The sequence below is a fragment of the Cyanistes caeruleus genome, chromosome 6 (genome assembly GCF_971803275.1).
Source record: "Cyanistes caeruleus chromosome 6, bCyaCae1.hap1.1, whole genome shotgun sequence".
NCBI classification, from domain to species: Eukaryota; Metazoa; Chordata; class Aves; order Passeriformes; family Paridae; genus Cyanistes; species Cyanistes caeruleus.
Window position 1 is genome coordinate 39,506,877 of NC_141706.1, and position 135,945 is coordinate 39,642,821.

At 37.5% G+C, this 135,945-nt stretch overlaps 3 protein-coding genes and 2 long non-coding RNA genes across 13 annotated transcripts in view; all 5 read left to right on the forward strand.

Moving 5' to 3' along the window:
* DPH6 (diphthamine biosynthesis 6) overlaps positions 1-15,444 on the forward strand; it is a 198,829-nt gene extending 183,385 nt beyond the window's left edge. For 2 of the 5 annotated variants that reach the window (XM_086894414.1, XM_086894412.1), the window contains exon 15: positions 11,735-12,057. In XM_086894414.1, the coding sequence (XP_086750540.1) occupies positions 11,735-11,850 (116 nt within the window). In that variant the 3' untranslated portion in view covers positions 11,851-12,057. Of the gene's footprint in view, positions 1-11,734; positions 12,058-12,466 lie in introns of those variants that run through there. The other 3 variants (XM_086894410.1, XM_086894413.1, XM_086894411.1) reach the window with 3 other exon arrangements.
* Positions 15,445-21,662: 6,218 nt separating this feature from the next.
* Positions 21,663-24,766, forward strand: LOC147652614 (uncharacterized). Its single transcript, XR_015288439.1, has 2 exons — positions 21,663-23,870; positions 23,949-24,766. It is a non-coding gene; the product is annotated as an uncharacterized LOC147652614 (long non-coding RNA).
* A 2,934-nt stretch (positions 24,767-27,700) lies between these two features.
* LOC147652615 (uncharacterized) lies at positions 27,701-30,941 on the forward strand. The gene is made up of 2 exons (XR_015288440.1): positions 27,701-27,807; positions 29,909-30,941. It is a non-coding gene; the product is annotated as an uncharacterized LOC147652615 (long non-coding RNA).
* An 18,884-nt stretch (positions 30,942-49,825) lies between these two features.
* On the forward strand, positions 49,826-58,333 carry ZNF770 (zinc finger protein 770). 3 transcript variants are annotated; one of them, XM_086894417.1, is made up of 2 exons: positions 49,826-49,993; positions 54,360-58,333. In XM_086894417.1, exon 2 carries the CDS (start codon positions 54,502-54,504, stop codon positions 56,683-56,685), a length of 2,184 nt encoding a protein of 727 aa, XP_086750543.1. In that variant the 5' UTR covers positions 49,826-49,993; positions 54,360-54,501; the 3' UTR covers positions 56,686-58,333. The 3 variants fall into 3 exon arrangements, with proteins under 3 accessions (XP_086750543.1, XP_086750542.1, XP_023804102.2); XM_086894416.1 differs by having other exon boundaries at positions 49,842-50,014; XM_023948334.2 differs by lacking the exon at positions 49,826-49,993 and adding an exon at positions 50,113-50,559.
* A 9,290-nt stretch (positions 58,334-67,623) lies between these two features.
* On the forward strand, positions 67,624-117,964 carry AQR (aquarius intron-binding spliceosomal factor). Of its 3 annotated transcripts, none has more exons than XM_086894418.1 (35): positions 67,624-68,549; positions 69,409-69,465; positions 70,290-70,330; positions 71,314-71,349; positions 72,377-72,497; positions 73,813-73,953; positions 75,547-75,615; positions 76,080-76,180; positions 76,818-76,894; positions 78,114-78,178; positions 80,090-80,206; positions 81,631-81,744; positions 82,502-82,605; positions 83,100-83,202; positions 84,236-84,356; positions 87,056-87,197; positions 87,916-88,094; positions 89,858-90,025; positions 90,456-90,625; positions 94,681-94,922; positions 96,474-96,617; positions 97,152-97,221; positions 98,168-98,278; positions 100,400-100,509; positions 101,830-101,965; positions 103,643-103,852; positions 104,666-104,803; positions 105,681-105,752; positions 107,153-107,340; positions 108,627-108,798; positions 111,038-111,208; positions 111,962-112,047; positions 112,855-113,029; positions 114,333-114,446; positions 117,450-117,964. In XM_086894418.1, exons 1-35 carry the CDS (start codon positions 68,454-68,456, stop codon positions 117,693-117,695), a joined length of 4,407 nt encoding a protein of 1,468 aa, XP_086750544.1. In that variant the 5' UTR covers positions 67,624-68,453; the 3' UTR covers positions 117,696-117,964. The 3 variants fall into 3 exon arrangements, with proteins under 3 accessions (XP_086750544.1, XP_086750545.1, XP_086750546.1); XM_086894419.1 differs by having other exon boundaries at positions 68,406-68,549; positions 73,813-73,888; XM_086894420.1 differs by lacking the exons at positions 67,624-68,549; positions 69,409-69,465; positions 70,290-70,330; ... (1 more) ...; positions 72,377-72,497; positions 73,813-73,953 and adding an exon at positions 75,065-75,250.
* Positions 117,965-135,945: the final 17,981 nt, after the last annotated feature.

A 135,945-nucleotide genomic window follows, 5' to 3' on the forward strand; every position in this document is an offset into this window, starting at 1 on the left:
CAGGTAACTTTCAAATGACCTGAAACAACCCCACCTATTGATGGTGGAAGAAGAGCAGAAGCCTCCAAGCAGTGGAATAGTTTAACAGAGCAGGCAGAACGTCTGCAGCACTGCTCTTCTGTGACTGTGATTTTAATTTCCAGAGATCCAAGAGCAGCCCAAGCAAAACGATGATTCAGTTCTTTGCCACTGTATTGTTGTTTGTCAGTGTCCTCACTGTGGTGTACTCTCCAGAGAAGGGGTGTATGCTGGGCCAGCATTTGGGGTCAGTTGTTGGCTTTTCTACAAATTACCTCAACAAATCCTGTTATTCTTCCACTGTTTTCTGTGGCTCGGTTTCCTACCTGTCCTATGTTACTTCTTCAGCTCTCAGGTTTTTTGTGTCAATGGTAAACTCTTGGTGGTAGACTTTGTTTGCTTTTTAGTGTTTATTTAGTGCCTGATAAAATGACACGTAAGTCTTGCTGAAGGCTTCTGTTTATTATGCTATTCATAATTTCGAGTTAGAGCAAAGATTACTTGCAGCTCAGATGACTATGTGGCCAAGTTACAGACCCTTTTTCTTTCATTTTGCTGTTGGCTGACACAGCTGAATCACTCTCCCAAGCCTCCTGTTCCCAATTCCATAACAAACTATGAGCTCATGTTACACAGGAAGCATTAACACTGAGATTTATTTGTCATCCTTAGAGGCCATGAGAAGGAACAAAAGACTTTCATCTCTCTCTTTTTGTTCCTTGGCTGCAGGGAGTAAGAGGGTACTGATATCTTGGGTCACTGCCATACAGGATAAAAATCCAATTAATGTAAATCTGCCATATCAAGGGGAAGTAAGTAGTGTGGCTATCAAGAGCCCACAAATTTCTAGGTAGATCATCAGCAACCTCTGGCAGCACAATTTCCCCATTAAAACAGAAGCTGGCTTTTGTTCCACCTTTAAATACTGGTCAACCTGGTTTTTTAAGCCTGCTCTGGATAATTTTGCCTAAGTTGTCAGTTGTAGCAGTAATGAAATTTTAGTCATTTGTTGACTCACTCAGCACAAAAGGCAGTGAATGCCATGACCACTCTCTTACATCTTCCAGGCAGCTTTGATTAAACTGCTGTGAAGCCAGACCTGGATCAATATGAATGATCTTCATCGACCTAATAATGTATTTAACAAGTTCGGTGCACTTTTATCTGTTTCTGTTAGAATACACTGTTTACATTAGTGCAGGAGATTGATTTAAAGTTTCAGAGTTCTTTACAATGGTAAACATTAAAAATGTCCTCATTAGTTTGCACATGCTACTATATCAAAATATATAATCTACCATGCAATCTCCTCAGCAGATGTAAATTAGCATAGCTACCATTTATAATTGTAGAGAATCTGGCCTAGAAACTGAAAACAGTTATTCCATCACTATTATTTTAAATGATCACAGCTTAACTTGACATAAAACAAGTACCGCATGACCTTCACTGCAACCAGTCGAAAGATGCTTACCACAAAATCTTTTAGAAAGCTTTTCTATTATTTGTAGACTAAATTCTTCTACCAGCAAATGTATGTGGTGTCCTATAGTTACATAAACATCTCTTTGTGGTCCAGCCCTTTGGATGCACTGTGTCCAGTCATGTATTTCTTTAACCCACTGGCTTTGAAGACTATTTAGCAGACTTCAGTAAACGAACAAATGTGGAAGCTGTACCAAACATATCACTTGGGGATGTCAAAGCACTTAACAAACATTGTTACAACTTAGTCCATGTGTAACCACTGAAGGACATATTTGCTTCAGTATGTCTCATGACAGCTTTTTAAAAAATATACTTAAGTGAATTTAACACTTGTGAAAGGTGCCAGATTGACAGGCCCTAGAGATAGAAGTTCTTGCATTACCAGCAGGCACAGCCGGGCTTCCCACACACACTGCCCCACCAGTGTCCCCAGCCCTACCTGAAGGGCACAGCAACCAACTGTCCTACAGCTTGCAAATCTGCCCATCTCATGCTCCTGGACAATGGGCCAAGAGTTAGTAGCTTTAATTTGACCTTGGGGTGAAAAACCAAGTTCCATAATTACTGCACAGGTGCTGTTGCAGTTGATCATTTTCACACCAAATTTTCAACTAATCTGGAAAAAAAAAAAAATTAAGTACATGTTTATCTGACTTAGAGTACAACAAAAACATGTGTGTGAGCCTCTAGTGAATCCTGTGGTTCTATCTGCCCACATAGTCACATTCAGGTGAGACTATATGTGTGAGCAAGTACACACACATACTGTGAAGCGCATTCTTAAATGCCTCCTGAAAAATGGCATGTTTGTAATAATCTGTCTCCATTCAGAACTCATCCCTACTTGGTGTCATTACAGCCCATCCTCCCCAGAGATTCTGGACACAGCTGGCATACAAATTCAATAACCATCCACCCCATAAAGAGATTGGATCGTTACAGGGTTGAAGGATAGCACACAGGGAAAACAGGCTCGTGATCTTTGCACTCTGTCATGGTTTTAGATAAAGCACAAGTTCTTTTCTTAATGATTGTACTTGGAAAGTTCAGTTCTCTGTTCTCTTTGAAATTATATTTAGATCTCACTGTATTGGAAGGGCATGCTTAAGTGTTCCTTTATTTAGTGTAGAAGGCTAATGACATTTTAAACAAAAGTGCACATTTATAACCTTGTATAGGCTAATGCTCAGTCTGTATATAGGACATGACTAAAAACAGAACATTGGAAAACACACATGAGTTTTCATGTTCTCCTATTTTCTAAGCTGTAGCTAGCAGCTTGAAAGAATTACTATGGATGCCAAATCTTAATTCTTTCTATTGAGAAGCAGCCTGAATACATGGAGGAGCTCAGCAACATTTGCTTATCTTTAAAAGAGTCACATTTATTTCTGCATCTTGCCATTGATGTGCATGATAACATACCTAATTGGACTGGTACTGTGTACACTTTGGAGAGTAACTACCAAAATTGGGTGGCTTTTAGCTGTTTAAAGGATGGCATTTAGGTCTGAAATTGTAATTGTTGTAAATATTCATATATTTTATAATTATCATTGCCTTATTTCCTTTTCTTCTTAGTATTTCTGCTGTAGCTGTTGCACTTTACAATTTTAGGAAGCATTCCTACCAGCCTAAGTCCATACTACACCTAGGATGAGGTTTAGGTTTCAAAATTTGGGAGGAAGTTCACAAGAGAATGTAACTTGGAAGAGGATGTTTTAAGTTTGTAGTGTCCATGAACTCTGCTTGAATATGTTGCCTCACCCAGTCTCAGTTTTCCTTTCCAGGTGGCCTGCTATAAAAAAAGACCATTTTATGTCATCTTCTCTTTCACAGGTTGTGTCTCTTTAGTACTGGTTTCATTTTTATTCAACCTGGTTTCAAATACTCAGTGTACCTAAGTCAGGTTTTCTTTTGGACTGGTTTCAGGTTTGTTTTTGGTTTTTTTTTGGTCTGCTTGTATTTGTATAGTACCCCATTGACATTTTCTTTTCATTCATTTTATTCAGTAGTTCCTAATTTTACCTATATCATGTTCTAAATTTCACTTCCACCTGCTACTTTTTACCTGCCAGTAAAATTAAGTCTTTCTTCATCAACCAACTTTGTAGTATTTTTGGCCTGGTAGCTGGCCTTTTGCTTTCAGAAAGACTAAAGGCTTTTCTTGTCTGCTGATGAGAGAGGAGAAGGGCAACACCAGCAATCTTCTCACAGAATGACAATGCTCCACTCCCAGAAAGATGCAGAGGAAGAGAAAAATATGTGTACCAGTTTTTTCTAAGATGCACAGTATACTTGGGCACCACTGAAAACACTATTTATAACCAAAGGGTTCCTAAAGTTTATCTACCCCTCCCTTCTGAAGCTCCTTCTCAGTTCATTAGTTGAAAAGTCTTTATAGATGTGAAGTATTTCTTTAATTTTGATTTTAAAAGGCTAGAAACTAGAATTCCTTTTTAGGGAATGATAGGAGAGAGGTTCTTTCAGGACTGAGTTAAACAGAAGCCTTCAGAAGAATAGAAAGGGGTTGGTTCGTTCCTATCTTCATGTAAATTGAATTACAGGGTTTAGTAAGTGAAACAGATCATAAGATAAACCCTGCAGAGGCCAGGAAGCACTAATTAACGCCCACAGTGAGTAACTTCTCTGAAATTGGTCTTTAATCAAACTTTGCTCTGAAAACAAAACAAGATATTGTGTCAGCTTGATAAAAGAGATGCATCACCAAGGCTGACAGGCCCACAATCAAACCAATACTAAAAATAACTGTTTTGTCTACTAATTTTCTTTCAGATGCTAAAAAAAAAATGCATGAGCTATAGTCTAAAAAGACTTGTACAGTTACTCAGCCAAGTGACTCAGCTCTAGAAAAGTGAGGGTCCTGTAAATGTTAATGCCCTCCCTGATTATGAGTGAGCCCTTTTTCTTTCCCACACCCTCCTGTTGAAACAGAGGAACAGCAGAGAGGATTGTGAGGCTGGGAGAGGAAGAGGCAGCATCTGGATTCCTTCAGAGCTGATCATTTTATACCAGCTGTCCCTCTCCCCTTGCTGCTGGTGGTGCAGACTTCAGGCATCCTGACTGACTTACTAGTGTGGATTGAGATAAGCCAGTCACTCATTTTTCTTGCATCTCACATGAACAGTAAGGTCCACGACTGCTGCCTTTTGCACTCACAATTTCTCCTCACTGAGAGCAATAGTTATCAGTATGGCATGCAGGGAAACAAATTTTCCTCATTTATTTTCATCTGCTCAGCTGTAGGAAGAGTTGCTACAATTCCTGTGGGTACCCATCAAGCCTAGAGCAACTTTCATTATGTTTTCACTGTTGCCTGCTTGAAAACATTGCTAGAACTTTTAAGTTTGGGGTAGATTCCAAAGGGACAAGAAGTCCACTGCACAAACAGGACTAGCAATAAAATATAACAGAGCACTAGTATTCTCTTTATAGTCGATTTTTCTCTTGGCACAAAAAAGACATGGACCTCTTGGAGCAGGTCCGTAGGAGGGCCACAAAAATGGCCAGAGTGGAACATCTCTCTCCAGTGAGGAAAGACTGAGATAGTTGGGGTTATTTATCTTGGAGAAGGCTCTTGGAAGATTGTTTACTGGCCTTTCAATATGTACAGGGGGCTTATTAGAAAGATGGGAGAGACTTTTTAATAGGGCTTCTAGTGATAGTGTACCCCTTATCCAAGTGGTAATGGTTTTAAACTGAAAGAGAGTAGATTCAGACTAGATCTGAGAAAGTTTTTTACAATGAGGGTGATGAGACACTGGAACAGGTAGCCCAGAGAGGTGATTGATGCCTCATCCCTGGAAACTTTTCAGATCAAGTTGAACGAGGCGCTGAACCACCTGGTCTGGTTGAAGATGGCTCTTATTGCAGGGGAGGGGTGTGCACTAGATGAGCTTTGAAGGTCCTTCTAACTCAAACTATTTAATGGTTCCATGATTTCTCTTGGTGAATGCTCTACTGGGTGAAGTGTCGTCCTCTTTCTATGTCCAAAGTGACAGAGTCCTATCAGTCTGGATCCTAATAACCATATCCTTCACAGAAGAGGTTTCAATCACCTGAAATGGTACTCTGGTATCAGGAACAAGCTGAAGGAAGATGGCTAACACTTGCCTTAGTGCTTTCAGTACAAGGTTGTATTTTCATCTGTTAGGTGGTTACTTGAAAAAGGTATTTTAATTCTTACGACTAAAACTAGTTTAGTGTGAGACGAAAGAAGTCTGTCAGTATAGATGGGTCCATGTGAGAAATTCTTGGAGATAGGTTTTTATGAAAGAATTGTTTGCAAATACAGACGTGCAGATCTGTCTGCTTTAGCAGTTGACCAGTTGGTCGTGTTGGTCACGTGGCATGTGACTTGAGTTCCAAACACAGCTACCATTCCCTCTGTAATTCAGGGGTTTTTTTAAATTTTGTGGTAAGTATACTTACAAATAGGCCTGAAACAGTAAATCTGGGGGTTTTTTTGAAGTCCAAATTATACCAGTTACATTTTTGTTAACAAATGCTATGGGTATTCACCGTTCAACAGGAAAGCTCATTCATCAATTGTTGTCATTGAAAGAAGGGAAAGAAATCTAGACACAGGTGAAAAAACGTCAACCACACAGATTATGTTATGAAAGTTATGTAGCAAAGAATGCAAGTTGTTTTATTGTCACAGTTCCAAGGACTGCCATAGGAAATCAGGTTTATAGTGGTTTCACAGCCTTATCCAAATTCCTATTGGTCATTTGTCTCATATATCATGGCTATAACATACTTCCCCTGCAATTCAAAGCAACTGCTTAACTTGTATTCAGATAAATATCCCAGGCCCGAGTGCCTGAAGTGCATCATCAGTATTCCATGAAGGAGCTTACAGAAGTTTTGGGAAACCACTCCCTTAAAAGTACAATGACCAACATGAAATAATGTGATCAAAAATAGTAAAAAAAGGCATAAGGCACCACATGAAAAGCCAACTATTGGACAGTGAAAAATATCCATATTGTGATTTAAAATCTTTATAGCTGCAGCAAAAAAAATCAGCATGAAATCATATTTTGCCAAGTGACTCCCTTTTATATTCCAACAGTATATTCTTGTTTACTTGGTTTGATTTTATTTTGGATAGAAAAGCATCAATTGCAATGATGCAAACAAACTAAGCAGGTTTTTTCCCCCAAATTTTATATTTTATTACATAATTTCTTATTAAGAAAAATATGTTAGAAACCCTGGAGTGTAAAAGCAGACAATATTTTTAAAAATGGTTCTGTTCTTGCTGTGGTTGTAAACCACAGAGACAGTCAGCTGGATGTTTAAGAAAAGGAGGGGCGTCTCCAGTTCCTCATGTTTCACCTTTTCATTGCACTGCCTGATCATTTAAGGCAGAGGCTTGTTCCAGACAGCTTTAATTAAACTATGCTGTGAAACTGTATATGGATCAATGGAAATGATCCATAACAAGCTAATCATGTATTTAACAGTGTTCAGTCCAGTTCAATCACCTTCTAACATTTCTGTGGCTTTACATTCATGTGGCAAAGCCCTGAATGTGTATATGTATTTTTAATCCATCTCATTAGTGACCATATGCTTTGGCTTCAAGGGAGACAAGAACTGTCTGCAATCTGCCAGGGATTTAGGGACATCAATAATTTGTGAATAGTCATGTTGGTACTGGTCGAAGGGTTAAGTGTTCTGCACACCAGGGGCAGATCTTTTGGGACTGGAACTCTTAGTCAACTGTTAGGAACCTGATCCCCTCTGATGCATCTTTTCAAAGTACATGCTGCATGTCAGATCTCTGCAGCAGAAGCAATGGAGCTTTATTAGCTCAGGGATTTTAAAACCTGCTCTAAGCAATTTAATAATATCTTTTGGTTAAAAAGTGAAGGAAAGATAGTAGTAATATGAAAGTGATTTTTTATGTACTGGGCTAAATGTGATCTTCCTTCTTGCTACCATTTTCCTTTTTGCTACCATTTTCCTTTTTCATATGAGCTATTAGATTACTACTCCCCTGCAGATATCCAGTGAAGCAAGAGTATGGCAACGATAACGGGGACCCAATTTTGAAAATGTAAGTGGATTCTGTGGCCTCACCTGATACTGCCTAAATCCTGCTGAGGCCAGTCACAGCAAAGATATAAAAATCACCTTCTAGTCTTTTGGAAATCCCCTTCAGGAGCTCTCAGAGCACTGTTTTTTCTACCTAGTATGAAAATCACCTTTAAAAACAATAGCTTACACGCTTAGTTTGTGCCTTGTTATATGGAAGGGCTGCTAAGTTACTTGAGAGATCATCAAATTATTGATTTCATTATCCTTTCTTCACAAAGCAATGGCAGAAATAGATCGTACTGCCAGAAGATACTGAATAAACTTTGTTCTTTTTTAAGTTTTAGTTATGTCCATATTCCTCAGCTCATTTACCTTCCTTTACCTCATTCCCGGGGGGAAAAAAAACCCAAAACAACAAAACAAACAAACAAACAAAATAAAAACCACCATAGCAGTCCAGGAAGACACTCCATATGGAACTTGCTCCCTAAATTTCTGTGGATCCTTTTGGGGCAGGGGGATCCATCTTGCAGGATGAAGTTCACCTGCTTTGAGCAAATTCCATGTACTTACAATCATAAAATCATAGAATGGTTTTGGCTGGAAGGGACCTTAAAGATCATCCAGTTCCAAACCCCCTGCCTTGGGCAGGGATAAGTTTCACTATACCAGATTGCCCTGAGCTCCATTGAACCTGGTCAGGAACACTCCCAGGACTGGGGCATCCACAGTTTCTCTGGGCAACCAGTTCCAGGGCCTCACCACACACAGTAAAGAATTTTCTCCTACTACCTAATCTAAACCTACTCTTTTTCAGTTTTATGCCATTTCCCCCTTGTCCTATCACTACAGTCCTTCTCCATCTTTCTGGTAGAGTCCTTTTAGGTACTGGAAGGCCACAGTGAGGTCACACTGAAGCTTTCTCTTTTCCAGGCTGAACAAACGCAATTCTCTCAGCCTTTCCTTTTAGGAGAAGTTCTCCATCCCTCTGGTCATCTTCAAGGCCCTCCTCTGGACTCTCTCCAGCAGCTCCATGTCCTTGCTGTGCTGGCACCCCAGAGCTGGTGCAGCCCTGCAGGTGGGGTCTCAGCAGAGCAGAGCAGAGAGGCAGAATCCCCTCCCTGCCCTGCTGCCCACGCTGCTCTGGATGCAGCCCAGGACACCTTTGGCTCTCTGGGCTGGCAGTGCCCATGGCTGGGTCATGCCCAGCCTCTCACCCAGCAGCACCCCCAAGTCCTGCTGGGCAGGGCTGCTCTGATCTGTCCATCCCCAGCCTGTGCTGGTACCGGGGGCTGCTCTGACCCAGGTGCAGCACCAGCACTTGGGCTTGTTAAAACCCATGAGAATCCCATGGACCCATCTTGAGCTGTGTTCTAATGGCACCAAAGACATAGTTTTCAGGCAGCATGGTGTCTTCCAGCTCTCCCTGTTTACATGCTGCATGCATTGGTGTAAAGGCACCTCAGCTGGCCTGTCAGCTGTGTCAGCTTCCTAGAGGAACATCCTTAATTTTTTTGAGATATTTCCTTTGTGTTTCCCTGTTGACTTCTGTTACTTTAGAAGTCCCTGGCTGGTCTCTGTAAAACTGCAAGTGTGCTGCAACATGGCTAGCATAATTTGTGTGGACTGTCACAGGAAATGAAAACATCCACAATGCACACCAATTGTTTGCTACTTGATAAACAGCTGCTTTTACTTGTACTTAAACATTCTGTATCAGGGCAGTTTAAATAACTGTAGGACTGACATCAGTCATCTATAGACTCTATTAAACCTTCAGCAAATACACTCACTGTAACCCTTTGTCCTTTACTTGTTTTTGCTTTTAAAATCAACTTTTGTAAGTATGGAATGCAACTGAGCAAGCATTCCATGACATAAAAGGAAGGACATTTTTGTAAATCTTTGTATTCAAACAAAGAGTTACATATTCAGAAAACACTCATGGCCATGGCTCTTATTTATCTAAAAGAATATTTGAGTAAAAAAACATAAATAGTGTCTTTATTAATCACCCTTCATTAAAAATATACAATTAGGATTGGAAGATTTAGAGTAACTTATTACAGCAGTCAAATACATAGCTATCAATTCTTTTAGTTTGCTATAATTGCATAGGTTGCCACAGATTTACAAATTGTGCTTTGTCTTCTGTGAGACCTTAGAGTACAACTTTACTGTTTTAGATGACCCAGTCTCTGCTTTTTAGGCGAAGTTTGCATGAGCAATTTTTGTCCACAATTTTTAAGTGTATAAATATGCACATCTAAGTTGCACTGCTTTCATATCAAACTAATTTATTTGTAAATACAGTAAAATATTTAGAAGCATATGTCCCAGATTTTCATCCAATTTCATTTATGAATGTAGGCACTGGCAACAGAAAAGGCACTGGTCTTTAGGAAAGGTGGCTCTTCCTGGTTGGCAAGCAAGTCCACTAGGGCACATTCAAATGTAAATATTTATGGCTATTTTAGCCACCTCAAACTCTCCAAAGAGTGGAGTTCTATTTCCAGATAGCCCCACTTTAAAATTCTCCCTTTAAAAGGAATACCTGGACTTGTTTTGGTAGCTTTTAGCACTACTTCACAGCTTTTAATCCTGTGCATAAAACAAGGAAAGACTAAAATTGTATTTTCACAGTTTTAATGGATGAAAAAAATAAATATAATATTAATAGGATGAAATCAGTGATTTTGAGGTGGCTTATCTTTATTGCCTTCTAAGTCAGAATAGCCATAAAGTTTTCTGAAGTCAAGTTTTTCAAGAAAAATGCTAGTTGTTAGTTAATTACTGGGTCACTGCTGGGTATCTGTAATACAGAGAATTAGTTCCTTTTTACACACCAGATAAAGAAGTCCTTTGACCTTTGAGGTGACTGTTGATCTTTGGCTCACCCTTGTCTGTCTTCACCTCCAATGTCAATGATGCTAATACAAAAGGAAGCCAGCAGAATTTCAGAAGACTGGTACTGTCTTTGCAATATTTTGTAGGCAGCATTGCCATTATTACATTAATTTACTCTACTGCTGCCAAATGAAAAGAGAGGAGTTTTGGCTTCAGTGAATACAATTGCAAAATTCCTGTTTTATCCTGGATGAGGTAACACTTTGACTGAACTGCCTATTCGCAGTTTCACAGGCAGTGACGCCAAAAAAAAAAAAAAGCTCTGACAGTCTGCAAGTTCTGCCCTCTTTACACCCTTTCTAGCCAAGATTGCTTAGTGTTATAAAGAATTGCCATAATCCCAGAAGCTGCTGACAGAAGTAAGTTATTGAAACAAGAACCTTTGCAGGCTCTACCTTATCATTAGGAAACTGTCTTTTGTGGGTCATTCAGCAGATTTTCTTTAGGGTTCTGGGTGGTTTGATTTCTAGCATTTCCACTGAGGCTGAGCATGACCAAGCATCTCTTGATGCCAAGTTTAAATTTTCCATTCTTTATTTTTCTTCTGTATTCTAATTAGATATTTTCAATTATTGGTTCTGTTCCAATAATGGACTTTGAAATTTGCAAACTTCTGCACACATACCAGTCCTTTTAGAGCTTCTTGTAGCCATATTCTGTATTTTTAGCAGTTTGAATCTTACTGTAATTCCAGATATTCAGTCATACATGTTTCCATTCCTGGACCTCCCCCATTATGCCTTCAAGATGGCATGCATCCATTGATTACAAATTGAAATCAAGTTCATAATATTTTTTAAAATAGCCCACTTTAACTTTTCTTTTGATTGATGTCCCACAATGGGACTTGAGAAAAGAGTTTCCTTTTCAGACAACTATGTGCTGGTCATCCAAATATCAAAAATGACAAAGAACTGAATTTCAGCTGGCCTCTTGGTATTTTTACTACCTGCTCTGGTTCAGTTCTCTGTATCTGTAATCAACAGACACTCACTCAAGGTTGAGAAGTATGCATTTAACTGTTTTGCTGAATTCTGGCCTTAGGCAACATCTAAAGTTAATCTCAAATTAGTCAAAAAGGAGGTGGTAGATTTTCCTGCTATATAAATTGAAAACTTAAGAGTTGCATTTCCTTTCCTTTTGTTAATTTCTAGTCCACAATAATTTTCAGAAAAGTATTTGGAAATCATTCTTAAGAGATAGGATGCAATAAGACACAGGGGATTCACTAGTTGTTCTGTTTCTATTTTAGGACTGCAAGAATACCTTGAAAAATATTTGGAAGAGAAGACCCCAGCTCTGATTTTAGTACCTGTGGTGGATTTACCTGACAAAGATGTTATTCATGTAACATGCTGGCTAAGCTAGCAGTTTAAAGGAGATGAGTTGATATCAAACGCACATCCATTCCATCCAGGAGAGGACAAAGAAAGAGTTGATGCTAACTCTGTTGGATACTTTCATGAAGCAATATTGCTTTGATTTAAGCAAAGTCGTATTACCTTGTTCATGATGCCTCATGATATGTGACAGAGTCAGGTTTGTATGAAGAATAAAGCTTTCTTTTAAAAATAATGTACTTTTTTCTGACTTGTTTTAAGATGTCTGTTGGTTATAGCAGGTGACTTTTGGGAGATGCAGTTGGTCTGAACATATTGGTTCTTTGTTTGATATATTTAGTTCTGGTCACAACACACCAAATATAACTTTAGATCATTTGGGTGGAGGTGAAACTAGAATATTACTCCCAATACTGTTTTAAAGACTGGATTAGTTTCAATTCTAGGGTTGAATTTATTCATTTCAGGCCAACTCATGAAAACCTTATTTGTGGCCAGATTTTAACCATTTCCTAGCACCCAGAAAGAAATATTCAGAGTAGTATTTAGGATGCACATTTTACTGGAACAAGTAATGGAAATGCTGGCCAGACAGTAGGATTTGCCACCTTGGTTTCTAATCCAGAGGTATTTTTGTGTTTTAGATCTGGTAGACAGCTGTTATTAAAGAGCTACCAACATTCAGGTAACTACCAGCTACCAGTATTCACAGCTATCATAGACCCCAGGCTTCAGTTTTCTCCAGAAAATCAACAGGAGTTTTTGCACTGCTTTCACTAAAACAGGCTCAGACACACAGGTGAAGCTCTGTCAATTGCATTGCCACTGATCTTTTACTCATTGCATAAGGTCAGTATGGAAAAGAAAGTCTTTTGGACTTTGCTTGAAGCAGTAACACAGTGCAGAAGAATCTTACTTTCAGACAAAGGCTACACAATTATATCTTCAAGAACAAGTATCAAACCTTTACCTTGCCTATATACTGTCACTGTTTCTCTTCCAGAGTGTGAGCACTGGAGCTAGGAGACCAGCACTCCAGTTATGCTTCTCTTCCACCAGCATATAGCTGAGACACCTCCACAAAAGTCAACTCTATGGCAGGATGTTCACATTGAGGTGACTATGATGTGGACTTAGCACTCCAGTTTAATTTTCTTCCCCACTATCCCAAATGCACTTGGCAGCACCTGATATAAAACAAGAGACTAAAGAGGATCTTCCTCTGTTAGAACTTCTACATGCCCAGCATACTGTGCTGATCAACATTTGAAATTAGAAACTGTTAAATGTTATTGTCCCTTATTATTGCTTCCAAATAATATAGCAGAGCTGCCATCTTCTAGCAAGAATTACTTTTTTCACAGATCTTTAAATGTTTTTGAAAGGAGCAAAGCAACGAGTTTTTCGTGTATGAATAAATGCTTGTATTAGATTTCTTAAAAAAAAAGAGATTAATCTGTTAACAATACATTAGTTGATTAGTATTCAGGATCATTTTTAGGTTAGACTTAAACATATTTGATCCTTTCCCACGATCAGAAAAGGACTTGTTAATACCTGGATGTGCCTGGTTTATTTGAATTCTACTCTTTTAGAAGGCTAACTCATTTTCTCACTTCTCCCTGAAAATACCAATATTTTATATGTCTCAGTGTGGAGTGTCCATGGGCCAAGACACAATGGACTGTAAGAAAAGAAGAGAATATGTACTTTCAGAGATAAGGATGAAGCTTATTTTTCCATTGATGCATATGGAAATGAAATAGATGGTATAAATTTCACTGTGTCTCCTGTAGCAGTTGTTTTTTTCACTGTGAGTTTAAAAAAGATGAAACATATTGATCTTAGTTTTTGTACTGTACTGGATATTTTAAGGTAGCAGGATATTCACTCCTAAAGAAACCAGCTTTTCCTGCAAGTCTTCCTACAAGATTCATGACTCGAACTAGCCTGCTTTTTTTCTCTGTAGAGCTGCACTGAGAAATGGTGACAGAATGCATTGGTCTGAAAAACAGTGTGATCTTTTATTTTTCGCTCAACTGAAAACGAGCTTTTTCCTTTTTTTGAGAGAAATAGAACTTCAACAGGTTTAAATTGTGAATACATAAAAAACAACAGTTTGCTAACTTTTTCTCCTAGAGAGGCTTCAAACAGTTTCTGAGTGGTGTGAATGACTATAAACTCAGTCTACACTGTTTTAAGTATGAACAAGGCCATTTGTGCAACATTGATATGCAAAGTAGGTGAGTAAAGTGGTGTGCCATAGAGAGGCCTAAGACTCTTGTAATAGAGAGAAATAGCACCATTTTATCTACCTTAAGCTGCTGGATTTCCATCAGAATTACTGGCTCCTACTACAAATAAGATGTTTCAGCAGAGCTCTTTTTGACTTTCTTTGTAACAAAGTGGTAGCCAATGATATGAGGTGGGGAGATGGGTACAGACATACACACACACAGACACCCACATTGTTTAGTGAAAAGAGGGAGACATCAATACTCAACATTTATAGATAAGGCGGGGGGGATGTTGTGGTTTTTTGGTGTGTTGGTTTGGTTTTTTTTCACAGCAAGCTTGGTGGAGTGATTGCCCTAGTAAATTTTAATCTTGAGACTATAAATTCCATATGTACTAAGACACTGGTTTTGAGGACTTGCATGCACACAAATTCTTCTGTTTCTCTGATTTTTACTAAGCCTGCAGGAAAATGTTTTGTATACTTATTGTATACAATATGTCATTGTTCCAGAACCCCTTATGTAATGGGTGGAGAAAATGTCTTTAAAAATGAAACCCAAAGTTTTAATTTTTCGTTTCTCTGCTTAACAAGTGTTAGAATATGTCTTGCACATCTTCACTCCTTCCTTTTTTTTTCCCAAAAAATAATCTATGTCCTGTTACAGTTCTCTTTGTCCATAAAATTTTGTCTCCTGCCTCCTTTTAAAAGTCTCTGTATATCAATTTCTTTAATTGCTTGAAAGTATGACCAAATGGCTCTGTAAGACCAAAACTGATTTAGTAACTTTGTGCTGTACTCATTTCAAAACCCAGTGATGGCAACAGTATCAGTGAGCCTTAACAATGCACATGGCTAAGCTGCTATAAAGGCACCAGAGCTGATATTCCTAAATAGATTTTAAAATGACATTGAGATATTTTAAGCAGAGATTATTTAATTTTTTCCCTGTGAGTTTTACAGTTAGGTAATTCAGGAGCTGATTTGTTACAGCAGATAGCATGGGTGCATCTTTCCTCTTAGCCTTCAGAAGTCTGATGAGTACTGGAAGCAGGATGTCTCCTGAGTATTAGGGAGGTAATCTGAAGCAGCTCTTCTCCTTCAAGGACATCCTGTTCAATCCATTATCTCCTGTCTACGTGCAGAGTCTAGTCTATCAAAATACAGTGACTCTGACAGAACAAAAAATTTATTTCAAATAAATGAGTGCATTTCTTTAATAAAATATTTCTACTGCATGGTGTAATAGTTCTCTAAATGAACACTGAAATCCTAAAATACAGAAACTTTTCATGTGACCAAGTTAAATCTTTGTTATTTCTTTCAGGATGGCTTTCCTGAAGCAAATCTAGTTTGTTCTATGTATTAAAGTAAAACTGATCTGAACTCTCTGAGTACTAACTGGCACTTATTACTTAAGTAACCTGCTTTTACTGTTATAAATGTCTGGCATTGAGAATACATATTAAGAATACTTGACAATTTACTAATTTATGATCTTTTTACTTGTATTTTAATATTTCTGGCAAGCCAGCCTGTGTTGATGTATTAGACAAACATTCAAAATACAGACTTGAGATTTTGAAAGCTTCTTTTTTTCAACTTTCATCTGAACACTGAATATTTTTGACCTATTTTAAATTTTAATTTTAAAAAACAGACTGGGTACCTGTGAATTGAACTCATATGTTACATGCAAGTGCCCTTTTACTGATGATTCACTGCTCACAATTTCTTGGATTTGACTTCTGTTGGATTAATTCATGACTAGGATTTGCCTGTAATTTCCTGCTTTTATCATTTTTTAGAGCACTGCCTTTTTTTTCCCCTACATTCCCAAACAGTCTGGTTGTTCTGAGGCTCTTGGCATAGGTTATGTCACTGGCCCTAGGACTCCTTGCCATTACCTTGGCTCTCCATTTCACTTGCAGTGTTTAAAAAACATTTGTTGGATATGTCTGCTCATCCTCCATCTCCTATTATATGTCTGTTTTGTGACTGTATCAATCCTAAATCATTTCAAAATGCTGTTTGTATGATTTAACAGGGCTGATGAGACTTACTGTCCACAGTACAACAGGATGGACTCAAAATAGGTCAGATTTCACATTGGCTTTTCCTAGCTTTCAGAAATTCTTCTCTGAATTATAAAGGTCCCCAGTTCAGAATAAAAAAAATGGTTCAAAACAAAAAGACAGGCTGAACTAAATGCCATGAAAAAACTGACAGCTGCCCTGATCTAGTAACCTGTTAGGGTAGATGTTCAAATAAGGAGACAAAGGTTAGGACCAACTCCACCCCTTTTCCAGGAAAGTTTAAGCACATCCATTAGATTTCTTGTGCCTTTATTTCCATATTTGTATGTTTTCTCACCCTTGTAAATGTGTTAGCAAAGGGATGCTATGTTGTAGTCATACAACCTGCAATAACAAAAAGTTTAGACTGAGTGAGCAGCACACATGAGTGTGAAAGTAATGTTGTAGTGGGAACCAGAACGAATGTGATCACAGACAGAAATTTGCATGAGCACAATCTGGAAAGCTTTTCTCCCAGCATACTGCCTGCAGCAGTCTCAGATCACAGAAGTCTATAATACATCTAGTAACATTAATGATACATTTTACAGCATGATTCATCCCCGATGATCCTGAAGTGCTTTAAAGGTCCATCACATAAAATGTTCTTGGCCCATCACTGGGACAGCCACACACGTGCTGGGGGCCTCCCCTGCCCAGCATGAGTGTAGGCAGGTCTCAGGTTATGCTGCTGGGAGAAGAGCTCCCCCTCTCTCCACAGCCCCAAGGAGGGGTATTTGCTTTGGCAGAAGAAGCAGTTTTAAACCTCAAAGGCACATCACCTGGCAGCCAGAGTTATTACTTTCTGTTACTCATGAGAAGATTTGTTCTGCTTTAGATTTTGCCGTGATAGAGGGGGGAAATCTCTCTTCTGTGCTCTGTCTCTATTGTCTTTCTGCAATTCCTACTACTGGCAGCTGTTGACAGTACTGCCTTACCATAACATCCTCCATACATCTCGTTATTGCCATTCCCTCACTCCACAAGACATCATTTGTCTGAGCTAGAAGTTGAAGCCATTGCATTGGGGGTGCAAACTCATGTAAGCATTACTTCCCCTTCACTGATTCCCATGGGTTTGTTGGGAGCTGCCTTGACATTAGTTTATTTTGTTGCTTATAAGAGACCAGAGGCCCAGAAGGAAGAAATAGGTTTCTCAGATGTAAGAGTTATCTCGTTGCAACAAAGTTCAATCCTACTCCCACACATACCCAACCCTTCTGCAGCAAGACCCAGATACATGCAAATGTAGAGCCTTTTGTAACTGAACCAAATTACCACAGCTCCAGAGTTGGATCTGTTAAGGTTCAAAGCAGGAGGTGTTAAAGGACATGAAATAATAGAAAGGAAACACAAAGAAGAAGTTGTTGCCAAAGGAATGGTATTACTAGGAACTGGTGGGGAAGTCAAGCTAAGAAGGCAAACAACAGGTCTAGGGACCTAAGGGGTTTATTCTTTATTTATGGGATGTCTTTGAAGGAAAGGACCCTGCACTGCCTTCTCACTACTACTAGTTCTTACTATAAAAGATTAATGAATGAAGAACAAAGAGGTATAAATAGAGTTGCCAGGAAAGAGAGCCAGAAGTGAACTTTAAAATGCATGTCTCATCCCTTTAACACGGTAAATGCTTTGACTACTCTAACAGCATGCTTTGGTGTGGTCTGAAGGTGAGAATGCCTGAAATGAGGGTAATATGTAAGAGAAGCCACCAGCTGTGCACCATGTTAAGGGACATTTCTCCTGGGTGCTGCCACAAGGAATGTGGTTAATAGGTCTTGACTGGAGAGCTGTAGCCCATAAATGTGCTTCTCGTCTGTGTTCCTTGATCAAGGTGCTACAGTGTACCGAGATGTTGATTCAGGACTCGTCTTCATTGTTATGGATCTTGTATAAAACTAACTATTTAAACACTGAAAGTCTGAGTATCTCATATTGCAGCTCAGATTAGGCAAGCCAAATGTGATTCTCTTTATGCTACAGTCCCCAGTGCAGACAAAAAGCTTTCTCAGGTTGAGATCCTGCCACTCACGTAATTATTTAGAGAAAGACAGCTCCACTGCTTCAACTCTAGTACTTCACAAGAGGAATGGAAACATTAGGAAAAGTTTTTTTCTTTGATGTAGAATATGCTGCCACTTTTTTGTTATTAAAATAGGAGCTAACTTTAAATAAATAAAATTTTGCCTGGAGGCTTCTGAAAACTAATGTTGTGTTTTGACAGTGTCATTTTTCTGATTCCTGAAAGCATTATGTGAGTTAGCTCAGGACTTCAGCATGATTTTTCTTCTATGCTACATACAGTGAATTAGTTTTTCAGCTCTGGATTTTATTTGATTGTCTCTCACACACAGGCAGAGTCACATCACTATGCAACTTTCCTACTTGACAGGCACTCCCCAAAGTTGGGTTTCCCCCTTTTTAATGAACAGGTAGATCAGCCCTCTGTAAAGGAAGTGAAAGAGAGGGTATATCAAAGCAGAGGCAGCTGCCACTATTTCTTATCAGAAAAAAAAAATCAATCATCTTTGAAAACAAGCTAGGAAAATTAAGAAAGGTCACACAAAACCCCCACAAGACAGAATTTTTTGTTTAAAAAACCCTACACTACCTTCACATGAAAACTGCATGTAATGCTTTTTTTAATTGGGTTTGTAGGTTTATATTCCCCAATTTTCTGCTTTTCTTTAAAGGATATTGATGTAAGGATGACATGGGATTTTGAGAATAAGCAGATAGGTCTTTAAATAACAGCTGATTTGAGACCCCCGTCTTTGATGACAATTTATGGCCCTCTTAAAAAAAAAGGTAAAAAGTCATTTAGGTGTATGCTCAACTAGAAAACTGAAGTAATGTGTGCTTAGTGGGAGAAAAAGGATTGCTAACAGCACCATGTGTCTTACAGCATAAAGTGCAACCCTAAAACTGCACATTGCTGAGCATTCTTAATGTGCTGTGAGCAATCCAATACACTGTATTTCAAACACTGAGTGCCCACCCTAATATGTATATATATCAGGGGTGGCTACATTTTTTGCTACATGATTTCAAGAGACAAAAAGAGCTGGCCAAAGGACTTCAATTCCATCTTACAACTGCCAGAGTATTTTATTTTCTATTTGAATTAAAGTAAAACACTTTAAATGGCTTGGGGGTTGGATTTTTTGGTGGGGTGTTTTTTTTGTTGTTACTGTTGGTTGATTGGTTTGGTTTGGGTTTTTTTTTTTGTCATGGTTGTATCCCCCCTGACCCACCAAAAAGTATTTCTTTTCTGTTGAAAAGGTCAGATTTTTCTGGTCTGATTAAATTTTTTGCTGGAATTACCCTAAAGCATTGAACCCCAGACGTTTTTCTGTTGCGGAACTTGGTGCAATTTACATCTTTTAGAACGTTTAGTTGGAATGCCTAATTCTATTTAAAATATTATTTTTTTAACATAGTTATTTCAAGGGGGAAAAAATAACTTTCTGGTATAAACAGAGTTCAAAGGTATGAGCAGAGTCCTCAGAACTCTTACATTCTGATGTTGGCAGAACCTTGCAACAGTTACAAGTTATATATTTATGTTCTCTTCTGTCCTGTAAAATGAGGACAACAGTAATGGGTATGGATTACATTGTTCTGAAGATTCTTTTGTAGGCAGGTATACAGGAAGGTATCCTGTACGTGGCACACATTGTGGGGAAGGAGAACATTCCCAATGCTCTTCATGCCTGTGGTTGATGATAATTTTGAGTTGTGAGTTGTGACAGGGACTTTTTTAAAATACAACACAGAGTTTTCACTTGCTTTCTGGTGCACATAGCAGACTTCACGGTGGGTGGGGATGCTATTGCAGCTGCAGATTAGCCCAGGAGCCCAGAGCATAGCCCAGGCTTGTCTCCTGTACAGCTACAGGGTTACTGTTCAGATTCTGCCTGGATCCTTCCATCTCTGCACTACGGAGCTGTGTGTAGCATGGGCATACTTTGACTTTGGGGCTACTCCTTCGTTACCATGGTTTTCTCTGTATCCTCAAAACTAGAAAGCAGTGGGTTTAATACTACTGAGATTTTTGGAATATTACTTCTCCACAGAAGCTGAGGAGTTAACTGCAAACAGGGCAGGAGGATTGAGAAAACTTTGTCTTCTATCATCAAACATTGTATCCCTTTGATTCTCTTCTTCTGTTACAACTGTGTTTCTTTTCCCTCTTTTCTTTCCCCCTCTTTGGGTTCCTATTCCTATTTTTTTAATTTATTTTCTTCTCTCTCTCCCTGATAACTGTCTTAAAATGTACGGTGTATGTTCAATGAAGGGAAAGATCCATGTGAGCTCTTCTTTTGCATTCATGACTAAGGACCTTAGAATTCCAAGTTAAGATGAAGATCGTAAGTGAGACCACACACAGAAAAAAAAATGCTGAAACTTGCACCTGGTCCCATTGGCATCAGATATATTTAGAAATACAAACTGTAAAGTTTCATAGATACAAGGCAAGGTGAGAGCAATCCTTACATTGTACCCAGGTGTCAGCTGCATCTCAACAATGTGACTTGGTAGTGAAATACCATCTGTTGCCTTTACCAAGCCCCACATACATCTTTCAAAATGACCAAAGTGACTGGGAACACAATTTGTGTTTTGACTGGGTGGAATTTGTGCTCCCAAGTCATGTAAGGACCTTTGACAATAGGTTTATTGGGAAGATAGTATTTTATAATCTGGTAGTTTGAATCAAGACTTCCAAACTTCAGCAAAGCAGATTATATAAATAAACTATAAAGTCAATCTACTGCAAAAGGTGTTAGAAAAATCCTCACTATTCCTTGTGTCTTTTAACTATGTGATGTGAGGCTTTAAAGGAGGTGCACCAAGAGTGCCAGGCCATTTCGTCTGAATGTTGAAGCCCAATGCCTCTCCTAAAAGTCTGCACCTTTGCACGGCTGAATCTGCAGCTTTGCACGGCTGCTCAAAGAGAAACTGGTTTCTTCGGTAGTGAAACGCCAGAACAGAGCTGTTGTCCCAAGCGTGCCAGTGCCTGAGAGGGATTTGGACGCTGTCCTCGGGAGCCCGCTGTGACCTTTGCTCAGCGCTGCACAGCTCAGGCCGGCACCGTCCCTGCAGGTCCCCTTTCCCTCCTGCCCGGCCCGGCTGCCTGCTGGCCACCCCCAGAGCCACCCAGCCACCGCTCTGCCCTGTGTTCCAATGCAAGCTCCCAGGCTTTTCGGAACTACGTTACGGGTCACACGCTTTACAACTTAAAAATCCCGCTTGCAAGCCTTTTGTCACCGTTCCCGGGCAGAGGTATCCCTATCCCTGCAGCGGACGCCAGCTGCTGGTGCTGACCGCATTTTTTAATGTCACACTCTTCCCCGAATGGAAAGGCTGTAAAGGCGCGTCCGAGCACGCCGCAAAGCAACGCTCGGCAGATTCCGCAGGGGCACAGAAAGGGGCTTTCGTCTCTCGGCTTCCCCTCCCTCGTCCCCTCACCGCTGGCCTCGCCGCCGCCATTCCGCGGGCAATGCTGCCCCCGCCCGTTCGCGCCGCGCAACAGCACGGGGCCGCCCGCGGGCCGCCGCAGGGTCTGCGCGGGCTGCGCGGCCATGGCGGCCCCGGGGCTCGGCCCTCAGCCCTGAGGCTGGCCCTCAGCCTGCAGGGGCGCAGAAACGGGACACAGAGGTGACGAACAGTAATTAATGGTAGTAAGTGTGGCTTCTGATAGATGCATGAAGTGTCATGGACAGCAAACACACACACACAGGCGCACCTCCTCTTACCACACCGTTTGCTGCTTCTCATAAGGGTTTATTTTAGTCAGTTTTGTGTTTACCTTTCGGACCTAGAACTATAAATACAAGAATTACACTCACAGCAAATACTGAGAAATACAAGTATAATGTATCAACCAGGAGGGAGAGAGAATGAGGCTGCAGCATGAACTGGTGCCAAAGGGAGAGTTAAAATGCAGGAAGAAAAGAGAAGTCTGCTCTGCTTTAGACTTTTCAAACCCCTTCTGTCGGCTGCTTTCTCATGCTGCAGTTCTTCCATATGCTCCCTACACCCACCTACACACACTCACAATTTACCAACATATTTCATGTCTTTGCTGAATTAAATTCCACACCATCATTCAAATAAAATAAAATAAACAGCTGTTTTCTTTCCACCAAAACCTAATGTTTTCTGACTTGCCACTTGTGAAGCATTTGAAAGAAGCAGGCTGCTGGAGATGCTTTTGTACTGGCACATGGTGACGCTGCACACAGGGCCTGGGCTGGACCTGGACACTCACCTGTGCTCCTAGAACTACTCCACTTAGGAAGGGGACCCTTCCCAAGAGGAAGGACTTAGAAGCTGTGCAAACAAGAGTAGACTGTCCTAATGGTCACTGAGGTTCCCGAATATGCTTCGGTTGAGTCTCCAGGCCTGATATATAGAATATTCAAAGCAGAACAGACAGGCAGGGCACTGCAGGACCACATCACAGGTATTTATTTCATAGCCTGCCTTCCTGTGGGAGAAGTACATCTCCAAGAAGTGCAGACACCAGAGATGGTGGCTGGCATTTGCTCTATCTGTGTCATTGTCTGTGTTAGCTCCCAACTGAATTTCCAGCTGAAATTTGAAAGCCCAGCACACAAACAAACAGTAGGAAGGCAGAACCCAGAAAGAGTAGTCAACAGGATCCTGTTGGCAGACATTCCTGTGGTTTGTCAGTCATAGACCATTGTACATCTCTGGAGGTCAGAAGGGTTGAAAGCAAGACAACCAGCTTAAGTAGCCACCTCAATATAACTCTGCTGTACCACTCCTTTCTGACTGTTCCAGCATGGTTGTCCTAACAGCTCTGGCAGGAGCTGCTCTCTCAGATCATCAGTTGTGTTGCAGGACCCATGCAGCCGCACTGTATAGGTGGAAAGCAGATAAAAGAACACTATCTAACTCAGAGCTGACTTGCCATCTAGTAGAATCCAAAGACCAAGATTATATATTTATTCATAAATGTCAATGCAGTAACTCTCAAGGAAAAGGAGGCTTTCATAAGGAAATAGGAGCAACACTGGCAGTTTGATAAAAAATAGCTCAGAAACATAAACAGGTATGGAGATTTTTTTTTTTTTTTTTTTTTTTTGACTGAGGAGATTGTACCTGAAATAGAAAAGACTGAGAGAACAAGCGGAGAAAAAAAGATTGTGAGACACAGATCACATTCTTTAAGTCAGCTGTATCAATTTCCCAGGATATTGTGTAGGTACATGCCAAGCCAGTAAGAGCAACTGAAGGACTCCTTGCTCTCAGTTCACTGCAATTCAGAAGTCATAGATGGTCATGAATGCTCTCCTCATACCAAACCATACCAAGGTCCAACCTGGCACAAAACCCAACCCAGAGAAGAAACAGCACTCTCCTCTCTTATATAGCACTTGTACTGTGCAGTACAGTTCACTGGGAAAAAGGACAACCATAACCAAATGCATTTAAAATGCATGTAAAACCTGCAGAAAGATTTTGAATCAGTAGTAGCTGTTGGCATCAATCACTGACCTAGTTAAGTTTCTGGTTCCTGATGTAAGTTTTCATCTGTCCATCCATTCTTGAGTGCTTAACGTCACTGCTGTTATTGGGTACCAACTTCTGCACCTAGAGAAGTGGACCAGCAGTCACTGGTACAGGACCAAAACAGATGCAAAACAGAAGATATTTCACCTCCATCTCATCACATGTCAACTCAGAACTTCCCTCTGATAAAAGCAGGTGAGGAACAGCTTACTGTAGCTGTAAGAGTCTTTAGGCTTTTCTTCCCCTAAATAACTTTCTTTTCTTCCTCTGCAGATGTGCGGAACACAGGGGAACACCAGGGCTCAGGGGAAATCTGTGATGCTGTTATTGGATATGTGAGCTAAAATTTCCTGAAAGTGACACATGTTGACGTATCGTAGGACTAGAATCCAAAGAAATACCTGATCCTGTCATCTACTTTAAACATCAAAACCCCTGCTCATCTTTATATTGCCACTTTCCAGTTCATGAGAGAAATTATTTGCCTCAGATGGGCTTGCCCAACTACTTCTAATAGTTTATTTACAGAGCTACCCTCCTGATTCTCCGTGTTGATGGTGTCAAGCAGCTATCCCAGAAGCCTTTGAGAAGGACAACAGAAAATAACTTCTAGCAACTAAACTAAATAGGAGAAATGAGCTATTTTAATCCTTCGCTCTAAGGACAAAGACATATGCTCCACAACAGCTGTGAAATTATGAACTTGACTGAGAAAAAGAGCATTCCAATAAAGTTTATCAATTGCTCTGAGGAGTACAGAGTAAGATAATGCAGGTCACATTGGTAGGATCTTGTCATGCTTTTGACAAACAATTGGCAATGACTGTTGAGCACAAGAAGAACTGAGTTCATAGGAAAACCCAAAAACTTCTAGCTATAGTTGGTATTGAAAGACCTTTTTAGTTTTTAATGGTTTTTAAGTGTATTCCGACATCTAGGCTCCCTTTCAGGAATGGATCAGTGGCTAATTATACAAGGAACAAAAAAAAAACCCAAATGATTTTCTTTCTCTGCTTGCTCTCTCAGTCTTTTCTATTTCAGGTACAATCTCCTCAGTCAAAAAAAAAATAATAAAAATCTCCATACCTGTTCATGTTTCTGAGCTATTTTTTATCAAACTGCCAGTGTTGCTCCTATTTCCTTATGAAAGCCTCCTTTTCCTTGAGAGTTACTACATTGGCATTGGGCTAACCTTTTTTTAATACTAATTTAACTAAAAAGATTCATTACCTGAAGTACCTTAAAGTTGCTATCAAAATATGCTTTCCTGATATTAGTGAGATGTTTAGATGTATGCTTACACATTTTGATCAAGTGAGGCCACAGTGAATGTTAATAAGCAGCATAGTTTCACCAGCACAGAAAAGAAGGGGTCCAGGACATCAGAAGTCTTTTCTAAGAGGCTATACCTTGTCTTTTTTTTTAATTTTCTTTATTTTTTGTTTGTTTGTTTTAGGATGCTGGATATATATCCAGCATATTATTCTGGAGCTATGAGCTGAGCAGATGGGTAGATAAATTCTGGCTCTCCAAAGCAAGGGAGAATTCTGTCTCTTTGGAGAGCAGAGAGGAATGCACTGGCTCCAAAGCTGGAGGACAGCAGTGGTGAAACCTACTGGTTTACTGGTTATGGGTAGCTTAAAGAAGGGAATGTACCAGGGAGAACAAGAAAATTGAAGTTGTGGGAAGAAGAGGAGAAATAGCCAAGGTAACCTAAAATAAAAGGGAGCAGAAAAGGAAAAAATGGAAATTCAGGAAAATACTTCTTTACTTTGTTAAAGCCATTACTCTTCATCAGCTTATAAGTGGGGTCAGGTAATGAGTGTTGAGTATGAGAGACTGTGCTACAATGTGAAATGAGAAGAGACACATTTTAAAATCAGTATTTTCACTCTTTCATTTTGTTCTCTTTTCTAGCAGTACCAGTTGTATTCACAATTTATGAGCACATAGGTTCACCATAGCTACTGTACTGTGTCTCAGAGATACTGAGAGTTATGTTATTGCTGTTAGTTTAGTCAGCTATAGCTGTCTTTTTGACTTTGTGGTTATAACAGTGTTGATAACACACCAGTGTTTTGGTTACTGCTAAATCCTGCTTGCACAGCATCAAGGCTTTTTCTTTTTCCCTACTCCCAGCAAGCAGGCAGAGCATGGCAGGAGGCTGGGAGGGAACACAGGGGACAGCTGACCTCAAGTGGCCAAAGGGATGGTCCATACCATATGGTGCCGTGCTCAGCAATAAGAGCTGAGGGAGCAGGCAAAGAAGGGGAGATTGTTTGAAGGTGGCCACTGCTTTGGCATCAGTCTTCTTGTGGGAGGTGTTGAGTGATTACCTTTGCATCACTCGACATCAAATAATTTTTCTTCATCTGTTAAATTGTTTTTGCTTTGACCCACGAGTTTTCTCACTTTTGTTGTTTCTGTTGCCTCTGCCATCTCACTGCAGGGAGGGGAAAAAGGAGTGAGCATTGTTCTGTGGGTGCTTGCCACTCTGTGGGTGCTTGGCTGTTGGCTGGGGTCAACCCACCACAGCAACACTAACAAAACTTCAAAGTCAGTCAAACTGTCTTGAAATTACTCAAATTCCTCCTTTACGCAATGTATTCTGACAATCAAACAAGCTGTAGTATCTTCAGATCCTTCAGTTATCATCTCAGTTTTGGTTCTATTATCCCTCTCATATAAATCAGGTTGTCATGGCAGGCAGGGGAACTTTTGCATTGTTTTGGCTTCAGGAGGACTGAAGGAAAAGAAGCCTGTTAGAACAGGTCTTCTGGGATGGACATTAATCTGTATTATTTGTGGAAGAAGCCTTGGAACGTGGTGCCCCAGGCCTCTTTACTTGAGACACGAGAAAAGCACCTAGTGAAAACTAGCAGCAGGAAGCACTATGCTTCAAGACTGATGACAATAAGGGGTAAAAGAGAAAAGGAGAGAAACTCTTAGCACTCCCTCCTTGCGTATTGGGAACCTGATTTTGGCAGCTCTGCAGGCTCAGAGCTCTGCTAAGATGTGTTCTCTCTTAATATTTTAATGAGCTGAGCAAATGACAGTCCCAGCTGAGTACTTGTCTTTGTTGCTGTTGCTAAGGAAAACAATGGTAAAAAAAGCTCCTTTTTCATCTTCTAAATCATGAAAACAACCAAACCATTTGTTTGATATGTGCAGAAATTCATTCTACCTCTCTGCCAGCTCAACCCACACACCTCAGTTCACTCTTTCATGTTTTTCATACATACTTGTTCAATTTCTCTAACATATGCCATGGCACATCCCAATTTGATTGTCCTGCACATCCTGTATATCCTTCAGGCCAGAGTCCATTCAGTTTGTCTTATTCATCTGGACTCCAGCACAGCTCATGGTATTATAGATCAATGCAGGTTTCTGTTCTCTGGATTGGATTAAAATCTTGCCTTGCTGGCTCATGCAATTTTAGAGTTCAGCAATGGCATAAGAGTTTATAAGAGATTATAAAAGATGCTGGCATATTTTTGCATTCTTGCTCTCTTTCCTTCTCCAATGACTTCCTGCTTTCCTAAAAAAGCTTCCTGTTTTCTTATCAAACTACAAAATATTCCACACTCCCTTCTCTTCATTATTAATTTATCAAACAAATTATTTGCATCTCCAATTCTTTCTTTTTCCTTTTTCTATTACATTTTCCTTAGCCATTTGAGTTTTCACTCATGGGTAGTTAAAAGAAGTTCTAGTCTCACATACATTTTGGTGAGGCCTGATATCTACCCTGTTCTTCAACGACCTATCTATGCAAAGCCTGCCTTGTGATAAAAAAGTTTAATCTAATGCAATATTAAACCATTTTGTCCATAATGTAAGAAAATTCCTACTTAAAGCATCAGTGAATGGTGGCTATCCCTTTCTGATCAATGCTAATCTCTGATCCTGAACCCTGACCTGTAAGACACAGTCAGCAAGAATGTTGTGGAGCTACAGATAACAGTTCCATTTTGTATAATGAAGCAGAGCAAAATAAGCAAGCAATTGTTTTCCCTCTCTAGGCTATTGGTTATAGATTTGGACAAAAAGAGGAGAGATTTCTACCTTTTGGTGATACTGTCTGACATAAGTGCTTTCATGACTGACAAAGATGCTGAAAAAAAGAACAGTAAGTAGGAGAAAATATTTTCAGTCATACTGAGTGTTTAGCTGTGATGGATCTTCCTTTGACTATGGAGTTCAACATTACAATTGTGCTACTCCCAGGTTTTTAATATAATGAGATAACTATAAAAACATTACCATCAAAACAAGCAAACAAACTCTAACATAGCATCATTTTTCAAGTTTCAGTGCGGCAGCATTTCTTTTTCCTTCACAACAGAGAACTCTGAGTACTCATAAGCTTACTGTCAAGAAGCACTTTAAAGGAAGACTGCTGAATTTCAAAAGTGTTTTCTATGCTCACCACAGTTACCTTTTTGTCTGTCTGCTGGGCACAAATCCTGAGCAAGGTACACTGCTTTACCTCATTTTCTTCAGCCTTTTGCTCTCATCTTTGGAATCTACACCTTTCAAGTGCAGTTAACCGATTACACACGGAAAAGGAATTTAATAAATCACATAGGCACACTGTAAAGGATTTTCATGCATTCCTTTCCTATGTAAATGGTCTGTAACTTTTTCATGAATCAGGCCCATAGACTCCTCATTTCACATTTCCATCCACCTTTCCCTGTAGAATTGCAATTTAAATGATCCTTAAACTATTGAAGACAATTAAAGGGTAGCTTTGCATATCAGTGACCTACCAGCAATTCCCCTGTAAAGCTCTGATATATGTACAGTGTTTGATCTACACCTGCCTGATTTCAGGAAGGTAGAAGTGTTTCCATGCTGCTCTGAACTCTAGGTAGGGTTGAAAAATAGAAGGCACCACAAAATAGCTACCACTTCCTGAAAGCCTCACACAGTTCAAGGACACCCTTGTGGATTGCCATGATTTTTGACTTCATTTGAGTTTTGAACAATGCATAAATTATTAAAAGGGTTTGGACTGCCTTGCTAGAAAGATTTAAAAAATGTTCAGAATATACTTTTGGTTGGTTATGTGTTGTTTTTCTTACATCAAGCCATAACAGTATTTTGTTAGAAATTGTATAGCCTTTATTCCCAGAAGCAGCAATGGAGACTCATAAATGGGACTGTCTAAGCAGCCCCCTTAACCCAAAACCTGATTTCTATATTGCAGCAGCCCCATCAGACATGATCTGTGTGGGGTCTTAGGGGAAATGAAGGCTGCCTGACAGCTTGGAATGACCATGTGTGACTTGATCAAAGGCAGAGTAAGTCCCTACAAAATTGTAGGGACTCAGCACATAACTAGATTTTGAGTGAATTGTGAAGTATTTGAACAAGATTCTTTTCCTTCCCTTTCAGCCCTTTCCAACTTCCTCCCCCTGGAAAAGCACTATAATATGTAGAATATTAATTAACAGGTCTCCAAAAGAGTTGATACACATTTGAGAAAATATTGTTGCTCAGCATGACTGGACAATTTTATTCTATTTGGGACAGATTCAAAAGATGAGAATTACTATAATATTGGAGGATGGAATAGCTCCAAACTCTTCCAGCTTTGTCTGCAACAGACACAGCTTAACTACTATTGTCATGCACAGTGACTAAATATAAATATTATAAAATATTTATAAATAATGAGTGCCAAATTGATCACATTGTGGAGTTTTACTGAAACATGTAATTCCTGTTATTAATCTGGCATTTATAAATTTTTTACTACTGATCACTTAAGACAGTCATCTGTCCATATTAGTTGTCTTATTAAAAAAAATATTAATCAGGAGATGGCAACAGCTCTGTGATTTATTCAATCTCTCTGAGACTGTTTCTGCCAGTGTGTGTGCTGATAAATGTTTGCTTAACTGTTTCTGTGTTTGTTTAACATTCTCCCGAGAAGAGCTTGATGTGATTTAAGCAGTCTCATATATTTAAAGCACAGCATTAATATCTAGTCTGTGGTGAGAAAGACAAGGAAGGGCCACAGGTGGCACAGGCACTGTTCTCACAGTGGATAGCCTTTGTCTCCCTTTGTAACACCTTCACATCACAAAATACTACTGGTGTCGAAAATCTTGATTTAGGAAAATATAGTCTGGAAATTACATTCTGCATTGCAAGACTAACAGCCTAATAAGACTTTGTTTAATAACATCTAATATCTGTTTTCCACCTTTTTTTTTGCCTAGGTTTGCATGCAGCTTGGTATACAGCAGCTTTTTCTTAAAGGAAAAAGACAATTTTTACAACATCCTCTATATACACAGAGGCACACATGCACACTTGCAACCTTTCAAGCTATTTTCTGGAACAGTCAGTAATACAGATGTGATGAATCAGGCCTCAGTTGAGATTCCAGTTGCATCCCTGTTTTCCAGAGAGCATTTGGAACTGCTGAAGAAATTCAAAGTCTGAAATTTTTGCCTTATTGTCATGAATATTTGTTATGCCTTCTCTGCATTTGATGGGCATCTGATTAAAATGTAGAAAGCTGAATCCGTATGACAGGGAGCCTCATTTTTCTCACTATAGACAGACTGAAAGTAAAAAGCATTACTAGAGATCCCACTAGATCAAGTAATCCCAGTAAGGTTATGCAAAAGTGGGTTTTTTGGGTTTTTTTTTTTTAGATCAACCATTATAGAAGAAACTCTATGATTGAGCATCAACTATGGAAAACCCAGGCTGTTAGAACTTCATTAAATACTTGGTGAGAAGAGCTGATGGAGACTGCTCTGGTCCAAGTTTTGATTCACCTGAAATTGCCAAAAAAAGAAGCACCAAGCTTCAAGGGAAGTGCTCTCTACAGAAGCACTGTAGAAAGTAGATTATCTAAAAGCTGTCAGCTTTCCTTTGTGTGAAATGATAAAGTTGACAACCACATAGTTTTAGTTTTGGATAAGCTGGTTCTGAGGTTGCAGATGTTACAGAAAATGTAACATATTCCCTTCTGTTTTACCTTTCATATAATGTAGTGCCTGGTGTGGATAAATGAGATTACCCCTAAGCGATATTAATTCAAAAAACTGGGTCTGCTGTTTATCCATAGATTCAAATAACTTTTGGTCTTTGAGCCCACAGGCTGAACTAAAGTTTTCCAAAGAAGGTCAGAGATTTAGCACTGCAAGGCTTTTATTACCAGACACAGAGCTACCCTTAGGGCAGTTTCTAAAATAATTCTAAAATTTCTAAAATATAATAAATTATAAAATATCACCTGACTACAGAAAAAAAATCACCTAACTACAGAAGCCAAGATGATTTTTTCAGATAATATCCTGAAAAAATTGACAACTTTTGGTCCTTTAATACCTTCAGTTTGGGATGCTAGTCAACATCAGCCTCTACGACCTGAATAACTTGTGTCCAGTTGTCATTCTCTGGAGATCAGAATGAAATACTAGGGCAAGTTCAAGTCATGATCTATTTTCAGAATCAGTAGAAGGGCCTTAACTTCTCCTAAAGTATTGATTCAGTGACTGTTACACACACAAACCAAAGTCTTGATGTCTTTAAGTTAAAAGCCACATTTCTAGAAAATTATTATTATTATATAACCGAGGGATCTGCCAAAGAAAAAACAGAAAATTTCTGTGATGTTACCATTGTCATGTTTTTATTAGACACATTAAAATGTTCCTAAAGCATAAAAATTCAATCATCTATCATTGTAATATACTTAATTAGAATATTCTGTTATGTCCAACTACACATTGCTTGTAAAGTCTCTTTGCCAAAAGTTCTTTTGAAGTAGAAAGGCAGAGATGACAGAAATAATTGATTACCTGATGATCCTGCTTATCAAAGCTCTCTGTTTCTCCACTTTTCATTCTTCCTCACCTGAGCTGGGTGAAACCAACACTTGTCACTTGCAGATTTAACTACTTTGGATGTTTCTGAATAGGGTATGTTATTGGGGGTTTATGCAGTCTTAATTAGTCTGCTTTCAGGTTTGCTGGTAAGTCTAATCATTCCACTGTCAAGATACTGTTCTGTTTAATAGGTGCTAAAATGTATTAGGCTGACAACTACTATTGTCACTGAATCATTTCTATGTTTTTGAAGTAAACAGAGCTAATTACTTAATATTATTTTTCTGAAGTTTCACGAAGTGAAAATCCAGGTATAAGAAGATTTATTTGGTCTTTGCTTTGAAATCTAGCCTTACTGGCCAACATGCTTATTTCATACAGTCAGTAACACACTGGGATTCATGGTAACCAACCAGTTGCACTGGTGCAACCACATAAAATATTGTATTCATGAGACACGGGAAAAATTCAAGATAGGAAAATTAGAAATGGATCCCCAAAGATATTTTAGGGGTTGCAACCAAGTCCAATGAACTGTATTAAAAGTGACTCTAATACAAAGGAATCCAAGGTCTTGACACACTAAAATTTATCATACAGTGGGTTAAGCAAAGCTCTCAGCTCCAACATAAACACTGGGGATAGCTTTTTCTCTGAGTCAGACAATGAAGGAAGTTTGCCAATATGGAAACAAATCAGAAATGCCACACTGAGGGTGGAGAATTTATTTAGCAGTTTTCTACCATCTCTGGCAAACAGACAACAAAAGAGCCCTTGATCTTCTGTGAGGATCTATGGGCATTTGCCACTGAGTTATACCTTGGAGTTTTTTGTACTTGTCATACTTTAGGAAAAAAGAATCAGTTGGAGAATGCTTATTGAGGTGGCATGAAGTGATTCAGTTGGATGCTAACACTTGACAGGATCTCTACATTTTTAACTACTGAAATAATGGTTTTCATCTTCTGTCCTTTCTGCATAAGCCACTTCTGAAAACAAGCAAACCACACGCTCTTGCTTGTTCTCACTGCTCTGTTGGTCATCTTCAGCTGCTGGCCATTGTGTCTTGCATGGGAAGAGATAACAAGCAATAGATACCCATCCAACTCCATTGCTGCTCCTTCTGGAATGCATGATATTTTTACTGAAATGCTGCGCCATACAGAGATTTCAATACCACAGTCACTGCTACAGTACACAAACTTCTGTCTGCAGTGCAGTAATGCACTGTGCATTAAGCATATTCCAATATCTATATATATATATGAGTTTCATCAGGGATGTAGAGCTGGAGCTTATTCATACCCTGTTGGTTGGGTGAAATTTGTTAAGGCAATTCAGTTACTGAGGTGTGTCCTTCTCACTCCTCAGTCTTTTAAACAAGGATCAAAACACAGACAGGTTGTCCTGGCAACCTGCTTGAAGGATCAAACAATTCCTCTCCAAGGTATGAAGGTATGAGGTGATAAGAGTTGCTGTGCTGGTCATACACTGAAGGTATCTGCTGGTGACCATATTCTTTACTTCCTTTTGCAGTCGGCATCTGCAGTTTCTTCAGACAATTTATAACACATGCTTTCAATATAGGGCAGGGATATGCGGAAGGTTTTTATGACTGGGATCAGAGTGCAGTTATTAATTATTTCTGTAGCACTATACACATACAGAGTTCTCTCTGTTCTTCCTAGGATAGCTAACAATGCAATTTAAACACAATGTAGTGCAATGAAAGGGATGAAAGAAAGAAAACATGGGGCAGCTGGAAGAGGGCAGAGTTAATAGCATTATATCTACATGGTTAGACAGCAAAGGCTAGCATGTAAATGTAAATTTCACAAGGTAAATTTATGAGAATAGAAATAAAATAAAACATAGAATTAAATGAAATAAAATAAATAAAATAAATAAAATAAATAAAATAAATCTATGTCTTTTATATAATGGAATTTAGTAATAATGATAACAGAGGTCTCTGTAGTACACCAAATGAGGTTACCCTTGCTGTTAGAGTGTCCAATTCAGAAGGAATAAAAGTTAACAACTGATCAAATCAAATTAAAATACAGAATCCCCAGCATACCCTTTCATCATGCTTTAATGGCATGTAAAAAGCACCTACTTAGATAACCAAGTGAATCTGAGCAAATCTTTATGCACAGATGTCATGGACAAGGACTTACCTCAGCTTTTTACAATATTCTTTTGAAGAGTTGCAAATCTAAAACTAAATCCAAATGTATAATTACTTGGGGATTCTATATCCAGAGAACAGACTCGGAACATTTGTGAGAGCAAAACCAGTCCAGCATACGAGAAATCTTTGAACTGTACATCCCATTTAAGGGTACACATAAGCTTGTATATGAAGAACAATATCCAGCTGAAAAGTCAAATAAAAAGGGGCAGTAAAGCTTGCCTTTTCTTGAAGCAATGCCTGAGGGAATCTAAGGGAATTGGCTTTGTGGAATTATCTGGAAGGTGGATTCAAAGCATACTAATATCATTCTAAAATATTCCTCTCTCATGGAATTAAATGTTTGAATTCATCTTTATTTCTCTGCAAAAAGAAAAACTATGTAAGTAACGCTCCTCTCCCAGCTTCAGAATCCTGGAGGCTGTTTCTGTCTTCATTAGGGTCTCTGAGTTTTGCTATTAACCTCTAAAGGAATAAGACTTGATTGTAATACTACTTCAGGGGCCTATGAAGATTCAGTTGCTAATCCACTTTTATATGTAAATTATATAAATCATTGATTTATATGAAACTGAGGGGAAGGAGATGCTTGCGATTTTTCTAGGTAGAGAATCAAGGACACTCTACCTAGATTACCTAATTGTCAGCTCTCATAGTCATAAAATTAAAACAAACCCCTTCAGAAGAGCAAGAGTATCCAGTTCATCATCATTCTGAAAACTGGTACCTTTATGTGTTTTGCTTTTTTTCTTTTCCATCCCCACTTGTTCTTAATAATTCAATACCTTCTTTCTTTAATCATATTATTAAAGGCAATAGACTGATGATTCATTTTGCTTTCTTTGCTCTCTCAGTGATGTCCATTAATGAAGACTTACTTTTCAGCACCATTGACTCAGTTATCTAAATTATTTATTTGGTTGAGCAGTTCAGTGTATCAAACTTTTTTCTTAGTGTAGCAACTACTTATAGCTCAGATTAGAGTTTCATATTGATTTTCTCCTGGAAGATGTGTATGAAATGGATTGTGCTTTAAAATGCCAGAAGTGGTAAAAGCAGGGGTAAAGAAGGTATAGCTAAAAAAATACCAATAATTTCTCTTGGTGTAGCAGTTTTTACATTTGTTCTTTACATTTTGAATGAGTAAAGAATTTTGAAAACCATAATGGTGCTGAATTCCCATAAAGAACCTCATTTTCTGCTGGTTAGGGTATTGGCCTAAGGTATCAAAGTCAGATATACATTTTCTGCCTTTTGCACTCAGCACAGAGTATTAGTCCCTGACCACTCTAAACTGGAAAAAAAATGGATTTTAATGTCTTCCCCACCCAAAGCCTCTACACTAAATCATCACCTCCAGAAGACCTCATGTAAATGTTCAAAGAGTGAATACATATTAAGAATATTTACTTTACAGAAAATTTTTGAGATGCTTCATTTGTGTCAGTGATTTCCCATTACCTAGTTTGTCCTGACTCTGAGGAAACCTAGGCTGCTTATTGGATATGTTGGCAGTTCTCAGCTTCATTTTCTTCCACTTATTTTACTCTCCTATGACCATCAAATTCATAACGCCTCCAACTGCTTTCACAGCTGGTCCTACTATCCTTTCCTACTCCTATCTCCTAATAAAAATCTTTTTTAAGATTTTACTTCCTTTCAGTCTTTCATATAATCCAGTAAACAGAAGTGTTTGTTTCCACCCAAATACTTGAAAAAAAAAAAGTTTGCTAAATTCTCTTCACTGTGCTTCATATGACATTGTAAAAGGTTATTTTCTTTGTTATGCCTGCATTCATATATTTTGCATAATGCTCATAACACTGATTCAAACTTTCCATCGTAAATGAATGTTGGCAAACCTGTCACTCCCAAAAAAAGAAAAAAATATTTCTGTGAAATAATGTTACCTTTGAGGAACAATATTTTCTTCACCTAAATACAGTAGTTTGTGATGATGGAAAATGCTTTTTCCTTTCAAAGTCCATGATCATCATAAAGTGGTTAGATTCCTAGGAATGTCTGTACAGTTCTAATAAATTCTGTAGGATCTGTGTAAAACAGTTATCAGAGACAGGTGTGGAAGCTTGATTGAGTACAAATTAATAGAAATTATAAAAGAAAAATGGAACATGAAACTTACAATAAAATGTGACTACTCTTTGGCAGATGGAAAGGATCTTTATTGTCTATTTCATTTGTTATAAAGATGATACAGAAAAAGTTTTGAATGCAGAAGTATTGGAAATTCCTTGACTTGAGATCTGGTACCACCACCTGTAGCTGTGTCTGCAGAATGCAACTTCGGAAGAATTGACAGAAGCTATTGTATTTTCCCCAGATTGCAGGAATGTTTGTTCCTAGCCATGATGCAACTCCAAGTGCCACAGTGTTTCAGCACTGCACAAGTAATAACAAATTTTATTTTAAAGCATTTTTTTGATCAAGAAATATTTGATCTCTCCATTCTTCAGAAACAAACTGAAGCACAGAGGAAGTCTGAAAGTCATATGCCTGAAAGTAATGTTTTTCTCTGTGGTAAACCATGAAACCATTTTTATGTCATAGATGAATGATATTTCCCACCAGGGAAACCCCAGGGTTACCCCACCCTTGTAAGCAATTACATATGGGGAAGAAAAGCCATTCTTTAAATGACTAATTTGTAATGAAAAACAAATTTTTAGCAGACAGACTGAGAAATGTCACTCAGATCCTTAGTATCTATCTTATTGAAAACTAGATTGGCAATGCTAAGTTTTCAGTGTATCCCATTACTGGTTCTTAATTTCAGTAACATAGAGCAGATTCTCTCCTCATTTGTGCTGGATTTTACTGTATAATAAAGGTAACAAATATATTATTTTCCATTTGACAGCACAGAAAATCATGTGCTTATTATCAAACCCAGTCCAAACCATATAACCCCAACCTTTCATAGCTTGAAATCTTCAGTACCAGTCTCTACTGAAAAAGTTGAGATTGGAAAGTGTTTTGATAATGTTTGACTATGAATCTATTCAATAAATTTGCTTTTATTAGATATTTTCTGAACTTAAATGCCTATAGAATACTTAGGAAAAGAGTGTCATTTTTGAAATCTCAATTCCATAGCTTCATAATCATGAATTAGTGAAAGCACTCTAGGTGAAATTCAGGCATTTCATAGAGTGGATGCATTCCCAGCCACCTCTTCAGAGCACAACAAGCTCTTCTCTACAAAAACTTTTACTCAGGATGAAAGCCTAGACATGATGCTGCTTATCTGGACTCTTAAATGTTTCAGCAGAAAAAGCAGTCTTTGAAAAAAGTAACAAAATCTAAGCTAGGAAAAAACTTGACAAGATTTACCAATATTCTGAGTGCAGCCTCACGCCCCTGCTCCAAGGGATTTCTCTGTCTGTTCTCAAGTCTCCACAGACAGTGCAGCTGCATAATCGTGGTTTAGGTTGCTGAGAAAAGAGTTGCATGAGAAAAAATGATAAGGGGGCTGGTTGAACCCTCCTTGCTCAGAAGCTGCTTTCAATTCCCTGCTCTTTCACTTGGTCCCTGCCAAGGGTCCTTGCCCACGCCTGGCCATGTACCCCAGTGATCCAGACTTGATCCTGACTCCCTGACTTGCTTTCACAGCTTGGACTTGCACTTGTCTTACCACCACAGATTTGTCTGGCAACCCCTGGATGGCTGATTGACTCTCAATGCCATCACCAGACTTGCTGTCCTCTGGTTTGAGTTTTATGGGACTGGACATTTGTCAGTGCAATCACAGCCTTGCACCTGCTTTTGGTCACCCTTGGCTCCTGGCTCCCTTTTCTTTAGAGAGTAGAGAGCATCCTGCTCTTGCTGTTCTCAGACAATATCTTCAAATGCCATAAAAAATCATAACACACAAGCTCAAAAAAAAAAAGAGAAAAAAATAGAAGTCAAACAGCAATGGATAAAAATCCTTTGCAGGTCACCTTAAACATTGCTTTTTTGGCAGAAGCCAATTTGAGTATTTATAGCCAAGTTAAAATCCATTGAAAATGCAGGTCAAAATGGAAACACTGACCCTTGCCTACTGCAGGGCTAGTGATCATCACCCCTGTCTAAGTACTTGTAAGCTGCTTGCAATAAAAAAACCTCTTAGTTTCAGCCCTCCAAGTGTCAGCCCTCTGTACTGGTTAATATTATCGAGGGAATCCTTCCCTGACAGAAAGTAATTTAGGATCCATTAAATATGATTACTTGGCCTTGAAAATGATGGATATTGAACAGAATTATAGGATCACTTTACAAAAGAAAGGTCTCTTTTACATCCTTTCTTGTAGGGCATTAAATAAAGTCTGAGAAAACTCCTAAGGGATTTCTGGCATTTATGGGTTACATTTATGAAAAGAAGGATTGATATTCATATTAAAAACTCTAAAAATTTAACAGGGTGATGTGGTAAGCACATGGACAGCTGAGACATGTCTAAAAAGTGAGTGACATGTTCACCAACTGTTTTCATTGCTTCAGTTACACTAGAGAGTGAAAAGTGCCTTTAATTTCAGACTAATCTTTCATGTACTCTATTGGAATATTAACCCCAAGTGGTTTCCTAAGTTCCCCCTACTTCTCACTATATCTCTGTTTTTAACTGAAGTATTTATGTCAGAGGTTTTCAAAATTCTTAGGTCACTGTTTTCATCAATATACTTTACTAGACATATGTTGAAAGGGAATTTGTATAGAGTTGTACGTGTTTGTGCTGCTTTAACCTAACTGAAATCTATTCCTAAGAACATGTTTTAGGTACATGAGAGGTTCAACCTCTTCATTACTAAATCATCTGCCTAAAGTTCAAAATTACAATCAAAATAGACGGTTTGATCTTCCTCAATACTAAAATTTTAAACTTTTAAAATAAAAGCTTTTAATTTTTATTTTTATTTTTTTCATGAGAAGGTGGACTGGTTGACGTATCCTATTGAGAAAATAGGAAATACAACCCCCAAAAATAGAAAAGGAAATATTTTTGGATGGCTCCCCCTAAAAATAAATCCTTCTCAAGAATCAAGGAGAAAAGGGGAAAAAAAATAAAGACTTACAAGATAATGAGTAATTAGGTCTTCTGCTGTGATCTTCTTCATCTCATTGTTTCCCCATAAGAAGCTGCCCTAGAAACCACAGTATCCTGAAATCCCAATCCTCACTCTGATTATTCTCTACAGATAAGCGTTCATCTTACAAACAGAAATTCCAGACACTTTATACCTGAATTTTCTTCATTAACCATAAGGCAGAAAATTCATTATTATGTCAAAAAGCACATTCATCATCTAATTCATAGTCAAAAACACAACCACAGTTTGGACACAGCACAGGGCATGGCCCACAGACAAATCTTGGCTTGTGCACTTTCTGTTGTGAGATTAGGAGGAGATTTAATATATCTTTGAGTTTCAAGCCAGTATTGTCAAAGGATTCCCTGCCAAAATGATTTTTGATTGCAGTGTGTGTGCTGAGCATATATTCAGACATTGCAAGAATGTGGATGTGTACTTTGAACCGTTCACATACACCGGTATTTAAATTTTAGTTATTTTTTAAGATATTAATATATCCTCTGAATGACACTAAATCACCCCTCTGGTTTCTAGCTCTGACTGTATGCAGTGCACCGTGAAGCAAGTCCGACCCCTTCCAGAGACAGCCTTTCTGCTACTTCATATAATGAGGGATCACTTGTACCTGTGTAAACATGGCACAATATTTTATGGGACTTCAGTGCTTTAATTTACACTGACAACAGCTGCTGCATGCATAGAGCTGGGGAGATCTCAGGATATCTCAGCTTCACCAGCAAAGTAGGTTAACTCTGAGCTGCTTTCTTTTAACGAGTGGAACAGCAGTATTCAGCAGCTTCATGCCTCATGCACACATCACATACAGACACACGGGTTTAAATTCCAGTTTTGCCAGTTGCAGAGCAGAGCAGTGAAGTGGGATTTTCCACATCCCCAATGAAAGTCTCAGCTGTTTGTTCAGGAAGAGGGGCGGTCTCACTTTCCAGTTTCAGTCGGGAAAAGCACATGCTTGACGTGAGACAACTTCACCGAAAAAGGTCGTGTTAAAACTGATAGATGGGTCAAAAGAAATAGTTTTAATGAATGAGTATTTTCTAATTAAAAGGTGGTTTCATCAGGCAGTTCTTGACCAGTTCCACTAATGTAACCTTTGCACAAATTTTGGTGACTTTATAATACATCAAAAAATATAATTGAATTTATACAAAAACATTTCCTGATGGTATCACGGTATCAGTTTCATAATCCTCAGCATGCAAACTAACACAGCACTTAACGTCTCCCTTTTTGAAAGGAATTTATGGTTACATATCTGGTAATATTTAGGAACATACAAAGTTCCTTTTTGTTTCTTTTTGCTTTCCAGTAAATAACTGGAATCCTCTTAAAGATAATGATACCTGAAAAGTTCTATCAGCTAGGAATAGGAGGAGGAGCAGAGGAAAAAAAAAGATATGTGGTTGTAAAGAAAGAAGCACTAGTCAGGCTTTGATCATGATACTAAAAATTTTTATTAACTATGTTCCAATGTATGGAAGTGCACATAAAAATATCTTTTTAATTATGCATAATCTAATTATTCCTTAGACAGCAATCTTAGGTAGCCAGACTAAGAAACACATTTTTATGGTGGCAACCTAAACCCTGCCAAAACAGGAGCTCATAATGGAAGTGCTAACACAACCTTAGCACTTCAAGTGCAAAGAGTAAAATCAAATTAAAAACTATTTTATCTCATCCATTAAGTGTATTGTCACAAGCTGGCTATTCAACAGGAAAATAGATGATGACAGCATGCAAGCAAAATAAATCAAAATCGATTTATGCTGTTTGTTATATGTATTTTGTAAGTTTAAGAATAAAATACATTACAGTTGTCAGTGCTGTATTTTTTTTTATAAATGCTGCTGACTGATGCTGAAGCAACTGAGCAGGTTGTGTTGCAGTATAAATTTTCTTGTACATCTTTCCCCTCTCAGTACTAGAAGTGAACATAATGAGAAATTGCAATATCCAGGCTGGAGAGAACATTTCATTCTGTGAGAAGATTTAGAAACGTGTCCTTTACTTTACTTGAGTGCATCAAAAAAGTATCCTAAACTTTTAGTCTCATGCTCTTCCAGGGTTACATATACCTTTGAAATTTTCCAGGTTTTTTTCTGAGGGTTAAATGATTTGCAGCACCAGATATCATCATGTTGTATCTATGGACATATGGATCTAAACATCTTTCCTTTGCATTTCTGTGATTACCCTGCACTACAGTGTTTAAAAAACAGTGCTGAACGCCATGGTCATACATCACAATGCTCTGCTGTTACTGCATGTATTGCTGGATTTATGATGTCATGCACTCTTGGACCCCTGTCAGAAAGGGATATCATTTCAGACCAGGAGTGAAACTTAGTCTCTATAACTTCTCTTTAACTTCTCTTGTTTCATTCTATCATTTTCTTTTGTTTTTCTTTATCCTAAACAGTGTCATTTTTATTGAGAGGTAGCCTGGAGATCTGTTGCTCCTTATGGTGATTAATATAGATACACTCCTGAACAAATATCTGAAGTTGTGCTGTGACATTAAAACAGTTGGCTCAGCAAATATTGAGTGGAACTGAGAGGAATCCTATGGTCCACTCAGACTAAAACATAGGATGGTGAAGCACTGTGAAGCAGTAATGCCATTATGAATTGGCCAACATTTACTATTTCTGATTAGCAGACAATTACAGCATTATTCGTTAATCAACCATTCATCTTGAAATTAAGATGTTTGTGACTACTGAGCGAGCATCTTTTTCTCTAACTCATAGACCTGAGTAAAACATAAGAGGTTCTGTTGGTTCGTGGTCATTGGGTTCCCAAAAAGTGCTAAGGCAAGTAATGGGATACATGGAACCATTTTTCCTTTCACTTCAGTTGTCAGCATTCAGTAAAAGAAAATAAGCCTTCTCTTTGGAATGGTGTTTTGGTTTCTAATCTTTCTATCTATTGTACTGGCCTCTACCAGGTGACTTTCAGGTGCTGGGATTGTTTATTCATCAGTGGAATTTCTACAGGTTATGAAGTCTTATTTTTGAAATTATTAAGTTTCTATTATACAAAAGACGTGTGGAAATTGTGTAGAAAAATAATGTACCACGTGAACTCAGAACTCATTATAGGATGGCAAAATTGTAGCATGCTTTTGCTGGATCGAAAACAGACCCTACATAGCGAAGCACCTTCAGCTTTTGACTTACTGATAAAAGAGTTTGAATGGAAAATTACAAACTCAGACCACAGAGCCCAGGAAGTTGTTCATAACATTATTTGCTTTCTGACTAAGGGTTCAAGCAGAAGCTGGAAACTAAAGAATGCATCAGGGTTTTCAAAATAACTATACAGTAGTGATCACACTGCTGGCAGATGGAGTATCAGAGTGAGGTTTTGAAGGTAAATGTATTATTTATCCATACTGTTTGACTGTGGAATCTTTCTGGGTTAGCTCAGGGTAGCACACGCAGTACAACTAGAAAGAAAGTGTCTTCTTCCAGCTAACTCAAGAATGTGTGTTAGGTGAGGACAGGTCCTGGAACTTCATGCCTAAGCCAGGTGGCTTGCTTATGCTATCAGTCTGTGCAGTGATATCAGATGACTGATGTCAAGCAAACAAAGGAGTTTGGACTTTTTCCTAGAAAACCCTCAACATACCCGCTAGGGCAAGGATAGGCAGGAATGGTGAACTGATGAAATTCGGTTTGTCATAAATGGAAACACATCTACTTCCAGGTTTTAGGAAGATCATGTGGAGCTCATAGGATTGACCACATATCCAAGATATATTTTTTCACATAAGGGACTTTGAGAGTACTTAAAGTACAAATAGCTGACAATGTCCACAACATATGGTAAAAGGTAGACAATCTGTGGAAGTAAGGGACCCTGAAAAATCAGCATTTCCTGTCTCTCCAATGCAAAGGGGAAGTAGGCAGAGGTAGGCTGGCATTTAAAACTGTTACACTCTCATGACAGTTCTGGAGCAGTCAAGGACACACAAGTAAAATGTCTAGGCTGACATGAGTACCCATAATGTATTTTAATTACTGGAGGGCTTGGCAGGTGGGTAGAATTTACCAATTTTCTATTTTCTTCTTTTTGTTGCTCATGTTAAGGTAATTTAAAGCTGAAGTCAGAAGGGTGAAGCACTGTGAGGTGGAAAATAGATTTTTACCTTAATTTCCAATCCTACAGATCTTAAACAGGTAAATATCTAGCCTTAGAACCAAAAGGGTATTTTTCTCCAAGCTAATAATTTTACCATTCCTGCAATATGACTTTAGTTGACATTAAGCACATCTTTTAAATTTCAACATGTTTCTTGAGTTATCAGGTAATTTGATAATTTGACCATTTGATTTGCAGCGTAGATAAAACTAATTGTATTGACAGGAGTTTTTGAGCAAGTCAATACTGGGGCACTGGAGTTTAAGAATAGAAAGGATTTTATAGCTCATCAAATCAGATTTCCTGGTGCCACAGGTGGTCAAGTGTTTCATGTTCTACTGTTGTTATATTTCTGAAAATATAAACATACAGCTTTCCTAATTGTATCACTTCAAGACTTACAAGTTTTGCTGCTACTTAACATTCTCAGTTTCCCTCTCTTTTCACCTACCTAGTGATCCATATTGAAAACTCATTGCATTTTGAATATTCAGGACATTTTGAACCATGCATGGTTTATTCTCCGTTGCTCCTTTATCTTCAGTGAACAGGGATGTCACTTAATGTTCTCGTAAATTTATGTGGATGACAAACCTTTTGTTATCTATTTTTTTAAGATTAATAATGTTTGATTTTCAGTAAATCTAATTTCACCACTATACTTCACATTACTGATGTTTAGCTTTTGTTGCTAACCACTATTTGGCTTAATTCTAATTTCATGAAATAAACCCTTTCTTTCGAAATCAATAAACCTGAAGACTAGCTTCTATTAATCCACCAGCTAATCAAAATGTTATCTGTATGTGATCACATAAAAGGTTGTTTTTATGACCAGCTATTCTTTAGCGCACATAGCACTCCAAAAATCAAATGCTAATCAGTTCTAAAATAGAATCAGCTCTATTTGATTCAGTAATCGTTCAGTATTGTCTACCACATCTGGGGATAACTGATTCTGAATATTCTTATTGATGCTTTTCTCCCAGGGAGTGACACAGAAACTGATCTGTCCAGCAGTAATTTTGACTATTGTGTTCCTAGCTAGTTTATTTCTCCTTAACAAAAGCTGTGGTTCCACAGAACTAAAAGCCAGTTTAAATGTTAGATCCTTTTGTCTTTCAAACCTCCATCAGCTCCAACTACATTTAATTTTGTCCCTAGTATCTCCAATGATGGAGACCTCACAACATCTCTGAACAACCTCTTCCAGTGTTTTACCATTTTCAAAGCAAAACAGTTGGGGATTTTTTTCCTCATCTTTAGGTGAAATTCCCTGAGCTTCAGCCTGTGCTTCTCACCTCCTGCCCTTGCAGTGGCAACCGCTGAGGAGTCCAGCTCCAGCTTCTTCCCTCCCTGCCTCCCACTTCAAAACATATTTAAACACATTGATCAGATCCCTGCTAAGTCTTCTCTTTCTGAGGCTAAACAGTCACAACTCTTTGAGCTTCTCCTCACAGAGCAGATGCTACTTAATCATCTTAGTGGCTTTTTGCTGGACTCATTCCAGTATTTCCAGCTCTACCTTCTACTGGGGAGCCCAGCAGTGGGCACAGTACTGAAAACATGTTTTATTTTCTCCATATTGGTTTTTGTTTATGTTAATTTTACTAATTCCATGAAAGGAATTATTTCCATTTAATGAAAGGCCAATTTTAGCTCCTGCATGGACACATATACCTTGGAATTATATTGCACAATTTAATGTTTCAGTGATGTAAGGAATATTTATCTATCACTCAGAGGTCACCTAAGCTAGCAAATGGCGCCGGATGTGCAAAGTCAGAAACTCAAAACTCATGTATTAGGCACAGCATGTGCAAATTTATATTACATTTTAATTTTTCACTTCTATATCATCAGAAACTTCTTTTAAATTGAAACAAATGAATCTACAGGAAGAAGGTGAAGAGAAGGGGAACTTTCCATGGAGTATTTCAATCTGTAGATTAATTAATACATTGATTCCATTTGAGAGCCTGAATGTACCTGTCTTCCCACTGAGATACCCACTGTGCAATCAGTGGTAATTTAAAAATCAATTGCTCTTCTGTAGTAATTAGGTTTGTCCATTTAAACAGATAAAATTGATAGAGCCTGCAACTAATTTCAAAGCAGGGATTCTTAAGGGATTGTAGAGATTAAGAGCTGTGAGCCAGCAGTTTGTGGGTTTTTCACTCAACAAATGAACATTCACATCCACTGTTTTGTGTATAAGTTTCAAGTACATTACACCAGACAAGAAAATTATTTTGAAATATTTTGCTAAACAAAGCATAATATATTGCTAGACAAAGCCAAAAAGTTAATGAAAGTGATTCTTAAAGGTACTGAAATATAATCATTCTTACATCTCATAGAATTAAATGTGCTGTCTTGAAAATGTCATCATAGTCTTTTCAAATTTCTCTTTCTTTTCCCTATGTTTTTGTAAGTCTGGCTGAATAAAGTTTATTTTCTCAAAAATTTCATTAAAAGTTCATAAAAAATTTCATAAAAAGCATACAGAGAGAATTTACAGAGCTCTTGACACACAGTGCTTAATCAAATAAAATATGATACTTGTGCATGTAGAATACATATTTTTGAGATTCATTAAACAACTATCTTCCCTCAAGGCAATTCATTGTTATGCACCAGAGGGCTTTAAGATGGGCTATTTAGGGAAAGAAAAAAAAAAAAAAAAAGAAAAAAGCAGAAAATAGGACAAGAGAAAAATGAAGAAACCTAAGACTAACATGAAATGCATATTCACAGTTTTAAAAGCCTTTGCAATTTCCTGAAGCCCTGAGGTGGCATTAATTGACACATTAGCAAGTTATATACTGTGTTATGTGTCTATTTAGCCTATAACACAATAAAAATAACACCAGGGGAATCGCTGTAACACATTGCATATACAGCTTGCGTTTAAAGTAGGGAACACCTTACAAAAGCAGACAAGAGCAGATTAATGATAATGTGTTGCAGTTAACTCACAGACTGTCCCTGCAACTCATGTAATTGAATTGCCAACTGTCAGCTTGCAGAGCAATCTTCACAATATTTTAAGGCAAAATCTTATACTTCCTAAAAATTAATGGCAACAGAAATTCATTTGAATGAGGTCTGGCTTTCCATATCAATAGATTACAACATATACCCACAAAAAGACTAATCACTCATTTTCTGTTAAAATTGAGACTGAGATGCTAATATATACTCCAGATAGTGTATACTATCTTCTTCTACAAGAAGTGGAGCAATATGCATTTAGAATAATACATAAAAGGATTACATAGCTTATGTTCTTGTGTAAAATTTTCTTTCACAAATGAACAACTCAGCCTTTCAGGATCTTGAAATTCAGCACTAGCCAGTGAAACTGTGCTTTTGCACTTTTATTTTATTTTTTTTATTTAAGGGGAAGTTTAGGAATTCTTTCATTGTTTATTTTTTTACATTTCATTTTCTTTGAAAAAAAATTAAAAAGGAATCTTGTATGTAACACTATAGCTATCACTAGAGCTAATTCTGTATAACCTCTCAAGCACAAGGTTAGATAACAATCATGCAGATTGTTGCACTGTGCTCCTGGTTTATTATCTGTTAAAAGTAACCTTATCTAGATAAGTAAAACAAGGATAATATGTATACCAAAGCATGCACACCCTGAATATTCTGCATATTCTTAGCATGTAGAAAACTGCTACAATGTTAATATTAGTGTGCAGGGAAAATGAATAACATCTGTGTGTGGAAACATCAGAAAGAAAAACCAGCTGGAGAATAGTTACAAGAACGGTGTGTGTCCACAGCACCTCGATGAACAGGTTATCAAGATCCCAGCACATATCTACCTACAGCTTTGAAGCACACAAGATGAGGCAAAGGGCAGTGGGTAGATCCCAATGACTTGCTGAAGTGGGGCAGGATTGTAAAAATAGGTGTGGTCAGTTACAAAAAGACATATCCACAACCAAGATGTGGGAAGAAGGCATGAGTGAATAGCTGAAATCAGTTTAGATTTAAAATTCATCCACTTTCCACTCCTAGGAGCTCCTGCATTGTTGCTACAGTGTTGCAACATGATTTCCTACAAACCCCGCCTATTTTTTCTCTGGCGTCATAAAAATGTATAATTGACTCCGTGTGTTTGCAGTGTTTTCTACGAAAACATATTGAATAAATTCACCTGCTTTGTTATAACTGAGCTAGGGTTGAATCTAGTATTTTTGGATTGTGCTTTGTGGTAACTTCCAGAACTACACAAGAAGATTCTCAGCTGGTATTCATCGCAACAGCTTCGTTAAAATCAAGAGAGATACAACAATCTACACCAGCTGTAGCTGGATATAGCTGGATCTGCTAAACCAGTTTGTTACCAAGCACATACAGAACACAGCTGCTTGTGTACTTGCTTCAGACCACACCAGAGGTTTCATGAGCAGGCTGCTAAGGCTGGATATACTTTAAAATTAAATTGATGCTTTAAAAAGAAAAATATATCTATTCAGGTGATCTGCAGTTATTAAATGACGAACAGTATTTCTGAATAGATTTATGAGATGCATGTGGCAATTGTTATGCACTTTTCATAGCTAGGGGAACAGCTAGAAGCCTAAGTAACTTCCCTTGGTCATATAGTGTTTCCAAGCTTTCAGCTCTAGGCTGTCCCAATCCCCATTTTAACCACAAGACTCGGCTCCCTTTCAGGGAGGTTAATATCTGACTGTTTGCTAGTGAAGCAACAATCAACACTAGCTAAGCAGTTTCCTTGAGCATTTCAGCTTAAATGGAAATAAATTGTGCGTTGTAAACTCGGTCAGATGTCATTTATACCACTGGTGATAAGAATTATTTGATTTCTAACATTGCTAAGCTAAGAAGCAGTGATTGTTCTATAGACATTTGTTTCTAGGTATCAGAAAAGGACATTTCTAGGTACCCCAAGAACAGTTCTTCACAGACACCAGGGCCTCCAAAATTATCCTTAGGCTACTAAATGCTACCAAATTCTCTTTCATTGATGCATGCAACATTCATGAGTAAACAATTACTTTTTTATATATACAGCAGTTGTTTGGAGTTTCCTCAGCACAGATGTTTTCTACTGAAACTCCCAGTAGGACTGGGAGAGAGGGCTTAACAGCCAGGGCAGAAAGACAATTTAAGTTAATGCAGCCTTTTTAAAACTTTATTCATATACATCTTTGATGTTTTGTTGGTTCTGTTCCTCCTCCTAAGAGTCAGAACCTAGCCTCATCCAATATACAGAGATGGAGTCTCTGTAAAAGGACAGCTGGAAAAAGATGAATGAGCTGGCAGTCGTGTTTCTCTAAGAAATTAATGTTGTACATGCAAATTATTATTTGTTTAATTTCTGCATGAGAAAGGAAAATAAGCAAAGCTCTTAGGAAAATGTATCTGTATGAAAAAAATAAACCTCTTATAAACTTTATCTCAGGGAATGACTTATTTTGCCTTCAGTGTTGCAACTTCACTCACAAAAATGGTCAAATCAATTATCTGATGTTTTAAAAGGTGGTGTTTGGTGAGCTGTCCATTTTTTAAAAAAAGGAAAAAGGAAAGCATAGAAGACATCTACTGGTCCTCTGTAATTCCTAATATGGCAGCTACCTTTTAAAAAATAGAAAAAAATCTGCAATCTGTCTTTATGTGTTTTCGATAAAGAGTTTAAGATTTGACTAATAGAGTCCATACTGAGCTGTAAATGCAGGTGGCTAAGTCAAAAGTTTAGTGACTAGAAATTCTCTGTCCCTATGGGGACAAGGTAACCAGCCTCATCCATGTCCTTGTGTTTTATTGAGACATTTATGATGAATCTCTTACACTTTGCTGTGCTATTTGCATGTACTTTTACGAGGCGGAATCACAGAATAGTGTGATTTGGTTTGGCAGGGACCAAAGCCAGATTATCTCATCTACCCCTTGCTGTAGATAGAGACATCTTTCACTGGACCAGGTTGCTTAAAGACCATTCAGCCCTGGCCTTGAACACTGCCAGGGATGGAGCATCCACACCTTCTGGGTAACCTGCACCAGCACTACCACTCTCATTTGTGCAACGTTTATTTCTTATGTCCAATTTAATCTAGTCTCTTTCAGTTTAAAATGTTTGCTCCTTGTCCTGTCACTATAAGCCTCGGAAAGTCTTGCAAGCCTCCTTTAAGCACAGCAGGGCAGCTGTAAGGTCTCCCCAGAGCCTTCTCTTCCAGGCTGAACAACCACAGCTCTCTCAGTGTGTCTTCATAGGAGAGGTGCTCCAGCACCTTTTCGTGGCCTCTTCTGGACTTGCTTCCGCAGGTCCTGTGCTGGGGACCCCTAAACTGGATGCAGGATACAATTGTAAATGGTTTCTGTCTTTTTCTGTGTGTCTTCAGCACTTTGCCGGCCATTCCTCTGAGGTAACCTCGGCCAAGCTGTGGCCACCAAGGGAGATGTGGCTGCTGCTGGGCCCGCATCCTTCAGCCCACGAGCTCCTGCCCTTGTTTGTTCCCTCTCTCCGGCAGAGGAGGCAAACCTGACACATTTGTGTGCACTCGTTATTGAAGGTGTTTTTAAAATTCCCGGGCTAGCGTCTCTTTTTCCCCTTCCCTCCCCGATACCATTTCCTGGCCTTTCAGGCTGGTAGGTTTGGCTTTACGGCGCGTTTAACACCTAACAAGAGTGTAACTCTGCCGTCGTGCTTTGGTTGCAACCCTGCAAGCACCGGGAGTTGGTTATTTGCTTTTAGCTTGCTGAGGTAGAAAAAGCGTCTTATTTTTACGGAACAACGTGCCACACCAACTAAGAATTCATCAGCAGGGCCGGGGGCACTTTCTGCCTGGCCATAAATGAAGCCCTCCCCGCCCCTCGGCCCGGCCCGGCCGCGGCTGCGGCCCGGCGGCGGCGGGCGGGGCCGGATTGCGCGGGGGAACGGAAAGCACCGGCCCGGGTTTCCCGCTGTCCCGGTGCCATCCGGGGGGAAGGGTTCCGGCGGCAGCAATCCCGGGAGACATGAGGAAGGTGGAGGTGCGGTGGCTGCTTCTGCAGGTCGCTCTCTTCTTCGCCCCCGCCCGCTGCCCTTTCCCTGGGCCGAGCGCGGTGCCGGCGCGGCGCTGCCGAGCCCCGGGGCTCCGCGGGGCCGGGCCGGGGGGCTCCGCGCGCGGGGAGGGGCGCGGCGGGGCCGGGCGGCCCAGCAGGGACCCGCTGTGCGCTGAGGGACAGCAGCCCCGGGGCGGCGGTGGTGTCTGTGTGTGTGAATGTGTGTCTGTACGTGTGTCTGTGTGGGTGGTGCGGGCTGCTGTCCCTGAGGGCCGCATCGCCACCTGCTTTTAGGTTCCTAACTGGATTTACATGCGTCCTCTTTGGGGAGTGTTGGTGTCAGCCAGAGGTCTCGGTCCCCTGAAGCAGAACGTACATTTGTTGTTAAACCGGGCCTGCTTCACCATTATATATCTTTTACTTTGTTTGGCTTCACGAAGTGTATCGGGAAGTTACAAAGAAGTTAGGAGAGAATGAAGTGTGTTTGCTTTGAGGAGCCGTAATGCCTGATGTTGATTTCTGTGTAACTGAGGAGTGAAGGTTCCATTTCTGATGTGAGTTGTTCTCCCATTGTAGCAATCTAAACTTTTCTCTCGGGAGAGCTGGTGAGGAAATCCAGTGGGCAATGGGTTTGTCTTGGTGCTTAGGTTCCTCTCTCTCTCTGGCATGCTATGTTTCATAAATCAGCAGCTAGATTTTCACTTTCTTCTTGTGTCATTAGTGTTCCTGGAGGTTCTTTATGTTTCTTCACACACCTACTATTATAATTTGTTTTCTTATATAATTGTTTCTAGGAAATTATAAGCATTAACATGCCTCAAGGATTTGAAGTTATACTAATAATAATGCAGAAGAATCCTGCCTGGCAAATTTTGAAATACATTGAATTTTCAATTCCTAAGTTAAGTGTTTTGAATTCCAATAATGAGTCACCAAAAAACAAGCAAGAATGTATTATTTTGTATACAGTCAGCTGTATGGGTATGGGAATTTGAGAAGTACAGCTTTCTTTGCAGACCTCCAATGCAGGCAGAGCAATATTCCCACATAATTTATTTGTATTTCTTTCATTAGGAAACACTTTGCAGCTGTAAGGACGATAATATACTAGAATCCTTTCTACTGTAATTTGAAGCCATTTTCATTCCCAGCAATAAATGGTTTAGGAAACAGCTTATTTCTGTTTTTGTTAAAAGTGATTCTTCTGCTTTGTCTTGCAGGGGGTATGTGTGTTATTTTTTTGTGTCTCCTCTTTTTTAACCTAAACGTTCCCACTTACTTTAATCTTTTCTTGTATATTTTGCATTTAAGCTCAGATCATTCTTGATCCTCTTCTCTGAATTCATTCATTCCAATCAGTTTGTATGTTTGACTCAATCTGAAGGGCAGTATTCAAAACTGGATAGACTACTCCAGCTGAATTCTAAACAGTAGTAGGCAAGCAAAGAGGAAGATTTATGTCCTCTCAAAGCTTGACATCGTTCACTCATCCTGGTATGGATGGTAGCTTTTAACATATACACCTTCTGTTCCAACTTAGACTCTAGGTCTTTTCTGCACCAGGAGATTATTCTGTCCTAAACTGAAGAGCTTGCTTTTCTTCTTATTTAAGTACCCTCTTCCTGATTGCTCGTTTGCTTTTTTGTTGGAGCTTTTTTTTTTTTTCAAATAAACAAAAAACAAAAGCAAAACCAAAAAAACACAACAATGTGAACTTTTCTGATTAATAAAGCCTGGATTAGAATTCAGAATTTTCTTCCGTCGTGTTTTCAATTTGTTGTAGCTTGTTGCCACGTGTAATATTAAGGAAACAGTTAATCATTAAACAATACTACTTAGGAACGTCCTCTCTGAGCATTCAGTGGCCTGCGTAACTCCTTGATTCTATTTTTCTGCATGACCTTGCAGCCAAGATGAAAAGTAGTGACAGTGTAACATTAATGGACTTTTGCCATAAACTAAATCCTTATCACATAGTGAGTTAGGACAAGCCTCTGTACTTTCAAGGCTAGCAGGAAGCAATATTCTTCCAAGTTTGTCTTTTGCTCTTTGATCTTCAGCAGCAGCATGTTTATTCCTTAGATGTTGAAGGCACAGAGCACTCTGAAATAGACATGGAGATGCCTGTCCTTAGTAAATAGGATTTGAAAATATATTTGGGCCACACAGTAATGCCCATCTTGGCTCCTTTTCCCTTCCCTTGCATCCCCTTAGTTTAGCTTATCTGAGCCTTCAGTCTTTCTCAGGGCAAGAAGATCACAGCAAGAAGCTCTGCTCTGCTTTTGACACCTTGTACTACAGAGCATTTTCCTCATTCACCAGATAGAATCTTAAAAAATTCATAAGCTAAATACAAAATCCCTTGTGTAATATGCCACAGCTGTCTCTTACTTCGGACTTTTTTTCTTTGCATGTCACTGTAGTGTTTGAGCATTTTCCTGATGTGTAAATTAGGTCTGTATGACAGTATGTTAACTGAAATTCATCACTCTTTACAGTTCTTCCTCAGGAGGGTTTTCTTTCCCTGCTAATAGAGGCTGCCTTGAGCTGCACAGAAACTCAGCATAGCAGAGAGTCTTCTCTCCTTTCCTCAGCCTGCCTGTCTTTAGCTTCATGGTAGCACAAACTAGAAAGGATGTGGTGTCACACACTTACTCTCTCTAAACTCCCAGCTTTCACAAGATGTGACAACTGGGAGGAATAGGGGGTCTCCTAAAAGTGTTGTGTTTTCTTGCATCTTCAGAAGAAGACTGAAACTGAGTAGCTGTTAAAATTCTACAGGAAAAGAGAATTGGAAAGGAAAAGTTGACTTTCTCAACTGCTTTATCTACCCTGAACTGTTTCAATGAGATTAAGAAACTCCTCAGTGTAGTGACAAACACATCTGTGGCAGACATCCAAATATTCCTTATTAAGACCCACAGTTACATAGGAACATATCTGTTAGGGGTGGAACAAATCTGCCTTATGACCAGGTTTTCTTTCTATTATGGTTATCAAGAAAAATATTGATTCACCAGATATTTTCAGTCTTTGTGCATGTTTCTTGAATCTCATTGTAACTTGCTTTCAAATACAGTGGGCTTTTATTCTTTGCAATTACTTTGAATAGACCCTTTGGATACTTATGATTTTTTTAAAAAATAAGGACATTATCTCTTTGTGAAGTGGCAGGGGTTATGGAGACACTGCAGACATTAATTTTTTATTCTGCTGGTATGTTGAATGAATATGCAGCTTGTAATAACTTTGAGATACACAGGACTATAATTTGTTGTAGTTTGATGCTACAACTCACAAGTGCTTACTGTTATGCTCTTGCTTTAAAGTTTGCCCCCTTCATCCCTTTTCTTCTGTATTGGTAATATCATAGAGGTATTTTTAGTCTGTTGTTTGTAGTATGCTTGTGGGCTGGAATACTTAATCTGTCTAGACATGGGTTGGCCTCACAGTGGAAGGTTTGAGCTAAATGTTTGTTTGAGGTACTTTATAGCTGTTCCTATGAATATTTTAATAACTTCCCATGCACTCAGGAGCTTGTGAATTATTTTTTCTTGTTTGTAAGTCATTGAGCTGAGACACAGTAGCTTGCCCGACAGTATTCCATGTGTAAAATTCCAAGAAAATTAGAACTATTTCATTTTTTTTGTTTAGACTACAATAATAATTATGATGAATTATGAGAACGACCTTGGTATTCGCGATGACTTCACAATATATGCATGGTTAGGTATCAAAACCATGATATTTTAGCTTTATGGTGAGATAGCAAACATGGCCTGTGTTTTCTCAATGTTCTGGGAGTTGTCTGTGTAATGGTTATAGTTTGTAGCTAGTGTGTTGCTCTTGCTGACTGGCTCCAGCATTTGCCATTTTGAGAGAAATCAAAATTTATTTTACTGCTGGATACAGTTGATAAGATGCAGAAACATGAATAGTAAATTTAACAATATCCTGAAGCTAAGTGTTTTTCTTTTCACTAACACTGCATTAATTTAATGTATTTCTGAAGTGCAAGAAATCTTAGTTCTTCTTTCTCTCATCTTCATAAATATTATATTTGGGAATTAGAATTATTGCTGTAGAGAAGGCATTTATTACAATAAGTTCTTGAATTTTTTTAATTAATATTATATAGCTGAACTATGTATTATTTGGAAGAACAGATGCAATAATTTATAGCACAGATGACTTAAACTTTTTTTCTTCTAAAAAGTAACCTGTTTTTTCTGTATCATGTAACCTAACTAGTGATTACTCTGTTACAAGGAAAGTATTTTATATAGGAAACAAGAGACAAACTTAGCAAATATGTGTTAATATAGGCTAAATAATACTCTCTTTCTCATTATAGGGACCAGTGGGATTTAAGAATCTCTCTCCTAAGAAAATTTGCTGCTTCTACAGCTTTGCATCTTAGTGTGCACTTGATGATTTCACTTGAAATACTTATCTGAAGAAATAAAGAGTAGGCGAGGTATAATTACCTTTTAAAAATGTTAAAAGTTCAGCATTGTGTAACAGCTGTCAAGATACCCAAGAAAAAGCCATATATTTGTGATATGTGCTATAAACAGTTTGAAACTCCATCAAAATTAGCTAGGCATTATCTCATACACACTGGTCAAAAGCCATTTGAATGTCATGTATGCAATAAAACATTTAGGCAACTAGTCCACCTGGAGAGGCATCAGTTAACCCATAATCTGCCTTTTAAGTGCATTGTTTGTTATAGAAACTTCAAAAATGTAATCACTTTCTTAAAGCATCAGCAGCTTCATAACGAAAATTATGAGAATGATACAAAGCAAGCACAAAGCTGTGTGAATTCTGAGCAAGACAGAGTCGCTTGTGGCATATTTCACTGTTCTGTGTGCTGGAAACCCTTTGCAACTGAAGAGAGGTGGATGCTGCATCAGTGTCTCAAGTCAGATCATCTACATGGTGCCAGAAGGAGGAAGAAAACTCACACTTGTGAATCATGTAACAAGACGTTTCCATCAAGATCCAAGCTAGAAAGACACTTCCTTATTCACACTGGCCAGAAACCTTTTAAGTGTTCTTCATGTGGCAAATCTTTCAGACAGTCAACACACTTGAAAATTCATCAGCTCACACACACAGAAGAAAGGCCTTTTCAGTGCTGTTTTTGTCAGAAGGGATTTAAAGTACAGAGCAAACTCATGAAGCATAAACAGCTCCATGCCAGAAATAAGACTTTCCCCAATATTGTATGCAAAGCAAAGACTCTTAAATATCCCAGACCACACAATGTGTTGGAAGGAAAATGGGATAGTTTTGAGAATGCTGATACACAGGAGGATGACCCACGTGATGTGCACTCAATTTATATTGTACCCTTTCAGTGCCCATCATGTGAGCAGTGTTTTGAAACAGAGCATGTTCTAAACTTGCACAAATGTTGCTATTCAAAAGACAGCAGAAGTTCAAATAATGGTACAACAGCAGGCAGACACACAGTCAGCAGGAAAAATAAGACCCTGATGAAAGTGAAACATACTGGAGGAAAGGCAACAGATTTTTCTCTGGTTGACAGAAAAAAAATTAAATCAGGTCACGTTGGAAGTCCTGACCTGGTTGCAGCTAGAGATCAGCGTTGTGATCAGCATGCGTCCGCTAAACCTTCCAAGGACTGCCAGAGCAGGCGTGACGTGCACAGGTCAGTTTGTAATCGGATGAAAAGAACGTTTGCTGTGCCATTACCTTGGCAAGAGTACCCACAAGCTCCCGACTTGGGCAGTAATTTAAAAGGTGTGCTTCCTAGTGAAAGCATGTTAAATATCGATAATTCACTGGATAATAAAGATGATGCTTTTTATGGTTCATCAAATGATAGTTTTTTTGATAATCCAGAAGTACTTCACTGTGCTTTTTCATCTTCTGCTAAAAATATACATAACAGACACAAAGTGTGTAAATGTGACAGATGTGAAAAAATTTTTCCATCTTCATCCAAACTTCAAAGACATTATCTTATACACACGGGACAAAAGCCCTTTGGCTGTAATGTTTGTGGGAAGACATTTAGACAGTCAGCTCACTTAAAAAGACATCAGCTCACCCATACTGAAAAGAGAGCCTGTAAAAGCCCCGTTTGCCAGGTAGAATTTGAAAACCTGAACAAACTTTTCAATCATCGGGGAGATCACACTGAATTTAAGTCTGCTCAGCCTGTGGGTTATTCAGGTTATTCTCAAACACCTTCACAGCCATCTGGCTTTCAAGAATTTGAGCTGATTCAGTCAAACCAAGCAGCTGAAATCAAAGTTGAAATCGAGTCAGGGGATTTTGTTCTTGACACCAGCAGTAGAAACCCACAGCCGTATTTGTGCAGTAAATTGTTGGAAACAGAGCAAAGCCGTTACAGCTATTGGCATGATTTTTCTGAAGGTACTGGAAAAATTGAAGCTGTTAACAAATTATATCAATGCAGTATCTGCTTTAAAACTTTTAAATCTCCTTCTAAGCTTGAAAGACATCACCTAATGCATGCTGGACAGAAGCCATTTGAATGTTTAGTTTGTGGAAAAAAATTCAGACAGGCCCCACATTTGAAAAGACACCACCTTATTCACTTTAAAGAGAGCTTAAAGCTTAGTTCCACTGAGGAACAAGCAGAGAATGTATTAGTTTTATCAAAACGGGATAATGCTCGATGAAATAATTTTTAAATTTTTGGTTGCATAATTATAAAAGATTTATATTAGGCCAAACAATTAACTGAAGGGGATTATATTTTCTATTACAGAGATGACCTGGTGAAGTTAATTTACTGTCTTCAGAACTGTCTACTTGATATAATTTGTGAGATATTCATGTTGAGATGTTTTTTAAAAATGCAACAAACCTACACACACACTCTTTGCATTCTCTTCGGCTAAATTAATTTATAAGTACACATTCGTATTGTATCAATAGTGTTGCAGGAATTTGCAGTGTTCCATGAATAAGATAATTATCACCGAACATAAAATACTATATGGGAAAGCCTAACACTTCTAAACTATCAGAAAAATAAAGAGAAAAAGTAAGTTTTGAGAATATGAAAAAAAGGGTACTTTAGTTTCTTCTGGCTCCCCGTATGTTCCAAGCAAAGGTTTCTTGCTGTATTTATCCGATACTTAAAAAAAAAAAAAGGTTATTTTTAGATAGAAGAGAGTAGAAAAAGGGGAGAAAGTTCAATGAGAAGAATGTTGATGTGTTACAGAACATTCTGTTTTCTATAGGATAGAAAAAAACAACTGCTTTTTTATTTACACGTAATGGACTTGGAGAGTTACATGAGGAATTAGATCATTTCCCTTTTTATATAAAATACAAGGAGACAATATATTAGACAATATATTAGAATTTATAATCAATTTATCCATTTCACCACTTCATTAACTCCACTTCCTTGTAAACCCCTTGCCTTACGTAGTATTTTTGGCCAATTTATACTTTACTGAACTATTTTTCTATAAAAAAAGAAGACAAGAAATTATCATTAAGGTTACAAATGGGCTTCCTCTCTGCTCAGTCTCCTTTCTTTCTAGCATACATAGGGAAGCAGTAAAAGAAATGTTCTCTAAGATGTGATAATAAGTCAGATGAGCAGTTTTGTCAGGAAGTTCTGTTCTCATTACATTATAAGAGACTGAAAATTACTTTTAGCCGAAATTAAGTAATTCTGATTTTGTATTAATAGAATCTGTAGTTACACTTTCTAGTAAGTACATGGTTTTGTCCATTGTGCCAGTGGGGCTGGTAAGAAATGCAAGTGCAGTGGAGCTTCATAGATAGTGAACGAGAATGAAGTTTGTTTCTTTTTGTCCTCTGAAAAAACTACCTTTTAGGATACTTTCTTTGTTATGCAACTTTTGAATAGTTGAATCCTGAAGTTCTTATTCATGTTCCTAAATTATCTGTAAGATATCTGTAAGATACATGACATTGTTTTTAGTATTTAAATATTTATTTAAGTAAAATGTTTTTTGTTTTTTGTTTTTTTTATTTTTGAAATGGCATGAACTTTGTGGTTCTTGGTGAATATGAAGGGTAAAATGAGTTTTGTTTTCATACATGTTACTCCATTTTCAGCAACAATAAAACCAGGAAAAATACTCGAGAACAGTTTGTAGTTACTTTGCTTTTTGTATGACAAACAAATTCAGTATATTAATGATGATTATAGTTATATATTGAGATTTTTTTCTCCCTATGTGAATTGTTTCATATTGAAAGACAAAATGCTGTATAAAATGTTTTGAAAGCATATTGTAGAGCTCTTTTAAAATACTTGTAATAAACTATTTTATTTATATTGTACTTTCAGAGTGTGCTTTATGTGCAAACCAGAGTTTTGAAACTACCTAACATTCATTATGCAGAAAAGACTGCATATCAAAATAACTTTCTATGTTAGAACAATAGGTGCAGTTTCAGATATTTTTTGTTATAAAATATAAATATGTTTAAAGATAACATCTTTCTTAAGGAGTTAGTCATTTAGAAATGCTATGAGAGTAATGTTTAGAGAACACAAAACTTTCATGTTGTGAAAATAACAATGTTGGTAATATGAAGGGAAAGTAATACAAAGAGATATTTTTGAGGGATGACTAGACATTTGTGGGAAGTGTTACTCTCATGAATTTGGAACATAATGAAATCTTTGGGCTTGGATTTCAGAGCCACAGTGTCTGTCTGGCTCTCCATCCCTTCATAAAAAGTTTTGTGTCAGTATAAAGTCATTATTTATAAATTTATAAGTATAAATTTTATGGGGATTATTCCACAAACTAGCTAGAAAGGTTTCTAAGTGTCAGGAGAAAAAAAAACTGAGGTTGAAATCCTGCTTTTTGCAGTTAACAGTAAAATTTTTACAAGTGTCTTTGAGAATTTGAGCTAGCACAGTTTTCTCTGTGTTCACAGTAACACTTCTTGTTCATTAGTATGTCAGTCATTTTCCATAACGCTTCAAGGCAAGTTCAAGCCATCAATCTTTTAAGTATCTTTGGTGGCAGAAACAGTGCCTGTGGTTTTGTTAGAATGAACTGATGGCTAATACTAATAATCTGATAGTATTGGAGTAGTGGATTTTTTGAGACTGTGCAGAACCAAAGCATATTCTACAGAGGAAAACAGGGGTCCTCCTGTGTTAACAATGAGCCCCTGCTGAGGAGGACTTCCTCAGCATGGGTTTAGCACTGAGCTTGTTCTGTGTGGAATAGAAGGGTCAAATATTTTAAAACAAGCAGGAAAAAAAACAGTAAAAGGGATTTTTTTTTTTAAGACAAATTATACAACTGCAGTACTAACTGACCACATCATCCATTTTCTGTCTAGATGTGGCTATGAATATCCTTAAAATGTTAATGCTGCACTATCATTGCAGTGTGTCACTAGTGAGTGTTTTAGGTGGCTCAAGGAATCACTGGCAAAGGTAACATCAAAAACAGGTTTCATGTAAAAGTGAAAGTGCAACAAAGTTTGCTGGCAACATCCACTGTGCTACTTATTACATGGTTAAAGCACAGAGACAAAACTCAGACTAAAATATAAAATAAATCAATCTATAATTAAAATCAGCCTAAAATGTGTGTGTGGAGGCTGGTGATGGGATGGGCTTAGGATGGGAAAGGTTAAGGAGAAAAGTAATAAGGGGACTCCAGTTGAGTCATAAGATTCAGAGGGGAGCCCCTTGCCACACTTAGCCCCAGATTTGACCAACAGTTTAGGCCTAAAGTAACAGCACTTAAAAGCACTTAAATTAAGTAATTTCCCAAAGATTCTGTAGAATTTATATAGCACTACAGCAATTCACAGTCCTAACTCACAAATTTAACACTTCAGTGTCCAAGAGAGCAACATTCATGGTATGTTTGCTTCAGCATATTCACTCACACATGCAGAGAACTAAGGAGTATGTTCAGGCTATACACCTGTGAAAACTTCCCTCAAGTTCAGTGAAGTTCTCATGTCAGATGCCACTGCATCTTCTCACTGGGCAAAGGGCTGAGCCTGTGGGGTATCAGCCCAGGCTCTAGCAGCAGTGTTCAGTGCAGTCCTCAGAGTGTAGGAAACTTAGGAGTTCCCCAGCCGAGAGCCATCCCACTCAGAGGGCAAGTGCTGGTTGAAGCCTCATGTGGTTCAAGAGAGCTCCAAGGGTCTTACTTAGGACTGCTGTTCATAGGGTTGCTAGAGAGCTGCCTTTAGTCATAGTAACTCCATCCTGGATGAAATTCGGCTCAGCAACTTTCTTTGAAAGTTTGGTAAAAAAAATTGTTCCACTTGAGTTGTTATGCAGGCAAGAAGAATAAGTTCCCAAGGCTGTTTGTTAAAGAACAGGATCTTGTTAGAGAACAAGTTCCCAGGAAGAGACAATGTTTCTGATAAGCTCAAGAGGAGCTCAGCCTCAGTGCTGTTTGTCAAGGCCGAGGAGCAATTCTCTGGCCTGAGGTGTGGGTGGGTGGGTGGCAGCTGTAGCCCCACACAAGGTTTGCAGAAAGTCAAAACATACACACACACACACACACATACATATATATATATATATGTGTGTGTGTGTGTGTGTGTCTGCAGAAAAAATTGAAAGAGGAAAAAAGCAACAATAAACCATGGAAAAAAATTGTTTAATCACTGAAACTGCTTTACACTGTGTGCTGTGTTTCTCACTTGGCAGTGGTCTGCTCTCACACACTTGGAGCCAGCAAGAAAATCAGTGAGGCAAATAGGAGATAGATACAAAAGAAACTTAATTGAAATTAATGACACCTTAGGCTTCAAACCAAGATGCTGGATCTAATGTTTGGTTTTCCTAGCTGTCTCCTAGTATAAACGTAAAACTCCAAAAGTCATAATCTCTGAATAGTAGCTCATTTGAGTAACACTTACCTAGGTACAGTTGCATAACTCTTAAATCAATAAAGACTATGGATTCAGTCCATAGTAATGGCCCCTTGTAATGATGTTGAAAATGCCCAGACCTCCTAAATAACTGAACTGGTAATGGTTCATATTCCTAGCACAAGGTTTTGTGGATTTTTAAAGTGTAAGCTTTAACTTAATAGCCTGGTTTTATGGTCTGATGGCTGTGGATGAGATGTATCTGAGAGGCAGTTATCATAAGGAAAACTGAAATTACAGAAGTGACTTTTCTATGCTCTCCTATAATGTTCTTTCTCCAGGTTAAACAGATAAGTTGTGTTTCTTCATATAATGACTACTTCTGTCAAGCAGCTTTTAAATAGCTTTTTTTTAGCATCTGTTAAAAAAAGGTGAATCTTCAAAGTCCAAGGAAGTGAAGGAGAAATCAGTGTTATGACAACAAAATCACTCACAAATGAACTGATATTTCCTTGTTATGAAACTATTTTAACATGAAAGTGTTATTATGTCAATGCTGAGTTATCATGGGTCTCTGAATGCTGTTTTACTCCTGTTCTCTGCCATTCCAGTTCCTGACTGCTCCCAGAATATCCTTCTGTGTGGTTTGACTGTTACACACCTGACATGGTTTGAATATGTGGATGAAATTTTTCCTCTTTGCTGGAATCCTTCCAGTGTCCCTGGAGCCAATCTGTATGGATCTGTGAAACCCCACCTGTGAGTTCTAGTCCAAGAGTCACAGAGCTGGCTGTAGGACATGTGCTGCCATGGCGTGCAAAATAGTGCCTGAGGATGTGAGTGCAGGAAGATGTGAGGAGCTGACTGGTGGTGATGTAGAATGTGGCCTGTCATTCTCCACTAAGCCATCTGGGTGTGTAAGGTAGTAGGAGCACATGGATATGGTGACTGTCCAGCTTTGCCTGTGGCACTGGAACGTGCCTTGCTGACATAGTGAAAGAGGGGAAACAGAACTGTGTGGCCACTGCTATTTAAAAAAGTAAAAGACTACTCCTACACTGAAGAAGCCAGCTATGCATGGTATCTCCCCTTTTTACTCCTAATGCACTACACTCAAATCCTATTGACATGAAGGAAAACACTATCTGGATGCAAAGTGCCGTTATTTTATCCGTGCAATTTTTTTGATTAATTTTAATCCCTAGTATGTGTTTGCATAAGTAGCTTACTGAGCTACAGAAAAACAGGTGATTCCCTCAAATTCTAGTTTATTTTGTTTCTAAGATGATCCTGAAAACACAGCAGAGCAGAGAGATTCCTGTTAGTGACAATACAGTCCTACTCAATGAAGCAGAAATCTGCTAAACTATGTAGACACCAAAAGTGTAGCAGCCAATTTGAGGATAATTTTTAAGATCAAAATAAGTTAGGATTTTTTCATGACACTGAGAGCAACCTTGGATCAGTATCTTGGAAACCTTGTTTGCTGTAGAGTACTATATCTTGTATCTTATACTCCGGGTCTTAAAAATAGCAGGTACTTGGGTTGTGAGAATAGCTCCAGAAGAATCCCCTCAGGTGTTGAATAATTTGTCTGATGCTAATGCAATTAGCAGAGAAAAACATATCTATTTGCTAATAAGCTAAAATGATATTTTGAGTAATATAGTTGTTTATATTACAGTAGAAGGGTTTTTTCAATAAAAGGAATTATTAAAAGTCAAAACATTTTTTTTGGTATCACACAGGTGTGAATTTCCTGTTTTCAGTAGGTATTCTGTTTTATTGCCATTTTATACTCCTTTAAAATCCTGAAATGCTAATGGAAATGTCTACCAAAAACCTAGAAAATATAGAGAAAAGCAAGGATGAAAGCTTTAGGAAACTGGAGCTAGCTCTTAGCATCATAGAATTGCTGTCTTGATTGAGTTTTACACTACATATTAGATATGTAACAGTTTTGTCTGCAATGTGTATTTTTTTTCCTTTATTGTGAGAAAAGAGACATGCTCAGAAACTTACTTTTACAATGATGCTGCAAATATACCCAAATTTCTATAGCACTTATCATGCCAGCACTAGAAGACAGGAAATTATTTGCCTTAAAATCTCATTTCAGTGATGAAATTTCTCCATCAAACAGATTTATTTCATATTAATTTTTTTTTCTACATAGAAACTTTATCACATAAAAGCTTCTCACAGGATTTTTAGCAAATATTGCTAGAGCTTTTCTGACCACTGATCACAACTTCTTACCACTGTTCTCCCTCAGCTGGGAAGAACCTAGCTAGAAGTCTCCAAAGAGAATTACAATAGTTTAGATTCTGCTCTAACTTAAGCTGTTACCCAAATGTGAGCCCAGCAACAGAAAGCTAAGAATGACACAAAGTCTCCTCTTTCACCGTCTCCTTCACTAGAGGCATGCCTGCTATTCTGGGATATAAAAGCAGCTGGGTTGCTGAATTAACCATATTTTCTTCTAGTCATGAGCTCAGAATATCCATTGAAGTTGCTGTAAGTTTTGCACAAAAAATCAAGGGCAGTACATTGGCCAGAATGTGTGCTAAATAAATATTTATACACAAATCAGAATGCTACTGATGGCTTCTTTACACTTTAAAATTCTAAATATTTTAAGAAGCATCTGTTACTAAACTGAGGCATCATTTTTGAAAGTACCCATATTTGCTGAGTGGAAGTACACATATTTAATGAGATGAACACAGTGATAAAAGTCTTGGACTAGAAGAATGCACATAAATAAAATAGGAAAACCAACGTGACATGATTGAATTAAAGCTGTAATGAACAGACTGAACATTTAGTTTATATGAATATTAACTTCTATGAGGGGTGAGCTATAACCAAGGCAATAACCCCCTGTTATTGTGCCTAAACTTTCTATATTGTAAAGGATTCCGCTAATCTTTTTTGAGAAGATTTTCAAAATTTTATTTACCTGAAAGGAGGTTTAAATCAATGTATTTCTTCTATAATTTCAACAGATAAGAGACAGAGAAATTTCAGATCTTCTTTGCTTAATGTACATATTATTCTATTTATATGCCATTCATCCCCTCTTTCCTTTCAAAAACTTATTTTATAGATATATATTCATAAATATAACTTAGCAAGAAATATTTCAAAATATTGCATATTCATAGTCACTTTCTGCCTTTGGTTAGAAGAAAAGCTGTATGTGCAAGTTGTTATATATACATGATGCATGATGACACCTGAAATTCTCATATTTGGAGATTTCGGTTTCAGAGCTTTTCAGAGGGACGCCTCTTGAAAAATCTCATGTGTATGTGGAAAAGTCAATAAACTAAGATAAAAGCTGATTTTAAAGTGATGCATTCTCCCAAGATTTACAGACTCACTTCACAGAAAGCCTAGCCAACATATGGCTTAGTGTCACTCAGGCTGAGATTCATCTGCTTTAAATTAAGGTGTGCAGTGTGCAGTTAGGTACCTCCCCAAAGGTAAGTGTACACAAGGAATGAAATGCAGTGATGATATTAGGCCAGGCAACACATTCCCATACAGCAGTGAGTTGCATCCTAGATATTTCGACCCCCCCATCCTGAGAAGCGTAGTTCAATTAAAAACCACCCGGACCACCTCAATATTTGTAAGTTGTGCCCAGAGAAAGCACCACTCAGCCATCAGAACTTAGCTGGTTTTGACTTTCTGCACACAAAACAAGGCTGTCAGAACAGCTTGCTTTCAAAAAGGGAACGTAAACTTCCCTTGGCCTCTGAGTTACGGAACACATGGGCCAAGAAACACTAAGGGTATTCAGTATATGCAGGAAGGAGAAAAAACTACTGTTGAAAGGGGAAGTAACGCCACAGTCAATGATTTGGGAAGGAAGAAGTGTCTCCATCTATCAGGCCCCAGTATCTCTATGAAGAAGCAACTGAGACCAAAGACTCAACAGCCTTGGTCATGTTCTGAAACTTTATGCCCAGCTTGAAACTGTACAGGTGGACAAGGAGCAAAGCAGCCCCTGGATGGGAGAGCATGGGGAGGTACAACAATGCTGTCTGTCAGTGAGCCGCTTTTCTGTTTTACGAGAGTGGTGTTAGCATGCCCTCAGCTATGAGGGAACAGGGTCTTCACCCTGGAAAGAAATTTTGAAATCTTCAATTCCATCTTATGTCAGGGGGACACTTGTTCTGCTCCCCATGTCACCTGGACAGGTGACAGTAGAGTTGTGATAGTAGCCTATCGGCGATTGAGAGACTGGAACATCCGAGTTGAGATCAGAAGCCCATTTTACTGCGTATATAAGGTGTTTATATAGGGTTTTACTTGTATGGCACTTATAGAGGGTTCTACTTTTGGTAACAGTTTCTCATTGGTTACACATTCTTCATGACATCACTTCACCCAGTAACATTATCTTATCACAAAGTTTCATGTGTTTCTTGGTCACTTATTGCCCAGGGAGCACTTACCTGTGCACTTATCTGTGTCCCACAGTTTCTGCTCGATCAGGCCTAAGACATCAGGCTCCTTTTACAGTTCCACTGTATTATTCCCCATAGTAGCCACCCCATCATTCCAAATGAAAGAGCCAGGAATAGTCTCTGCTGCTGTGCTGCAGTGACCGGGCTGGGGCACATGAGGATTCACCTATCCCAGCAGAATGCTTCCTTGAAGGATAGCAAGTCAGCTGTCCACCAGACAAGAAGCCTACACAAAATTTTGGAAAAGTTTCATGATTAGAATGGATAAGGCCATTTTGCATGCTGAGTACAGTGCTGGTACTTCTAACCTGCTTTGGAACAAAACTTTCCCACCAGAGTATACAAAGGTGCAAGGGGGTATCCATACAGAGTCTGCATCTTAGTGCGGAGTTTATTTATGTCTAAGGAGCTGAAGTCAAAATATCTGTATGCTAAACAGACAATCAAAAGTGAGACAGTGTTTATATTACAAGTATGACCCTGCTGAATCTATGGCACTGCTGAATCTGCTGAATTCACTGGTCATGTCTCACTGATGACCCTAAAACAGTAACAAACAAAATCAACTAATGCTTGAAATCTTTATCTATGAATTGTCTGGAGTTTTCATTGCTAGAAATTAATATTTTCTGTGACTCTAGGTAGAATCTAAAGTAATCTAAAAGGTAGAAAATAGAGAACATAGACTCAACCGCTGCTGATTATCACTAGGTACTTCTTTTTCTGGTGGAACTGTGCTCAGGAGAGTATAACAGAAATAAAAGCAATGGCCATCTTGGCTTATATGGTTTACAAAGAAAAGGAGAAAAGCATATTTTTCCTGGTTACAAAAGTATAGAAGGGGTAGCATCCAAAACAAGAGGAGTTAATTAAGCAAGAAAGGAGCACGGAATATAAATTGACCAGGACTGTATGCAGCATAGAAATGAATCATACTCTTGAAAACTGCATCTACTCAAATATGTGGCTTTTAAATAATGCATATGTTCATGAATGAATTAACAGGTTTTTGAAAGGAATATTTGATTTTCTTGACATGTTAAGCCAATGAGTATAGAGAGATGGAGAACTTCACAGAAGGCTGCTGGGATGATGGGGTACAGGGTTTTATTCCTCCTCAATTACAAAGGAGTTTGGAGTGGAAAGTGTCAGATGTGCCTCCACTCTGGGGGAAACTGAGCATAGGAATTCAAGAGAACAGTCTTAATAGACAGTTGTGAGCTGGGGTGAGATTTGCAGATGGGGACAAAGGTACAACACTAGGTGTCATTATTCTTGGTCTCACCACAATTCTTTAAAGGTTCCCCTGCTCTTGAGGATGAAGGCAATGTATTTTTCCAAAGCGCTAATTTATACTTTTGTTACTCATCTGTAGCCCTACTGTCCCAGCACTCTCAAAATAAACAATACCCTGTATAGAGAAAAATTCAATATATTATTTATAGGGAGGGGATCTTTGCCACTTTGACATTTTCACTGAGGAACGTAATTATACTGCCTAACATTAGGCATCTAATATTAGTTTCTGATATCAGAACCTCCTTCAGAGAATGAGATCACTTAGTTTTGGTTTGCCCTTTGGAAGGACCTCTGTTGCAACATTGACTGTATTGAGATTTAAGACAACTGATCTACTCACTGGGACACCCAAATGCCAAAAATTAGGTAAATGTGGATTCCTTCTTGAGGTTTCAAAGCTTTGATAACATAAGGAAATTTGTGGGTTTTGACACAGGCCTGATCATAACCAGAAGATTTAGGTTAGCCTTGCAAGGCTGTTCTAGAAAATTCACAATTTTTTTTTACAAAATTTACAAAATGCAAAATGCATTTGCCTCTCCTAATTGTCCCATCTTAACACAAATCAAACTTTTGGCTTCCATCTGAAAGCCAGTTCAGAAACTTTCCTATTTTCACCCTATAAGTAATGAACTTACATTCCTTTGTCCTTTTTAATCAGTGTTTTGTAGCTTCAATTTCAGTCCTTGTTATTTACAAAATTTGATACTGGTACTTTTGTAACTTTTAAATTTTACTGGTTTTCATCTTTATGGATCTCCTAAAGTAAAGGCATACAGTAGGCATATTTATTTGAATGCAGCCATTGTCTGATCCTATTCAACGTACTGTCATTACTTTTCCCATTCCCATTGTACATTCTAATTCAACTTCAAAAAGAATATTTAGTTTAACCTCTGCTTGAAGAAATGAAATGGAGATCACCTTGATATGAAAACAAAGGAGGTCATATTCAAAACAGACTTCAATAGGACCTGCCTGGAAGTTTAAAGTACTCAAGTGGCAGGTGATGGATAATGAGCCTAGAAACAAAGCACAGTAACTTCCCTGGGGAGCCTGTTAATTTCCTCCTTAATTAATCTGTTTACCAAATAGAGTAAGTTAATTGCACACCGTTCTAAAGCATTACCAAACTGTTGACTTCCTTTAGCATACAATTTCCCCCTTGTACCTTTGCCTCTCTTCCACACATTTCAAGAGATTCACAGAGTATTCTGAGTTAGAAGGGACCCCATAAGGACCATCCTGTGTAGCTCTTTCGTAAATGTCCCTAATTCCGGGCCTGTGGATCGGACAGAGCGCTCACCCACGCTCTGGGTGTCGGTAGCAATTGTTTGAGGTTAAAAAGAGTGTGGTTTTTTCCACATTAGACGGACAGAAAACTGCGCTCTAAGTGACACATAAAACAAAAGGAGACTCCCTAAGCGGATTCACTGAGGGCTGGAAGGCTGAGTGCGCTGACAGTCCCCCTCACCTTTTCCCTCAGCCTTTCAACAGCGACTCCGGAACTCCGGCCGGCGGCAGGGAGGGAGCTGAAGTGCAGGAGGGAACTGTAGTGCAGGAGGGAGCAGCAGTGCAGGGAGGGAGCAGCAGTGCAGGGAGGGAGCAGCAGTGCAGGGAGGGAGCTGCAGGGCAGGGAAGGAGCTGCAGCGGCACGGCGGGAGCAGCAGATGGCGCGGCCACCGCTCGCCCTCCCCTCAGCCGCTCCAGCCCTCGCGGCCCCGGAAGCGTTCCCGCCTCCGCTGCTCCCGGCCCGGACATCCCTCCCTCGGCCTGGGCTGGGCTGACAGTGCCGGGGGATACGGCCTGTGCCGGGCGGCTCCATGGCGGCGACCACGGCCACGGCGGCGTCCTCGGCCCCGCCGAAGAAGATCGTGGCGCCCACGGTGTCGCAGATCAACGCGGAGTACGTGACACAGGTAGGGCCGCAGCCGGGGCTCGAAGGGGCGTTCTGGCGGCGGCGGCGCCTCGGTGTTTAAATAGCCTTTGTAGGCCATGGGTGATGGGGAAAGGGTCTTTTTTGGTTGTAATTGACGAGGGGTGTACGGCTCTGTCACGTACGAGAGGGTGTTTCCCCCCGCGTTTCCAGAGCGGCGGGATTTGCAAAGAAGCAAACGCATCAGTGCAATACACTATAGAGCTCGGCTATAAGGCATGTTTTAACGTGTGGAAAACTGCCCAGAGTTCCTTGTTGGTGAAAGTTTTAAGTGATTTTCTATAAGTAGTTATTTTGTTTGTTTGTTTTTGGTGATTTTTTTTGTTTGTTTTTTTTATTTTTCCTTTTTTTCCTGGGAATCTCGAATAAAGTTGCACAGAGAGCTCTTGGCATCATCGCTCAGGAATATCGGTGAAGTGGTGGCTGCAGCAAAGAACTTTAAAATGCTAGACTTTCATATATAGCCTCTAGTTACTTGTCAGGTTCCTCAAATAAGCATAGTCACTTGCCATTTGGGATTTGCAGTTCCTGAAAGATCATGGTTTATTTTTGATGGATTTGTTAGACATAACTTAGGAATATAAAACGTTTGTTAGATAGCAGTCTATGCATCTGAAATTTCTCCAAAGAATTGCATTTTTATTGAAAGAGGTTTAGGCATAAAAGCCCTAAATGTTTGATAAGCATTGCTGTTAGAAAACAATTTTGTTACTCGTAGTTAACATAATCTGAAATTAAGCAAGCTACTAGTGAAATGAAGTTTGGGGATGGGCTATGTTGTATAGATGTATCATTGACATGAAAATGTATGTATTTAACCTTTTTTTTTTCCCCTTGTGCAGTTAGCAAATAAATACTGGGCTCCACATGTGAAGAAAACATTGTCTTTTGATGTAAAGGTAATTACTTCTACTGGAATTTTGTTGGGGGTGTAAAAGAATGTGGATCAACCATTCTGTCATGTGCCAATATTTAGTGTTGCTTATTTTATATGAGACTATAGGAGACTGCTTTGAAGGTCAGCTGTTGCTTGAGACACTGTAATTCATTATGTGTTTGTACTTTATAAATGTAAGCACTGTTAGGAAGGTGTGCTGTAGCATACCTTTTATTTTGTATTTTGTTATTTTGTATGCTTTTCAGTTTATTTTGGTCAAGGATTCATGAGGGCAAAAGACTTTTGAACATCTGCTTTTAGGTTAAAAGATGCTTGAGGGGATTTTACTTTTAGAAATCAAATAGGAATGAATAATGTTCTTTCTAAATAGAATAGTGTTCTTTCTAAAAGCTTCTTTGGTGAGCCTTCATCAACTTTATTGCCATTCTGGTGGATATGTGCATTTTGAATTTTCAAAATTTGGCACGGTTTGTTTGGTTTTGTGTACTGCAGGGTAGGTTTCTTTTCCTTGTGGATGTTTGCCTAAATCTCCCTGTTTAGCCTCAGTTTATTTTGTAGTATTTGTGATAGAATTTGTCTGTGATTGTTAGAACTGTAGATTGTTAGGATGTACATAAACAGCTGAACTGCATCTTCACGTTATGTGATGTCAAAGTGTGCCTGTTTCAACTTAAAGTGCAGATTCTTTTCATTCTCGTTGGAAAAAATATCGAAAGTATTATAATAGCAGCAAGCAAAGAGTAACTAATTCAGAATAAAATGTATTAATGCATTTTGAACCACATTAGTGGGTATATAAAATTCTCTAAAAATATTTTTCCGTAGGTCATTGAAGATGTATATACAAAAGAAATTGTCAGGTCAAAGTAAGTATGCCAGTTGCTTTCTCTTGTTTACCACCATTCCAACATTATCCATGCTGGAATTGTTTCTAATGTTTGATACTTTAAAACTCATCTATATATTGAAAGTAGATGAAAATTACTCAAGTACATTTAAGTAACTTAATCATTATGGTATTTCAAAGTCTGAATGTGGTAACAAGAGAGTTCCTAAGCCCATAAACCTTAAATGTGATGGTTGGAATTAATATTTTTCAGACCCTTTACCTGGTAGTCTGTTGTCTTTCATGTTGGTTTTGTTGTGTAGAAGGCTGATCTCTTCTTTTGTCACTAAGGAATGTAAAGGAAGAAAAAACCAAAAAAATGTTGCACAGTGCACTGCCTCTAGCTTCCTTCTCTGTTCTGGCTGCTGTTACCAGACTCATGAAGCAAAAGTCTAGTTTCAGTGAATTGTACTGTTAGATGGGGGAGACAAAGCCAAGATACACTGCATCCTGCAGCTCTCTGTGCAGACTGTAGCTAGAGCTTTTTGGGTAAAGCTCTGCAGAGAATTCTCTGTATTATTCCTGTATGAAAGCAATCTAAGAATTTGTCATATGGAGTCAAAGCAAACTACCATTTCCAGTCACTAAGAAAAAATACCATTATGAGCAGATGAAGTATATAATTGTAGTTTTCCAGGAGACAATCTCAGCTGCTAGCAGTTCGTATCATCAAGGCTATTGGAAGTGGTGACTTCATATTTAAAAGACCTACGTGAATTTCTTTAAAATGTGAATTTAATTGCTTAATGAATCTCTATGAACTTTAGCTTCTGCAGTGTAACAGCAGTTGCTTCTGCATCCAAGTGGTTGCTATTGCATGGAAATGTCAGGACAGCAATAATTACTGAGTGTTTCTAAAAGTTACCTTATACAATGAAATAAGGGAAAATGTAGCCATTTTCTACGCAGCTGTGTGTGGGAGGCTTTCTTTCCTGTGTTAATTGATTAATTTTTCCTTTTCAGGTTTGCGATTAGAAAGATAATGCTTCTTGAATTCAGGTAAGCTAATGGGAGGGAAATTTGGAGAAGCTGTAAGGGTGAGAAAGAAGTGCAGGGCAGTAAGACAGTTTGAAGGTAGTGAACTCATTCATACTAAGTAAGGCCTTGAATTGTGTGCTGAGGAAAATTAAGTGTGGAGAGCTTAATTTAAAGAGGAAATAATTCCATAAGTGTAAGTAACATGTCAGAGTATCTTGTTTTATGATTCTCAGTTTCTAGTGGAAGTGGAGCACCAAGAAAGAGAGTATGAATGAAATAAGTGAAAAACTTAGTTCTGTTATTTAGAATGTGTCATTAAGCCTTAAGTCAGAACTCACTGAAATCAGAGAAGTTTTTTGATTATGTCTCTTACCATGAGGTTAAAAATGAATTGTGCTGCAGCAGCATCATTAACATTTTCTTTTCTTGAAAAAGAATAGTAATCTATTTAAACAGTAGTTTACAACCACTTTAGACTTTCCTGGAAGAACTTCTAGAGTATATCTAAAATGATGTAAAATAATAGTTGTAATATGTACTTTAAACCACAATATTGTATGTTCTGTTTGGCTCTTTTAGCTCAAATCTTAAGAAAAAATACAAGATGTTTTTCGTTTGAGGTACATTCTTTGTTTCAAAAAAGCTCAAGTCCATAAGTTAGTACCAGTAACTACAAAAGGACAAACTTCCCTTGGATTTTTGCATGTTAATTAGAAAAAGTGCAGAAGAGAAAATATAAATTATGGTTAAGGGTTTGACACTGACGAACAGCAGGCAATGGACTTCTGGAATTTGTATGTCAGCAGTAGCACAGAGTTAGAAGTTCCTGTCCTTTCTGTGAACATTGTTCATGTCATCAGTTACTCAGTCTAGCAAGTTTTGCTTCAGTGACCTAGATGAGAGGTAACTTGAAGAACTACTCACAAACTATGAAGATGGCTTTCAGGGTAGGAGATAAAAAACACCTTGTGGGTAACTGCTTTTTTTAAATGAGTGACAGATTATGTGGGTGGCTGCAACTAATGAAATACTCTTTATCTCTTCACAGTCAGTACCTTGAAAATTACCTATGGATGAATTATTCTCCAGAGGTGTCCAGTAAGGCATATTTAATGTCAATCTGCTGTATGGTGAATGAGAAGTTCAGAGAGAATGTCCCTGCGTGGGAGGTAACTTATTTCAATTGCAGCTAGAATTGACTTTGATCTGCAAGTTGCAGCTTTTACAGTGTGCTCACTTACAGTGACAGAAGGTAGAAGAGCTTGTAGTGTTAAAAGGAAATGGTGCCTCAGCTGGAATATCTAATATGGTGTTTAAAACTTTGTGTTCTTTTTTGGAGAAAGGAAAGGACAGGTGAAAAATTACTTGATCCCTTCTGGTGTGAAAGTCCTTGGTTCTGCTGAACATCTGTGAGATGCTGAATATTATCACCAGCATTTGTCTTTTTTGGCACTTGACAGAGGTTGGGTATTTGAAGAGAAGTTTTTGCTCTGATATTGAAAGAAAAAGAAGGATTTATGTATCTGTATGTATAAGAAGGCACCACTGGAAGTGTAATGTGTTATCCAGTAACGTCTTAAAACTTGTGAATTTTGGTTTCTACCTTTTTTTGCTTTATACTCAAAGTCTTACTCTTCTTTTGTGTTTATTATTTTGTTCGTTTTTTTTGTTTAAGTTTTTTGTTTTGGGTTTTGGGGTTGTTTTTTTTGGTAATAATAGGTTTAGAAATTATTTAATGTTTTTACAAACAATCCAGGTTTTATGGGCTGTCTCAACAATGGAAGTCTAGTTATACATTCTATGCAGTCATTATTTCAGAAGCACACTGACTTCAATTTGCACCATTAATTGAGAGCTGGCAAAGCACAGAGGATTAGTAACTTGCTTATATGTTGTCTATGTGCTTTTCTTCTGGTATATGTGCTAGAAGTAAAATGACATGTGCTTGCTATGTTCAAAGCAGCTTAGTTAAATTTATTTGATACATGACTGCCCTTGTAAAGGAGCTATTTTATCTTGATGATTATTCAGTTTATCTTTTTTTCTGCTCAGGTAGCTGAATGGAAGTTCCAGGACTATAATTAATTTCTGGTGGTTTTTACTAGCTCACTTTTTGCATGTCACTTAGAGCTGCCATAGCTTTGGCCAGAACCTACCATTTACCTTCCACCTGGGAGATTTTAGAGTATTTCTGTGCAGTCACCAGGTGAACATTCCCGCAAGACTTCAGCTGTGCTTCTTGTTTAGTTTGTCCTGTGCATCACCTGTTATGCAGAAGGTGTATGGAGAGGATCCCTTGCCAGGAGGATATCATTAGTCTGTTTTACTTGTGCTGCCTGGTTAGAATAAATGAAAATGAGAAAAACTAATCCCTTCTCTTATAGATTTAAATTAATTTAGAGAATTTCAGCTATGTTATGTGAATGAAGATTGAAATGATTTGTATTGATCTGACTCAAAATTGCTTTCCTCTTCTATTCTTAGATATTCAAAAAAAGGCCAGAACACTTTCCTTTCTTTTTCAAACGCATACTGGAAGCATCGCTGGTTGAAGATGAGAGTGAGTACTCTCTGCATGAACAGACAGTCCTGCTGCTTTTCCTTGATCACTGCTTCAATAGTTTGGTATGTTAAAAGTAGCTGTAAATATTTCCAGTGTGTTTATGCTGCTCTGTGTTAACAGCAGTTTAGTTTGAGCAATTTCTTCTTATAAGGCAGATGAAGCAAAATTCCCATGTAAGGAAGACATGGTACCAGAGGGCTTTTACCCTCTGTTTTGACTCTTACTTTATCTCTCTCATCACATTTGCTTTTCTCCGACACAAGGTCATAGATAAGACTTGAAACTGGAGGATTGGCAGTTAGACAATTAAAAGACAGGATTTAATACACATTTTTTCTTTTAAAAATACTACTTTAAAATTTATGTATTTATATTTGAAAATATTTACATATAAGCTTTATTTTTAAAACATATTAGTTACTACTGTGCTCTTTTTAGTTTGCCTAGGAAATAGCACAAAAATTATTTCCGTTAATTATTGAGAAAAACAGTGAGGCTCTTTTCACTTTTGAAACCAGGTTTAGATGTGATTTTTATCTTCAGTTCTTGTGAGGTAGTTTAAGAGAGCATCAGAGCAATATGTGTTCTCAATTTATAGTTAAAACAGGGTTAAAGATCCTAAGTAGTAAGCAGGAAAAGTAATTTACAATTACCTGTTACATGAAGCAGTGGTCTCCAACCTCTCTTGCTACTGGACTTTTTCCTTATTTGCATTGCACACGGGGTGTATTATTCAAAATCAAGGTCTGCACAAACAACAAAATTCTCTCAGACAAAACAACATAGAAAATGTATTATTTGATTGGATTAGCAATGATTTTGGGAGCCAGTAACCATCTTGAACTTTGTGTGTATAGTTCATTGAGATGGTATTTTTCTGTGGTGGCCATGGGACAATGCATCTTCATTTTAAATAGTTTGTGACTACAGAATCCTTCTTGTTGGGCACATTTCTGATACAACATGATAGGGAAGCTGGTGAAAATATGCCTGTAAAAGCACATTGTTACTCGAAGGTGCCCTTTTTTGTGAAAGGCAGGAACAGTCATAGTAGTGTTTTAAGTGAAGAGCACTGTAGTTTGAAGTTTCAGAGTGCTGAGAATGGAGTGTTTGTCCATGAATGGAGCATTTGTCCATGAAGACATACTTAAGATGTTAATTGAAATTTTTCAGTTGCTCAGGAAAGAAGGAAAATTTTGTGGATCCAGATCACAGGCATAGTTGGAGAGAGTACATTTGAACTGACATGGAGAAAATGATTTGTTTCATACAATGGAACGAGTGTAGAAGAAGTGAGAGACACTTGATAAATTAAGGGCTTCAGGAGACAGCAGCTTAAAAACAAGTAGAAAAAACACAGTAAGTGATTTCAAGAGTAAGAAATGACTGAAGAAGGACTATCAGTTCTCAGCTTTTGTGCTAAGAATGCTTGCATGGATGGGGCCCCTGGTGAAGTATTAAGAACTGACAAACTCCATGAAAAGAACCTAAAATACAGAGGTGCCACTGGGTAGGGTTAGGTCTAATCTAATAGAACAATATAAATATCTTTTGTCAGATGTTAATGTACATTGATGTATTTTGTAAGACAGAAAATCATATCAGAAAACATAAGAATGTTTTTAAAATTTTTATCATCTGTAACTTTCTAACAGGAAGTGGATTTGATCAGAGGTCAGGTGCAGCAGCTCATTTCCTTGCCGATGTGGATGGCTCTACAACCTGTAAGCATAACACTGTTAACTGGCAGAGCAGTTTCCTAGGCATCATCCAAGTTGTGTAAAGTAAATTCTCATGGAATTCTGTTAAGGAACTCTAATATTTACAGTGTTGCTATGGAATTTCAGTTTTGTGTGCTTTGCTAAATTCTTTCCTGTTTGTTGCAAATTTCCATATAATAATGTTTATATGTAATTTTTCAGAAAACTGAGCTTTTTTGTTTATAGCTTCTTCAAGCTACGATTTGTAGACAGGACCAAGAGATCACAGGGAGGCAATGGAGTTGACATCTAGTTGTGGCTAGACTCTCTAGCATTATTATGTTTTTGTTTTACAGTGATACTGAGAATAGCCAGAAACAGCTCTTTATTTAAGTTTGCTATATATTTTTTAATAATAAGACTGGAATGTATTTTTATCTCGTGAAAACAAGATTCCTTGGTGACTGAATATGATTTTAACATTTCAGAATCGACTGGAGCAAGAGTTGAAAAAGACACCAAAACTAAAAAAATTCTGGAATCTAATTAAGAAAAATGATGCAAAAATGGATGAAGAGTCAAGAATGCAGTATGTACAGAAGTATTTTTTCCTTAATGCATTCATTGTGTTTCAGCTAAAATAAATCTTTTCAATGAAATAGGTGTTTTCTGAAAACCCGTGGCAAATGAGGATTGCTCATATGTGGCCTCCTGGAAGCTGTTCTGTTTTTCAGTAGTCTATATGCAAAATACTATTTTAGAACTTTGTATTTTATTTGGTCAGTGAATTCGTGATATCAAATCTTAAAACTAAAGGATGAAAGCTTAAAAGAATATTCATGTAGCTACTCGCTTTTTTTTATGACTTTTAGCAAATGTTTAGCTCTTAGACATATAGCTTGTGCAAGTATTTCAACAAATCTGTGTGTATCTCACCAAAATTAAGTGTTCCAGTGCCTTTGTGTTGTAATGTGGTAAGGTGTAGGAGAAGACTTTTGTCTCTGACACAGTAAGAAGCATGGGTTGTTGCCTAAAAATGTAGGCTGCTAATCTGTCTGCCTGAATGCAGAGAGAAGAGTTATCATCTAAACAGCTTTGTGTTTCAAAGCAACCTATGACCATTGTATGAATTTTGAAACAGCTATCTTTGTATTAGTGAAAGTTGCAATATACTTCTAGTCTGCATTTAAACAGTATTAATTCCTTTGTCACATGTTCCATTTTAGAGCATATCGAGAGAGAAGATTTCTTTCACAGCTCATTCAGAAATTCATTTCTGTTCTGAAGTCAATACCTGTCTCAGGTAACTGTGATTCTTATGTTACTTTGGTAATCTGTGTGAAAATCTTTTTGTGTTGCTGAAGGAACTAGTCCTTAGGATATCAGCCTGAGGTTGGGGACCTTGTTCAGGCTTGTAGTGAAATCTGTGCCTGCCTCCATGGATTTCAGATCAAAATTAATATTCAAATCTGTATATACTTTAAAAATGAAATGGTGAAAAGCTGCTTTAAACCTTCTTCTGTTCAGTATATACTTAGTGAAAACAATATTTCTGGGAACTGTTACTCTTTATTGTGTGCTTAGAGCCTTATGGCATTAAAGCATTTCATACATACTTAGGTACCTTGTTAAATGGGTGGTATAAATGGATACGTTAAGGCTCTGTCTGTTCATACTGTTGATTTACAGTAAGAACAAAAACCTAAGTGAAGTGAAATTCTGTAATATTTGACTGCTCTTTGAGTCATTGTGACAAGCAAAATTATCTCCTTGCCTGATTTAGAAAGGAAAAGTGTTTGTAGAGGAAGGCGTTAGCCTTTTAACAGAAAAGGGTTATTATGCTCTAAGCACAGCACAATTTGGGTGAAATCAGTTCTCAGAGTTTTGCTTTTGTAAAAAAAAAAAACAACTTAACTTAAACTTTTAACAAACTTCAGCTCTTACCTGAGCTGTAAGGGTGAATTTTGTAATGTGGCTTCCTCAGAAGGGATACTTATCCCCTCTGTTTTCCTAATTATGCTAGACCTGTTTTAGGAGGATTTACTTTAACAGTTCTTTGGAACCTGTAAGAAAGTTATTAAAGGAGACTTGGTGTGTTCTTCACAAGGCCCTTTTGTAGTCACCACTGAGTACCTTTGATTATTGTCAAGGCCTTTTGCACATACCTTGTTTGTAGCTTTTAAGAATGTATTTTTGAATACTTGGCATTAATAGTTTTTAACAAACATAATGGGCGAGTGATATCTCACGGAAGTGAGCATTTTTGCATGTTACATCCAAGGTTTTTCAAAGCTGATAAAATAACTCCTGAAATTCTGGTTCTGCTACTCTTTCATTGCTAACCAGAATTTTTAATATAAGAAAGGATTGTTTTAAAAAGAGAATAATGTTTTAAATAGCTTTTAACAAGATTAAAATTAATACTTTTATAGTTGTAGCATTTATTTAGTTTTTAAGGAATTGTTCAAGTGTAAAGATATTCTGATGTGGATCAATTTAAACTTTTTATTTTTTTTATCTAGGTCCTATTTCTATGGACAAAGTTCATTATTGTGAGAGGTTTATTGAGCTCATGCTAGACCTTGAGGTAAGTTTTTAAATTGATTCAGCCAATTTCCAGGTGTACTTTTCTAGGGTTTAAGTGCCTAAATTAATTCTTACAGCCTTATTCCAAATAGGAGGTGATTATGTCACAGCTGTGCATATGATTGTTTAATAGTGATTTTCTGTCTGTAAATAAGAGGTTATAGCATTGCATCCATATTGGGAACTGACCAGCAATGTTGATAAGCCAGTTGAATTCTTAGACAAAGCTAGGATCCTAAAGTGCTCAGTGAAGAGGATTTATTGGGGTAGTGGTAATAATACTGGCAATTTCTGAAAATGTGTGATGCTTTAATCTGGTAGGAATAATTCAGAATTATTATTCCCAGTGTATAACAAGTCACTTAAAGTCACTTTTGTTTTGTTGGGTTAAATCCCAGGAAGCAGCAGTAGTTTGAAATGCAGCCAGTTGCTGTTTGACTAGAGTTCATTTTTCAGAAGTACCAGCTCTGGTGATCTGCCATTTGTTACAGTAATAAGGCAAGGAGCAAGGTTTTGTGAAATTTTTCAGCAGATACTATATTTTAAGCACTGCAGTACCAGTATTAAAAATAAAAGGCTCTCATTTACAGTTTCTTCTGTGAGTAATTATTTATTTAGAGTAACTTCAGATTCAGGAGGCATTGTGAAGTAACAGAATTTTCTGAAACAGTATCATGGGGAACGTTAAAATGTCTTTGTGGTGAATTTCTGCAGGCTGACTGTTAAATCACTGAAGTAGCCTGTGCTTGTAGTTGCAATAGAGTGAGTAATTTAAATAGGAGCTTGCTGTCTTATGTATGTAATACTCTGTGGTAAGAGAAAATATGTTGGAAGGTAAAGTCTGTCTGACTTAAAATGCTTAGAAGCAGTGCATTTAATACTGGTTCTCTCTAGATATTGCAGAAAGATTAGAATTCAGACAAGTTATAAAGCCTGTTTAAGTGACTGGAACAAGCAAATGAGAAATTAGCTGTAACTCCAAGTCTTTTTGCCTTTGTAGCATGTACTGTGTTAATGGGCTTTTTTTGCTTGTTTTAAAGCCTATTTCAGAATATTACAGTTTCATATTGCAGTGCATACACTGCCATCAAAACTGGTGATTTGGTAATTTGAAAGTAATGATTCAATGGAGAGTTCTTACAGTTTTATGAGTTTGTTTTTGTAATTATTGTGCAGAGCAATCAACATTCTCTACTACAGATTCTTTTATTTTTTCATCTTGGTTCTAATCATCACCATGCTGATGCTTTTTGGCTTTCTAGATTCATTCTGTAGAGAACAGCTAATTTTTCTCTTGAATTGTGATCTTTTACTGTATGCTGTTCAACAGTTGCTACATATAGCAGCTTAATCTATTTACATTGAGAAGAAAAGATCTTTATTTTGTTGTTATTGAAGATTTGAAAAGTACTTGAGTATTTTGCATTGAAGAGAAGATACCCTATCATATTTAGAAGAAACAGTTGGCAATTTTAAGGAAGACAAAAATTCATTAAGGAAGACTAAAATTCATTAAATTAGTGTTGAAAACAGACATTTAAAACAATGCTGAAGCAGTTTGATATACCATTTGTAGCACACAATCATTATGTAGACACATATTAGAATTAGTGGAATAATTGCTTTGTTTAATTTACTTTTTTACTGGCGGGATGAATTCTCGCTAAAGGCAGATTCGTGCCATGCTCCCCGTTACATAAAGGACTGACTGTGTTCATAGCAGCCTACCTGCATAAATCCAGTGTCTTGACATACATAAATGCTGCTTTAATACCTCTGTGAGGGTATTAGATATGCAAATAACTGCAGCAATCTATCTTAATATACCTTCTTGAAATGGAAAGTTCTGAGAAGCCAGGATTTCTTACTTTTTAAACGGTTGCTTGTATTAACATGTTGTTATTTACCACAGGCTTTGCTTCCCACACGGCGCTGGTTTAATACAGTGCTGGATGACTCCCATCTTGTTGTCCACTGTTACCTGTCTAGTCTTGCTAAAAGAGAGAAGGAGGGTCATCTTTTCTGTCAGGTGAGATACAAAGCTCCTGAAAAGAGCTTTTTTGTTCCCTTTTTTTCTGAATGCTGCAGTTGTTTTATTTTTTATTAAAGGTAGGCTTTTGTTTGGATGCAAAGTACATGTTTATTTAAATCTTTCACATGGAAGTTCTTTCTTACCTGTACTTTGGTGTGTGACTGCTCTTACATTTCTTGGAATCTCTGGATGGCTTGGTCTGGGACAGACCTTAAAGATCATCCACTTCCAACCTCACTGCCATGGACAAACACTCTGAGGTTACTGAAGAGTCCCATCCAATCTGGTCACGAACAGCTCCAGGGATGGGCAACCAGAGCCTCTGTGGGAAACCAGTTCTAATGGCTCACCATCCTCACAATAAAAAGTTTTATCCTAATATCTAATCTCAATTTGCCCTCCTTCAGTTTAAGGCCATTCCCTCTCGTCGTATCACTCACTACATGTCCTGTGAAAAGTCCTTCTCCATCCTTCTTATAGCTCCCTTTAGGTTATGTAAAGAACTTAACTCTCAGCCTGTTGTTACAGAAGAGGTGCTTCAGCCCTATAGTAAACTCCTCTGGGCCTTTTCCAACAAGTCCATGGGTATTTTTGTGTTGGAGACCCCAGAGTTGGACACAGTACTCCAGGTGGGGTCTCACGAGAGAAGAGTAATATTTCTGCTTCTGTTTTTGAGAAGTTCTTGAAATCACAAGCTGGAAAACCATATAGCTTTTGGCAGGCTTTACCACACACATAGCAGAAGTTGTCATCACTGCTTTCTCCTCTTGTTCATTTTTTCTCACTGTTCTTCAGTGCAGCTGTTTTTCACTCCTGTCTTTCAGTTTACTCACTCATAGCTACTACATTGTTTTTTTATGGCAGGATCTGAAGATCTGTCTTCTTTCCTGCATCTCAGCTGCTTTTCCTGCTGCTTGCTGTCCCCCATCTCTGGCACTTACTCTTTTTCTCTGAGGGTCAGTATTGATGGAACATAAAGCCAGCAGCACATCTGAATAATTTTCTTCCTCCAAGTTAAATAATCCCATTGAAAGGTAGGATGAATTTCAGAGCTGCATCAAAGAGGGCAGAAGGGCGCAAGGCCTCTCCCTTTTGGTAGCAGGAAGCTGTAAGCTGGGTTCAATGACAGCCTCTGGCTTGATCGCCTTACTGTGATCAGCTTCAGTTTCAAGTCCTAGTATGTCAAGAAACCATATTGCTTGTGGACTGTACTGGAATTCTGATGGCTTGCACATGAGATACCTAACAAAAACTATTTTGTGCATCAGCCAAGTGTAAAATTAAGATACCACTCCTTAGTCTAATTCTTCTAGAACTTTGAGGAGTTCTTGGTTGTGCATTTGTCCTCTGAAATTGTGGTTTTGTTTGTAGTAGGGTGTCTCTTAATGTTAATGCACTAATTTATATGGATGATGTCTCAGCTTTTAGATATGCTCAAATTCTACACTGGCTTTGAAATCAATGATCAGACTGGAAATGCTTTGACAGAGAATGAGATGACTACAATTCACTATGACAGAATTACTTCTCTACAGGTAAGCAGAAGATGAAGTGTTTATGAGAGACAGATGATTTGGTTTTGCTGTTCTAGTCTAATTTGCATCTGGCATAGGCATGAGGTTATTTCCCAAATCAAACCCTTTATTTTCCCTGTTGAGTCACAGAGATAGCTGTAGCTTGACTGCCTGTACCATATTAAAGACATGTAATGCTTCGGTGTGGTGGATGTGACTACAACTAAATAATACTCTCTAGCAAAGCATCAGCGTTTTGGACCTTGTGTTACCAAAATGGATTGTTCCCATTAAGCCTGTTGAGAAGGGAAAGCAGAATGCTGTAGGACCCTGTGGTGATGCAGTAGGTGGCAGCATTTCCTCAAGATCAGGGTGTACATGTGCCTACAGTGGTCCCTTGAACAAATTCACTCACTCTTCAGAATTGTTCCCATCAGTTTTAACAGAACAATTCAAGGGAGCATGGTTAAGTTAAACTTGTTCCTTGCTTTTCTTAGTTGCCTGCAAAGCTACATATCTGCTCCCTTATGTTTTATTGTAATGACAGCAAACGCTGGTAGAAAGGTGTATAAGAAAGATACCGTGTCAGCAGTGGAGGAGTAACAAATAGATGGTATTGAGAAAAATGGAGATTTAATCTGGCTTGTATTTCTGTCCTGGTAGAGTGATTCATGTTAGGAACCAGAAGAAGCTGTGCTTTTTTCTAAGTATTTAAACTGTTACTAAATAGTTTTATTAATATACTTACATCCAGTTTTCATGCATGGATCTTTTATAGAGAGCAGCGTTTGCACATTTCCCAGAGTTATATGACTTTGCGCTCTCAAATGTAGCTGCAGTAGATACTCGTGATGCTCTGGTGAAGTTGTTTGGACCTCTTAGGTAAGTTATCAAATTGAAATTGAAATTCTTGCTTCTTAGTATGATTAAATCTAACAAATTTCCAGCCTTTTTTCCTTCTAACTTCTTACGTGCGTAACCAGTAGTTTTCCTCTAACTTTTGTTTACCTTTTGAATTCTGTTCTGTAGAAGAACCATAACAGAAATCATGAAAGCATGCCACTGCATTAACTGTACTATACTGTAAATGCTGTGGGTAAAAGAATAGCAGTATGTATTTTGACAAAGGCAGTGTGTGCTTTTTTTAGTTCCTTGTCAGGTCTTGAATCGATAAAAAATATCCGCCCCTTGCCATGTTTACTGTAGGAGAGAGGTTCAGGTTACACCTTATACACAAACTTCACTTAAAAGCCTGGCCCGTAATTGTTTCTCTGTGGTCGGATCAGACAGTTGGAGTTTTCTTTAAGGCAAAAGCGGCTGTTTTCTCTCTGTTTCCAGTGTGACAGAGGCTTCTTTTTTTTCCTCTCGTTGTGCAGCTCCAACGTTCTCCACCAGGTGGCGTCGTACCTGTGTCTGCTGCCGCCGCTGGCCGAGGGGCAGGACACGAGCCACGAGAAGGAGTTTCTGCTGGAGTTGTTGGTAAAAACATGCTTAATGTATTTTTTTCCTATTAAAAACTCGAAGCATAGCTACGTCCAGAAACCACACTGTAGTAAAGTAGTCATTTAGGACGTTTTGTGAACTACCTGTGAACCACAGCTGTGTTAAAGCAGTAATTAGCATATTAAGATGGGGTTTAAAACTATAGAAATTAAGTATTTGGAAATGCCTATTCATAAATATAGTTTCCTAGTTTCCATGAGAAACTAATGTGTGGGGTTTTAGGTCAATAAGGAGAGTCTTGGAAATGGTTTTAAGTTCTTTGGATAAAGTTTTTGTCCCATCCAAAAAAAAGAAGAAATCTGATAAAGTGGATCTAGATATTCGTACCTATTTGGGCTTCAAACTAATTTGAAATATTGTTTGATGCACATCAGGTTGTTTGGATGTTCAAGGTCTACCAATATTACTGTAGCCTTCTAATCTGATAGCAGTATTGGAATAGCATAGGTGTTTTTTAAAGTCTCTTTCATAAATTTGTTTTGTGATTTTTGATTTCTTAAAAAATTGTTCATGTTGTTAATGTAGTTTTCCAAGGATCAGAGGGTAGTGGTATGCTGCCCATGCATGTCATGGAGAGATACTTGTTCAGATAACATATTATAATATTGGATAGACTTTTTTGTGTCCCAAAGAGGAAATAAAGACTGTTACTGAAAGAGCAGTGTTAGTTAGGTAGTGACCATATTTTTAATGGAAAGTAAGGCAAGTTTTTTAGGAGTTGATTCTCTGCTGAGTCTTGACTGAGTATTTTTGGTTCTGTTGTGCCATTTTTGGTCTGCTGAATAGCCAAATGATTGATTGATTCTAGTATTATGACCAATAGTTGGACTAGGTGTTTGTTCATTTTCTGATGTCACTGTGTGCATTTAGTTATATTAAAATATTTAATTTGAAAAATATTGATGGAAAAAATGCAAGTGACCACCTTATGAATTATTGTCTGTGTTTCAAAAGTATGTTTATTGTTCATTTTTGACTTAGAGAGGTTTGAAATGCTTTCTTTCTTTAGGTTTCCCGTCATGAGCGACGAATATCTCAAATTCAGCAACTCAACCAGATGCCTCTCTATCCCACAGAGAAGATTATTTGGGATGAAAATATTGTACCAACTGAATATTACTCTGGAGAAGGTATGATTAGTAGTTCAGTAAATGCTAAATGGAGCTGTAAATGCTGCAATAGAAAAAGGAGTTCTGAGGTATTATGTTTATTCTGTCCAAGAAACTTACACACAGTACTTTGGCATCTTCCAGTATCTTAGAGTAATAATGGGGTGGGGGTTTAAGAGTCAGGAGCTCTTTAGATAAATTGTTAGCAAATTTATAGTGGATTTAAAGAAAAATACAAAACTCTATTTTTACACAAAGATTTATTTACTTCTGGATAACAGATGTGCTGTACTACTGACTGAGGTGCAGGGAAGGTGGAAAAGGTTGGAAACAGCAACAGAAAAGCTGTTGTCTGTGCTTTGCGCTGAAGTGTGTTCAACAAAGCCTTTCTAAAAAGAGGAGAAAGGTGGTAATGGGAGGAAATTACCACTACTTATCTTACTTCTATTTCAAGGTAAAAGTACAGGAACCTAATGTTCTCATGATCAAGGAAGCAAACTGTTGGTATTGCAGACAGGAATCATGTAATTTTAAGATTTGCAATAAACATCACATGTATTTTTGTTCAGCTACGTTTAAAACCTGTTGCTTTAATGTAGATCATGAGAAATTTTATTAGAAATGTGAAAAATTAAATTTGGAATGTAGCAATTTCCAATAACAATGTATGTCTTCAAAGACTAGTATAAAGTTTGTTTCAGGTTTTAGCAGCCAGTACTCCATTCTCTTCGCTATGTAGGTTTGTTTTAAATGGTTTTTTTTGCATAGGTATGAGCTGTAAGTTCATCTGCTTAGCATAAATAAGTCTTTTTGGATAAATACTCTGTGAAACAAACATTAATGAGAAGAAAGAGAGGACTCCCTTTAGATAAGGGAGGGTTATAGGCAACAAAGGACCTTTTTCTCAAGAAGATATGATACAAGTGTCACCTAGCGATCTGCCCCAAAAGAGGAAAAAAAGTATTTAGTATGATGCAGTTTCTTAAAAGCTGGTTCAGATTCTTCTGCTGATGTGGTTTAATCTTAAAAAAAAAAAAAAAGACAATGAAAAAGAGACTGCCCTTCTTTCCCCCCCAAAAAAATCCAAAACCAAAAACCCGTGGACCAGGGAGATTGCTGTAATTTCTATGAAATTATTATATAAACCAAATATTTTCTTTTAATTTTCTCTTGAACAGCACATAGTTCTAATGCTCTTAAACATTCAGGTTTTTAAATGCAGGCCAGGGCAGCTCTGCTGTCATTCATCCTATATTGGGAAGTTGACTTGTGTGTGCTATGTGGTTATGTTTGATTAGCCAATTATATTAATGGCAATATGGGTTACAGTGGGGAGGGGAAGGGAAGAGGGGCAGGAGGAGAAAGCAGCTTATCATTTTGACTTTTTAATAATGCATTAAAGAAATTTTGTTAATGATGAAATGTAATCTTGTCAAGTAACACTGGCTCCCAGTGGAAACATTTCCTCCTGTGGTGAATGCTTTTGGAGTTATGGTATTGATGGTGGTGTTGTGAAATATTTCTTTAGCTGTCAGACTGTTACAAGTATTTTTTTCTATTTTGCTTCTCATAGTTTAGTTTACACTTTCTCTTTTTCATCTCCATGTATTCTCCTATTCTGGTTTCAAACAAAAAACTGTTGCTTTTGTCTTGTTTGTCATAAGAGGGGTTTTTTTGTGTTCTTAAAAGTAACTAAATAAGTTTGGTATGTACTTATGTAAGAGTAATTTAACCCAAGGATGTCGGGAGTATTGTTTCTATTTCCTTTTAGAAAATGAGGGAAGAAGAATATCACTCTGGTGAATATTGTGGAGCCTTAAAGATGTGTTGCTTCGCACTCTGTCCTTTGTGAATATAACTAGCTGTACAGGACAGGATTTGTTACTTGCTGTTGGGAAATATGTTAAAGTATTTTATATCCAGCAGGGTTTCCACAATAGAAATTACTGTGTTCTGCTGCCTTTCTTCACTGCTGTTGTATCTCAGTGCATGTGAAAGCCAATATGTAGTAGCTATACCAGAGAAAAGTTTCAACAATGATATTGCAAGTTTCAAAAGCAGGGTTCTTTTACAGGTGTTAAACATAGGTATCAAAGTGGAATGGTAGTCCAGTAATGTACGATGAATAACTTAGAGGAATTTTAATTATGGAAAATTTTAAAAAACAAACCAGCAACAGAAACTTCAGAGATAAGTGTTAAAATTTGGTTTTTTGGCTTAAAGCTTTTTTCTACATTAATGTGTTTCATGGCATCTAATAAACATAAATCATGTGAATAGGGGAATTGGTGGATGTTGCATGTTTTTTTATTAGTTTATGAGCCTTTTTCATCATTATTAAATGCTAACTTAATTGTTGCACTTACAAAGACCATTACTTTCCTGTGCATTTGATTTTACTAAATTTAATTTTGTTATAGTTTGAATACATTGATGGATTTGATATTTAAGTAGTTCACTGTATTACTGCTAGTAGAAGGATGAAAATTCCTTCAATCTTGCACAGGTTCTTTTAGAGAAAACCTGAAAAAGACATGCTTTTTAGAGGTGTGTATTGATAAAATGGGTAGTTTTTAGAATCTCCAAGAGTAACAGCTATGGCAGTTGTGCAGTAAAGTGTGTATGTATGTATGTATGAATTCATAGAAACAGTATATTAATTCATTTTTTTTTTTGTTTATCCCTCAAATACCTCTTTCCTTTTACCCTTAAACCTTTAGGTTGTCTTGCACTCCCCAAGTTGAATCTGCAGTTCCTGACTCTTCATGACTACCTGCTGAGGAACTTCAATCTTTTCCGCCTGGAGTCTACCTATGAGATCAGACAGGACATCGAAGATAGTGTCAGTAGGATGAAACCATGGTAATATTTATTAACTGGTGCAAACCAGTCGGTTCACTTCTAATCAAAGTGTATTTAAAAATCAAAAACTGATTCTGTGTATGTACTAAATACATAGTAACAAATATGTTTAAAATAATTACATAGATACTGTGGTTTATACTTACTCCTTCCAAAAGGTGTTGCCATCCTAAGGGTTGGTATTTTAAGGGCTCATGGATATGTGTCCCTGTAGGTGTATGAAAAGCAATTTGATGGATGCTAACAGCCTTTGTTGTGTTAAGATGGATGAGTTAATTTTCCATGAGTACTAAGCCTTGACTGATGTTACAAAATATGCAAACGTCACAAACTCCTCTATTTGTGGGAGATGTTACTGAGTATTCTTGAATTTGCCGTCTGCTGCATTTTAATCTTCTTTTGATTTAAAAGGTTTATTTAGTGTGATATCTTTTATACTCAGTAGTTGCTTTTTGTTACCTTTCCTTTATCTTCTGTCTCTGTGAGGGTTTTTTATAAATGCTAGCATAAGTTGCCTTTGTTTTTGAAATAGAAGTTAGATCGTGTTATGCTTTGATTCTAAAATGCAGGATTACATTAATCTAATTCAGTAGCACATGAAGTTAAGAGTTCTACTTCTGTCTTAAAACTTTCTGTGTGGGAAATTTTTTCATAGTTTAAAAAATAATTGAATATGTTATCAGTGAATGACTAACAACTTTTTGGGTTTATTTCTTAGGTTATCAGAATATGGAGGTGTGGTCTTTGGTGGATGGGCTAGGATGGCACAACCCATTGTCTCTTTCACAGTGGTGGAGGTGGCCAAGCCCAACATTGGTGAAAACTGGCCCATGCGAGTAAGAGCAGATGTTACAATTAATTTGAATGTCCGAGATAACATCAAAGATGAATGGGAAGGTACTTAACATGCTTTGAAATAAAGTGCTCAAAATAGGTGCTCCTCAAAATATATTTTGATGTAATCTTATATGTAGTAAGAGGAGGTTTTAATCCATGATACAGATTTGTCAATCCTACTACACTGTTCAGAAGCCAGTTACTCAAATTCCAAGTTTAAGAAGTTTATATTTTCATAAAGTGAAGTTTGAAATAATTAAAGTACTTAGACATTCATTGGGAACAGAATGTTTATTACTTCAAACTGATGGCATTCGTGACCGGCTGTAAACTGCTGTCCTTTACAGGGACTGTGGAAAGTAAAATTAGCATTTAAAATAATGTGTATGCTAAAAATGTAATATTGAAAAGTATGGGGAATGTGATGTGTCATACACAAGTGGTGAGGACAGATTTTTATTTAATTCAAGCCAGCGCATTTCAGTAGTTTTCAGTACTTTTGAATGTTACATTGAATGAAAGTGCTGACTGTACCAAATACTGTTTCTTATAAATATCCACAGGCAACACTTCCTTTGTTTGGAGATTTGGACTTTAGTTGACTGTGTTGGCAAGTGACATAGAAGCATGCACTTCTATTATCAGTAAATGTCACTCCTTTCTCTTTTGTTAGAGAAACCTGATAAATGTGCTGGAACTGCATAGAGTGATTAAAAGTCACGTAGCACAAATGCTAAAGCTGGACTGTATGATAAATGAGCAGATACCAGTTTGGGACTGTAGATTTTTGTTAAAGTAGAAAATCTAGGAGGATGGCTGAGAATTCATTATACTGAAAGTATCTATATAGTGGTGCACCTAGCTTTTTAAATGCTAAAATAGTCTCTATGATTTATAAAAAATCATGTTATAACTAAATCAAAACTGAGATGAAGAATTCATGAATCATTGCCTGACGTAATGGGATGAAACTGCCTTCTGTTGAGTAATATCTGGTGCTTAATGAGGAATTATTTGTCTCATGAAAAATACAGCATGTTTTCTGAACTTGGAAGGTGTCTTAGAGCTCTGAGACTCTGGAGTTACACTGGAGAGAAGGTTTAATGTTGAGAATTATGTTAATGAATTGGAGAAAAGGCATTTTAAAAGTAGGATGTAGTTCAACAGGGATGATTATAAAGCAAGAACAAGTCACTGTACAGATGCATGTTGGAGGAATAACTTCCTAGGCAGTACCTCTGCAGAATGGAAATATTGGAGGTCATCATTGCTCACAACTGAATGTGATTCCCCAGTACTGTGTTAGTGCTGAGGGAAAAAGAAAAAACCTCAAGTTATATTGGAATTTATAAACTGGAATGTAGCAGTAAGCAAGTAACTTGGTTACTGACCTTTTACTCTGTTAAGTGGATAACTAAAGTAACTTGGTTTAGGATTTTGTGCCCAGTTCTAGGCACTGGCAAGCAATGAGAGTAAGAGATTAATGCCACACTTCTTTAGAGATGATTGAAAATAACTAGGTTATGTAACTGGAGTAAGATTATTGGGAGAAGACTAATCTTGAAATAATGTTTGTTTTTATGAAAAGAAGTATTCAACTCCTACTTTTTACATCTATTGTATCACAGTGGCCTGTGGTTTTGTATTCTTTAAGTTCAAGGCATATTTAGAAGCAAAACAAATATACTCTACACATAAGTATACACTCTATATATATGTGGGATTTTATTTAAAATAAATTTTAGTTCATTCTTTTGTATATATGTTAAGGAATTGATAAAGAAAATGGCATTCAATCACTGACTGTTCCTTTTGGGGATCAGGTCTGCGTAAGCACGACGTCTGCTTCTTGATTACGGTGCGTCCCATGCAACCTTACGGCACCAAGTTTGACAGGCGACAGCCTTTCGTTGAGCAGACTGGCCTGGTGTATGTTAGAGGCTGTGAAATTCAGGGCATGTTGGATGAGAAAGGGCGTGTTATTGAAGAAGGTATGATATGCCAAAACTTGTTCAAAAGATCCATCTGTTTTTTTCTCTATCCATTTTTTATTTTTAACAGCCTAATTGATAATTTTCCTCTCTTTTAAGGAATGCTCATTGAATTAGTTACATACTTGGGAAAAAACAAACCAATTCCATAAGCAGCCTGAGAAAGCTCAACTAGTTTCCTGTGGTAAAATCTGATGTAGATACATTAATTAAATAAATCCAGTATGTTGGGTTAAGGAGTAAAATAGATTCTATTCAAAAACTATTAGAATCATGCAATGGAAATATTTATATTGCTATGCAGAAATTAGCTTCATTATATGAATTTGTCTAAATTCCATTTAAAGAACATTTATAGATCACTTATTTGAATGATAATTTGCTTCTAGCACTGAGTCCAGTTCTAATCTTACTGTATCATTATGGGCAGGACCTGAACCAAAACCAAGACTTAAAGGTGATTGCAGAACATACAGAGTATTTCTGGACCCAAACCAGTATCAGCAGGACATGACCAATACAATCCAAAATGGAGCAGAAGATGTCTATGAGACATTCAATATAATAATGAGGAGAAAACCAAAAGAAAACAATTTCAAGGTAAGGTACTTGCTCCTTAGCTCTTAGGTGAGAGTGTGTCAGAATATGCTGTCAGTACTGTGACTTTTTTATTTTAGCTGAATATAGTTAGGCTTTTTAGGTGGCAAGGTTTCCCTGCAGGAAGCTAGAGTATGTCAGTTGGCAATAACTTTCCCCTGCAGATAACTCTTACACAGAAAATCAGAGCACTGCTACTTTGCTTGAGTATGTAATAAAACATTAGTTTATCATTTCAGTCTTCCAACAGGAAGCCTGCAGATTTGGACTTTTAGATTGAGGGAATATGTGGAATGTTTTTGTTACCTAAAGTAGTAGAGAGCTATAAGAAAAGGAATAACCAGTCAAAATTTGAAAATCAGAGGAGGCTGTTTGCTTTTGGGAGGGTCACTGGATCAATTTCTTATTGAGCATTGGAGTGTGTCAGATCCAGAGCAGCTCTGCTGAGAAACACTTGGAGATACTGGTGGATGATAAGCTTGATAGGAGCCAACAGTGTGCACTCACAGTCCAGAAATCCAGCTGCATACTGATCTGCATCAAAAGCAGGGTGGCCAGCAGGTCACAGGAGATGCTTCTTCCCCTCTGCTCTGCTAAGACCTTACCTGGAGTGCTGCATCCAGTCTGGGCTCCCCTACACAAGAAGGACCCTGTTGGAGCAAGTCCAGAGGGATGACAGGAAGATGATAGAGGGATGGAGTACCTTTCCTAAGGTGAAAGCCTGAGAAAGTTAAAGTTGCTTAGTCTGGAGAAGAGAAGGTTTCAGGGAAATCTGACTGCACCCTTTCAGTAAGGGGGCTTATAAGAAAGATGAGGACATGCTTTCTAATACTGATGATATAGTGATGATAAACTAAAAGATGGTAGATATAGACCAGATACAAGAAATTTTTTATTATGAGGGTGGTGAAACGCTGGAACAGGTTGCCCAGAGAGGTGGTAGATACCCCATCCCTGTAAATTTTCAAGGTCAGGTTGGACAGGGCTCTGAGAAACCTGGTCTGGTTGAAGATGGCCCTGCTCATTGCAGGGGGGGTGGATTAGATGAGCTTTAAAGGTTCCTATCAGCCCAAACCACTGTGATTCAGCATCAACAGTGCTGAGCAGAAAGGAAGGGGCCCCTTCCCTTGACCCTGCTGGGCAAATTTGTACTGTAGCACAAGGTGCTGTAGGCCTTTTTCACTGTGAGGGTGCATAATTTTGTACACCTAAAAATATTTCTTACTCAGTTTCTTTGCTTTTTAGACCCCTGAATCATTAATGTTCCTTGAGTTTTCCATTATGAAAATGCAACATAAATGAAAAACTACATTTCTTTTGGTGCCTTCAAATCGAGCACTGCATAATTGAAGAGATTTTCATTTTAAAGGATTCTGTAGCAAGTTCTGTGTAGGTGGACAAAGAGGTAGGCCAGAAGACTTGGACTTTGTTTTAATTTCTGTGTCTAGAAAGATACCTCTGGTACGAAGCGGTAGCTTGCAACCTGCATAGACCATTGTGGTGCCATCCACCTGTGGGTTGGTATATCGAAAGTACTTTCGTAGCAAGTCCTTTATAAATGCATTCAAAAGAACCACCAGAACTGATTATTTATGTTGTGTGTCTGTGGCAGGTTCCTTTCATATCATAAATACAAATGCCCTCTGCCAAAGCCTCCTGGTGTACAAGCATGTAGACATGTTTTTTCATTCACATGTATGTGCACTTTTGTGTAGTGAGATGGAAAGTTCTGTAGAGTATGCTTAAGTGTAGCTTTCAGATTTGTACTGTCTTCTTGCAGCTAATTTACAGGCAAATCCCAATGCAAGCCATTCTGTGCTGGCATTTGCTAAACTCTTTTACAGTCATTTTTCAAGACAATCTAAGGTATTTCCACATTTATCACATTGCTACCAGTTTAGGTGCATGCGTTCCATGTCATTTGCAAACCCTTCTAACTTCAGCTGGAGAAAAGAAAACAAGATGATGCCGTGATTAGTGTAGACAGTATATGCAGCAGATAGAAGGGAGCTTGAAGTTTATAAAGCTGAGTTTGTAGGAGAGAAGACAAGAGAAGTCTTGTGCAGTCCTTGTAAATTAAGCAGATGAGACAGCAGAGAAAGTGCAAATACAATGTGTTTGCTGGAGATGTCAGCACTGTGTCACTACATACAGTTGGTCAGCGGTGTTAGTTCTTACAAGAACTTACAAGAATGAATCTTACTACATGCATAGAAATTACTTTTTGAAAAGCTGAAGCAAAGTTTTTTGTGATGTAGAAACAGCACATGAGCTGTTAGGAACATATTTCATGCTTCCTCTTAGAAACTGATAACTACGTTTAGAAATACTACCTGAAAAGGTGACACTGTCTGATTTCTTTGTGCTTTCCTTAGCACAAACATATTATGCTGTGCTTAGTATATGTTTGAGCCAGACATACTTGTTCTATATTTGCAATAAAAATACATAAATTCCTAGTTAATATTGGACTTTTCCATCCATATATCTTTGAAGTAATTAAGTAGCAGGACCTTCATACTTCAGAAGTGCCTTCGATTTGGTAGCTTTACAGGTAGGTTCATAGAATCCACAGCATGATTGTGATTGGAAGGAAGAGATTCAGAGAATAGTTGAGGGACCTTTGGAGATGATCTAGTCCAAGTCCTGTTTAAAGCAGAGTCAGCTAGAGCAAGTTGCTCAAGATCTTGTAGCTATGCAGTTGGCATTGGATATGTCCAGTGATGGAGACTACATAACCAGTCTAGACAACCTGTTCTGGTGTTGCATTATCACTACAGTAAAAATACTTTGGTGTATTTAGGTGGAATTTCCCATATCTCAATTTGTGCCCATTGCCCCTTGTTCTTTCACAGGGCACTCACTACTGAGTGGACTCTTATTCCATTGACCTTGCTTCCTCCGTTACGGTTTTTTTATATAAAATCAATCAAATTCTCCAATGCTTCTTGACTTTTGTATTCTTGAGGCTAAACAATCCCAGCTCTCTCAGCTTCTCATACAACAGATTCTCCAATCCCTTAATCATCTTAGTGACTCTGGATTCATTCCAGTATGTCTGTGTCTCTTGTCCTGAGGAGCCCAGCACTGGACACAGCACTCCAGATGTGGTCTCACCCACGCTGAGTAGTGGAGAAGAATCAGGACCTTAATAGAGGTTGACTAAGTGGGGATGGTGATCACATCACTTGACTCCTTGAATGGCACAACACAAGCAAGAAAAGAAAATCCTATCCTTTGGAGATGGATATGTAAATGTAGACTAAATTCTGTACTTCGATTTGACTGACTATTCTTTTGCAAGATTGGCATTTGGAGGTTCTGATTTATATTCTGGTGTGGATGGCTGATGGCAAACAAATGATGTTTGCCATTCATTTGTGTCCGTGTTTGGTGGCATGGCAAGTCGGAGGATCTGGAAATCAGTGTATGTCTGGTATCCTGTGGTCTTGCTGCTGCTGAGGAGCAGATACGTGGTGTCCAATGCCAAATTTCAAGTGAGATGTTTCTTCAAGATCTGCCACTAAAGTAGCCCTTTAACAGGAAGGCTAAAGTTCAGCTACTTCATAGTTAAAAAGCACACCCTCTGTTCAAGTCTGGGGTCTGGAGCATTGGTGTTTTCACAAGAGAAGAAAGGAGACAAAACTTACATAACCCAGATTATTAGATAAATTAATTTGTGGGTGAACAGCAAATGCTTGAAGGGAAGCTTAAGCTGACTGCAGGGATGAAATTTATAGGCATGTAAGAGGAAACCTTAAAGTGCATGAGGGTCTTCTATGTGTTTTCCCCCTGCTGTGAGTGTTCTGGAATGAGAACATCACTGATGATTATGGTCATCTTTACTAGCTCTTAGTGTGAGAATTCTGTGCTTTGATACTGGTGTTTCATTGCATATGTACACTGTCTATATAGTGACTCAATCCATCCAAACACCATCAGTTAGAGAGTTACATTCTATCATTTTAAAACAGATTTGATTGATCTTTGGTATGATTTTTACTTGTTAGAATATCAGTCTCTTCACTCCTATTTTTTCTGTTTTTTCTTGTTTACAGGCTCTTCTGGAGACTATTAGGAATTTGATGAACACAGACTGTGTGGTTCCTGACTGGCTGCATGACATCATTCTTGGCTATGGAGACCCAAGTAGTGCACACTATTCAAAAATGCCAAATCAGATTGCAACTCTGGATTTTAATGACACTTTCCTGTCCATTGATCACTTAAAAGCTAGCTTTCCTGGGTACAATGTTAAAGTCACTGTTGACAATCCAGATCTGCATGTACCCCCCTTCAGGTGATCTCAATATTTCAAGTACTTCTGGTCTGATATTCTTGCTGAAATGTGTTTTTAGGTGGAATTATGTTCAGGGCTTGAAGAGAGATGCTCCTTCTTTTAAGACAAGGAGGAGATATGTTAAGATTTAGATAATTACATGATAGAGTTAACTGTACAACAGTTAGACCCAGGACCAGCTTCTGTTCTACTCTGTACAAAAATGCATCAGAGCACTGCTTGTAAATCAGTCTACAGAATATATGGAAAAAACAAAAGTATGAGATAGAATCAAGATACACAATACTGTCTTCTGCATTATGGTATCTAGACTCCTCAAGATCAGCCTAGAGAATTTTAATCATATATTTTCCTTACATGTCTCGTTACAACAAGCTAAGAACAGCAATTTCAACATCAATTAAAATTTGAGCTTTTGGAAACACCATTCAATCAACACAAAGGATTAAGTCTGAAATCCCATATTGCTTATTTTCATAAATGATTTCTGAAATAGTATGCCTACCTTCTTGGCAGCTAAATGAGATTTACTCTTTTTGTTTCAGTGGTGTTGTTGTCCAGCAGTTTTAGACTTGACAATTCTGTCCCCCTGATGCACTTCCTTGAGGTTTGAAAAGTGTCATTCACAGTGCATAATATAGGAGAACAGATCCTTCAGCTGAAGAAACTACATCTTTTCCTTGTGAATAAATCTGTGGAGGGAAGAATGCCTTTCCCATTAACTAGTTGGCTTTTATCATGGCTAAATTGAATCTTGAAAAGCAGGGAGGTAATCTCCCAAGCTGTTTTTGGAAACACCGCATGGAGAATTTGTGTGGAGAAGGCACTAACACTGTATAATGATATAAAAATAGTCTGAAGGCATTAGGCAAAGATCTCACACACAGTTTTCCTCAATGACCTACTGTTCAGTTTCAGTTCCTATACTAAGAGAGATACTGCTCTTTATGAAGAGCTGTTGCTCTTCCTAATGCTACATTTGTCCTGTAAGAAGTTATTACTGTTAGAGGTATCTGCATTTTTGTCTTGAGATATTTGGATAGGCATTGGGATTCCTTCACCTGTAATTTGTTTCTGAATTAGAGAAGCTTACTAATATATACAGAAGGCTGTAAAAAAATTGAAATGGGAGGATAAAGTCTTATAGTTATAATATAGAATATAGAATAGTTTAGAATACTGACACAGCTTATGTTCTATGATAACTTTTCTCCTGTCCCTTCCATCTTTATTTACCAACTTCTTGTTTTCAGTGTTTTTCCACCTGGCTGTCAGTACTGCTCCTGGCTTTTCCAGTTACAAAGAGTGCTTTTGTATGTTTGACATACTTTTTATTTAATTAGCTTCATCAATTTATTTGTCATTTCTTTTCTTTATTCTCCTTAAAACATTTGTAGAACTTGTTTCCCTGTTGTATGAAAGTTTGTCTTAATGGTGAGAAAAGGTGATCTCTATCACCTTCTTGTGATAGTAGTTGTCTATCTGATAGTAGTTGTTAAGTCTGTGTTGTAGTGAACATGTTGAACTGTAACCTTAAATTATGTGTTACAGGATAACTTTCCCAATGAAGGGAGGTAAAGGAACGAAAAGAAAAGAGGATGGAAGTGAAGAAAACCCTGAAGAAGCTAAAACACTGATTGTAGAGCCTCATGTTATTCCAAACAGGGGACCATATCCATATAATCAACCAAAACGGTAAAAAATGGGTGGGAACTTACCTTGATACGATATCGCATGCATAGCAGTTCATTTTCAGAAATGAGACTGGTTTGTTTTATATTTAAATCAAAATATTCTGTTGTCGCCCATTTGTTAAAAAAGTCCCTTGAAAACAGTGAGAAATATTGTCTTCTAGTGTTTTTTGTCTCAGCAATTTGAATATTAGGAAAATAATACCTAAATAATTTTACAACATTCTCTGCAAATAATAACTAAAGACAAACAGTCTTTTAGATGGAATGAGTTTGTTGTCACATGAACGACATGATTTACTGTCTTGCTTAGAAATTACGAGACAGTTGTATCTACAAAACAGGTAGTTGTAATGCTGATTTAATTTGTACAAAAGTTTGCAAGTGTGTAGTTTGGGAAAGATATAAACAGTTATAATGCTTATATATGTTATATATGTTTATATAATATATATATTAACTTTGTTAAAACAATGGCTTCTATCAAAACTGTTGGCAAAATCTATCAATTATCTGATCTTGTTTTTTTTTGTTTCAGCAATACTATTCAATTTACCCATACTCAGATTGAAGCCATCCGTGCAGGAATGCAGCCTGGACTAACTATGGTAAGAATGTTTTTAAGTACAGTAAGAATGTTTCTAAGGATTCTGTACTCTTACTTATTTAATTCTGGCCTTAGGTACATTCAGTGAAATACTAGTAAGACCCCTTTCTGTAGCCTTGCTGAGATAATTTCTATTAATAGTTTAAAGATATGAAAAATTAACATTTGAAGGTTCAACATCCTCCAATCCTCACGAAATCATATGGCAACACTTATCTCTGTATCCTGTGTTTTGGTGGCTGAAGGCTTTCCACAGCAACTGAATTTGTTTTTGCAGTGGTTGGAGAGTCTTTAAATTAAGCAGGAATGATTTTATAGCAATGTGTAGTTTTATGTATAGATGCTCATGAAAACTGGTATTCTTGCTTCTTAATCCTGAACAAATTATTTTGAGATGCTTCATAATACTTGGATACCTTTAAAATGTCTGAGGTGTCAATTTTGGTGTGTTTGTGGAATTGAGACTATGAAAACATTAAATGTTATTATATGTTTGTATCATCAATTGTAGATTTCAGAGTAAATACAAGGATTGAACTCTCTTCTTATTTTTCCTGTTCTTTATTTCTGTTTCACCTTACTCTTTTTCCATTGTGTGTCTTGATTCTCTTTTCACTATTTCCCTCCCATTTAGCCTGTTCTGAGATTAAACTACCTTTTTTCTCTGAGGATGTCTATTTTCATATTAGTACTTCCAGTGCAGGATTAGCATATTCCTTTTAGTCAGGAATCTACCAAAATAGTCTGAAGGAGTCATTTATATTATGTTGTATTTGGTCTGAAATTTCACCAAAGCAGGAAGCAATGTGTAATGTCAGTGTCTTGTGAGATTGTTGTGGGTTTTTTCTTCCCCAGCTGACTTTTTTTTTTTATTGTGAAGTATTCTGTATTCTGATAAATTGTGTATTGATTGATTTTATTTTTTGTTTGTGTGTGTTTGATTTTAGGTAGTGGGTCCACCTGGTACTGGAAAAACTGATGTAGCAGTCCAGATAATATCCAATCTTTATCATAATTTCCCAGAACAACGAACTTTAATAGTTACCCACTCTAATCAGGTAAAGTGTCAATCATGTGTGGATTTTTCCTGTAATTACAATGTATAAGAACAGTAGGTATTGAGATCAGTAGTTTGGGAATGGAATTTGTCTCCTAACAGTGAGTTAGCTTGTGTGCAGTTTTGCTGGTTTTGTAATGCAAAATTAAATTTTTTGAATTGCAAGTGTGTGGTTCTAAACTATTTGTCTGAAGTTTTCAATGTGTTTAATTGGTTGGAGATCAAAAATAAGAAAGTATTTTGAAAAAAAATCTCTGCTTAGTTCTTGTAGTTGCACATGCATTGCACAATGTATGCCAGATTCTTGCTAATTAGCTTTCTCAGACAGTGGTTGCTCTGTGCTTTAGGCTTCTAAGGGAAGGCCTCTTCAGCTGAATATTTGCTTCCCATTCATAAGAGATGGAGTCTATCTGCTATTTCTCAAGCATATGTAAAATAAGAAACAATAATAATAATAATAATAATGTTTTTAAGAGTCTCACTCTTAATTTTCCCACTGTACTGTGCACTTGAGCAGTCTCACCTTGAGTGCTGTGTGCAGTTCTGGGCACAACAATGTACAAGAAGCTTAAATCTACTAGAGAGTGTTGAAAGGAGGGCAACAAAGATTCTGTGGGACCTTGAGGGGCAGCCGTATGAGGAGCAGCTGAGGTCACTTGGTGTGTTCATTCTGGAGTAGAGGAGACTGAGCAGAGAGGGAGATCTCATTGTGGTCTACAACTTCTTCAAGAGGGAAAGAGGAGGGGAAGGTACTGATCTCTTCTCTGTGGTGCTCAGTGGCAGAACCTGAGGGAATGGCCTGAAGTTGTGCCAGGGGAGGTTTAGGTTGGATGTTAGAACAAGATTCTTCATCCAGAGGGTGGCTGGGCAATAGAACAGGCTCCCCAGGGAAGTGGTCACAGCACCAGCCTGAAAGAGTTCAAGAAGCATTTGGAAAATGCTCTCAGGCTCAGATGTGCTCAGGGTGTGACATTTGGGGTGTCCTGTGCAAGGCCAGGAGTTGGACTTTATGATCCTTAGGGGTCCTTTCCAATTCAGCATATGTTATGGTTCTATGAAATCTGCATCTGATTTGGAATGATTTTTTTGGAAACCAGGGTCAGCTGTTTCCCGATCTCCCTGATTAGCTTATCCTGTCTCAATTATGAGTTACTTTAACTGAACATACCATTGGAAAACATTTCATGATTTTTCATCAAAGTAAGATTAAAGACCAGTTGATGGGGGAAACGTTTTGGTGAGGAGTTACAGCCTGGAATAATACAGGCCAGTCTGCAAAGGGTTGCAGGAGAGTGACAGGTTAGAGTTGGGGGAAAGTGTTGTGAACATGTCCATTGAGGAGAAAAAGAAGGAAATACTTTGAGGCAGATAGAAGACTCTTCTTACCAGACTAGAGTTTCATGAGGACATTAGCTTGAAATCGTACCCTGGGAAATTAACTGTATCTCAGCAGGGTACATTACCCATGCATTGATGCTGCACTTTAAGATGTTTACATGACCTGCAGCTGCAAGTGGAGCTTGCGTGTGTTTATTTTTATATTCAAAACTTGATGGTCCAGTGCTTACAAGCTTGCTCCTTTGAAATACACAAATTAGTTGATAGTAAGCCACTAGATAACTGAAGAGTTTAAGGCAGAAGATGTGGCACACCTAGAACATTAGTTAAGCAAAATTCAGTTATCCAGAATGGAATAGTGACAGTCAGTACCAGATTATAGTTCTGTAATGTACAGTGAAAGTTTAATTGTTTAATGTCATCATACAAAAATTGGTATTTGTGAGACAGTTTTGTAAATTGGTATCTTTATCAACCAAGTTAACTATGTGATAGAATTAAATTTTAAAATTTTCAAATCAAATGTAATTGTTATATAAAGTAGACAAATAAAAGGATGTTGGGCTAATTTCCCTGTTGTCAAGATTTCAGTATTAACTTTGAGAGTTTCAGTATTAACTTTGTTTTGTTAAAACAAAATTAACTTTTGTTTGTTTTGGCTTCCATTTATACTGAAATAGGCATAATCTCCTACTTTACTTATGAGTAATTCCTCAGTTTTCCCCTGCAAGAGCCTCTGAACTTTCTAAAAACTACCTTTTCTCCTGTTCTTGTCAATCTTTAGGCTTTGAACCAGCTGTTCGAAAAAATCATGGCTCTAGACATTGATGAGCGTCACCTTCTGCGTCTGGGTCACGGAGAAGAGGAATTAGAGACAGAAAAAGATTTTAGCAGGTGAGGAAGGAGATGCTAATGCTAAACTCACTTGTATAAACATGGCAGTAAGATGTCTCAGTTGAATTCACTCTACCTCCAGTGCAAAGGAGCTATGTTGCACAAGTTTTACCCTTCTCGTATTATTGAATCCCGGTAACACAGAGTGCACTATTTTTCAGTACAAGGTTTAGTAATTTTGGTTCTTATTCTATACAGAAGCTGTGCTCCCTTGAGCATCTACAGGAAGAATCAGTCAGTTGCTTGTTCACAAACTCAACTGCTTGAATAATAGATAATTATATTTTTTGGACCCTTACACCTTTCGTACAATTAATCTGTGAGAGAAATTAGAATAATAAGGCAGATTCTTGGAGTTACAATTTTTTTTGTACAAACATGGTATCACTTCTACTGTCATAGTGGTTTTTACATTAATAAACATGAAATTATACTTTCTGCTTTGAATTCTTCAGGTACTGCTTAATCTCAAAGTTTTCACTGATTTCATTGATAGCACATTTTGAAGTATACATAACAGGAGGAAAGCTATCAACTCTGTATCAGTACGAAGACTTAAGAACCTGTTCTTTTAAATATTTGTATGTTTGTCATGCATTAGGCCAATTGACGTCAGTAGGATTACACACATTCATAAATGTAAGCAGGGTATAATGGTTGTGCACTGGAAATATCTGAACTGCCCAGTACTGGATTATCATAGCAATACTTTGACTTCAAAAGCTGTAGTAAAAATTATATATAGTCACTAGAAGCTACCCACATGTACATAGTTCAGTATTTAGCAACATAAATACCTTGCGATTTTTTTCTTTTAAATTGAATGCTTTGGCATAGTCAAATTATTCCAGAAATTTGATAGCCAGAAACTTACTGAAATGATGCCATAGCAGATATTTATTTGGTAATATCCATATTTTAATAGATTCCTTGAACTGTAGTGTTCATCATTAAAAGGAGCTTTCTTTAAGACATCACATTGTCTATTTTCACACTTTCTCCAGATAACTCCAGACCTATGGGATATTTCTGCAAGCACTGTGGGTTCTGGCAGTTCAAGAGGGAGGAGTAAAGGCTGAGGAATATATTTGAAGTTGGGCTGCACTACTGTGAGAACTTTATTTCTCATAAGCTTGGCTTTGTGAATTGTTAAGGCTAAACTGATAGAAATGCTCAGCATGGAGCAAATTCTTAGGTTTTGGAACAGTAGTTGTGGGGGTTTTTGGCAGGATGCTGGGGATTATTGTGATCTCTTATTTTGATATTTAGATACTATACTGAGTTTAATAAAAATTATGTTTTATGTAATCCATTTTGTAGATATGGAAGAGTTAATTATGTGCTGGCTCGAAGACTTGAACTTCTGCGAGAAGTTGGGCGATTACAAGAGAGTCTTGGAGTCCCAGGAGATGTTTCTTACACTTGTGAAACAGCTGGCCATTTTTTTTTATACCAAGTAAGGACTGAGATACTTTTGCAGAGACTGACCTAAATACATTACGAAACACTTTGTAAAACTTGCAGTGAATTTTTCAGCATTGAGAGTAAAAGCAAAAAGTATTTTCCTTGGTGATTCACAATATAGTATCAGCTAAAGTTAAAATTGCAGCATGACTTGCTTGTGTTGCTATTGTTTTAAATCCTGCCTGCTGACTCACCAAGTCATTGCTGCCCTTCATGAATGCTGGCAAAGATTCTAACCTGAAGCTTCTCCTTCAGATAGGAAAATCTGTGGGCTGCTTTATATTTTGGACAAGCATTACAACAGCTACTTGATGGTCCTGATAGGAGGCTTTTATAGCATTAAATATCAAATCAAATGTACAGAGTGCAAAATGGTATGTTGCATGTCCCTCATTTCTTCTCTATGAAGAAATTCCATTCTTCTCCATTCTTCTCCACTTCTTCTTTCAGTGATGTGGCCTGTATTTGCAATTAGTGTTGCATAAGGAGACTTACAAAGTGGTACTTGGGACTGAATGCATGTACAGTATGTTTTTACAGAAGTTACTCTGGGCCAGCTTTAGTGTGGACCTTAACATTAAATGGACATTAGGTGTTGAAGAATGCAAAGAACACTGCTAGAGGTCATCTTCTGCTTCAGTATCCTCCTAAATGAATCCCACTTGATACTTAAATCAAAGCAGTCTAAGTGGAGATAATAAAGTTTACTTCTGTATTGGATTTATGTGGCTAGGTTTTGGTAGCAGGTGGCTGTAGGAATGAGCTCTGAGAAGAGGCTAGGGGCTGCCCTGTGCTGGACACAGCCAGCTCCAGCAGACCCACTGCTGACCAAAGCTGAATCCACAGTGACACAGGTGGTGCCTCTTTGAGAAGAGGTCAAAAGCCAGCAGCAGCTGAGGGCAGAGAGGGGAGCGTGAGAAACAACCCTGTACACCCAAGTCAGGAGAAAATGAAGGGACAGGAGATGCTCCAGGCATCAGCTTCCCCATAGCTTGTGGAGACAGCCATAGTAAAGCAGGTTTTCTACCTGCAGCCAATGAAGAGGCTGTGGCAGAGCAGATTCCAACCCTGTAGCCCTTGGAGCACCCTATGCTGAGCAGGTGGATATATGCTGAAGGAAGAGGCCTCCTGTGGAAGTCCCATGCTGGAGCAGGGAAGAAGTGTGAGTAGGAAGGTGTGGCAGAGATGTGGTGTTATGAACTTGAATGACAGCCCCATTATTTCTGTACTGCTCAGGGTAGGGAGGAGGTAAAAAAATTGACAGCGAAATTAAGCCTAGGAAGGAAGAGGGAGTGGAGAAGAAAGGTGGTTTTGGTTTTGTCTTTGTTGCTCACCATCTTACTCTGTTTTTAATTTGCAATAAATGAAATTAATCTTTCCTGTTTCACCTGTGATGCTATTTGCTGAGCAATCTCCCTGTCTTTATCTCAACCCATATGCTTTTCATCTTACTTTCTCCCACTATCCTGTTGAAGAGGGAGAGTGAGAGAAACTGGGTGGGAATCTGGCAGCCAGCCAAGCTCAACCCACTACAGCCTCAAAAATGTCATCCTGACACAAGGTCAAATGCTACCTAAGACATACCTTACTTTTGTGATAATTTTTTTAATGCTATGCTGCAAGCCTATACATTACCAAAAACCTTATGATCCACTTTGCTTTGTCATAGGTAATGTCTCGTTGGGAGGAATATATCAGTAAAGTGAAAGTTAAAGGTGGAAAATCGCCAGATGTTGCAGATGTCTCCAGTTTCTTTCCTTTTCACCAGTATTTTGCAAATGCTCCTCAACCAGTTTTCAAAGGCAGATCATATGAAGAGGATATGGAAATTGCTGAAGGGTGTTTTAGACATATTAAGAAAATATTCACTCAGCTTGAGGTAAGACATGTTAAAGGCAAGAAAATGAATGTAAATCTGGCTAATCCTGTAGAAAAATTTACGCAGTTCCAAAATTCTCATTTTCCCTATATCCTAGAAGAAATATACACATCTAGGCAGCTTCATTACCTTGCAAGGTGAGAATTTCCACCTTTGAGTAATATAGGTATGTTACACAATAGGGGCAGAGGTCTAGTCTCTTTTAGTTGGATCATGGGAAGCAAGCATTCTGCATCCATTTTAACTGATGAGGTTACAAGGTTTGGTACACCTATCTCTGATTCTCAGAGGGTCTTTGTATTTACAGTGTAAATACAGTGTATTTACAGCCTTTACTCAGATAACCTAACAGATTATCTTCCGGTTTTGCCAGAATTGCTTAAGAGGCCATTAAAAATTAGGTTAAAGATGATTTGTGTATCATTTGATTATATTAATTGTAGTGGTCTTCCTACTACTGAATTTGATGTATTATCATGATGCAGTAAGTATGAAACAAGAAGGTATAGTAAAAGAAAATTTGGGGGGATTCTCAGAGGGTTCCTCAGAATTATTTCAATATTTGTCTGCAAATTTATACGTACATACAGGTTGGAAGAATATTTTGACAGGTTTTTACAAGATTGTTTTTCAAAATGTGCTAAACCTGGAAACCACAACAAATTATCCAGATGGGATTGTTAACAGTACATACCCTCAGAACATTCTTGTTTAATTATATTAAGATGGTGCCACATAGTTTGAGTGGATTCATTTTATAAGTGATATTTTTTCATATTCTGACTTTCAAGACTTTTCTTTTGTCCTCCATAGGAATTCAGAGCATTTGAACTTCTGCGCAGTGGCCTGGATAGATCCAAATACCTGTTGGTGAAAGAAGCAAAAATCATTGCCATGACTTGTACTCATGCTGCTCTGAAACGACGTGACCTGGTTGAATTAGGTTTCAAAGTAATGATTATACTAGTGCTACTGTACTACTTGATTACTTGATTTTGGTGTTGGTTCTCCCCTATTCTCCACCCCATATGGATCATTTTATCTGTCCCAAATCCAGGCAAATGGATTATTTAGGGTTGCATTTTTTTAACTGAATATTTAAATTTTTTTAATTTTACTGAAGAAATATGTAACTTCTGTAAGTAAAAGATTAAATCTCTTTTAAGTTATTGTATATGGAAAAATGCTTAATAGTGCATTTTTTAAAAAGTTAGTTTTGCCATATTACATTATAAACCACAGTGATAGGATTAATAAAATAGAGACAGAAATGGGTAGAAAAACATGGCCTTTACAGCCTTGTTTACCTAAAAAATTAACAATTTGAGGAAAAAAAACTATGATGCAATGCTTTTTTCACTCTGCAGTGGTAACTATAACTATTAATTTAGGGAAGTTTTTTATTCTTACAAAAGCCAGCCACCAGTAATTCTTTCAGTATTATTTTTTCACTGATCATGTACTGTATTGGATCACAAAATGGCTTCTCTTCAGCCCCAGTGCAGAGATCCCAAATTAGTTTGCTCCACTTCACAAAGATTTTTTCTTGTGGTTGTGGCATGTGGGAAGCATGTAATGTAATCCAGTCATGGATTTCTTCTAAGGTATAAGCCCTGTCTGGTACAGAGAGATCTGCCATTGGTGTAGTAGGACTTCACCTTTTTGGTAGTACTGATATATTGCCTATGAGACAAAATCCTGCTGTAACTGTCCCACACAGCAAAATCTGAAGGAGTAATAGATGCTTTCTTTTGGTAGGCTGAATAAATATGTTCATTTGTGTTACTGTATTTATGGACATCTCTTTTTTTTTTTTTTTTTTCCTCAGTATGACAACATCTTAATGGAAGAGTCTGCTCAGATTCTGGAGATAGAAACCTTTATACCTCTCCTGTTGCAGGTTAGAAACATGAAAGATCTTTCAAAAAAAAAAGATCAATAGTCTCTGTGGTCTTATACAATATTGAATATTAAAATGAAAAATGTCATGGGCAGAAAGTAATCCAGAACTTATATTTGCTAGTAAGAGCTTTCACATTAATTATGAAATTATTTTATTCAATGAAGTAAGCATCTTAGTTTTTTTCAAACTTTTAAATGAGCATTAAATAACCAGTAGCATCTGGCAGGTGAGGGAAAATAGGTGAAAAATTCAGAAACTGAAGAGTTTGTGTAATTAGAGTAGACCATTTCACCATAGAGGCATATTCTGGGGGATATTCCATGAGCTTATTTATATGAGGCATCCAAATAGTCCTTGAAAATTGAGTGGGGTTTTTATTTTAACAAAACCTAAGGATCTAGCCTTCCAGAGTAGCAGTACTTGATTTCTTCACTTCCAATTCAGTGAGAATTTTTAAAAGCAGAATTTTTGGGAGGCTCTTTGTCCAAGATTAAAACGGCTGATATATACAGAACAACTGTATAGAATGCTTGGTCATCTCCAAAGCATAAACTTCCAGGAGCAGGTAAAAAAAAAAATAATTCTTTTGGTGTTTTTTTACGCTCTCCAATAAAAGTTATTTCCATCCTCTTAGTTTCTTACTAAGGCATTTTCAGGCTTGAAGAATTGGACAGTCCAGAGTTCAGTTTTCTTTCCTTACTGTCTGATCAGAAACAGCTTCAGATCTCTTCCACATCAAGTGTCAGGAAAAGGAACTTTGCATTCTGTCTCAAATAGTATTCCCATGGGGAAAGAGAATTATCACAGGAGTGTGTAATGAGGATTTGACAGCTGGAAGTCTCCAGGATGCTGATTGGGAAGAGCATTCAATCCAAGAACCAAGATAGGAATTAGTTAAGGGCACATTCTGGCCATGGAAGATATTATTTGACAGTTACAGAAGTAAACAGATGAAGCACATGAACTAGAGACGCTTGAAAGGCAGGTTCAGTTTTGCCTTAGACATGTGAACACTAAAAACTGTCTCAGATGCTACATATTCACTACTTCAGAATCCAAAAAATAAAATTCAAAGGACAGTTCTGTCCTATTGTATAGTAATCGGGTTTTTTGCTTTTAAAGCAATATAATATAATATTTATTCTGATATTTCTCTACTACTTTTAGATAAATTAGAATTTAGATAAAAGTATTTGTTTTATAAGAGAAGAGATTTTATTTTCAATTCCACTCTCTGATTCAATGGAAGCTAGTAGTCTGTAAAAAGACTGCAGTTCAGTGTAGCTTAAAAACAAATGTTGAAGGGCTCAGACAAAGACAGACAATCTGACTCAAAAGTGTTTTGAGTGCCTTGATGATATTGTAATAGTTACAGTAGTGTAATTGTTCAATTCTAGAACCCCCAGGATGGATTCAGTCGTTTGAAGCGGTGGATTATGATTGGTGACCATCACCAGTTGCCACCAGTCATTAAGAACATGGCTTTTCAAAAATACTCCAACATGGAGCAGTCTCTTTTCACACGGTTTGTTCGTGTTGGAGTGCCAACTGTTGATTTGGATGCACAAGGAAGAGCAAGAGCAAGGTAAGACAGAAAATCCTCATCTAGCTTGTAAGAAAGTAACAGGTTAAAAATGAGAGAAGGGCACATATAGTTATGGAAACTGTTTCTTGTTAGGACAGGAGTTTGCAGAACTGGAATTTAGTTATTTGTTCTGTTCATTTCAGCCTAGACTAAATTAGACTAAAATTTCAAATTTTACTTCCCTGAAATGCAGTCAGAATAATTTCTTCATTGTTATTTTTATATAGTAATACTCTGCTATTGCATGAGTACTTTAATGAAAATTTTATTCAAAGGTATTTAATCATCTTAAGTATTTAGGGTTTTTTTACAAATGAGACTTTGCAGAAGCTTTCTTTTCTAAATTAACACGTAGTATATTCGAAGTTAAATCTTTATTTTAGACATAAAATGTAGTGAACAATATGAAGGATGACTTCATTTTTTTATGTAGGAAATGTTGGGAATCTAGAATACTATTTTCTAGACTTACGAATGACAGTTCAGTATGATTTTTAAAATTAACATCTTATTGAATGTCATGGTAAATAGAGTTTATTTCACAAAATCTTTGTGAACTTCTTAGTGATAAGAGAGCTGAAGTTCTTCACTTTGCAAGTGATTTCTTGATCAAGGATTAAGGATCAAGAATTTTTTTTTGTCCATACCTTCCTAGGCTTTGTCTTATTTGATCACAGGTAGCTTCCCTATGAGCTATCTGCTTCTTAATCTGGTCTGGATATTGTTTTGCATTTGTGAATGAGGCATTTTGTTAGTATTACTGTCCCTATAAATATCAGGAATCATTCAGACTTAGGTAGATTTTGTTTGTTTGCAATCATGTCTTCTGTTAATAGTAGGCAATACACAAAATAAATAAGGAAATAATTTCTTTTTACTGTAAGAAGCTTTACCACAGTTAGTGAAGAAAATACTTTTTTCCCTTATTCCTTCTCTTGGTAAAGAAGCATTAATATTCCTTAAGTTCTGTTACCCATGAAAATTTTTGCTGGAATACTTGCAAAATTTGTTCCTTGATCAAGTGGAACAGACTTAAAGCTGAGTGTGCCACACTGACATGGCATCTGAAGATAAAGAGCAAAACAGAATTACAACCTAAAAATAATACTGCTGGATAGATTGTTCGAGTGTGTTCATGTATATATGTACAGGCTGCCTAGCAAAATTATTCTTTTCACTGAAAACCTACAGAAGCACTAATCTCATATGCATCTGAGCTATTTTGAATGAGTGCAAGAGCCTGCTGTAACTCATTCTTTGTGGTTTGTGTCTGTGGTTTTGAACAGTTTGTGCAACCTCTACAACTGGCGCTACAAGAACCTGGGTAACCTGCCTCACGTGCAGCTTCTGCCAGAGTTCAGAACAGCCAATGCTGGATTTTTGTATGACTTCCAGCTTATAAATGTAGAAGACTTCAATGGTGTAGGAGAGTCTGAACCCAATCCTTATTTCTATCAGGTAAGGGAAATACTACGTGTGTAATTTATTAACCTCAGTAGGGTTTGTAAGATCTGCAGTGAAGACAGACTCTCAAAAACAGTAAACTGAGATTCAATTCATGGTCTCAGATAATTGAACCATGTTTATTATTTTTTTCCTCTTTTTAATGAGTTTTGAATATTGAAAATGAAAACATTATGTTGGGGCTTTTACTTAGTGAATGACTTTGATATCTGTTTTCTCATTCTTATGGGAGGGATAAGACTTGGTGTAACTCATTACAAAACGTCATTTTGACCTAAGGCAAATTAAAGTCCATTGTAATTCAGCTGTTCTGCCATGATAGTGAAATAAACAGTAGCACTTCCCCTGAGCACAAAGAGTTGAAGTTTACTTGGTAGCTCATACCTCAGTTTGAAGATTCACTCTGTTGATTTGATCTATACGTAGGAATCCTAAAATGCCCATTCATAAAAGAATAAAACTACTGCTAGTAATACACATAAGAGGCATAGAGACATTAAGGATGAAGTAAATTGCCAAAAAACCTTATTCTCGGAGTTTCTCAACTAAGTTTTCAAGCTCTCAACTAAATTTTGAATTGCAGCTATCAACAACAGTTTTATTTCTCTTAAATTAGGAAAACATTTTACACATGTAATGAGATGCTTATATTTTCAGTCCTTTTATTTTTCTTGTTTTAAAAACTGGTGAAACAAACTGTGGTACCTAAAATAGCAAACTTGGCCTTTGGAAAAGTTAGAGCTGGAGTGATGTGCAAGTTAAGGAGTTTAATTCAAACGTGGAATTAGCACCTTATGTTTTGCTTAATATTATGGAAAGCAAACAATATACTTTGTGATGATAATAATTCATGTTCATTTTTCCCTCTGAAGATCATTTAGATTTATGTGAATCTGTGTTTTCAAAAAGGTATAAAATATATTTGTAGCTTTTGCTTGGGATCTTCTCAAGACTTTTTCAGTACAAGTCAGGGTGCTGCTAGAGAAGAAAGAAATGGTAAATCATAAGCCACTTCATCCCATTGCTAGATTGAGGACAGAATTGTTTGGAGAGATTATTTTGATTTTGCTTTTGAAACTATCATGCAAGTAGTAAAAAGTTGTCCAGTGGAACACAAACAGCTGAAAGGAGTGCCTGATAATGGAGACCACTCTTTGCCTAAAGAAGATTAAGAACACTGACATGAGGACACAGAACACACTTCTCATTATTTCAGTACTTCAATGTGCATACTCTTCTAATGCTTTCTACTGTTATTTTATTTTTGGTGATCTTGAAAATTGAATGATATTTAGCAGAGTATGTTGGTAGCGTTCATGGTTTTTCATGAGGTAACAGATTGCTGAAATGTCTTATTTCTCTTTGTGAATTTGAGCTTTTCTTTCCAGAGTTAAGGGGGATTAAAATTTGTAGAATAGCTTTACACCCACAGGTGTTTGATATGCCTGGCAACTGCATTTTCCAAGTAATGCAGAGCCCACTTAGTAAGAAAAAATAAATGAGGCTGGTATGTCCAGCCTATTCAAACATATGCCAAGTGCGGATAAAATTCCTTGTATAAATAGAGCAAGAGTAAATGTCAGCATTTGAGAACAACTTTTTAACCTGAAAGATAATTTTTGTTGACAGAAAATGGATTTAAATAGGCTATGAATAACTTCAGTCTGGAAATAGAACAAAGCTTCCTGTAGCGAGAAGAGTGGTACTTTGGGACAGACTCATAAAGTAATGACAGAGAGAGAAAGTTACAATATGTGAAATAACAGCTGGTAATTCGTAATTGAATAGGATGGCTTGCAGTGGAAATAACTGGATTTGATAATCCAAATGTCTTTCTCCTAATTAATACTTGAAAGGACTTTATTTACACTAGTGCAACTAGTTGTTACTTTCAGTTTACTGGGGAGTGAGTCACTGCAGTTTTTTGGGCTGACTGGAACTTTTGAGTAAATATTGTAAAATTTCAGTCAGTGCCTAGCGATAATCTTGATGTAGATATTTTTATCAGTTCTCTGAAAAGGAATGAGAATGAAGGTATTAAATCAACTTGTGGTTCTTTTATTCTTTCAAAATGGCTTGTATGAAGTGAGCAAATAATCGTCAGCTCTAGGGAAATTTCTCTCAGCACTAAAATATTTGTCTAAATACCTGACAATGTCACAGGTGTTATTCTTTGTAACCTTACAAAATAAGTAACCCTTTTTTTGTCTTTTTCTCTTATTTTAAACTTTAGAATCTGGGTGAGGCAGAGTATGTAGTGGCAGTCTTCATGTATATGTGCCTGCTTGGTTATCCTGCAGACAGGATAAGTATCCTGACAACATATAATGGACAGAAACACCTGATCCGCGATGTCATTAATCAGCGATGTGGAAACAATCCTCTGATTGGACGGCCAAACAAGGTGACTTTGAAAATATATTAGTCATTGGAGTACTTCTGATTTCTGTGTTTTTAGATTGTCATTTTGCAAATCAGGCTAATTTAACCTACAATTAAACAGCTGAAAATATTGTGAAAATACTTAAACTGCTTAAAATACTGTGGAATTATTTCCTGTTCAACCACTTATTTATGAACCTACATTCTGCGGAATTTCATGGATTAGTGCCCTTGTTTTTGCCTGTTGATAATTTGACAGAGTGAAGTCAGTGAAGGTGAAAAGACTATTGACTATGTGGGACAGAATAATTCTTTTTTTGTCATTTGTTTGTCCTCAATAACATCATTTCCCAAAATCACATCTTTTGAAAGATCCATGCAGAGTGGAAATGGTTTGATAAAAGGTACAATCACGAATCTGAAGAAGCAAATAAAGAATATAGTTATAAATGTCTGGTGCTAATTCTGCAGGTTAAAACTGTATTACAAAACTAATGGCTTTCCATAATCTTTTGGTATTAGCACCCCTGCTTCTAGCTGTCTGAATTCAAACAAAAAGAAGTAAAAGTAACAGTACACAGTCAGACAAAAGCTCCTCCCAACATACTCCAGAAAAAAATCTGACTTTTTGTTAGAGGCCAACTAAATCAGTTAAAGAATTTTCTCTTCTTGTTTACTGCAATCCCATTCCAAAGTTAAAATTTTGGTGTCATGTTTCAATTGAAATGGCAAAGATTAACCTATACAGGTTTGTTTTTTTTTTTTAATTCTCTAGGTAACAACTGTGGACAGATTTCAAGGCCAACAGAATGATTATATTCTCCTTTCACTAGTGCGTACCAAAGCTGTAGGCCACCTTAGGTATGTAAGAACATCTTGTAGTGCCATAGCAGAACTTGTACTCTGTATGAGATACAGAAATGTTTATAGAACATTATACAAAAAATTCTATTGCATGAGGATGTAGTAGAAACGAAGTTCAATGCTATGTGTGTAATGCAGTTCAGATAGACTTCCTTTTATAAGTGTCTGGTACCCTCTTCTCGACCACTTTATCCTTTTGTAATGGCTCTTACCCTACAATTAGTTTATTTTGCTGCAGATAGGCTGACCTTGGTTTCACCCTAATAGAATGATAGGTCTGTAGTATTTGTTGAGCAAATGCAGGCTTAAATTTTCTCATAGATCCTTTGCTGTAGTAGAGATTTTTATTTTGCATCAGAAGCATTTGATCATTGCACATGTTGCATTATTGTGTGTAGTTTTAAATATCTGCACTTTTGGTTTGGGATGTGATGAAGAAAGACTTGTCTAATCTTAGGTAGATGAGTTATCAAATTCATCTTTACTCATTCAGATACAGAAGTGCTATTGGGATTTTTTTCTCAATGTTTACACTCAACTTTACTTCTAGAGGTGTAGAAAAATAGTAGAGGGTGGTTTTTCATAGTGGTATTGGTACAGTGAACCAATGTATTTATGGTTCTATATAATTGTACTAGGATTTGCTAGTTATTGAAACAATATGTAGGGGAAAAAAAATTAAAGACAAGATAGTATTTTGGTAGATGATTTTATATTTAATTAAGGCTCCCATGTACTTCTAGTTATTTTTATTGCAAGTGTGTCATCAGTGAAAAAGAACATGATTGATTTTGTTTTCTGTAGGGATGTCCGACGATTAGTAGTTGCCATGTCAAGAGCCAGACTTGGACTTTATATCTTTGCAAGGGTATCACTGTTTCAGAACTGTTTTGAGCTAACTCCAGCTTTCAGCCAACTCACAGCTCGACCACTTCACCTCCATATTGTTCCCACAGAGTGTTTTCCAACAGCAAGGCAGGTAGGAACAGCTGCACTGGATTTTGGTATCTGTAATGGGTGTTTGTGTTTGCTCACTTTTTTTGAGAGGGCTGTAAGAGGTGAAGCTATTTTCTCTGCTAGACTGGAGTATCTGCTTCTTGGACCAGGATGCCCAGAGAAATGATGGAATCACCATCCCTGGAAGTATTTTAGCAAAGGTGTGGATGTGGCACTTAAGGGTATGGTTTAGTGGTGAACTCAACAGTACCACTTGATTATTGGATTTTGTTGATATTAGAGGTCTTATCCAACTTTAATGATTCTACATTTCTACAAATAACTCCTGAGAGTTATCTTTTATCATGATAGACATCAGCTGGTTTTAGTTAATGTTTCCACAAAACTTAATTATCAGTATAACTTAAGTATCAGTAACTGTTGTGCCTGCTTTTTCCTGAGTTCTGCCTTTTCAGTATTTTTTTTTGTGATCAAAATAATTTTTCAGTTTTTGCATGTTTTTAGTCTTGTTATGAAACAAAATAATGTTATTTCTCAGGCAAAACTATATGAAGCTACGCGTTTCTCATTTGAAGAGGTAGAGTTACATGTAGCCAAGTAATTCAGGATTACAAGTTAATTGTTTTCCTCTTAAAATTGGTTCCAATATCACAAGAGTTTTGCTGCTGAGCTAGGTTCATAAGTACAAATACCTAATTTGTAATACTGTGCTAGGTCTTTAGGGAAAGGTTCATGTTGAGGATCTAAGGACAGGGCACACAGAGCAGGATGCCGAATGGAGACACAAAGGAGCATATCCACTCTGCTTTCTGAAACATTGAGAAAGGAGTCCTGCCTGCACCCAAAATTCAGTTACAGATCTTTCCTTGGTCTTAAATGCTGTTGACAAGTTTGGGAGGGAGCCCTTTCAGTTGAAACTTTCAGATCAACTATGCAACAAGAATGCAACGAGCATGGTCAGTGAGTGTGAGCAAGGAGCTGGGCTGTGACAGGCAAGAGGCTGAATCCTAATCTGATCATAAATAATTTGTGCCTTTAATATGTTAAATTACTCAAGTCCAAAATGTACTTCATGGAGTAAGAATCAGAACCCAGCCTCTCCTTTTGAAGTTTCTTCTTCAGGTTGCAGTGTCATGATTAATCCAGTTCCCCAAAATGTAAGACCTATGCTTCCTAACTTTCCAAAGAATTCACCAAGTTTTTTTTTCTTTGAAAAGCATTATTTAATTTCTCGGGTCTTTTGGCTTCCCATATTGTAAAATAACCTCTAAATAGTGGTTGTTTTGCTTTGTTTGCTAAATAACAACTTTTTCCCCCTTCCTTAGAATGGAGAAAGACCAGCTCACCAAATACATGTTATTAAGAACATGCCTCAAATGGCTAACTTTGTGTACAATATGTATATGCACATGATACAGAGTACGCGCCACCATCAACAGGTAAGGATCTTCAGACTTTTAGATTGCATTGAAAATGAAATAATTTTTCAGTAAATGGCATGAGAAGCTGTTGAGATTTGAATCTGTTTCTGTTACAGTTAAAATTCATGAAGTGTTTTGACTGGAAGTGAGAATATTGAGGTCTTGTAAAAGGTTGGCGTAGCAGAAGATGTATCTTCTAGTAGTTTAAGCCCCAATTTAAGGCCTCAAACCTATCAGTGTTTGATGACAAGTGCATTGATGGCTCTGTCTGAGCCAAAAATACTATTCATTAATACTAAAGAACTAGCTTGTCCAGTATTAATTTGAAGGAAACTTGTGTGTTACGTTTCAGGTAAGTGTGGGATTTCAGCTAGTGAGATTATAAGACTATAACTGCATGATGTAATAATGTTTTGTAAGAGAAAGACCAGATCATGTCTTGAAACCATTTTAACCCTGTTAAATCGCCCTATTATACAGGTTGGATTGCAGCTGTAGTGCTTTTCGATCTGGTACAATTCTTTTCAGCCCTACTTCCACTTCTTTTCCTAGTTTTGTCAGTGTTTAATCCCTGAAGCAGAATTCAAAAACCAGCAGCAAGTAGTCTCATGTGAGTGAGTGGAGCGTTAAGGTAGCTTACTATACCAAGCAGAAAGCTGCCTTTACTCAGCGTACTTGGATCTGTAAAACCTAGAAGTAGTTAAAACAAAAGGGAATGGTCTTAAATGCATCAGCTTTCACTCAGTGTCTGGGCTCTGTCATGTCTGTATTACCTATATATTATTCTTAATATATTATATTATATCATATATTATATAATATGGTATTACCTATAATTTATTCTTTCATGGTACTCTGAAGTTCTCTTATTGGCTTTTGCTCTTCTGAAAGATTTCCAAAAATGGACAAAATTGATGTAAAAGGACACTAATTACTCTGTATTAGCTGACTGTGGGAAGAGAGTGTGAACATGAGTGTCCTGAACAGATGGTTTGAGAGATGTAGGTTCTGTTCTTTAATGCAAGGATTCCTTTTTTTCCTTCACTTCCATGTTCCATATAATACGGAACAGTGTAATCAGTAGAGATCAGAACCCAAACTTCTTCTTTAACTGAATTTCAGATTTTCAGATAGAAAATTTATTCTTCTCTGCAGTTCATACCCAGTGGCTTCCAGATTTTATTTTTATTTCTGAGAGAAAGCTTCGGCCAAATTTGAAGTGTTTTGTTAACCAGAAAAAGCCCTTTCCAGGCTGTCTGGACAGAGAGGATACTTTCTCACTATTTTGGAGAAATGCTGTAATTACCTGTGTTCTTTAAAGAAAAGGGGATATACAAGGAGGACACTACTAGAATTTCTTCTTACACTGTACCTTTTGTTTTTTAGTAGTAATGAAGTAGGCTCACATTTTTTAGAAACCTGGTCCTGTAAACACCTGACAAGACTTGCTTTGAAGCTAGTTTGCCTAATGTTGTTGGAGATCTTTCAACCATGCAAAATGTTATGTGATGAAAACTTAGTAGATTGTGCAGTAGATTGGCCACATTTAGGTGTAAATGAATAGCCCTGTCTAAAGAGGGAAGTGTACACACATCCTGAAGAGCAGTTGCTAGCATCTAAATTTTACCAAAAAGCATTTGTGTGACACCTTAATCAAATATGGACCCAATTCTCCTGCTAATACCTGTTACTCTTTTTGGCATCCTAATCTTATCCATTGCTAGCTAAAATTAGTTGCAAAACTGCTGTTTTCCTACTGCAGCAATGAATCACATTCTCCTTTGCAGGAGAAGCCAAGAAGTGAACTACTGAAACAAAGCAAAGCTGGCATTAAATTTCTTTTATTCTATTCAGTACAACATTATTATTTTCCTTTTCTTTTACACTAGTCTTTAAAGTAGTTGTAAACAATGTGCATTGAAGTAAGTCACAGAAATCTGAGTTTGTCTCATATGTCAAGAAAGTATTTTTGTAAGATCTTTGGTTTGGAACTGCACTTCCCTCTGCACAGATGGATATAGAGATCAGTCTGATAACTTCAAAGTTTATAGAAAATGCTTTTTATTTCTCTGCTGGTAATCATAATTGATTTGTAGATTTGACAATGCAAATTTGTAATATTAGTGTCATAATTGAAGGTAAAACTTATATACCTCATTTGTCATGTGATACAAAGTTGCCTTTTGAGCAAAACAAAGCTAAACAATCATCAAGTTTTTCAAGATTGCACGTCAATTGATCCAAAATATTCTAAAGAAATATCCATTATATCATTAAATAACATCAGGCTGCAAGAAGTATAAGCTTTTTTAGTATGAGCATTCATCCATACTCTTCAGCTCAGTGGATTCCTGGTATTTTTTGTCCAATTGTGTTACTTGGCTACCATTCCAGCCTTTAATGTTTTGCAAACTGCTTTTTTGGTTGTAAGAAGAACACTTGGAATACACTAAATTACTTTTTCAGAAGTGTTGTGTGGAAATATTTGAGTCTTGTTTAACTGTTAGTGAAGTTTGAATTGTTCTACATTTACAGTTGTGCATGAAACTTGTTTAAGTACAGATAACATTCACATAGTATTTCATAAGATGTTGCAAGGGGAATTTATGGGTATGAGTTATTAAAGACAACCTGTTGAAGGCATCAAAAACCAAGTTAAACCTATCTAGGAGTTTGAGATGGTAACAGATGAGATTAGAGTAGAAGTATGCCTATTGTTCCAAGTAGAGATTTAGCATAACCCTATTTTCTGAGTGTTTGGGATAATAAAATGTGTTTTCTGTCCTTGAGTTGGAAGTCCTGAGATTTTAACACCCTCTTTTCCAGAAAAAATGTATCTAAGATGACTGTATTGTGACCATTATTCTAATTTATATATATAGGTATGAAGTGTTTACAAATGGCTTCTAAATTTTAAGTGTTTATTGTTAACTTGTTATCTAATGCAAAATCCTAAATATAAGATGAACAGTTCAAGCTAAAGTGTAAAACCTTAAATTCCTTCCTTTTTCAATCATCCAGTATTTACTGCCCCCACCTGCCATGATTGAAGAACCAGAACCGACACAAACTGGAGAGACTGAAGTAGAAGGTGAAGGTCAGGGCATGCAGGAAGATGCAGCAGAAGGAAGTGAAGTGGTGGAAGAAGTGATGAAGGAAGGAGAATTGAATGTGGATGAAATGGACGAACATCGGAAAATGCCAGAACACCCTGGAAGAGACAGTGATAGTGGAGACAGTGAACCTGAGAATGACATTGAAAAGTGAATGATGAAATCCTTGTCCTTAATGCATTTTGGAAAATTGACGGGGAAAAGAGCAGTTAGAAAAATAATTGCTATTTTTACATTGACTTTCATTAAATGGTTGCCTGTGTAATACCTGTTTGGCATATTTTTCACTGAGTAATTTATGGACAAGCAAGATGTTTGGCAAAATAGTTCTTCTCACTGTTGGTAATGTAATTTGTTTAATGGCCTCAAATTATAGGCATTTTTCTTTTTATAAGTTGTTCAGTAAAGATGCTTTTTATACCAGTTTTGAATATTTGACTCTTAATTCAGTCACCCATTAAACCTCACTAAGTATATTCAGTATTGGTCAGACATGCTTTATAGTTTCCTTAGAGTTTTTGCCATGGAGAATTCCTTATGCAGAGCTGAGATGGTGTTTTAGGCATAGGCTCAGGTTCATTAAGATATTTGATTGTATGTCTGAGAAATGTGAATTGTCACAGGGCTTTGAAGTGTTCAGAAGCTTTTGACCTTAGTGGATTCTTAGGATTTCAAAGGCCTTTGAATTGAAATTGTAACAATTTCTCATCACTGATTACCAATGTTGTTTTTAATTTATTATTCTTTACAGAAGCAGGAAGGATGCAGTTTTTCAACAGCACTGGGTACTAAATTAGTTTTGAAATAACAGTATTTTCAATAATTTAGAAATAATTTATTTGCTTGAAAAAGGCACAGTAATTGCCCAGGCTAAAGCCACATAGGGAAGAAAAGTGAAAGTAGTTCCCTGAATGCAGGGTACGTAAAACATACAATATCAATATTAATGACGTAAGAGTCGAGTGGGTTTTTTTCAGGGTAACTTCTGAGTGTGCACATTTCATAGTGATCAGAGAAAGGATTTGTCCCTGACTCATGAATACTTGCCATCGTGTCAGCTTAGTCAGTGGTTTAATGAGATTTAGGAATTTCCAAGTAGATTTTCAAACACAGCAATAGCCCTACCTTTTGCTGGCAAAGGGAAAACTCTTGGATTTCAAGTGTTGCAGTTGTGAAGTTGCCAGATGGACTTGCTAGAATGAATGATTAGAGAATAATTAACTCCCAAGCTTTTCTAGCAACATTGAAATTTTTTTTTCTTAATATTTTTCAAGTATAGTACAGGAAAAAATAGTATTGAGTTAAATGTATGCCAAGCTCCATGAAATGCACCTTTTGCATACCAATATGTGTATCAATTGCATACCAGTCTGTGTGTGCTGGGATCTCATATGCCCCTCTCCCCTCTCAGAGGGGAACTCAGAAGTAGCAAATCGAAGTACTTACCTTTGGTACAGTGTTCTCCTTCCTTTGCTGAAATGAAGTTTTCTCAAACAAGAAACTAATAATAATGCAGAATGTGTGTTCTATCCTTGTGTATTTTGATTTAAGGGAGTGGACTGAATTCAGTTTATTACTGAATTGCCTGCCTTGGAAGAAGGAATTGTGTTGAACATGTGGTTATTAAGTTGCAAGCAGTAACAATCGTGTTCATGCAGAATTGAATAATACTCAGGCCAAAAGCAACTCTCTTGGGTGAGGGTTGTCATCTTTGTTTTCCAGCTAATTTTCTATAAATATTGAGTCTGACAATCATGTACTTGCTTTAGTATTTAAGGAATTTGAAAAGGATTCTGTTTTTTTTTCTAAAATGAATAATTTAACTGAGAAAGATTCTATAAAAAATTAGGACAGAATGACTCCTAGCAAGCAGCCGAAGCTGAAAGGGGCTCAGAGACCTTTTTGAGTTGTGCAGTTTGCAGGGGCCAGGGTCCACACCTGGCTGTTCCATGCTGAGTTCTGTGTGCAGGCTCCAGGTGTGTCTGGTCACTTTGGCTCAGTCCTTGGAGAGCATCAGCCAATTATAGACTTGTCCTAGACAGACCTTGGGGCTGCCCTAAAGTCAGGAGTGGAGTTGCAGTGGAGGTTGTTTCTGGCTAAAGTGCAGGAAGAGCCAGTTAACTGCAAACAACTGTAAAAGCTTGAACAGCTTTAATGTGCAGCTTTCTGAGGCACCAAGCACCGCCTGTAAAAACCAAAAAAGGTTTTGTTGTGGTAACTTGAGCAGAGCAGGTCATTCATTATCCTTAATGCAGTCTTCCACATGTTAAACTGACTTGACTTTTTTCAGAAACGTGGGGGTGTGAGGAGAATACATTTTCAGGAATTTGGGAAAATTGTGTCTTTGTTTTATCAGTGGTTGGAAAGTTCTTGAGGCTTTGCTTTGGAGTGTGAGGTCAGCTTTGGGGCCTTTTACTTCCAAAGCTTTTTAGTTCTGTTTTTAATTTTTGGTAACGGATGAACTTTGTCTTTTCCACCAAAATAGGTTTTTTATGATTGATTTACATTTTTGTTCAAGAAAGGTGGGAGAAATGAAGGACTCTAAAACTGTAATATTGATCTACATCTACCTGGTTTGTTTTCCAGTGGCAATGTTTGCTTAGGATTTAGCATCTCTAGTGAACAATATCCAGTTGTTAAATTAAATTTATTGAAATTAAAAAACAACAACAGCACAAATTTAATTACTTTGAAAAGAATATTTGAATGAGCAAAATCATTGTTTAAATAGCTTTTTTAAAATTGTTTTTAAACATTATTACAAAGAATTATTATACCAGTGCATGAAAACCTAGTAACCAAAATTTAAATCTTTCTGAGGGCAAGATCCTCAAAGATATGAACTGGAGGAAAATATATAAAATTGCTTTATTTTATTGTTCCAAAGCTGTAGAGTAAGAAATCCATTAAGGACATTTCAGTGAAATGAGCTATTAGTGTTTTTCCTTCGTATTTATTTAGCCAACCCTTAAATGAATTGCCTCATTTTCCTCTTACACTGAGTCTGTAAAACAATTTAACAAAGTAGTTAGTTACTACTTTGCAGACTTAGAGACTAGTTTAGAAACAGCTCAACCCTTGGATGCTGATGTAGTGCTAATGGAAAAATGATACTGTGGGGCAATGTCCTGTTCATTTCTGTAATAGCCAGAAAAAGAAAGGTAAAGAGCAATTTACTATGGGTTCTGTCATACATATATAGCTGAAACAATGCAGTATAAATGCATGCTGGTTTCCATCTGTGACTGAAATAATGCAGTAGGTGCAGGTGTTGGTGTTATCAAAGAAAATGCCCTGGTAACTCTCAGAGCGAGGTTTGCTTTTGCTTTAGTCTATATGGACTGTGAAAGGGCTTGGCAAAGGTGGTGGGTATGTCAGGACTAGGACATTCAGGAGTAGTTTTGCCAAAGAGAAAAGAAGGGACAAGTAAATGTAAGTTATAAAATATATATAATCTATAATATTAAATATAATAATATATTATGAACTTCTGCAGATAAGGCTGTTACTTTTTCCTAACCTACATTGTATTTGCTTTAGTGGTGGATACCAAGTATGCTCTGTGTGCTCAGTAAGGTTAGGAAGGACCTAACTTCCTCTGGAGGGGAAGCAAGCACTGGCAGTTTCCCTTTCCTCTTGGAATGGATCTTGTCATTTCTTGAGATATAAAAGGCTATGAATCCTGAAGAAAAGTATCCTTATGAGGAGTAGAAATTAAGGGGTTTTTTAACAGAATGGCTTTGCTGACAGGACAAGAGAGACCAGCTTTCTAAAATCATTGAATTCTTTTAAAAGTCCTAGAGGTGGTGATCACATGCTAGATAAACATGGTGACATACAATTCTACTGAAACAAGAAGTAGGTAACACTTGAAATCTTGTAGCAAGCAGACAAAAGTGAATGTCCTGGTCAGCAAATGAATCACAGCCAACAGCAGTCAAGAAGCTGTGAGTGCTGCTAAGATATATGACAGCATAGTTTCCTTTGCCAAACATGGTTGTGCTCTCAGGAGAGAGAATCAATTGAAAATTAATGTCTTTGTGGGCATTTTGGAAGCTGTTTTTATGGCCCTTAGTGTTTCCTTTGCTGTGTGGTTTCTCAGGCATAGTGCTTTTACAATCCTTTTTCTTGAAGTACTGGTTGCTTAGGTACCTGATGGAAAAGCCCAAATAACAGTGTGATGTTCATATGCTATAATGTTTTCAAAGAATGCTCTTTCCATTGCAAATTGCAAAGGAATGTTCTTGAAAGACTTTCAGCTAAGTTTCCTCTTAAGTCATGTGTTTTCCTATGTTTTTGGGAGGTATCTGAAAAAGTACAGTTCTCAAAGTTCCAAAACTTGCAAACATGGGCATCTACAAAATTTCTGCATTGAAGAGAATAAGAGTGAGAGAAACAATAGTTGCAGGTACTCCCTCTCAGTTTCTAAACAGTACTATTTCAGACTAGACACTACTACAGTAATGAGAAAGTGAATTTTTTTCCCACACTTATGGTAAGAACAAGGACAGATCATCTCTCTGGGCCTTGCTCTGGCAGGGCTTTAGCTTAGTCTAACCAATATAAGGGATAATGTAATATATTGCTATTAGGAAAGATAATGTGTTTTATTTAGCTGCCATTCTGATTTTGCACTCACCTTGAAAAAGGAGCAAGGGCAAGGATAATTGAATCAAGTAATAGCATTAATTAATTAATTATGCAGAGTGGTGTGTTGCTCCATCATTATATATGGAAAACAATATTCAAAAACAAGCTGAAGAGAAGTTGTTTCAGCTGTAGGTAAGAAACTTTTCTGAGTTCAGGCGTTATCTTTCTGCTTTACAAGCACTGTCAGAGCAGAGTATGTTTCTGTACAAGTATGTTTTAGGAAAACGTAGACCCAAACAAAAGGTTGAGCCAGCTGCTGACAATGACATAGCTCACCTATAGCTGTACATAGCTATACTGAAAAAGCTATGTACAATAGCAGTGCATGTTTGCTTAATCAAACATTAGAAATTTGTGATTCCAGAGGACAGCATAAAAGAAGCCAGCTGGATGGCCAAATAAGGATCAGGAATACATCAGTCCTGGCACCATTTGCAAGAGATAAAAAGAAGCCGCCCTTATTGCATTTATCAAGTGTGAATTCCTAAATTGCTGCAACCCACTGTAAGAGAAGCCCTGCTACACATCTAGAGACGCTTCAGCATCCTGCTGTGCTAGTCTGACATCTCTTGTGTGTCAAGAGCACTTATTTTTAGATGGGACAGTCGTTAGGGACAGAACGTATCTTAGCTACTGTAAAGGAAAGAAAGGAAGTAGTTCAGGGGCAGCAGAAATGGGTAGGGAGAAGCTCAGTATAGAGGCACAAAGATTCTGTTTCTGACCACAGGCCACAGCAGTTTAGGCTTGCCCTATTTTTTCAGAGTGATTTTTGGCAGCAGCAGTCATGTCCTATTGGGCAATACCCTGTTTTCTAAAATGAGACCATGTTTTGTAAGCTGAATCAGAGAGGGGGGAAATCGACTCACTGATAACCCTCCTCTGCTGAGGACACATTCAAGAACATTGAAACAGGACTAACTGGGATAAAAAAGTCCAACTGTGGAAAGGTTTTCTTGCTGTCTATCACTGACAACCCCTGGAAATGTAATCAAGGTTAAGTAAAAAACTGCTGTGTTGTAATTATGCAATGTAATGCATGATCTAAATTTGAAGAGAACTCGTGCAAATCCATATATTGCCTCTGTACAGCTCTGAATTAAACCTGATAATGACCAAGTTTAAGATAAGAAGAGATGATGGTTTTTGCATGTGAGAAAGATATACTGAAAATCACTATTCTTGAATCAGTTGAAATATTTACTGAGACTAAGTCTCTATTAAGAGTTTTGTGGTTTCATACTGATTCTAGCAGAGAATGCTACATATCACCTTCAAGAAAATTTTGAGTTCTTGTTTTGCAGGCTGCTTTTACTGATTGCCTACTGTGTATTGGTTTGGATTCTCTTATCTCTGTTGATGTGTAGTAGTGAGAAATCTTGTGGAGAGCAAGGCCAGAAACTATGGCATTCAGTTCAATTCTGTATTATAACTGCGTATATAGACTATTGCAAAAGCTGTATTTTACATAAACTTTAAGTGATGAACTATGTGTTTTCAAACATAAAATTAATTGCATTATTTGGAAACTTCTGTGGGATATTGTTTTCAAAAATAATGGGGTACTAGACAAGACAATTTTCCCAAAGCAGTGCTTTTCCCAAAAATATTGCAATTTGTTGGACACTTATTTATAAACAGACAAAAACTGTTCAAGCACTTGCCTTTAGTAATGTACTTTTTCCCTTACATGAATTATACATTTTTAGGAAGTCAAAAGGATGAAATAGAAAGTAAGAAGTGTAGTATTTAAAAACATCAAAACCAATCAAACAAAAAACCCCACTCACATCAAAACAGCACCCCAACATATTTGGTTGTTTAAAATTTCTGTTGTTTTGTTTTGTTTGTTGATGCAATTAGCACTGAAAGGAATTTAAAATTTGGAGTTTCACACAAAAGGAAAACAAACTGTGACCAGTTTGGATGTTGAACCATTCCTGCACTACCACTTGAGTTTCAGTTTTGAAAAATGCCAACCTACATGCAGAAGTGTCACTATAATCTTCATAAAGTTCAAGCTATTGGAATTGTCCTAAATGCCCTGCCTTCCTGTCCTGCTAAGAGATGTGGTATCATTCTGTTCCTTTCCTTGTCCAGACTGGCCATGTTTGAGGCACCTGCTAGTTTTACTCAGCGCTAAGAAACGCTCAGAAATTTTCACAGGCTCAGTTCTTTATCTCATTTGATCTCTAATGTACTATGAACTAATCTTGTTCCTGCATACACAGATACTTCAGTGATGGGACAGTTGTCCTGGATTGCTCCCTACTCCTGCAGTGTTCCCCCACTGGCGTTCTGTCAGTCTGAGCTGCGAAATGAGATGAGACACTGAGGACAGCTGCTGCTCCTGACTCATCTCGGTGCTCAGTACCTTCCTGTAACTCTGAGTTGAAACCATCACTGTACATTGGAAACAAATACTGAGCAAACACAGCAGGTATAATATTCTAATTTTTTGTCGATTTAAAAACAAGTATCAGTGGAAGTACACGTGCATATCTCATGGAGTGGTAAATTTATATCAAACTGATTCTAAAGATAATTTATTACTATAATCACAAATGTGTTTAGTTTTGTCAGTATGAAGCCTGAGATTTTATATAAATATAAGGTAAAGCCTGTTTTGTAAATTATTAGTTTTTGATACTATTTCAATGTAAGGAACTATAAGTGAATATGTTCCCAAGCTTGTTTTCTATGTAAATACACAAAAAGTCTTTCAATTCAAACAACATAAGCGGGTTTGTCCTGCAAATTTAAAGTTATTCTATTTGCATTTATTTTATTACATTTAAAAATGGTGCCTTACAGTGTTCCAAAATGAATACAGTGGAATGAAGGGCCAATGCAAGTTAGTGTTATTGCTGAAGCTCTGCCATGGAGGAGGAGGTGTGGAGAAAGCAATCCCTCTCTTATATTTCTGAATTCTGCCAGCAAAGGAGAGTACTAGAGGAAAGCATGTTTCACCCAAGCTAATGAGGCTTTGGGTCAAGAGTATTTATCTTGATTTGCCAAGACGTTAGAAAAAAATGATAAATTTACCCACATATAGATTTGTCCTAGAAATTGCTACCCAAACTTTTGTGTTTAACTGGGACCTGGAAGGCAATAGGTTTAAGCTGGTGAGACCATTAGATCAGAGGTACACAATATGCCATGAGCACAGTGTGAGGAGATGCCCAGTAATGTGTAGCAGTAAGCTAAATATGTACCTCAGTGACTTAGCTTTAATTTATGAATGTAACAGCTCTGTGTTTCTTCTGGCAAGATCTTGTAAATGAGCTATAAATACATCTGCTTTGATAAAATATTTTCCCAATTGGCACCTGTCTCCACCTTAGGCTACTTTTCTCCTTTGAGAAGCAAGAGAGGCAACTGTGTTTGTTACTGTTCTCACACTGATGCCTTCAGAGCCAAGCTCTCTTCCTCAAGTTAACCAGAAAAGCTTTAGTGGGAGTCTTCCCCTACCCTCTGCCTCTGCCTCAGTTTGCTGTTAGTAGGAACTTCTCAGCTCAGAAACTTTGCTGAATGAGTTTTGCAGCTTTTTGCACTTGAGATATGGCCACATTCAACACACAGGTGAAGGGAAAGATATAAGCTTCACCTTGCAAGGTAAGTCTCTGAGAGATTAATGTGGAAAAGAATGGATGTGCTTAGAAATCTGTATAAGGTTTATAAGGGTAACTCTAACAGTAAAGAACCAAACTGCCACTGCCTGACTCAATGTCAGCCATGTACATAAAGGTCTCTCCTAAGCCACACAACCCTGTGGCTTTAGGTTTTCAGGTTATGGTTTTAGATTTTGATGTTTACATGCCGTTGGATTCACAAAAGTTTTGGTTTGGGTAGGGGTTTTTCCTTTCAGATCTACCTATATGCTGTATGGGTATCAGTATCTTTTCAAATCAGCAATCTTGAAGACAAGGAACAATTACTCGTAACAATCTTTCAGGTAATTCTGAGAAAATACTTGAATGTGTTCATGTTTTCACTAAATTTCTTGGGCTACCACCATTTCAGATACTCTTGTAAAATCTGCTTTGTTGGTGGGATTCCCTCACCCAATAGAACAAGAAACACTATACTTTCTTGTCTTGTTCTAGCTTGAAGACAGATTTGGGACATCTTAAATATATTCATAACTGAGAAGTTTGAAGACAGATTTAATTAGCTATTTGACTAATTTGTTTAGGAAAGGCAATCAGAAATTAAGCACTAATTTACAATATTATTCTGTGGGTACGTGTTCAGAGTGAAGGATTTGTTTGTTTCCTATTGGAAGAAAAAATTCAGACCATCTCCAAATTAATCTTAAAGGCCTGTTCAGCAAATATGAGACTGAAGATACAGTGCCACTATTTTCCTATGTCCTGTGCATTTTCTTTATTTGAATTTGTTCTTTTGCTTAAGTTGACTGTGTGTTTAAAATTTCAGCTGGCAAGCTGTCAGGCTTGCCAGCAGCATTATAACTCTGAATATCATGACATCCATATACTTGAATTTTCAACCAAAATATTTGTTTAGCAGCTTCAGTGATGAAATAAATTTATGAAAAAAAACGCCACTTCTTCATATACACTGTGAAAAAAAATGTTGACATAGTTCAAATTGACATATATTTACATTGACTATAAGATGTTTTGTTAAACTAAATGCTCAACTTGTGACAGAGACTTTCTTTGAGATATCTCCACAAGAAGTTACTTAGAATATCTTACAACATTTCACTCTGATGTGATTTAATATAGTCCAAGTGGATTTTAACAGAAGTTTTTGAAGCATAAACATAGTTGAATTATAAAAAAGCTGTCTATACAAAAGTGTCCATTAAATGCCTCTTAAAAAATTAGCGAATGCGCTAACAGAAATGCACACTGAACATTCCCTGGAAGTCACAGAATGTGCTTGTCATCTAGTAAAATGATGGCAAAGGCAAGGAAATTGGAGGATTTGAGGAAGTGGTTGTATAATGAATATAAGCAGAAACTTTCCCGTGTGTGTTTTGGGACATGATCCCTCCCTGTCTGGTTTTTCCTGTTTCTTTGGTATGCCTGTACCAAAATCACAGAATTGCAGAATGTTTTGGGTTGAAAGAGTCCCACAAGGATCACAGAGTCCAGCTCCTGGCCCTGCACAGGACACCCCAAGAGTCACACCCTGTGCCTGAGATCATTGTCCAAATGCTTCTTGAGCTCTGCCAGGCTGGTGCTGTGACCACTGCCCTGGGAGCCTGTTCAGTGCCCAGCCACCCTCTGGGGGAAAAACCTTTTCCTGATGTCCAATCTGAACTTGCCTGACTCAGATTCATGCCATGTGAATGACATGAGGAATATACTCTTTCACCGTGATCACAGTGGAGTTTTCTGTAAGATCACTGCAAAACTTTTCTCCTTATTTTTCTATTCCTGTCATGGAAGGAGTGGAGGGACTAATTTTTAATATCTTGATGTGTGACATGTCTCTTCTCCAGAAGTTTTCACTAATCAAAACATGGCATTCATGGGCAGTAGTGTCTATCTTTAGTTTCTCTGCCTCATGTTTTTTGTAGCTGAGATCAGAAGAAACTTATTGTATTCACTAAAATGCATCTGCCAAACCGTGGCTGAGGGTGGAAGCTGCATCTTCAGCTCTTCAGAATAGGTGTCATACAAGGGTCTTACCAAGGCAGCCATCAATACCTCTTGGGATGTGCAGTCTCTGGCTGATGCCGGTGACTTCTACACACTTCTGTGCTTGCCCAGCAGCTCCAGATAGCCCAGCCACCAGCTGGGATTCCATGAGCCAGCACAAAGATGTTTCCTGCCATGGTTGCCAGTTGTCAGGTGTGAGTGCTGGGGAATGTCAGGCTCAGGAGTGCGGTTGGTCCTGTTCAGGTGACTCAAGAGGAGACAGACCCATGTTGAACATTGTATTCACCTGGGTTTCCTGCTTTGGTGGGTGCCTGCTGGAGAAATTATCATCATTTAAATAGTCATAAATTTGTGCTGTCAAGGTAAGGAAGGTTGTTTTCCATATATTTTTCTGCTTTTACTCATAATTGATAAATTTGTGTACTTTACAGTATGATATCATAAGGCAGTAAAAATTCACACCTGGTAAATCCACACCATTCCATCTTTGAGTGCTTCTTTGGTCCATTTTCATTAACATGTATGATGAAAACTGCATTAATATGTTAGTGTGATCATGTGATTGTGTTAGTATGATTAGTGTGAGCGCTGTGAAATTTGTCCATGAGCTACACTCTCTAGGTAAAGCTATACTGTTTAAGAAAACATTCTTTCTGGTTGTACTTTAAATGTTTTGTAAGAAGAATTTGTCTGAAGAAACAGAACTGTATATCTTGACCCAGATACTCTTCTTTTTCACGTCATTGTTTACTTTGTTATGATTTTAAAAAACTCCTGTGTGTTGTTCATGTATTTTATTAACACCTGAATTTGAGCAATCTATTTAACTCAATAATACTGTAACATACCCAGTTATCTCTCATTAGGCTGAGTAATACTGCATTTTACTACCCCAACTTTTGCTTTTCTTTCTCTCTCATTGATGTCTAACCCCTTTATCACTTTGTATATATAAATAGTTACAACAGTCATCTGATAACCAAGAGTGCACAGAGTTCTTGGATTCTAATTTTAAAGGAATTTTTTGAGCAGTTTGTATTTTTACCACAAAATCACAATTATGAATTATTAAAAATTAAATATTGAGAAATGTCTCAGCATTTTAGATATGATGATTTATTTTTCCAATGCATCCTTTTTCTAGGTTCTTTTTCTAAATTTATTTAGTTGTTGGACCTCTCACAAGACCATCAGGAAATGGCAGGTTGTGTTTTCAATTGTGTGGTGTTTTCATACTTACAAATATATCTGCAATTTTTCAGTCTGCTGAAGAATGAGCAAGGCAGAAATAAAATACTCTGACAGCTCACAACACATCTCAAGTCATTGGGGAGATAGTTGTTAATAGTCTTGGTGGATAATAGGCTTGATGGATCTGTTAAATAGAGCACGTAGTCTTAAAGCTCATCACAGGGAGTAGGTGATAATGAAAAGAACCAGCAGATATGCAAACTCAACCTGCTACTAGTTGTGTGCAACCTATTCCTCATTAAACCAGAAAATAAGCAATGTTGTGAACCTGAGATATTCTGCAGCTTTATGGACTAGCCATAGTCTAATTCTTGGGATTTTATTAATGTATTATATTCCAAATATGTTCTCTTCCAAACATTAATTTTATTCTTCGTCTGTAGCCGTATTTTATCATGCATTGAAGGGACATTGAAAGCAATCTCTGCAGAGCTGTGTTAAAAGTTTGCATCGAAGTCATTCTGCTAGTCTAGAATGCTACTCATGAAAGTGAATCTGGTATTTTCCTTTCTTCCTCAGGAGGAAACCCCAGAAGTCATCTGTGGCTTGGTGTTTTTTAAATTAGGCTTTTGTTAAATAGAGAAAACAGATCGTTCTTGGCTGAAAATATCTTTCACTCCCTCGGGAAAAAAAAATGCAAACACCTAAACAAAAGAGGTCTATCTATGTATCTCTATATGCACTTGCAGCCAAAATCGACCCCTCTTTTCCATGTCAGTGGTTTCAGATGGCAGACTGCAACTGCGTAGTGTGGAGATTATTTTGCCTCATTGTGCTGATGTTTCTTGGCTGGCCCACAGGCATAGCCTTGTGTGCCCTCTAAGGATTCCTTTCTCCTCTCTCAGCTCTAACAGGAGCTGGTGAATCAAGTGAAGTGTTGCTGAAGGGCGCGTGTCGGGGGAGGCATCATGCTCAGAGTGCATGCCATGGCAAGCTCCTGTGCTAGGCAGTGGAGACAGCTTTGCATCAGACAAGCTCTCAGCTGTGGATTGCTGGGTCTCATAGTTTACTCTGCTAACCCTTGCTTTTCAGTTGTGAACAACCTTTTCTCAGTTTTTAACTGAGAAATTTGAATTTCTCTGAGGCATGTCACAGAAACCTTAAAAATCCTAAAATAGGCAATGGAAGCTATTGTACTGAAAATGAGTAATGATACCTTCTACTCAGAGAAAGTAGCTTACTTGGAAAAGGCAGATATAGATGCATTTTTCAGGTTTTGAACTCAGTGTCAAAACTTAATTATTTAGAAAAGATTGAAAACAGGAGGATTGGGCAGCCAAGGTTATATTGTGGAGGTAGACTTGAATGTAAGTAAGAATGAGGTTATAGGGCTGATGAGATGTTGTTGAAAGACTTAGGGGAAAACAATGCACCCAGGAATGATACCTATCTCCAACATGGATGTGGAAACCTGTTTCTACTGTGACAGTAATATTGGTGAAAGTAAAGACCCCAGCCTTGCTGGGGAGAAAGCATTATGGTGCTATATGATGTTGCTTCTGAATTTCAGCTTCCTTTTTTAAATCTCCCTGAAACCTTTGTGCCAAGACAATTCAGTGAAAGTATACCATGCTTGCAAAGTCAGGAACCCAAAGTCAGGAATGTTTCTCTTACAGTTACTGATTAAGTAGAAGTTAAATTACTGCATATATTTTCTTCAGCAGGGGTTTTAGTATCACTCTGGGTACTACAGGGACATGTTTTGGGTGTGATGCTTAGGACTTTAATTAATTCAAACCTATTCCAGAGCTTTTCTGGGATATGCAGAGATTAATGTATCATCTTGTTCTGCAGGACCCTTGGAAAACTCTGTGGTGAAGAAGGGTATGGGAAAATGCCTGAGGAAACCAGAGTCCATCTTCTCCAGCCTATAGCTGAGAGAACCATCACCAAGGCTGGTTTACAGTATTGATGTAAGCCAGTTACTTGCTAAGTACTGATAGGGAAGAATAGATAGGGAAACAACCCCCAAATATCTCTCAGTGTCTCTTTTTGAGGATGTACCTAACCATTAGGATATAGTGAGAGCCTCAGTCCTTTATATAGCTACCCATAATTACTCTTGCAATAGCTTCTGTCAAGAACTGCCTTGAACTTGGTTCTGAGTGGTAGTGATATGTATTTCTCCCTCAGTAGGAACACAAAAGGATTACATATGCTATTTATGAACAAGCTACTGCAATTAAAAAGCCATTGGAAAATAAAGTTGGCCATACCTGATGCATTTTTGCCATTACTTTAGAAAGTGGTTTCAGCCTGTGAATCCAAACTGGCAAAAAAAGAGCATCTAAGCTTTGAAGATGAATGGTATTTCAGAAATACCCTTGTCCTCATTTAGCCTCAACCTTCAAGCATCATCTTATGCTGAATTGGGTGGTGATCCACAGGAGAAATTTAATATTTTAGAGGACAGGATCAGAAAAAAATACAATGCTGACTGAGGTGATTCACTGGGAGGCTTTTTTGCTGATTCTGTTCTCTGAAACATTTAACTTCCCCTGTGTATTAACATGGGAGCTGTGAATTCTGCTAGGGCAGAGCAGACAGATAAAACTTACACATTAAACATTCATCTAACATTCATGTTAATATATCAGGTGGAAATACGAGATTTAGGTTGGGCACAGTATGTGTCCTTGATATTAAAAATAAGAGAAATAAATGCACCCAAACTCAAACCCTAAACATTGTATGTGGTACATGTGATGGACTCCCTGTAGGTCAGCTTCTAAGTGCTGGAATGACAGCATATTTTTTGTTTAACTTATTTAGCACAGACAGGATGACTCAGATATTTTCTCTTTTCTCCCCTTTTTATAGTTCCATAATAATCAAACAGAATTGAGAAAAACTTCTGAAAAAACAGATTTTCTGTTGAAAGCTGATTTTGAAATATCTGTATGTGGTTACTTTCCATTCGCGTAGAAATCCACTTTTTAAAAATCAATGTTGTAATTAGATTTCCTTCTCAGCCATAAGCATTGCTGCGTGACTGCCAATGATTGTGCTGGCTGGTAAAAGGGAGCCTCCAATGTACAAACATCTTGAAGTTACTGCTCAAGCCCAGCAGGTGCCTCCTGGGAGTACTGGAGCATTAGGTCTTCATGTCATTTCTGTCACACATCCAGTTACACACCCACAGGGTACCAGCATGTCAAGGCTGTGTCTGTCCCCAGAGTCCCAGGAGCATTTGGGAGAAGTACACTGTGAATTAGGATGCTGAATGATCCCTGTGAGCACCTCTTTAATTTGCTCTTCCTTCCCCATCTCTCTCAAATTAAAAATTAGTAGGTGATTTCTCAAGAACTTTTGGATTGCAATGAGTTTTGGAGCCCCCCAATCAAGACAGATGTGAATGTCAGAATAGCCTCCGTATTTCCCTTCCCTTTCACTGTTAATATCTTATCCATCTTTATTCTCTTTAACTCTTTCCTCTATTTTTTCCTGTTTTTGTTGGGTTTTCTTTAATTCATTATAATTTGCATACTTTTTTTTTTCCCCAGAAAGATTTTAAATTTTTTTTTTAAATTTGAGGTTTCATTAATTGATTTTATTTTCCTTCATGATATTTTCTACCTTCTCCATTACACACTTTACTTTGCTAAAGTCCCTTTTATATTTAAAAAACTGCTTTTATGCATGACATAACAGTTGTAGAATTCTTTGTGCTGAGTATGTCTTAAGGAGCCTGTTGCATTTTGTTTTGTGTTGTTGTGTTTTGGTTTTTTGTTGTGTTGTTTTTTGGATCACAGTCTGTTAAACCTTACATTATTAAGTTTTCTTGTTCAGCCATCCTTGATCAGATTTTGGACTGCATCCTATTGTTTATGATTTCCTAGTTGGAATGGTCCTCCAGCATTAACTGGAGTTCTAGGCTGGTGGCATCCAAACTTTTTTGATTGCACACCTCTGTGAGTAAAAATTTTGAATGGGCACTTTCAATCTATGTATATTTATTAATGTATGATTTATATAGGAGTTCTACTGTAATAACACATTCTGTACACTATAAAATGTAAAAAATCCCAAATTAGAAAATGAATGAGATAAAGATGAAACAAACACAATTTTTTTTTTAATCTATTAATAATACAAAGAGTATTTTTCTTCTGCACCCCAGTGGATTGTGTTGTGCACTCCCTTGGTTCCTTGCATCCCACTTGGACCCCATAGCATTTACCTTTTGTAACATTCTTTTCCCTTACTCAAATTTAAGTAGAATCAGGATAATTTCTTCCATTTTCCTCTTAGTTTCCTTTTAGAGTACACCTTTATCTCACATGATTTTTTTCTCTGCTGAGTAATTAATCTCTCATGATATCCTATGTGTTGTTTTGGTAGCAGTGACATTTTTATATCCAACAACATTCTTCCAACAGTTCCAGAAGCAGGAGGTAAACCAAGAATATATGTTAAGCTGTTAAGCTGTGATTTTCAACCCCCTTTTGCTTCTGTGCACAAGATTTTATTTTTAATTTTCATTTGAAAATTAAATAATTTTTAAAATACATAAATTTATATTTTTAAATAAAATTAAATAGTGCAGAGATAATTTTCCTAAAGGTAAGGCCTCCAATATTTAATTTCCTTTTTATTAATAATTGAATTCAGAATCTTACTGCTCTTGGGCTTCAGGTGGGTATAACTGCTGGAACCAGAAGTACTTTCTAGGGCTTTCAAGCAGATCACCTTGGAAAATATGGCTGAGCAAAGGAATTTCTTCACATTGACATCTATGTCATCGTGTTAAAGTCACCCATAAAACTGGATGCCCCCAGGAAAACACCAGGAGGAATGGGGGATAATTAAAAAGTTTGAGGACTTTAGGACTGATGCTTAAAACACTGGAGTTCTACTTCTAAGAAGATTTTTTTCTCTTTCAGATTGATCAACAATTTCCTGTTTATCAGTAAGTCATCTAACCTGTACCTCATTGCTTTGTGCATAAAAGCCTCACAGGAATTTTGGCAGTTTAAAATTCACTAAGAAGCATGATCATCTCAGTTATATCAAACTAGAAGACCTTTGAAGATCCAGAAAACTACTGACTTTAGGACAGAGGCAGGTTGTTAGCTAGCCCAGGACTGCAATTACAGTGCATATTCTGTCTTTTTCTCTTAGGCTTCTTTCTTCAGGCTTTGAGACCTCAGTTAATTTATATTCTTCTTAGTGTATATGCTTCCAGGCCAACTGGAATTTTCAGAATATATTTAGGCACAATATTTTCAATATTCATTCTATTATTTATTTCATCTTGAATTTATTTTATGCTTGTACGGAAATGCATCTTCCTGGTGTTATGGAAATTGACTCAGCAAAATAATGTCAGTCACGTAGTTCAATAGTCCAGTTTCTGCTGTGGTTTGAACTCTCAGAGCATCCTTTCAAGGTGACAACCTAGATTAACATTTTTGTAGGGTACACAGAGATTCATAATTAATGGCCAGAGTAAATATGCTAGCTATATTTCTACCAAATAAATTTTTCTTTATCCTTGGGCATTTATGCCTTCTATTTAACTACAAATAGTTGTTGTGTCCTTCTTAATTTGATAGGAGAGCAATATAACTAGACAACTCTTCTTGGGCTTATTCCAAAGTCTGTACATTCAGTGAGAGTTTATTAAGAATTTTGGTATGGTTTTTATGAGCTCCTTTAACTTTCTTCTAAAGATTTTCTCTCAAAAATATTAGGTTTCTGAATTTGCTGGAGTTAATTCCCATTTTTCTTGGGCTTGAGTACCTAGATCCTGCATTCTGAGTTCAGTAGTTTAATTCTTACAGCAGCCATTATTTAGATAGTTTCCATCTGAGTTGTCATAGGGTCCTCACTGGGAATCAGCTTGACCATCAATGACAGAAAAAGGAAAACAATGCAGGTGAATCTTACAGAAGACAAAGTATTTATTTTCAGTTTCCAAAAACTTTAACAAAATTTACATTTCAGAAGAGATTCTGTATTTAAGGCCTTAACCTTTAAAATGGTATCTTTTTTGAAAGCATCATCAATTTCAATTGTTATTTTCAAAAAAGTATGTGTGGTGTGCTATATGTAAGGTAGGTTGGAGGTGCTGCATACCTGGCTCTTGGTTGCCTCTCAGTCAGCAGGAATCCAGAGAATTGGCACAGATGTGTTGGTTCCACCTGCAACATGTGAGATGGCTTGGAACCCTCAGCAGGTAACTGCTCTTTTTTACTAATTTTTGCTGAATCCTTTGTCTCAAGGCCATTTTATCTCATTTTGAAATGCAGTATGCTATATTTGAAATTTTCTTCATGTCAAGCTATGTCATGAAGACAATGCAACCCAAGGGAAGACATTTTGCACTGGGAAACAACTGCTTATCATGGGAGTTCCTCTGAGGAACATCATCATTCCTCTGAGGGCAACCTTGTGGCCTGCTAGTTTAGATCCCATTTTGCAAAGCAGGAAAACGTTTAGATTTTCCTTGTGGTGACTGCCTTTGGTTGTACTATGTGTATTATTTTAGAAAATATTTTATGGGGAAATAATTGCTTTATGAACCATTGAATTGACCTTTCTGTTCTTCCCTGAACATCTACTATGCTTAAGGCAACCTATTAAAACTGTATTTTCAGCAACATTTTCCCCAGTTGACTTAAATGATGAACTTTTGCCAGTGAGATTTTACTGATTTCCATCTGGTGCTTTCTCTGATCTTGAATTACTGAGTTTTTAGGTAGATTACCTGTTCTTTGAATATGCATTTAACCTTTCAATTTTGACCCTTCTTTTCCCAGAAGTTTTTCCTGGGTTTTGCAATGATTCAAACCACCACCTGCAATGGATCATTGTTGCCAAGCTTAGAATAGTTCCTGTTTGTCAATTCTTTACTGGATGAATGATAATCAA

Coding starts and splice junctions, on each gene's coding strand:
- ZNF770 (XM_086894417.1), top strand. CDS start 54,502: ATGTTAAAAGTTCAGCATTGTGTAACAGCTGTCAAGATACCCAAGAAA.
- AQR (XM_086894418.1), top strand. CDS start 68,454: ATGGCGGCGACCACGGCCACGGCGGCGTCCTCGGCCCCGCCGAAGAAG. Junction 80,207..81,630: donor AGGGTCATCTTTTCTGTCAG/GTGAGATACAAA, acceptor ATGATGTCTCAG/CTTTTAGATATGCTCAAATT. Junction 94,923..96,473: donor CTGCATGTACCCCCCTTCAG/GTGATCTCAATA, acceptor TATGTGTTACAG/GATAACTTTCCCAATGAAGG.